Source organism: Euleptes europaea, chromosome 1 (genome assembly GCF_029931775.1).
Source record: "Euleptes europaea isolate rEulEur1 chromosome 1, rEulEur1.hap1, whole genome shotgun sequence".
In the NCBI taxonomy this organism is placed as follows: Eukaryota; Metazoa; Chordata; class Lepidosauria; order Squamata; family Sphaerodactylidae; genus Euleptes; species Euleptes europaea.
In genome coordinates this window covers 179,382,807-179,523,546 of record NC_079312.1, presented here as the reverse complement: position 1 = coordinate 179,523,546, position 140,740 = coordinate 179,382,807, and the positions used below count along the sequence as shown (strand labels likewise).

The 140,740-nt window shown below is 51.1% G+C and overlaps 5 protein-coding genes and 1 non-coding gene across 6 annotated transcripts; 2 read left to right on the top strand and 4 right to left on the bottom strand.

The window, feature by feature from the left end:
* Positions 1-6,780: 6,780 nt before the first annotated feature.
* TRNAA-GGC (transfer RNA alanine (anticodon GGC)) lies at positions 6,781-6,852 on the top strand. The gene has a single exon. It is a non-coding gene; the product is annotated as a tRNA-Ala (tRNA).
* A 23,829-nt stretch (positions 6,853-30,681) lies between these two features.
* SMC1A (structural maintenance of chromosomes 1A) lies at positions 30,682-66,494 on the bottom strand. Its single transcript, XM_056851859.1, has 25 exons — positions 66,356-66,494; positions 62,886-63,074; positions 61,246-61,358; positions 60,237-60,440; positions 58,759-58,997; positions 54,336-54,594; positions 53,564-53,704; positions 52,167-52,249; positions 51,587-51,794; positions 49,306-49,491; positions 48,635-48,814; positions 46,346-46,492; positions 45,861-45,998; positions 43,996-44,112; positions 42,720-42,826; positions 42,454-42,595; positions 41,586-41,731; positions 40,386-40,539; positions 40,177-40,287; positions 38,260-38,416; positions 38,000-38,154; positions 33,188-33,339; positions 32,747-32,816; positions 32,183-32,293; positions 30,682-30,807 (listed from the first exon to the last, which is right to left on the bottom strand). Exons 1-25 carry the CDS (start codon positions 66,462-66,464, stop codon positions 30,724-30,726), a joined length of 3,702 nt encoding a protein of 1,233 aa, XP_056707837.1. The 5' UTR covers positions 66,465-66,494; the 3' UTR covers positions 30,682-30,723.
* Positions 66,495-67,188: 694 nt separating this feature from the next.
* Positions 67,189-77,860, top strand: RIBC1 (RIB43A domain with coiled-coils 1). The gene is made up of 8 exons (XM_056851828.1): positions 67,189-67,217; positions 68,226-68,350; positions 70,120-70,201; positions 70,919-71,263; positions 73,448-73,566; positions 74,025-74,252; positions 75,786-75,952; positions 77,747-77,860. Exons 2-8 carry the CDS (start codon positions 68,234-68,236, stop codon positions 77,826-77,828), a joined length of 1,140 nt encoding a protein of 379 aa, XP_056707806.1. The 5' UTR covers positions 67,189-67,217; positions 68,226-68,233; the 3' UTR covers positions 77,829-77,860.
* A 2,496-nt stretch (positions 77,861-80,356) lies between these two features.
* Positions 80,357-89,857, bottom strand: HSD17B10 (hydroxysteroid 17-beta dehydrogenase 10). The gene is made up of 6 exons (XM_056851848.1): positions 89,797-89,857; positions 86,885-87,049; positions 86,622-86,786; positions 84,306-84,434; positions 82,427-82,535; positions 80,357-80,571 (listed from the first exon to the last, which is right to left on the bottom strand). Exons 1-6 carry the CDS (start codon positions 89,821-89,823, stop codon positions 80,381-80,383), a joined length of 786 nt encoding a protein of 261 aa, XP_056707826.1. The 5' UTR covers positions 89,824-89,857; the 3' UTR covers positions 80,357-80,380.
* A 4,179-nt stretch (positions 89,858-94,036) lies between these two features.
* LOC130478272 (testis-specific Y-encoded-like protein 4) lies at positions 94,037-99,713 on the bottom strand. The gene is made up of 8 exons (XM_056850425.1): positions 99,414-99,713; positions 98,829-99,380; positions 97,135-97,212; positions 96,483-96,594; positions 96,239-96,384; positions 96,074-96,153; positions 95,621-95,769; positions 94,037-94,149 (listed from the first exon to the last, which is right to left on the bottom strand). Exons 1-8 carry the CDS (start codon positions 99,711-99,713, stop codon positions 94,037-94,039), a joined length of 1,530 nt encoding a protein of 509 aa, XP_056706403.1.
* A 12,462-nt stretch (positions 99,714-112,175) lies between these two features.
* GPR173 (G protein-coupled receptor 173) lies at positions 112,176-113,394 on the bottom strand. The gene has a single exon (XM_056851839.1). It carries the CDS (start codon positions 113,305-113,307, stop codon positions 112,195-112,197), a length of 1,113 nt encoding a protein of 370 aa, XP_056707817.1. The 5' UTR covers positions 113,308-113,394; the 3' UTR covers positions 112,176-112,194.
* Positions 113,395-140,740: the final 27,346 nt, after the last annotated feature.

Genomic DNA, 140,740 nt, shown 5'->3' with positions numbered 1-140,740 from the left:
GGGTGGGATATTCCACCATGCAATTCTCCCATCGGCATTCCCGAGCGGTACAGTCCAGGAACACTTTCCACACCTGATTCATGTTTGCCTAGAAAACCTCTCCCGGGTGTCAGGTGGAAAGATGCGTTGACGTGGCGCTGCAGGACGCCTACAGAAGAGCAGCGTTCAATTTAAAAAGCCACCCTACTGAGACATGAAAGGACACTGTCAATCCAGGGGGAGGGTTTAATCCCTCAAATCAAACAGCTAGATGCAAATCCACAAGCACTTTAGAGACAGACAAGGTTTCTGGGGTATGAGCTTTCGAGAGACAAAAACTCCCTTCGTAATATCCACTTCCTAGAGACAGGAAAAGCCTAACTGTTGTGGCGAGAACGCAGTTCAGAACCCAAGGAATGTCCTTCCATACAAAAATACGCCTCCTTTGAGACAGATCCCCTCCTCTTAATTGGAGTTTGTCCTTTGCTAAATGGCGAACCCAACCACTCCTCCGCCCAAAATCAATGGCGCATCAAACTCAAAGCCTCTTCTGATATACATTGTGTGTGTGTGTTAAGTGCCGCGTCAAGTCGCTTCCGACTCATGGCGACCCTATGAATGAAAGTTCTCCAAAATGTCCTATCTTTGACAGCCTTGCTCAGGTCTTGCAAATGGAGGGCCGCAGCTTCCTTTATTGAGTCCATCCATCTCTTGTTGGGTCTTCCTCTTTTCCTGCTGCCCTCAACTTTTCCTAGCATGACTGTCTTTTCCAGTGACTCTTGTCGTCTCATGATGTGACCAAAATACGACAGCCTCAGTTTAGTCATTTTAGCTTCTAGGGTCAGTCCAGGCTTGATTTGATCTAGAACCCACTGATTTGTTTTTCTGGTGGTCCAGGGTATCCGTCACACTCTCCTCCAACACCACATTTCCAAGGAATCTACTTTCTTTCTATCAACTTTCTTCATTGTCCGGCATTCACACCCATACATAATAACAGGGAATACGAGGGCATGAATTAATCTAGCCTTGGTGGCCAGTGACACATCCTTACACTATACATTAAGTACAGTCATCTCAACCACTGGCCAAGAGGGACCTGGCGTCTAGAATTTCCCACTTATCGATGGTTATATTGTAGCATTGCCAACCTCCAGGTGGTGGCTGGAGATCTCCCGCCATTACATCTGATCTCCGGCTGTTCCCCATGGTCTCAGGCTGAGGTCTTTCGCATCACCTATTACCCAATCCTTTAAACTGGAGAAGCTGGGGATTGAACCTGGGACCTTCTGCATGCCAAGCAGTGCTACAGGAAAAGCTCCACTGTATTTATAACTAGCTAGTGTTGAATGAAACCCACTCGATGCACAGAAAGAAGACTGCCACCACTGGAAATCAGTTTGCAAATTCTGCAGGCATATACTTCAACATGTTTATTGTATGCCACAAATATTACAATTCCCAACAGTGCATTTAACACATGAACACCTGAAGATGCCTTATACTGAATCAGACCATCTGTCCATCAAGGTCAGTATTGTCTACTCAGACCGGCAGCGGCTCTCCAGGGTCTCAGGCAGGGGTCTTTCATATCACCTATCTGCCTGGTCCCTTTAAGTGGAGATGCCGAGGATTGAACCTGGGATCTTCTGCATGCCAAGCAGAGGCTCTACCACTGAGCCACGGCCCCTCCCCAATAGTATAATAGTAGTATTTAGCTACTATCAGGATTGTATACCTCAGAGCAGTTCTTCGCACCTGCTATAGAGCTAGGGTTATTGATCAGTTAAAGATTTTACAACTTCAATTAGCCTGGCTTTGTTTTGAGTTGATTAAAAACACATATGTACTGTAAAATCTGAATGACGGAGTCCCTCCGAGAACTGAGTAATGTCGTCTGGGGTAGGGAAGAGCCGACAATCTAACTAGCAGCCTTATTACCATTTGCCAAGGAGTTAGACCGATTCTCACGGAGATGGTAAATCTGTTCCTGGACCGCACCATTGAACACATGAAGCTGCCTTTTACTGAATCAGACCCTCGGTCCATCAAAGTCAGTATTGCCTACTCAGACCGGCAGCGGCTCTTTAGGGTCTCAGGCGGAGGTCTTTCCCATCACCTACTTGCCTAGTCCCTTCAACTGGGGATGCCGGGGATTGAATCTGGGACCTTCTGCATGCCAAGCAGAGACTGTCCCACTGAGCCACAGCCCCTCTCCATGGCTCTCCAGGGTCTCAGGCAGGGGTCTTTCCCATCACCTACATGCCTAGTCCCTTCAACTGGGGATGCCGGGGATTGAATCTGGGACCTTCTGCATGCCAAGCAGATGCTCTGCCACTGAGCCACAGCCCTTCCTTAACACAACCTCCCTTAAAATAACCTTCTTCGCGTTCCTAGTCTTTAAACACCTCCTCCCCTTCAAAGCCAGGATCCGGGTTTCAGCCGAGCGCGGAGGAGATAAAGGCCTACGCTCCAACCTTCCTTCCTCTCCTTTTCCTTAAAGCAATCAATCCTCTCCTAACCTGAATGAAGGTGTGGGGGGGGGCGCCCTCCAGCCTGCTTTTCTAAGCACCATTAAGCCCCAAAAGGACCCGGGGCGCTCACCCCTGGATGTAAATAAATCAAAGGGATTAAAAAAAAAAATCTGCTGAACCATCTTCTCCCCCTAACAGCTTGGGAGGCGGCTGCCTGGGAGAACATTTGCCGTGTAAGGAATTCGGCTTCCCTCCCCCCTAGCTTCTGTTCCGACTAGGGGCTCCTTCCTGACCAGTTGGCCGTCTTCGGAGCAGAAGGCGAGCGCGGCTTGGTGTCTGAAATCCCCAGTGTTTTGGTTTAAAAAAGAAAAAATCCAACACCCCTACGGTAACAATTATTTGATGATCGTGCCGTCTTTGGTGGTTTTATTTCTGGTTTTCGTTCCATTCAGCTCCTCGAGGCACCAAAACTGCAGAAAGGCAATCCAAAACAGAGGGTCGGGACCTTCAGGAGGGAAGTCCCGGAGGACCATATTCTGGGTTACAAGCCACTAATGATATATGGTTGCCAACCTCCAGGTGAGGCCTGGAGATCCACTGGAATTACAGCTGATCTCCAGACGGCAAAGATCAGTCCCTCTGGAGAAAATGAATAGAAGAACATAAGAAGAGCCCTGCTGGATCAGACCAGCGAGGGTCCATCTAGTCCAGCATCCCGTCTCACACAGTGGCCAACCAAGCAAATCCCACTTACAGGACTGTGTATCTAGATTTATATCCCTTTGCAATAAACCTTATGATAACTGATATTAAAGGCCTGCAGCCTCCCATTAATAGGGCAACGGAGAGTAAAAACACCTGAAATAGTGTCTCTTAAGTAGAAAGATCCGGTCTGCTTGAAGCAGGGTTGCCAACTTCCAGGTGGGATCTGGAGATTTACAACTGAATCCTGGATTTACAACTGGCTCCAGCGTGGTGTAGTGGTTAAGAGCGGTGGTTTGGAGCGGTGGAGTCTGATCCAGAGAATCGGGTTCGATCCCCCGCTCCTCCGCATGAGTGGCGGAGGCTAATCTGGTGAACTGGATTTGTTTCCCCACTCCTCCACACGAAGCCAGCTGGGTGACCTTGGGCCAGTTACACTCTCTCAGCCCCACCTACCTCACAGGGTGTCTGTTGTGGGGAGGGGAAGGGAAGGGGATTGTAAGCCGGTTTGAGTCTCCCTTAAGTGGCAGAGAACGTCGGCATATAAAAACCAACTCTTCTTTTTCTTCATCCTGGATTTACAACTGATTTGCAGACTACTGATATCAGTTCCCCTGGAGAAAATGGCTGCTTTGGAGGGTGGAGTCTATGGCATAAGAACATAAGAAAGGCCCTGCTGGATCAGACCAAGGCCCATCAAGTCCAGCAGTCTGTTCATACAATGGCCAACCAGGGGCCTCTAGGAAGCCCACAAACAAGATGGCTGCAGCATTATACCCCATTGAGGTACCTCCCTTCCCCAAATTCTGCCCTCCCCAGGTACCATCTCCAAATCTCCAGGAATTGCCCAAAGCTGGCAATCCTAGCTGGGAAGTTAATTGGGGAGTAAGCCCGTACTGAACCCCACTGGTTTTTGTCGCACCATTTTGCAAAAACCTGCCCATGCTGACATTCTTGGGCTGGCCCCGCTGAATCAGCAGGACTCGATTGAGTAAACAGAGATAAAGTGGGCCTGTGAAGGAGAGAGTCATCATCTGCAGACAGGAGAACGCCGTCCGGGGTTGGGGCAGGCAGTCTGAAAAGGTGGAATTTGCTTCCTCGAGCTGCAGAAAGCCGCTCCTGGTGTGCGAGACAGCTGGAGAGGCAGCTGCTGAGTCAGCTCCCTGGGGTGTCAGCTCCCCAGCCTGATCGCTTTCCTGCAGAGAGCCGCAACACAGGTTGCAATGACCCACGCGGCCCGGTGTGTTTGTGTGAGAAAGACGGACAACCTGTGCCATGGGAAAACCGTGCGTGAAAGTGTTATGCCAGAAAAGCGAGGGGCCGTGGCTCAGTGGGCAGAGCATCTGCTTGGCATGCAGAAGGTCCCGGGTTCAATCCCCGGCGTGGGCAGCTTAAAGGATCAGGTGGTAGGTGATGGGAAAGGCCTCTGCCTGAGATCCTGGAGAGCAGTTGCCAGCCTGAGTAGACAACGCTGACCTTGATGGACCAAGGGTCTGATTCAGTATAAGGCAGCTTCATGTGTTCCTATGTTCAACAACCCCATGGTGAAGGTAAGAATCCCAGCAATCCCATAATATTGCAGAATTCAGTACCCGGGGGGGGGGGGAATTGTACTTCTCTCTTAAAAGAGAGAGCACATATGAGATTTGAGCTTTTAGTAAAGTCTCAGAAACAAAGGGGAAGGGCTGTGGCTCAGCGGCAGAGCTTCTGCTTGGCATGCAGAAGGTCCCAGGTTCAATCCCCGGCATCTCCAGTTAAAGGGACTAGGCAAGGAGGTGATGGGAAAGACCTCAGCCTGAGACCCTGGAGAGCCGCTGCCGGTCGGAGTAGACAAGGCCGACCTTGATGGACCAAGGGTCTGATCCAGTATAGGGCCGCTTCATGTGTTCAACAGCCCCACGGTAAAGGTAAGAAACACCGCTCCCGGAGACCCGAGCGAGATCCTGCCAACTGGAAGGCTTCCTGTAAACAAGGGTATCGCCCAATTACTCAATATTGCCCCGCAGCAGAATGATGGGAGCTGGCACTCAGGATAAACACTGTGTCGGAGGTGACTGTAACATGACAGGGACGGTTCTCGCCGTGGGTTTGAGCGGCGATGCATGAGTCTCGCATACAAAATCGCTGCTCCGGGCAGCGGTTGCCAAGGAACAAACATTCGCAAAGGTGCCGTCCCGTACCTCCTTTTATTGCCTGTCTGCGTGCTGTCCCTGGATGACTTCAGCGGGTCATCCGGATCTATGTGGAAGATACCAGACTCTGGTCTCTTCCCCCTCCACACCTATCCTATCCAGCCTTCCCATTAGCTCTCTCCTAGGGTAGCCCACCGTCCTCTCTGTCTCCATATGTCCAAGGCTGAACTTCTCCCGTTTCCCCCTCTTCCCGGACCCTCTGTGTTTCTAGAAGCAATGCCACCCTCTGCCCTGCTGCAGCCGTAGAAACGTTGGGGGTTCACCCGGAGAAGATTGGCCGCTTTGGAAGGTGGACTCTATGAAGAAAAAGAGTTGGTTTTTATATGCCGACTTTCTCTACCACTTAAGGGAGAATCAAACCGGCTTACAATCCCCTTCCCTTCCCCTCCCCACAACAGACACCCTGTGAGGTAGGTGGGGCTGAGAGAGCTGTCACTAGGGTTGCCAATCTCCAGGTACTAGCTGGAGATCTCCTGCCATTACAGCTGATCTCCAGCCGATAGAGATCAGTTCCCCTGGAGAAAATGGCCGCTTTGGCAATGGGGCTCTATGGCATTGAAGTCCCTCCCAAAACCCTGCCCTCCTCAGGCTCCCCCCCAAAAACCTCCCGCCAGCGGCGAAGAGGGACCTGGCAACCCTAGCTGTGACTAGCTCAAGGTCACCCAGCTGGCCTTATGTGTAGGAGTGGGGAAACCAATCCGGTTCTCCAGATTAGAGTCCACCACTCCAAGACACCGCTCTTAACCGCTACACCACACTGGCATTACACCCCATTGAAGTCCCTCCCCTCCCCAAACCCCGCCCTCCTCAGGCTCTGCCCCCAAAATCTCCAGGTATTTCTCAACCCAGAGCTGGCAACCCTACAGAGCACCCTGCTGCCAAGCCTGAGAGTTGCCACTGGGAAGTCCTGTATAGGTAATCTGCACGTACGAATAGAGGACTTTCTCAGCTTGCTCGGGGTTGCAGAGTTTGCGGGAGGGCTTTCCACTCAGGAACCACACACAGCTCCAGGATCTTACGCCGCTCCCCGCCTCGGAAGGGGGTCGGGCCTTGCAAAACCTGTCTCTGATCTGAAAGCATTCTTCTAACTCCCTCCCCTTTCCCAACGCCGGGGACAGCGGTTCTGCCATTTGCTAGGATTGTGCAATAGGAATATGCTCTTCAGCATGCTCCAGAGCCAGCCGATCAAGCATGCGCACTGACTGGAGGGGTCTGGGGAGGGGGCTTATTCCTTCCTTCTCGGCCTCACACTTAGAATCCACAAACAGGGAAGACGCGCGAGGAACGGAAGATTTTGCAGCGACCGGCACCTATGCTAAGAAATTAGCAGTCTGCTCTCTGTCCCAAACAGCCGGTTCCCAGACACTGGTGTGCAACCACCTCTGAAATGGATATTGTGATGTTTTCAACTGATGGGACCAGTACATTGGGGAGGGGATGTGGCTCAGTGGTAGAGCATCTGCTTGGCATGCAGAAGGTCCCAGGTTCAATCCCTGGCGTTTCCACTTAAAGAGACCAGGCAAGTAGGTGATGTGAAAGACCCTGGAGAGCTGCTGCCGGTCTGAGTAGTCAATACTGACTTTGACGGGCCAAGGGTTTGATTCAGTAGGGAAGGGGCTGTGACTCAGTGGTAAAGCATCTGCTTGGCATGCAGAAAGTCCCAGGTTCAATCCCCAGCATCTCCAGTTAAAGGGACTAGGCAGGTAGGTGATGGGAAAGACCCCTGCCTGAGACCCTGGAGAGCTGCTGTCGGTCTGAGTAGGCAAAACTTACTTCGATGGACCCAAGGGTCTGATTCAGTTTAAGGCAACTCCACGTGTTCACGTGTATCCAAACTGATGGAAAACAAGCGTCAGAGAGTCTGACCATATTCAAAGGCTTTTCCCAGCATCCTGTCTCACATAGTCGCCAACGACTCCCAACAGCAGGGCCTAGAGGCCAAAGCCTTTCCTTGGTGTTGCCTCCTGGCACTGGGATTCAGAGGTTGACTGCCCCTGAACGTGGAGGTTCCATTTAGTCTCTGTGAATCTGTCTTGTCCCCTTTTAATGCCACCTGTGCCCGTGGCTGTCACTGCAGCCTCCGGCAGCGAATTCCACATTTTAATAACAACATAAGGAAAACCCTGCTGGATCAGACCGAGGCCCATCGAGTCCAGCAGTCTGTTCACACAGGGGCCAACCAGGTGCCTCTAGGAAGCCCACAAGCAAGACGACTGCCGCAGCACCATCCTGCCTGTGCTCCACAGCACCTTAATAGAATAAGCATGCTCCTCTGATCCTGGAGAGAATAGGTATGCATCATGACTAGTATCCATTTAGACTAGTAGCCATGAATAGCCCTCTCCTCCATGAATATGTCCACTCCCCTCTTTAAGCCTTCCAAGTTGGCAGCCACCACCACATCCTGGGGCAGGGAGTTCCTCAATTTAACTATGCGTTGCATGAAGAAATACTTCCTTTTGTGTGTACACAGTCAGAATAATGCTGCTGTAGTCGTCTTGCCTGTGGGCTTCCTGGAGGCACCTGGTTGGCCTCTGTGTGAACAGACTGCGGGACTTGATGGGCCTGGGTCTGATCCAGTAGGGCTTTTCTTATGCTCTTATGTCACCCAGAGAGCTTCAACGGTAGAAGCTGGGATTTGAACCCACGTCTCCCAGGGTCCTGGCCCACTACGCCACCTGGCCTCCTCCCCCACCCCCAGCAGTAGCTCTGCGGTTCTGGACACCGTGCTCAAGCCACAGGGAGGCTTTGCATCCTGCGATCCCAAATTCCTCCAGAGGAGCAGAGGTTAATGGATTGGGCAAACCGTATCCACGACTCCAAGTCTAAAAATAGGGACGAGAATAGGGCCTATTAGCTAGATTGGAAGTGGGGGGAGGTCCACCTCTAGCCACTCCTGGCTTTTCTGCCAGCAGGGACGGAGATGCTCTGCGTACACCCCCCCCCCCACGTTGCTACACCAAGCCCTCAAAGGCTGCCTCCCCAGCCTTGGCAGTGAGTGGGTGGCAAAGGCAAAGACACACACGTTCGAGCGGGTTTCAAGTCACTTTGCAGCATCAAAAGCACTTTGCTAATTTCTAGCCAGAAGAAGGAGGCGGCGGGCGAGGAGAGAGAGAAAGAACACACGGCTGGATCCATCTCTTCCCACCCCGCACGGCCTCCTGCTGCTATTCCCAGCCGACGCAGGGGCCGAGGCAAGAGAGGCACCGTGCGGCCCAAGGGCACGCGTCTCTGGATCCAGGAGAACACCTTTCTGGGGGGGGGGAGCCCCGAAGTCCCCACCCCCTCGAGGGGAAGCTGCCCGGTCTGGGATACGGAGCCCTCGAGACGCTCATCAGACAACCTCGGCTTGCTGTATTTTTTGGGTTGGGGGGAGCAGAACTGTTGCCAAAGGTGGGTTTGGGGGATTCGGCAGCTAAAAGAATGGGGTTCGGCCCTTTCCTGCAGGACGTTTGACGGCAAGCAGCTCTGCCCACGAAGCCAGGATAGGAACCATCCTGGCCCCAACCTGGTGAACTTTCCGGGGGGGGGGGTGCTACTGTTCCTTCAATCTCATCCTCCCCATCAGGGTTGCAACGAAAGGAAAATACAGATGACCTTCTTAGTAAACCGATGGAACCCTCGCCAAGAAGTATCTAGAACAGGGGTGTCGAACTCATTTGTTAGGAAGGCCAGATATGACATAAATGTCACTCGGTAGGGCTGGACCATGCCTCGCTGCCCCAGATCGGGACTGGGGGGCCTCGCCAGCCCAGATCGAGAATGGGGGCGGTGCCTGCCTCGGCCGGCCCGCAGGCCCTTGTGTTTGACACCCTTGATCTAGAAGATAACTTGGGGATGGCGGCAAAGGGGATAAAGAACAGGGGCCTGGTTCTTCTTCTCGTTGGGAAGAGAACCCAGGTGTTCTGCACCCCCCCTACACACACACTAGCTTCCCAGGGCCCCCAGCTCTGCAAAAGCAGCCAAGCAGATCTCTCCCCCTCCCCATATTTCTTCCCCAGTGCCTGAACTCAGTACTCGGTAGATAACACTCAACAGCCCATGCAAAATTGTTTCACACAGACACCCGCGCACCTCCTACAGTGCGCATCACTTCGGTTACTTTCTCCCTCCCCTCTCTGCCTAGCGCTGGCACTCTGGCTGAAACACCCCCCCCCCAAGCTACACCCTGCCAGGCTGGGGGTGGGGTGAGGGAAAGCAAGCCCCTGCCCCGGACCCTCTGGGCGCTACTCGCTGCCCCATTACAGGAAAAGATGCGGAAGGGTTAGTCCCTCTGGACGAGGAGAAGAAGCAGAAAGGCATGCACATGGGATTAAGCAATGCACACGTTCATCAGAAAGGGAAAAGGCTCTGTGTAATGTCACGAACGCCCTGAATCGAAAAGCCGGCAGACTACGCCAAAGGGAAAGGCAAGAAGGTTTTCTGCTGGAAAGAGAAATATGCCGGCCGGAGGATCCTAAGACATCTACAGGCCGCTGTTTCCATTTACACAGCTCGGAAATTCAGTTTAGGGTTCAGTGTACAAGAAGCATCGATTCGTCTAGTCCCCCAAAGGACGCTAGTCCCGGAAAGAGCTAGATCTGAATCCGGTAGCACCTCGGAGACCCACAAGATTTTCGGGGTGTGAGCTTACGAGAGTCAAAGCTCCCGTGGCCAGTATCTGACGAAGGGAGTTTTGACTCTCGAAAGCTCACACCCCAGAAATCTTGTGGGTCTCCAAGGTGCTACCGGACTCGAAGCTAGCTCTTCTACTGCGGAACGGCACGGCTGACCCTCGGAAACGAGTCCCCAAAATGACATTTGTACAGGGAGTGCATGGAGAAAGCGATTTAGAAGCACAAATCCAGAGTTTCTAAGATATCGACCTGGGCTCTACTGCAACGTGCAATCGGGAAGGGGAATATCTGGGCTACCGCAGGGAGGAAACTGGTGCGGGGTTGGCAGGAGGGAGAACGCTTCCAGGGCTCCATTGCAGTCGCCCTTTCTCTCTGCAGAGCAACCGGCAAGAGGGTGGCAAAAGAGAACAGCTGCAGGGGGGTGGGCAGGTGAGAGAAGCGTGCGTCCGCAGCATCGTTTCTCTCCCGAGGAAGGCTAGGAAAAGCCAAGGAAGGACTCTGAAAGTCGGGTCGAAGTTTGAAAAGGAGGTGGGGGGACCTTTGGTGGAGAGGAAGCAGGTTGGAAGAACATTTGAGATGCACTGAAGGAAAATGCATGGCGGGGGAGCAGGTCTGTGGCCTGGTCCAATACAACAGTGGGGAAAAGAAGAGGAGTTGGTTTTTATATGCCGATTTTCTCTACCTCTTAAGGAAGAATCAAACCGGCTTACAATTACCTTCCCTTCCCCTCCCCACAACAGACGCCCTGTGAGGTCAGTGGGGCTGAGCTGTGACCAGCCCAAGGTCACCCAGCTGGGTTCAAGTGTAGGAGCGGGAAACCCAATTCAGTTCACCAGATTAGCCTCCGCCACTCATGTGGAGGAGTGGGGAATCAAACCCGGTGCTCCAGATCAGAGTCCACCGCCCCAAACCACTGCCCTTCACCACTACACCACGCTGGCTGAAGTGACTGAAGGCTGTTGCCACCTTGCCAGGAGGGGCTGGCCCATTGGACCTCGTGGCCCCCAAACGGTCACAGGGCCCAATGCCCCATGGCGAGTCCCAGGATCCAGGGCCATCTTAACGCATGGGCATGCTGGGCAGTTGCCCGGGGGCCCAACAAGCATAGGGGCCCCATGCTTATCTATGTAAATTGTGACTTGCTGTCAATTAATAAATAAATACTATGCTAAACTATAAATATTTGTTATTGGAAAATGCCCATTCAACATGTGTTTTACTAAAGATAATGAACTATGTTAATGTTAATTTGGGTTTGGATTAAGAATAAATACCAAAGATAAGAAAGGGCTTGTTCATTATGGAAGCACCAATAAATATATCTTTAATTTTATCGACCATTTACATTTTTATTCCTGTGAGTGGTTGTGTGGGTCGGGCCCCCAGAGCACTGCTTTGCCCGGGGGGCTATAATGTTGTCAAGACGGCCCTGCCAGGATCCCTTGCAAAGGGCGCTGGGGCATACTTCCCAGACTGCGCACTGCTTTGGGGAGGCCCACAATACAAGCTCCCCCTGACCTAGATGGCCCAGGCTAGCCTGATCACTTCAGACCTCAGAAGCTTAAGTAGGGTCGGGGCTGGTGATCACTTGGATGGGAGACCACCGAGGAAGTCCAGGGTCACTATCCCTGCCCTGGATAGCCAACCCAACCTTGCTAGAGCTCAGAAGGTAAGTAGGACCAGCCCTGATCTGTACTCGGATGGGAGACTACCCAGACAGTCTAGGGTTGCTACACAGAGGCACGCAACGGCAAACCACCTCTGTCCGCCTCTTTCCTTGTCCTGGATGGCCTGATCTTGGAAGCTAAGCAAGGTCAGCCCTGGTTAGTGCTTGGATGGGAGACCACCAAGAAAGTTTGGGGTGGCTACGCAGAGGCAGGCAATGGCAAACCACGTTTTTGCTATGACCTATACGGCCTAGGCGAGCTTGATCTCATCAGATCTTGGAAGCTAAGCAGGGTCAGTTAGTACTGACTCGGTTAGTACTCGGATGGGAGACCACCGAGGCCGTCCAGGGTTGCTTCGCAGAGGCAGGCAATGGCAAACCAACTCTTTCCGTCTCTTGCCTTGACCTCGACGGCCCAGGCTACCCTGATCTAGTCAGATCTCAAAAGCTGAAGAGGGCCAGTCCTGGTTCGTACTTGGGAGGGTAGACCACCAAGGAAGCCCAGGGTTGCTGCGCAGAGGCAGACAATGGAAACCAACTGCATTGGTCTCTGCCCTGAACTGGATGGCCCAGGCAAACCCAATCAAACCAGATCTGAGAAGCTAAGCAAGGTCAGCCCTGGTTTGGATTCTGGTGGGAAACCAGGAGAAAACCCAGGGTTGCTGTGCAGAGGCAGGCAATGGCAAACCAGCGGCTTTCACCTCAGGCCTTGCCACCCCAGCGGGCTCGCCAGCTGCAACTTCACCACCCTTTCCACCTCCCAGTATACCCTGGTGTTCCCCCAAGGGGGGGTCCCTGGGGTTGCTCGTGCAGCCAGAAGGAGGGCGGGGGCAGGGTCCTGGGGGCGGGGACATCCGGGAGCTCTTACTTCCTCTGCAGGGTGGTGGCCGGGCTGGTGCTGGCACTGGTGCTGTGTCCCCCGCCGGCTCCCGGGCTGGAGCTGCGGGAGGCGCCGCGGCTCAGCGGGCCCCGCTCCCTCTCCCTCGGCGGCCGGGGGTAGTCGTGCTCCTTCTCCCGGGGCGGGTGGCCCTGCGGGGGCCGGTCCCGGTGCAGCTGGCAGGGCTCCCGGTAGTGGCTCTCCCGGTTGGGGTAGGTCCCTTCCCGGCCGGCGTAGTGCTGCAGCTCCCGCTCCTTCTCCCGGGGGCCCCCTTCCCGGTCGCCCCGGCCCGGGTACTGGCTCTCCCGGCCGGGGTAGGGGGCGTCGCGGCTTGCAAACTGACCATCGCGGCTTGCAAACTGACCGTCGCGGCTTGCAAACTGACCATCGCGGCTTGCAAACTGACCGTCGCGGCTTGCAAACTGACCGTCGCGGTTGGGAAACGGACCCTCGCGGTTGGGAAACGGACCCTCGCGGTTGGGAAACGGGCCCTCGCGCTCGGTCCGGGCGGGGTAGTGGCCGTCGCGCTCCTGGTGGGGGTGGTAGGGCCGCTCCCGCTCGCCCTCGCGGAGGTCGCGGTTCTCCCGGCTGAGCCGCTCCAGCTGCCCCTCCAGCTCCTCGATGCGGCGCCGCTGGGTCTCGAGCAGCTTCTGCTGGCTCTCGATGATGTTGTTGAGCTCCAGCAGGTACTCCACGGCCCGGTTGGGGCTCTCGGCGCCGGCGGGGCCCCCCGCGCCGCCGCCGCCGCCCGCCCCCCCGTCCATGGAGAGGGAGAGGGCCAGGGGCCCCCGCCGGCCGCGGCCGGCGATGGCGGCGGAGGACCCCCCGCGCCGGCTACGCGCCCGCCCCGCCGCCCGCCCGGGGCTGCCGGGCGGCGGCCGCCATCCTGCCTGCGGGAGCGCCGGGGGAGCGGCCGCCGGAGCCGGAGGAGCCGCCGCCGCCGCCGCCGCCGCGCCTCTGCCCGCCGTGGCCGTGGCCGCCGCCCGCTCCGCCCGCCGCCGCCGCCGCAGAGGCAGAGGCAGAGGCGGCGCGCACTGGCAGCCCGCGAGCGCGCCCCCCGGCCGGCCCCACGGCCCCGGCCCCGGGCGAGCGGGGGCTCCGGACGGCCCCACGGCGGGCCCCGGCTGGGGAAGGCGCGCGGCGGCTCCCCGGCTCGCGGCCCCGGGGCAGCAGCAGCAGGAGGAGGAGGAGGAGGCGGCGCCGGCCGGGAGGCTGCCGCGGCGGGTCTGCTCGGCGGGGGGTGGGGGGTGGGGGGAGGACGCGGCCCCTCCCTCTCTCCACTCCCCCGGGCGGTTTTTGGGGCCGGGGGATGGAGCCTGCCTGCGGGAGGGGCCTGGGGGGCAGTTGGGTGCGGGGGGGGGTGTGTGCAGCGCCCACAGGTGGGGGTTGGAGGCGGGGAGGGGGGAGTATGGAGCCCCTCCCTCTCTCCGTTCCCCCTGGGGAGGATGGAGCTTGAGAGGGAAAGGGGCGTGGGGGAGGGGCGTGGGGGGCAGTTGGGTGGGGGGTGTCTGCAGCGCCCACAGGTGGGGGTTGGAGGGGAGAGCACGGAGCCCCTCCCTCTCTCCACTCCCCCTGGCGGTTTGGGTCCGGGGGATGGAGCCTGGGAGGGAAAGGGGCCCGGGGGGGGGGCAGTTGGGTGGGGTGTGTCTGCAGCGCCCACAGGTGGGAGGGGGGGAGCACGGAGCCCCTCCCTCTCTCCCCTCCCCCGGGGGGGATGGAGCTTGGGAGGGAAAGGGGCCTGGGGGGCAGTTGGGTGGGGAGGTATCTGCAGCGCCCACAGGTGGGGGTTGGAGGCGGGGAGGGTGCTCAGCGGGGAGGGGGGAGGATGGAGCCCCTCCCAATACCCCTCCCCCTTCCATCACCACCCCGCGTGGTATGGCTAGGCGGGAGAGGGTGCTGGGGGGGAAAGGATGTAGCCCCTCCCCCTCCCCCTCCCCCTCCCCCAGCAACCTCAGACCAGGGGGTTCATGGTTGGAGGGCAAAGGTCTTGGGAGAGTGGTCGTGGGAGGGGGCATCTGCAGTGCCCACAGGTGGGGGTTGGATGCTCGGAGGGGAGGGGGGAGGACGGAGCCCCCCTCCCATTCCCCTGGTGGCTGGGGTCAGGGGCATCATGGTTGGGAGAGAAAGGGACATAGGAGAGGGCTTGGGGCCATTGGGGGGGTCTGCAGCACCCACAGGTGGGAATGAGATAGACTTCCAAAGGCAATCCTGGGCCATCGGACAGCCATCCCCTCCCCAGGATGCTGCTCCCATCGGTCACACACGTGTTGGGTGTTGGCAGACCTCCTTGCAAAATTGTTGCATTCACACTGCACCAGGTGGCCAACTCAAGGTGGGGGGGGGGCCGGGAGCTCAGCCAGATCTCCAAAGCAGCCCTTTTCTTGGGGGAGCTGATCTCTGCCACCTGGAGAGCAGTTGTGATTCCGGGAGATCTCCAGGCCCCACCTGGAGGTTGGCAAGCCTGAAGGGCAGTCTCTGCAAAGCCCCAGCCAGCGATCATCAGCTGGTCCCCCCAAAACCCAGACCCACAAACTGTCACTCAAAAAATGGGCAAGTTTTTGAGTTCTCCAGAACGCTTCATCTGGCTGGTAGATTGGTTGGGGGGAGGGTTTTTTAAAAAAAAAAGCTTAGCTGTACACTTAAAAATGGAAGCCTGCCAAAAACAGGGTGAGTTAAATTGGGCCTGCGGGAATATTATAGTTGTAGTTCCTGCATCGGCAGTGGGTTGGACTAGATGACCCCTGGAGGACCCTTCCAATCCTGAGAATAAACAAATGACTTTAGCTGCATTTGGGGCCATCATGTGGGAAGTTATTGGCATGTGTGTATGCTCTCGTGCATCATGGGGAACAGAGTTCAATATGAAAGCAAGACCCTTGTCTGTGAATGCAGTGCCACGTGTAGCTTCCCAGGTGAGCTGTTTCACATGAGATGTGGCGGCAAATCAGTGCGCACCAGGGAGGGAACCAGAGCCACCCACAGCTCCTAGGCCTGAAGGAGACGCATGAATCGTGTGGGATGCCCACCTGGTTCGCTGCCTGTCTCGAAAACGAAATGTGCGGAGTGGAGTCAGACGCCGCTCTCTGGCACTCTGTGGCACGAAGGAGAAAACAAGGGCGCACCAGTAGGCAGGAAGGACGAGAAGTACTAGTTGCCAGGTGGAGAGTTCATTTAGTCGTCCTCGATACCGACGCATTTCGCATACAGCTTCGTCAGGGGGTGTTGTGTAGAGATTTCTCAGCTGGCATCTCTGGTTAAAGGAATCTGGTTGTCGGTGATGTGAAAAACCTCCATGTCTCCAGACTTCATGCTGACCTTGATAGGCCAACGGTCTGCCAAGGCCACTTAGAATCATAGAGTTGGAAGGGACCACCAGGGTCATCTAGTCCAACTCCCTGCACAATGCAGGAAATTCACAACTACCTCCCCCCCACACCCCCAGTGACCCCTACTCCATGCCCAGAAGATGGCCAAGATGGCCTCCCTCTCATCATCTGCCTAAGGTCACAGAATCAGCATTGCTGACAGATGGCCATCTAACCTCTTCTTAAAAACCTCCAGGGAAGGAGAGCTCACCGCTTCCCGAGGTAGCCTGTTCCACTGAGGAACCGCTCTAACTGTTAGAAAATTCTTCCTGATGTCTACCCAGAAGCTCTTTTGATTTAATGTCAACCCGTTGGTTCTGGTCCGACCTTCTGCCAGGCTCCAGCGTGGTGTAGTGGCTAAGAGTGGTGGACTCTAATCTGGAGAACCGGGTTCGATTCCCCACTCTTCCTAAATGAGCGGCAGTTGCTAATCTGGTGAACCAGGTTGGTCTCCCCACTCCTGCACATGAAGCCAGCTGGGTGACCTTGGGCTGGTCACACTCTCTCGGCCTCACCTACCTCACAGGTTGTCTGTTGTGGGGAGGGGAAGCCGGTTTGATTCTTCCTTGAGTGATAGAGAAAGTCGGCGTATAAAGAACCAACTCTTCTTCTTCTAGCTACGGTAATCCATGCGTGAATCACCTCCAAATTAGATCACGGCAATGCGCTCGGTGTGCAGCTCAGAAGCTTTGTTGGGTTCTGGCTGCAGCTGGCCCTTACCGGCTCCAGTCAGTTGCTATCAGTACATCACCCTGATTTTCAAAGCACTTTGTCAGTCACTGTTTTTGTTTTTAGGCCCTCTACGGCATGGGGGGCCAAAGGACCGTCTCCTCCCCTATTGCTCTGCCCGGGCGAGGGACCAGAAGAGGGTTGCCTCAAGACAGGGACTTCTCTGCAGCGGCCCTTCATGCTAACGCTCCCACCAGAAGTCCACCGGGTCGCCCTCCTTTTTCTCCTTTCGGCAGGAGCTGAAGATGCCTCTGTGTCTGAACACATGAACACACGAAGCTGCCTTCTACTGAAGCAGACCCTCGGTCCATCCAAGTCAGTATTGTCTACTCAGATCAGCAGCGATTCTCCGGGGTCTCAGGCGGAGGTCTTTCACATCACCTACTTGCCAAGTCCCTTTAACTGGAGATGCCGGGGATTGAACCTGGGACCTCCTGCATGCCAGGCAAATGATCTACCGCTGAGCCAGGGCCCCTCTCCATGGCTCTCCAGGGTCTCAGGCAGGGGTCTTTCACATCACCTGCCTGCCTAGTCCCTTTAACTGGAGATGCCGGGGATTGAACGTGGGACCTTCTGCATGCCAGACAGATGCTCTACTACTGAGCCACAGCCCCTCCCTGTCTGCTAGCATTCAGCCCTGCCCCAGTTTCACTTTGGATTTGGGTCTCTTGCAGCAGCTGTTCGCTGCTGACTCATGCCCCTGGTTCTACGGACAGCGTTTTTCTGTTTGCTTTTACTGCAGGCTGCCCGAACACACATTGTGGAGAGGCAGCGTATCAAAATTTTATACCGTTTGCAGTCTGCTCTTAAAAAAAAACCAGCAGCAAGCATTTCATTTGAGTGTTCGTCAATACTGAATCCCACCGACATTGGTGGCAGTGAAATTTGAAGAAGAGTTGGTTTTTATCAGCCGACTCTCTCTACCACTTAAGGCCGAATCGAACCGGCTTACAATCACCTTCCCTTCCCCTCCCAACAACAGACACCCTGTGAGGTAGGTGGGGCTGAGAGAGCCGGGGTGGGAGAGAGGAGTGGGGAATCAAACCCGGTTCTCCAGATCAGACTCCACCGCTCCAAACCACCGCTCTTAACCACCACACCACGCTGGCTCTCCGTTTCTAAGAAGTCAGCTGCGCTGACCTGGAAGGCCCAGGCGAGCCGGATCTCATCAGACTCGTGGGGAAGCAAAGCAGGGTCGGCCCTGGTTAGTACTTGGATGGGAGACCAAGGAAGTCCAGGGTTGCTACGCAGAGGCAGGCAATGGCAAACCCACCTCTGTCCCTCTCTTGCCTTTACCTGGATTGCCTAGGCTAGGGCAATCTCATTGGAAGGTGGACTCTATGGCATTATACCCCACTGAAGTCCCTCCCCAAACCCCACCCGCCGCAGGCTCCACCCCCAAAACCTCCAGCAATTTCCCACCCCAGAGCTGGCAACCCAGAGCTGATCTAAGGTTTATGGGAGGGCGTGCAACAGAGGGTCGGGAGGAAGATTGAAATACAGACTTCCCACTCCTCCCTATGAAGCCAGCTGGGTGACCTTGGGCTAGTCACAGCTCTCTTAGAGTCTCTCAGCCCCACCTACCTCACAGGGTGTCTGTTGTGGGGAGGGGAAGGTGATTGTAAGCCGGATTGATTCTTCCTTAAGTGGTAAAGTCGGCAGATAAAAACCAAATCTTCTTCTCTCAAGGGGCCGGATCTGGCCTGCGGGACTTATGTTTGACACCCCTGGTTTATAGGGTCCCCCCCCCCCGTAAATGTACAGATTTTTGCATTGATCGAGTTCCACTCTTCCTCCCACTTACCATCTCAATGGCTTGATGGTCGAATAATGTAATTATCAAATGGATTCTGCAGGGATGCCAGCCAACATAGAATTAAGTTGTTTGTGTACGGTGGTGGTGGTAGGGAAATCGGGGGGGGGGATCAAATAGCCATGCCGGTTTTCAAAGAGGAAGCCCCCCGACAGGCTTGTCCGATGAATCCCGCACAGCCCCAAGGAACCAGGAAAGGGATGGCAAGTCTTTATTAGAGACTTAACAGGGTTGGGCTGGAATCAAAGATTCCCCGCACCTTCGCTATCAAATGAGACAGGCAGGAGTAGGAGCCGTTTGAAGCCGGGCGTTTGATCCCCCCCGTTTTGTCAGTGTAGCCAGACAGATATTCCCTTCCATCCCTGCAGAGACCGTGGGATCAAAGCCCGTTCAGTGTTACCTGCTTCTGTACAACGCCGGCGAAGCGTCGGAAATACTCGTCTCAGCGCAGACCTGGATTTAGCACAGGATGACAGGTTTGGAAAGGTGACCCAAAGGGACCTCCGCGCGGAGAGAACCGGGGCAGATCGTTTGGCCTGTATGGTGTAGTGGTTAAGAGCGGTGGTTTGGAGCGGTGGAGTCTGATCTGGAGAACCGGGTTCGATTCCCCACTCCTCCGCATGAGCGGCGGAGGCTAATCTGGCAAAAGTGAATTTGTTTCCCCACTCCTCCACACGAAGCCAGCTGGGTGACCTTGGGCTAGTCACAGCTCTCTCAGCCCCACCTACCTCACAGGGTGTCTGTAGTGGGGAGTGGAAGGGAAGGCAATTGTAAGCCGGCTTGAGTCTCCCTTAAGTGGTAGAGAAAGTCGGCATATAAAAACTAACTCTCCTCCTCCGAACACTGGATGCAGAAATTGCTTTTCAGGAAGTTGATGGCGGTGCGATTAGGGTTGCCAAGTCTGGTTTGGAAATTCCTGGAGATTTGGAGATGGAGCTAGGATTTCCAGGTCCCTCTTTGCCACCGGCAGGAGGTTTTGGGGGGCGGAGCCTGGGGAGGGCAGGGTTTGGGGAGGGGCTTCAATGCCATAGAGTCCAATGGCCAAAGCTGCCATTTTCTCCAGGTGAACTGATCTCTATCGGCTGGAGATCAGTTGTAATAGCGGGAGATCTCCAGCTAGTACCTAGAGGTTAACAAATACACAGCAGCGCAGGCCAAAAATATACACAATAGATGACAGTAAAGATATGTTAGACTGTATTGTGTGACCCAGCAAAGATACACACACAATAATGTGTATATCAACAAAATACAACAAATATATATCAAGGAGCTAAGTCATAGCCAAGCGCTTTCCTACTCCCAATAACAAAAGACCACCGTAGTGGTAGAAACAGCGAGGCAATAAGTGACGAGATTCCGGTAAAGCTGTCCTGTTTCGCGATGTCTTCATCAGATGCGCAAACGCTCCTCATATGACTCAAATTGCTTAATGTGCTCTGTGGACTGCAATATTGCAAATTTCCAATGTCGATCTAGGACTCATTTGTTCAACCTGGAGGTTAGCAACCCTGGGTGGAGCCTAGGGAAGGCAGGGTATAATGCCACGGAGCCCACCTTCCAAAGAAGCCATCTCTTCCCAGGGGAACTGATCTCTATAATCAGGAGATCAGTTGTAATTCCAGAAGATCCTGGCAATCCCAGGTGCGGCAGAGACACAAGTACGGGGGGGGGGGGGGCGGAATGCAGGCAACAGTATTTTTGTTTCTCTGCAACCTGGTCAAACAGGTTCGGCAAGTTTTCGGAGCCCTGAAAGAACCTGCAGAACCTGTTCGAGGTAGCATTGGCTGTGTCCCACAGCACCACCTCCAGTGTTCGTTCTCTGTCTCCGGCCTGCGAGCAAACTACCGCTACACTTTTTGCACCACGGGCTTTTTAAAGCATGCCGTACAGTCAAGGCGATCATAGCAACCAGGTCGCATCTAACCCCTTCCAGAAAAGCGTTTGCGAAGTGGGCAGGAGCAGACGACAACGGCAGGTTGCAATTTGCACATAAAAAAGCATGCCCTCCTCCTGGTTGCATTGACAATCCTCACACTGCGTGTGGCTAACTGCGCAATCCTAAACAGAGTTTACACCTTGCTAAATCCATGAGTTTAGAAAGGTGTGGCTGTTCAGGAGAGCAGTTAGCTCCCTCCTAGCACATGTCTAGAACTCAGAAGCAAACTTAGGAATTTTGCATGATAGGCCCCCATGTCTCCCTAAGTCCCCAATCTTTTTGAGCCTGTGGGCACCTTTGGAATCCTGACATAAGGTGGTGGGCGTATACGCACAAACACACACACACACACATAGACTGGGGAAGAAGAAGAAGAGTTGGTTTTTATATGCCGACTTTCTCTTCCCACGTAAGGAAGAATCAAACCAGCTTGCAATCACCTCCCCCTCCCCACAGGAGACACCTGAGAAAGCTCTAAGAGAGGTGTGACTAGCCCAAGGTCACCCAGCTGGCTTCGTGTGGAGGAGTGGAGAATCAAACCCGGTTCTCCAGAATAGAGTCCACTGCTCATGTGGAGTCTAATCTGGAGAACTGGGTCCGATTCCCCACCCCTCCACATGAGCGGCGGACTCTGATCTGGAGAGCCGGGTTTGTCTCCCTTCTCCTCCACACGAAGCCTGCTGGGTGACCTTGGGCTAGTCACAGCTCTCTTCGAGCTCTCTTCACAGCCTCACCTACCTCACCCGGGTGTCTGTTGTGGGGAGGGGAAGGGGATTGTAAGCCAGTTTGATTCTCCCTTAAGTGGGAGAGAAAGTCGACACATAAAATCTAACTCTGCTTTTTCTTCTTAAGAACATAAGAACGGCCCTGGTGGATCAGACCAAGGCCCATCAGGTCCAGCAGTCTGTTCACAAAGTGGCCAACCAGGTGCCTCCAGGAAGCCCACAAACAAGACAACTGCAGCAGCACCGTCCTGCCTGCGTTCAACAGCATCTAATATGACAGGCCTGCTCCTCTGATCCTAGAGAGAATAGGTATGCACAATGACTAGTATCCATTCTAACTAATAGCCATGAATAGCCCTCTCCTCCATGAACATGTCCACTCCCCTCTTAAAGCCTTCCAAGCTGGCAGCCATCACCACATCCTGGGGCAGGGAGTTCCACCATTTAACTATGCACAGTGTGAAGAAACACTTCTCTGTTTTGAATCTCTCGCTCTCCAGCTTCAGCAGATGACCCCGTGTTCTAGTATTATGGGAGAGGGAGAAAAACTTCTCCCTGTCCACTCTCTAAACCATGCATAACTTTATAGACCTCTATCATGTCTCCCCTTCTTCTTAATGGAGGGGAAAACGGAACCGAAAAAGGAGGGATTCCTTACGGTCCCGCTGTTATCAACCAGCCCTTGACTAATTCTCTCTTCTCTGCTATTTTGTGCATTTTTATAACTCCCACATGACTGCCGCAGAAAGGGAGGGGGGCCCTCCCACACAGAGCAGGGGGGGTGTTAACCTGTAGTTACTTCTGTGCTGCTAATGCTTCGTCATTGGGGAGGGGGAGAAGGAAATGAAGATTCCCTCCAATCTCCTATCTGGCCGTCGCCCTTTCCTGGAAGCCTGTGGGGTCCCTTCTTTCGTGCCCCCTACTCTGCTTAAGGCAGTAACAGCAACTCCGAGCCCCCTGGTACCCCCCCCTCCAATGCACATATAACTCCTACAAAATTCCAAATAGGGTTAGCGTCACCTTTAGGCATGCAGAAAGAGAAAGGGAGGGTAATCATGCCTTGGTGGTGGTGGAAAGCCCTATCGAGTTGCAGCTAACTTATGGCAACCCCATAGGGTTTCAAGGCAAGAGAGTAACAGAGGTGGTTTGCCACTGTCTGCCTCTGCATAGCAACCCTGAACTTCCTTCTTGGGCGCCCACCCAAATACTATCCAAGGCCGACCCTGCTTAGCTTCCAAGATCTGATGAGATCAGGCTAGCCTGGGCCATCCAGGTAAAGGCAAGAGAGGAACCGGGGTGGTTTTGTATTGCTTGCCTCTGCGTAGCGACCCTGAACTTCCTTGGGGGTCTCCCATCCAAGTACTAACCTGGGCTGAGCCCGCTTAGCTTCCGAAATCTGACGAGATTGGGCAACCTTGAACTTGTGGGCCCCCCGCTAGGGACCCAAAGCAGCGTACAGTGTCGGACTAGGCTCTGGGAGGCCCAGGTGCGAATCCCCTCTCTGCCGTGGAAGCTTGCTGGGTGGCTTTGGGCCAGGCCATACGCTCTCAGCCTGGCCGACCTCACAGGGTTGTTGTGAGGCTAAAAGGGAGGAGAGGGCAAGGGTGCAATGGCACCGTACCCCTCTGAGGTCCCTCACTTTCCCAAACCCTGCCCTTTCCAGGGTCCGCCCCCAAATCTTCCTGGGATTTCCCTTCTCTCCGGTCACAAAAATGTTTTAAAAAATGCGTTGCAACATGGCTTGCTTTTTCAGCAAGGGTGCGCCACCTCTCACTAAACAAACCTGTGGACCAGAGAGCTGGGAAATTCTCCTGCACAATCCTCGCTGGGATGAACGAAGGAGCTAAGATCCATGTGCATCCACACGGGCTGGGAAATTCCTGGAAATTTGGCGGGGGGGGGGGGCGGTGTCACCTGGGGAAGGCATGGTTTGGGGAGGGGGAGGGACCTCAGCTGGATATAATGCCATAGCGCCCGCCCTCCAAAGCAGCCATTTCCTCCAGGGGAACAGGTCTCCATAGCTGGAGATCAGTTGCAATTCCAGGAAGGGCTGTGGCTCAGTGGTAGAGCGTCTGCTTGACATGCAGAAGGTCCCAGGTTCAATCCCCAGCATCTCCCATCTAAAGGAACCAGGCAAGTAGGTGATGGGAAAGACCTTTCTCTGCCTGAGACCCTGGAGAGCTGCTGCCCATCTGAGCAGACAATACTGACTTTGATGGACCGAGGGTCTGATTCAGGCAGCTTCATGTGTGTTCATGTGAGACCTTTAGCCACCACCTGGAGGCTGGCAACCCTAGTAATGTCCAAGATCCGGCCGTGGAGACAGCTGCCTCCTGGGGAACCTGCGGCCGGGCCAACTTGGATGCGGACGCGCTATCACACCCCTCTGCCGCCACCTCCACACACACACAAACACGCACAGCTCAGCTGGCAAGATGGAAGGCGCAGCTGGGAGGGGGTCCAACGAACAGAGGGCGGCAGGCTGGGAGGGTGGGTGGAGAGAGCCCGGGGCTTCGGGATGACTCAGGGACTCGCCAGCTAACCCATAATCAGCGTCAGGAGCTTGATACCAAGATTGGAGGCCCTCGAGCGAGGGATGAGTAACAGGAGGAGGGTGGGAGGCAGGGATCCTGGCTGCTCCTGGACCCCGTTTCCCCGGGCCAAACCCCCGGGAAGCGGGAAACCAATTTGCCCATCGGTCCTAGGGGTGGCAACCTCCAGGGGGTGGCTGGAGATCTCCCACTGTTTAAGCGGATCTCCAGGCGACAGAGATCAGCTCCTCCTGGAGAAAATGGCCACCTTGGCAATTGGACTCTATGGCATTGAAGCCCCTCCCCAAACTCCACCCTCCTCAGGCTCCGCCCCCAATAGCGCCAGGTATTTTCCAACCCAGATCTGCCAACTCTAGTCAGTCTGCAGCTAGGCGGTAGGGTTGCCAGGTCCCTCTTCGCCACCAGTGGGAGGTTTTTTGGGCGGAGCCTGAGGAGGGGAGGGACTTCACCGCCATAGAGTCCAATTGCCAAAGCGGACATTTTCTTCCGGGGAACTGATCTCTATCGGCTGCAGATCAGTTGTAATAGTGGGAGATCTCCAGCCACCACCTGGAGGTTGGCAACCCTACCTGGAACGACAACATATCCAGATTATGGAGATTGGTTCCTCTGGAGTGGCTGCTTTTTAGGGTGAACGATGATATTACACCCCCCCTGAAATCCCCCCCCCCAAATCCTGCCCTCCACAGGCTGCACCCCCAAATCTCCAGTAATTTCCCATCCCAAAGTTGGTAGCCCCAATGGCCGTCTTTGCTACGGTTGTGTCAAAAGGCCAAGGATTTTCCCCCTACACTCACTAGGGAAAGACCCGCAGGACAGTAAAGCTATCACATCCATGTCGACTCCCAGCCTTCTTCCAAGAAGTTCATGGTCTACTGTACATGCTTCTCCTTTCCCTAATTTATTGTTCCCTCACAACAACCCTGCGAGGTAGGATGGCTATGAGTGCAACCGGTTCACGGTCACCCAGCAAGCTGCATGGCAGAGTGGGAATTTGAACCCGGGTCTCCCCCATCCTCACTCGGCATTCTTGCGCTATATTGACTCATGAGCAGCTCTGTTGCTATGGTGACAAGGTACAGAGAGGGTTTTAAAAAAAATCTTCTGTGCCAAAATACAATAAGGGTGGGAAATCACGAGGTAGACATGGTGGGGGGGGGGGAGAATGAGAGAGACCTATATATAATGTTATATTTTATGTCAGAAGAAAAGAGCAAGAATCCAGTAGCACCTTAAAGACTAACAAAATTTCCGGCAGGGTATGAGCTTTCGTGAGCCACAGCTCACTTCTTCAGATACGGCTAGAATGTGAGTCCATCTATCCTTAAGGAGAGACGAGTGAATTAAGACACACAATGGCCATGTAAATGCCAAAAGTAAGTAAATGACCTTAGCAGGCGTGATCAGATTAGGTGTGATTTGCAGAGGGGCAGTAGGCATGGTGACATTAGCCTTGTAATGAGACAGGAATCCCAGATCTCTATTCAATCCAGGAGAATGCACAGTCTTGAGTTTCATTACTAATTGTAATTCAGCAGTCTTTTATGGCAGGAAGCTTGATGTGAGGAACTGCAAGATGCAGCCATGCCTTGTGAAACACAGCATCCCCTTTTCCAAAAGGGCAAAGTTTAGGATTCCTGCTTCTTCAGGCATTTGTTGGTGCATTATGCTATGTACTCTTACAGGATGCATCAGTGTGAAACAGGTATCCTGAAGCAGCACCACCTCCCAGGTGGTCAAAGATCCAGCGTGTAGAATCATCCAGTTGGAAGATACCAGTGGGGTCATCTAGTCCAACCCCCTGCACAATACAGGAAATTCACACCTACCTCCCACCCCACACCCCAGTGACCCCTACTCCATGCCCAGAAGATGGCCAAAAAACCCTCTCCAGGATCCGTGGCCAATCTGGTCTGGAGGAAAATCCCTTCCTGACCCCAAAGTGGCAATCGGCACTACCCCGGGCATGTAAGAGGGCCGTGAGAGCCAAACACTGGCGCAACCCTTCCTGCCCTCCCTCTCCTAATCTGCCTGAGTTCACAGAATCAGCATTGCTGACAGATGGCCATCAAGCCTCTGCTTCAAAACCTAATCTGTAGTGTTTACAGTATCAGACTAGGATCTGGGAGACTCCAGGTTCGAATCCCCACTCCTGCCTTAGAAGCTTGCTGGATGAGCTTGGGCTGGTCACATGCGCTACCTAACAATATAAGAAAGGCCCTGCTGGATCAGACCCAGGTCCATCAAGTCCCGCAGTCTGTTCACACAGTGGCTAACCAGGTGCCTCTAGGATACCCACAAACAAGATGACTGCAGCAGCACCATCCTGCTGCATTCCACAGCACCTAAAATGATAGGCATGCTCCTCTGATACTGGAGAAAACAGCTATGCATCATGACTAGTATCTATTTTTACCAGTAGCCATGAATAGCCCTCTCCTCCATGAACATGTTCACTCCCCTCTTAAAGCCTTCCAAGTTGGCAGCCATCGCCACATCCTGGGGCAGGGAGTTCCACCATTTAACTATGCAATGTGTGAAGAAATGCTTCCTTTTACCTGTTTGGTTGTGAGGGTAAAATGAAGGAGAGGAGAATGGCGTTAAGCCACCATGGGCCCCCAGGGGTGGGGAGACAGGTGGAATATCAATGAACTGACTAAAATAAATTTCGGTACCCAAGCAGGAAAAACAAACAAACGATGGCATCCCAACCCCACCTCGTCCCTGCTCAAGAACACAGGGCACAATCCGTTGCAAAGCTTCTGTTTCCAGCAATGATTTCCGCCACTGTTCTGCCAGTTAACTGCTGCTAAATATTGACTACCTTCTGACCCTCTGGTCTGTAAGAAGAGTTGGTTTTTATATGCTGACTTCCTCTACCACTTAAGGGAGAATCAAACCGGCTTATGATCACCTTCCCTGCCCCTCCCCACAACAGGCACCCTGTGAGGTAGGTGGGGCTGAGAGAGTTCAGAAAGAACTGTGACTAGCCCAAGGTCACCCACCTGGCTTCATGTGTAGGAGCGGGGAAGCCAACCCGGTTCACCAGATTAGCACCCGCAGCTCATGTGGAGGAGTGGGGAATCAAACCCGGTTCTCCAGATCAGAGTCCACCACTGCAAACCACCGCTCTTAACCACGCTGTCTCCCGGACTTGCCAGTCGTACAGGCGAAGGCAGAAGCAGACGCATGTATTCTCTTCCTGCTCCTGTGAGGCAGCGCATTCTCATGCTTCGCTCCCCCGTTCTCTTCTCAAAACCCACCTTTTGGGGGGAACCGCTGGCTGAATTCGTACTCTTACCTGTGGTGGTGGGAAGTGCCTTCAGGTCCCAACTCGCTTACGGTGACCCCGCAGGGTTTTCAAGGCGAGAGACGGGAGTTTCTTGCTTCTGTGTAGGAACACTGGACTTCCTTGGTGGCCTCCCTTCCAACAGTTCTGACAAGATGGGGTTGCCTGGGCCATCCAGGTCAAAGCGAGAGACGTTCAGAGGTGGTTGGCCATTGCCTACCTCTGCGTAGCAACCCTGGACTTCCCTAGTGGTCATCCATCGAAGTCTTAACCAGGGCTGACCCTGCATAGCTTCCAAGATCTGAAAAAATCAGGCTAGCCAGGGCCATCCAGGTCAAAGCAAGGGACAAGCAGAGGTGGTTTGCCATTGCTTGCCTCTGTGTCCCCCTGGAGAAAGCGGCCGCTTGGGCCATGGGAGTCTATGGCATTGAAGTCCTTCCCCTCTCCAAACCTCGCCCTCTTCAGGCTCCACCCCCAAAATCTCCAGATATTTCCCAACTCAGAGCTGGTAACCCTACAGCGACCCCATATGTTCCTCAGAGCCAGCAGGCACCTGTTGTTTCTACGAAGGAGAAATATACTCAGCGGAACGGGCTGGCAGCAAACCAGTGAACCAGGCTTGGTAACATCATTCAAACTTAGCACCTTCTCTGCCTCTCCCCGCACCATTGAGCCTGTTCTTTATTACGGTGGAGGCACACCATACTCCTTAGGGTCCACGGCACCCGAAGGAGAAGAGTTTGTTTTTATATGCCTGTTTTATTCTATCTTTTAAGATCAACCCGGCTTACAATCCCCTTCCCCACAAGACACCCTGTGAGGTAGGTGGGGATGAGAGTGACTAGCTCAAGGTCACCCAGCTGGCTTCGTGTGCAGGAGTGGGGAAACAAATCCAGTTCACCAGATTAGTGTCCGCCGCTCATGTGGAGGAGAGGGGAATCAAACCCGGTTCTCCAGGTTGCAGCCCACCGCTCTTAACCACTACGCTAATTTTCTAAGATACCACCAAGGGCCAAACAGAAGCAAAACTCAGATACCAGTATTCCACAAGGAAGCATTTAGAAGCCTTCTGGATAGGGGCGGTGTGGAAAGAAGGGGGGCAGTGTCTTTCCTTGCTGGGAACCTCCCTTAGACCAAGCGAGCACCCTGATAATCAGCTGCCACCATGCAGGGACCTCTTGAGAACATCTACACTGACCTGCTGAGAAGGTATCCTTATAGCGCAGTGCTAGAGCAATAATAAAGTAACAGAGTGGAAACCCCAGAAAATGCCTCATAACCAACTATGTAGCCCCTTGGTGCGATATAGCACATGGGGAAGAGATTAAGAGAAATGTACCACAGGGACGGTAGCAGAGTTTCTTTTAGCTGCCCTGAGAATTCGAGGAACTAAGCATAACTTACCTGATGGCTACCATGAATGAAATTTTATTTATTTGTTGTATATTTTATTAATGGATATCCTTTTATACCATAGCTATTGTAACCGATATGCCAATAAAGGTATTGACTGATTAAGAGAAATATCCCAGAGGTATAAATTGCACTATGCAAAACCAAAAAAAGGTCTTTATAAAAAGGTTTATTATACAAGAGAGAGAGAGAGAAAAATAAGTAAAGGGTGGTTCGATTCAAAAAGTGGTAAGGGGCAAAACAAAATCCAGGGAAGAGGTACACAACACAAATTTTTTCCAAATAAAAAAGCAATAAAACTGGACTAGCTCAGCTTAAGTACACATTACCGAGGCTGTAGCAGGCTCCTCAGAGCATGTGCAGAGTTCCTTGAGGTAGCAAGATGTTGGAGGAGCCCTTGACCCCCTACCCAACCTCCTGTAGACCCCAGTTCCCACTGAAGACCGAAGGGCTGCCAAGTCACTTATGAGCCAAGGCACGGCCAAGCTGTCGCTCTCTCAAACCACACGGATGGCTGTTTTAAAATGTTGTTCTAGATCAGATGACTAAAAAGCCATAAACACAGAACGACCCTCAAGGAAGGAACGGGGCAGCTGCAGGAGTGCATTATCAGAGATGGGGAAGAGCTGCCCCATAATGAATTTTGTCCCATGTACGCTCTTTGCGCTTTTCCTGCGATCTGGGAAAAGATGGCAGTTTCATAATCAGGGTGAGGCCCGGGGCCGTCTTTTCTGAGAGCACGGGAAAAGCGCAAAGAGCGTACCGGGGATAAAATTCAGCTTACAACTTCAAGTTTCATTTCAAAGCAAGCAAATTTTCTAGACCTCATGCTGGGTCCAACTTGAAAATGTGCTCCTTTAAAAAAACACCAGGGGGTGGGTCAATAAGCTTTGCTGTAGCAGCCAATATGGCAATTCCCACCCACCCCCAACGATTAGTAAAACCAAAATAAATTATTCCAAGGAGCTATAAAAAGTGATGAATTATGTCAAAGAGAAACATTATAGAACAAGAGTTGGTTTTGATATGCCGACTTTCTCTACCACTTAAGGAAGAATCAAACTGGCTTACAATCACCTTCCCTTCCCCTCCCCACAACAGACACCCTGGGAGGTCGGTGGGGCTGAGAGAGCTGTGACTAGCCCAAGGTCACCCAGCTGGCTTCATGTGGAGGAGTGGGGAATCAAGCCCGGTTCTGCAGATCAGAGTCTACCGCTCCTAACCACCAATCTTAGCCTGAAGTAGACACCGCCCCTGATTGTCATCCTTTTTGATCCGCAGATCGATCGAGGTCAAATCACACCAGGGGTCCCCAACCTTGTTGAGCCTGCGAGCTCGTTTGGAATTCTGAAACAGCAGGGTGGAAGCGACGTCGAAACGGCTGCCGCAAAATGGCTTCTGCGGGAGGCGGGGCCAGCCCCAAAATGATGGCCCCGGCTTAACTTCGGTAACACGCTGCAGATCTCTGTGCCGTGGCGGCAGCTGCTGCCAAAGCAACTTAAAAAAAAAATCCGCACAGCCAATCAAATATCCCGTCGTCGATCAGAAGCCTGGCTCTATTTGGCCCCACCCACTTCCTAAATACACGTGGCAGGCGCCAGAAAACGTGTCAGCGGCACCGCGGTCCCCATGGGCATGAAATCGGGAACCCTGGAATCAGATGATCCGGCATACCCAAGAAGAAGCCAGGGGTTGCTTGCTAAAACCGCAAAGACGGTTTAGCTTCTGGCAGGAAATGAACTTATGCCAAATGCACCTTTGCCTTGAAAACAAACACACGCCCCTTTTCAGTAAATTGCTTTTAACCCCACGAGACTTTGTCAGCATTTATGGAACGTTTGCTACTTGTGGGGGGGGGGCAGTTGTGGGGAGGGGAGAGGGACGTTCAGGAGACCCCGCGACGCTGACCCAGCCTTGGTACTTCTCGGAAAAAGGCACCCATTCTTTCCAACGCCACTGAGCCCCCGCCCGCCCCGACGTGCCATTCCCAACCGATCTTCCGTAGGGGAGGGGGGGAAACAGCGGATGGAAGGTAACAGATTTTAATTGTAAAATCACGCACAAAATACACATTCATATGATATCAGGGTTAGAAAAACAAGCAAGCAATTACTGCAGCCGCGTCGTTGAGGAACCCCTCTGTGCAAGAGGGATCCTTGTGAATTCACCATGGTTTTTGGTCCTGTACAATTAACCCTGCGTGTGCCTAGGCCATTTTCCGGGGACTCATCTCTCTGACCCGACGCGCGCACATAAAAAACCACAAACACTAGAAATATCGTAGGATAAATAAAGGGCGGAAAAAGGCATAAGGCCCATGGAGGGCAGAAAGGCAGAGGGGAGAGAAGAAGGGGTGGGAATTAGCTGGGCAGTAGTCTTGCCTCTTCATTCTCTACTGGTCACCGGGATTGGGGTTGGCGTCGGGGTACTTGGTGAGGTCAAAGGTCAGGACTTTGCTGATGACACAGTCTCCTTGCTGTAGGGGAGGATAAAGCCAAGGGGTGTACGCGTGAAGTCATCCGCCACTCCAAGTCACACAACACAGAGATTTTCAAATGAAAAGCAATACATTTGGACTAACTCGGCTTCAGTACACGTTACCCCCCCCCCCTTCATTCGGAGGTCTCTCTCCTACGGCAGGGGTGCTCACAAGCCCAGACAGCAGGCTGCCAAATATTTATCCACCCGAAAGAAGGGAGGCTTAGGTGGGAAAGGATTCTCACTTGAACACACATGAAGCCGCCTTATACTGAACCAGACCATCAGTCCATCAAAGTCAGTATCGTCTACTCAGACTGGCAATCAGAACTCCAGGGTCTCAGGTGGAGGTCTTTCACATCACCTCAAACCAGATCCTTTAATTGGAGATGCTGGGGATTGAACCTGGGACCTTCTGCATGCCAAGCAGAGGCTCTACTCCTGAGCCACAGCCATTCCTCAGTGTTTACACATGAAGCTGACTTACACTGAATCAGACCATCGGTCCATCAAGGTCAGTACTGTCTACGAAGACTGGCAGTGGCTCTCCAGGGTCTCAGGGTGAGGGCTTTCACCTGCTGGGGATTGAACCTGCTGGGGATTGAACCCGGGACCTTCTGCGTGCCAAGCAGATACTCTGCCATTGAGCCATGGCCCCCTCCCCAAACATGAAGCTACTGAATCAGACCTTGGTCCATCAAGGTCAGTTCTGTCTACTCAGACTGGCAGCAGATCTCCAAGGTCTCAGGTAGAGGCAGGTCTTCTACATCACCTACATCCTGGTACTTTTAACTAGAGATGTCGGGGGTTGAACCTGGGAGCATCTGCATGCCAAGCAGAGGCTCCACCACTGAATGGCTACCACTCCCCAAAGGATATTGTATGAACACATAAAGCTACTTGATCCCTTGGCCTGTCAAGCTCAGTATTGTCTACTCAGGCTGGCAGCGGCTCTCCAGGGTCTCAGGTGGAGGTCTTTCCCATCAAATACTGCCTGGTCCTTTTAACTGGATATGCTGGGGATTGAAATTGGGACATTCTGCACACAAAGCAGAGGCTCTTCCACTGAGCCACACTGTTTCCCCACTGTTTACTCATGAAGCTGCCTTACATTGAATGAGACCATTGGGCCATCAAAGCCGTACTGCCTAAGACTGGCAGCTGCTCCCCAGTGCCTCAGGCAGAGGTCTTTCACATCACCTCCTGCCTAATTCTTTTGACAGGAGATGCTGGGGATTGAACCTGGGACCTCCTGTATGCCAAGCAGATGCTCTCCTGCTGAGCCGCAGCTCCTCCACTTGACAGTGGGTTTACATCTATGTATCAGACCCTCGGTTCCCCCACCATGATGCTCTCAACTGCCCCTTTCATACCTCGGGGTAGACGCCGATGAGACTCTCTGCCTTGGTGTAGAACTCCTCCTTCAAAGAAATGACGATGGCTTGGAAGTTGCAGGTGGACTGCTCCTTGATGTAGTTGGCCACCTGGGGGTGGGGGGAAGAAGAGTTTGTTTTCATATGCCGACTTTCTCTACCACTTAAGGAAGAATCAAACCGGCTTACAATCACCTTCCCTTCTCCTCCCCACAACAGACACCCTGTGAGGTAGGTGGGGCGGAGAGAGCTCTAAGAACTGTGACTAGCCCAAGGCCACCCAGCAGGCTTCATGTGGAGTAGTGGGGAATCAAACCCAGTTCTCCAGATTAGAGTCCGCCGCTCATGTGGAGGAGTGGGGAATCAAACCCAGTTCTCCAGAGTAGAGTCCGCCACTCATGTGGAGGAGTGGGGAATCAAACCAGGTTCTCTAGATTAGAATCCGCCGCTCCAAACCAACGCTCTTAACCACCACAAGAAGAGAATAATGGCCAGGTGAGCATCCCAGCACCCACCCCCATACGACACAGCCCGCCCCCCATCTGAGCCTCCAGTCCGACCCACCTTGCCAATGTTGGTGTTGTCCAAAGCAGCATCGATCTCATCCAAGACGAAGAACGGAGCGGGTTTGTAGCTAGGGACAGAAGAAAAGACGTGGCTGTTAAGGCAGGGGTAGGAACGTGAGATGCTGTTGGGTCCTCGCAGCTCACAGCTTCCATAAGAACATAAGAAAGGCCCTGCTGGATCAGACCAAGGCCCATCAAGTCCAGCAGTCTGTTCACACAGGGGCCAACTAGGTGCCTCTAGGAAGCCCACAAACAAGATGACTGCAGCGGCATTATCCCGCCTCCTATAATAGGCATGCTCCTTAGAGACTGGAGAGAATATGCATGCAATGTGACTAGTATCCACTCCTGACTGCTTAGCAGCTCCCCGAGATCATGGGCGGAGAGCCTCACGCCAGCGGCTGCCCAACGCTTCCCCACGGCACGGCCGATCCCTCACCTGTGGATGGCGAAGAGCAAAGCCAAGGCAGCTACCGTCTTCTCCCCCCCGGACAAGTTGTCCATGGGCCGAAAACGCTTGCCAGGCGCTACACAGTTGTAATTGATGCCGTCCAGGTAGGGCTCCTCAGGGTTTTCGGGACCCAGGAAGGCCTGCGGAAGAAGAATGGAGAAAGAAGGCCTCAGGAATCTGCATGCTGGGGGCTGGACTGGCCCAACCATTGTAATCCAGGGCAACAGAACCTTGCAACTAAAATACGCTCTTGTGAGGGAAAACGAAGGGAATGGGAAGAAGAGGAAGAAGATGAGTTGGTTTTTATATGCCGACTTTCTCTACCACTTAAGGGAGACTCAAAGTGGTTTAAAATCAGCTTTCCCTCCCCTTCCCCACAACAGACACCCTGTGAGGTAGGTGGGGCTGAGAGAGCTCAGAGAGCTGTGACTAGCCCAAGGTCACCCAGCTGGCTTCACATGGAGGAGTGGGGAAACAAATCCAGTTCACCAGATTAGCCTCCGCCGCTCATGTGGAAGAGTGGGGAATCAAGCCCGGTTCTCCGGATCGGAGTCTACCACTCCAAACCACCGCTCTTAACCACTACACCACGCTGGCTTGAGAGTCTGAGAAAGCACCTGCGGGGGAAGGGGGGTGGGGGGGAGACGAGGGGGGGAGAATGAATATCCTTCCTGGCTACATTGGTCTGAGACACATGAAGCTGCCTTCTACTGAGACTTGATGTAGCAAGATAAAGTCTTGTCTACTCTGACTGGCAGCAGCTCTCTAGGGTCACAGAAAGATGTTGTTCACAATATCTGCCACCTGGTCCCTTCATCTGGAGATGCCAGGGATTGAACCTAAGACCTAGTGTTTTTAACACGTGTACACTTCATAATAAAGTCTAATAACAATTTGTATAATATTAGCTCCACTTTTAATTCTTTGTGTAGTCTGAGTTTTCCCCCTTTTCGTTTTTTCCTTATGTTCGACGCCCCTGTCCTAACGTCTCTGACAAAGCGAACGTTGACTCTCGAAAGCTCACATGAACACATGCAGCGTCCTTCTACTGAATCAGACCCTCGGTCAATCAAAGTCAGTATTGTCTACTCAGACCGGCAGCGGCTCTCCAGGGTCTCAGGCAGAGGTCTTTCACATCATCTCCTTGCCTAGCCCCTTTAACTGGAGATGCCGGGGATTGAACCTGGGACCTTCCGCATGCCAAGCAGATGCTCTACGACTGAGCCATGGCCCCTTTCCAAGGCTCTCAGGCAGAGGTCTTTCACATCACCTACCTGCCTAGTCCCTTTAACTGGAGATGCCGGGGGTTGAACCTGGGACCTTCCGCATGCCAAGCAGATGCTCTACAAACTGAGCCACGGCCCCTCTTTGAGGCTCTCCAGGGTTTCAGGCTGAGGTCTTTCACATCACCTACTTGCCTAGTACCTTTAACTGGAGATACCGGAAATTGAACCTGGGACAGTCCGCATGCCAAGCAGATGCTCGACCACTGAGCCACAGCTTGTACCCTGAAAAGCTCGCTGGTCTCTAAGACACTACAGAACTTGAATCAGCGGTTTTACTAATTACTGTTAACTCTCAAGATTTTTACTCCATTTTTCATTTTTATTGTTTTATGCCTAAGGTGCGTCGTCTCAAGCGGAAACTGATAGTTAAAAAAAATCAGCAAATCATTAAAACGTGCTCCTGAGGGCACTACGACGCTCGCTTTACAATGGAAAATACAGATTTCTAGCCTTCGTGGCTAATGAAAAGCGTGGCGCTGGAGCTGGGAACCACACCGCGTGTCTGGTGTAGGTGGGGTGGGTGGGAGGATGAAGGTTGGATCTGATTTCCAGCTCCTCCCAAACAAGCAACTGTTACTACCGCAGAACATCAGACTCCACATGGCTGCGTGTACTGCCAGAGATGCGCGTGCCGCCACGCACGTTTGGCTCCGGCTGGGCCAGGGTGGTTGTCAGAGCTGGCAGAACTTTGTCTGAAGACAATGAGCGGCAGCATTTCCAATGCCCGGCACGCGGGTAAATAGCACATTTTGCATAAGAACAAAAAAAGAGTACCAACTGTGCCGTAACGTGAAATCAGTCTTGTTAGGCATTGATTGACGTTTTAGAAGAAGGTTTTGTTTGTAACTGGAAGGCAAATTTGCATGAATGCAATTTCCAGAATTGACTTCTACTGAACTCTCAAACTCTGACTCCCACGGGAGTAGAGTTTTTAGTTTCCAGTTGGCGGCACGCCAGCTCAGGATTATGAAAAGCCTAACTAAGGGACACCTTGACCGGGACCGCCCAGGTTAGCCCAATCTTGCCAGAGCTTGGAAGCTAAGCAAGGTCGGCCCTGGTTAGTACTTGGATGGGAGACCACCAAGGAAGTCCATGCAAAAGCAGGCAGTGGCAAGCCATTTCTCTTTGTCTGTGCCTTGACCTGGATGGCCCAGGCTAGCCTGATGTTATCAGATCTCAGACGCTAAACAGAGAAGGATCTCCAAAGCTAAGCAGGGTCGGCCCTGGTTAGTACTTCGACGGGAGACCACCGAGAAAAGGCAGACAATAGCAAACCACCTCTGAATGTCTCTTGCTTTGAAAACCCTACCGGGTTGCCATAAGTCATAGAATCATAGAGTTGGAAGGGACCACCAGGGTCATCTTGTCCAACCCCCTGCACAATGCAGGAAATTCACAACTACCTCCCCCCTCCACACCCCCTAGTGACCAGAAGATGGCCAACATGCCCTCTCTCATCATCTGCCTAAGTCGGCTGCAACTTGACAGCCCTGTCCACCACCAAACAAGGGACAAATACAAACACTCGCTTTTGCTTTTTGTGGAATCAGCTCCCTAGGGAGGTGGCGAGCTCCCCCTCACAGGCAGTCTTTAAGCAGACGCTGGACATGCACTTGTCAGGGATGCTCTAGGTCAGTGGTTCCCAAAGTGGGCAGTACCACCCCCTGGGGGGCGGTGGGATTACCTAGGGGGGCACTAAGAGGCAAGGGGGCAGCAGGGGGTGCTAGAGGTGGGCCCCTTCAACTGTGTTGTTGGACAGTGTGGGGGGTGCTGGGATTGAGTTTGTGGAACCAAGGGAGGGGGTGGCCTGAAAAGTTTGGGAACCCCTGCTCTAGGCACTGAGCAGGGGGTTGGACTAGATGGCCTGTACGGCCCCTTCCAACTCCAGGATTCTATAATTCTATGCCCTGCGTGGGTTTTATTCCATTTTTAAAAGGCATGGCAACTATCTCCAGAAACACTCAATCACCACTGCCTGAAGGCATCCAATTGTGAGCCCGCTATGATTCTGTGAAAGCACATAAGAAACGCAGAACACCGTTCCGGGTGCAGAGCTCTGCTTCCTGAAAAACCTCAGCCCTCTTTAAAACTTGGGAGGAAAAAATAAAGTTGCTAACCCTCCTGGCTGCGAAGATACACTTAAAAACTTGTGGGCTGAAGCATCTCAGAAGCCAGAGAGGTGGCAGAGGAAGAAGCATGGAGGGCAGTGGTTCAGTGCCCTGCGTGGCATCCAGAGCCAGCCCGTGACTACTAGAAGCAGAATAAAGGTTGCATTTGCATTAGTACTTGCATGAAGCAAACTATACAAGACAGCTCAATTCACATAATCTAGGTAGGTCGCAGAAGGACGGTCTATATGTTCCTGCCAAGGGAGTTACGATCTCAGGGAGAGGCCCTCCTGACTGTTCCACCAATCAAAGAAGCTCGTCTGGTGAGCACTCGAGACAGGGCCTTTTCAGAGGTAGCCCCACAATTTTGGAACAACTGCCCCAGAGAGATGTGCCTGGCCCCCTCACTTTCAATATTTAGGAGGCATCTGAGGACAGTTTTATTTAGGACCACCTTTGCTTAGGGAAGCGGTTCCCAAACTTTTTGGGTCACGGAACACTTTTCAAGAGAGAAATTCGAATCAAAACACTAATTTTCACCTAGCACCTATATACTAAACCGAATGACAGCAGTATTTTGCTTTCCAATCTCTTCGCAGAGCACTAGGAGATGTTTTGCAGAGCATCAAGTGCTCCCTGGAGCACAATTTGGGAACCGCTAGCTTAGAAGTTTACTAGCAGTCCTGAGTTGTGATTTTAAATTTTGGTTTTGATGTTTTTTAACATGTTTTATTTTATGTGTCTTGTCTATGTTGTAGGCTGACTTGAGCTTTGAAGAAGAGGAGTTGTTTTTTATATGCCGACTTTCTCTGCCACTTAAGGAAGTATCAAATCGGCTTACAATCACCTTCCCTTCCCCTCCCCACAAATCACCCTGTGAAGTAGGTGAGGCTGAGAGAGCTCTAAGAGAACTGTGACTAGCCCAAGGTCATCCAGATGGCTTTGTGCATAGGAGTGGGGAAACCAACCAAGTTCTCCAGATTAGAGTCCACTGCTCTTAGCCCCTACACCATGCTGGAGCCTGGCAGAAGTTCTGACCAGAACCAACAGGTTGAAATTAAATCAAAAGAGTTTCCGTCTAGACATTAGGAAGAATTTTCTGACAGTTACAGCGGTTCCTCAGTGGAACAGGCTTCCTTGGGAGGTGGTCAGCTCTCCTTCCCTAGAGGTTTTTAAGTAGAGGCTAGATGGCCATCTGTCAGCAAAGCTGACTCTGTGACCCTAGGCAGATCATGAGAGAGAGGGCATCTTGGCCATCTTCTGGGCATGGAGTAGGGGTCACTGGGGTGTGTGGGTGGGAGGTAGTTGTGAATTGCCTGCCTTGTGCAGGGGGTTGGACTAGATGACCCTGGTGGTCCCTTCCAACTCTATGATTCTAAGTGCCCTGCAGCCGGGCGCATTCTCACCTGGGCGCTGCTGTTGCGCGACAGGGCCTTGTAGATCTCGTCGATGTTGGTGGCCACCGACTCGAAGCAGGAGTTGAAGCGATCGAAGCGCTCCTTCTTGATCTGCTCAAAGGCCTGCTTGGCTTTCTTGGCACGTTTTCGGGCGGCTTCGAACTCTGCGGAGGAGGAGGGAGAGGATCGGCCATTAGGCGGCCTTCCCGACGGAAGCTGCAACACACACACACCAAGCCTCTAACCGCCCGCCGGGAGGGAGCTGGTACCATCGGAGGTCTCCTGGAACTTGTCGCGCACGCTCTCCAGCTTCTCCATGGCCTTCATGTTTGGCGCAGCGATACGCTGCAGGATGCTCTGCTGTTCGTTCAACTTCTGCTGCAGCTGGTTCATCTCCTGCTTGATCTCGTCTTCCGCCTGGGCGTCCTGCGAGGGGGAAGTGCCGTGAGGCGAAGGGACTCCGCCAGTCCCCAGCCCCACGACACCGGGCACAGCAGGACAAGGGTCAGAGAGGAAAGCAAGGTCTTTCTGGATCTATACAGGCGCAGCTGATGCCGGGAAACGGCCAGTTAAGGGGCCCCTACAAAAGATCTGGCACATGAGACAATTCTCTATTCATCCTTCCCACGTTTATCCTCACCATAATTCTGCAAAGGGGACTTCTTGGAGGCAGAACATCCAAGAAGGACACACAGGAGTTGGATTTTACATGCCAACTTTCCCTACCACTTAAGGGAGAATCAAGTCGGCTTGCAATCTCCTTCCCTTCCCCTCCCCACAACAGTCACCCTGTGAGGTAGGTGAGGCTGAGAGAGCTGTGACTAGCCCAGGGGTCTGCAAACTGCGGCTCCCGAGCCGCATGCGGCTCTTTGGCCTGTTGAGTGCGGCTCTCCGAACTTGGTTCAGAGCCCCTGCTCTTGCGCCCGCTCGCGCCGGCAGCCGGGCTGAGGAGCCGCGTGCCTGAGAGAGAGAGCGAGCGCAAGAGAGCAGGCGAGCGGGCGCGCTGTCTCTCCCCCCCTCCACCCCGCCGTGGAGAATGGCCAGGTCCCCCTTTCCCTTGCCCTCAATGGTTGGGAGGCTAAAGCCTCCCCTCCCCTCTAGCCGCGCGATTGCTGGGCGGGTCGGCGGTTCCTGCCCCCCCCCGCCCGCCTATCAGCTGTTGGACGGGGCAGGCTTCCTTTGGTAGACCTGGCCTCCGGCTGAGTCCCATTGGGAGGCCATGTCTACCCATGGGCTTTCTTGGCGGTAGACCTGGACTCCAAAGAAGGGAAAAAGTTCCCCTTCAGAGGCCAGGTCTACCAATTGGCTTCTATGGGCCTCCGGAGGCCAGGTCTACTGCCAAGAAAGCCAATGGGTAGACCTGGCCTCCCAATGGGACTCAGCCGGAGGCCAGGTCTACCAATAGGCTTTTATGGCGGTAGACCAGGCCTCCAGACGAGGACTCCAGATGGGGAGGGGGAAATGGCAGGGACTTACAATTTAATTTTTATCAATAAATAAGATCACTATTAAGTATGATATCAAGCTTTATTCAGTGTACCTATAGTTTAATTAAGACTTAAAACTTTAATTAAAGTTTATTAAGTTAATAAACAGTGTACCTACCTATATAGTTTAAGTTTAAGAAATTTGGCTCTCAAAAGAAATCTCAATTATTGTACTGTTGATATTTGGCTCTTTTGACTAATGAGTTTGCCGACCCCTGGACTAGCCCAAGGTCACCCAGCTGGCTTCGTGTGAAGGAGAGGGGAAACAAATCCAGTTCACCAGATTAGCCTCCGCAGCTCATGTGGAGCTCCACCGCTCCAAACCACCGTTCTCAACCACTACACCATGCTGGCTCTCCACCATGCTGGAAGAAGAGTTGGTTTTTATATGCCGACTTTCAATACCACTTAAGGAAGAATCAAACCGGCTTCCAATCGCCTTCCCATCCCCTCCCCACAACAGACACCCTGTGACAGATTAGAGTCCACTGCTCATGTGGAGGAGTGGGGAATTGAACACGGTTCTCCAGATTAGAGTCTGCCGCTCATGCGGAGGAGTGGGAAATTGAAACCGGTTCTCCAGGTTAGAGTCCGCCACTCTTAACCACCACGCCAGCTCTCAGAAGCACAGGGCAGACGGTAAGATTCTGCCCGCCATTCTCTCCACGCAACAAGCAACCCTGCGAGGTGGCCTTTTACCTTCATGTCCTCGGAGAGGTCGCTGTAGTCGATCTCAATGAGAGCTTCCCGCGCATACATGTTGGAGGTCCTCTGCGAACTGCTGGTGGGCTCCTCCCCCTGCGAGCCGCCCTGTGCCCAAGGCAAAATAGAAAAGAGGCATCCGACTGCACCCCCTGTCCCGCTCTCATGCCCGCCGCCCGCTGGCGACCCAGGACCCCCTCCCTCACCTCCTCCTGGCTGATGTCGTCCATGGTGCCCTTGGAGAGGGGCAGCTTGATGTCCTGCATCTTGCAAGCCTGCAGGAGGTTGTGGCGGTCGCTGCGCTTCTGCTCCAGCTTGGTCTCGATGGCCGTCACCTCCTTCTGCAAGTGCGTCATCTCCCTGCGGCCGGAAGGAGAGAGGGGGAGAGAGCCGGGCGTGAGAGGTTGGCACCCCTCATGAACACTAGCCCATCTTGAGGCCCGCGGGCTGCGAAGACCCCTAAGCTAACGGTCGCTCGCTGGGATCGAGGGCCGGCTCGACAGAGGGCGGCGCGACAGCTGGTGGGATCGGGGTTGGCTCTCTATCCAAGCCACCCCAGTGACTGAAGAAGTCGGTGAGAAGAGCCAGCGTGGTGTAGTAGTTAAGAGCGGTGGTTTGGAGAGGTGGAGTCTGATCTGGAGAATCGGGTTTGATTCCCCGCTCCTCCACATGAAGCCAGCAGGGTGACCTTGGGCAAGTTACAGCTCTGTTAGAGCTCTCTCAGCCCCACCTCACAGGGTGTCTGTTGTGGGGAGGGGAAGGGAAGGCTCTTCTTCTTCTTCTTTTTATATGCCGACTTTCTCTACCACTTAAGGAAGAATCAAACCGGCTTACAATCGCCTTCCCTTCCCCACAACAGACACCCTGTGAGGTAGGTGGGGCTGAAAGAGTCTGGAGAGAGCTGTGAGTAGCCCAAGGTCACCCAGCTGGCTTCATGTGGAGGAGTGGAGAATCAATCCCGGTTCTCCAGATTAGAGTCCACTGTTCCAAATCACCGCTCTTAACCACTACACCACGCTGGCTGTCTTGGGGGGGGGGGCACAACGAGGAGCATGCTGATCCATCACAACGGCTCAGCTCTGTCTCAGCCATCAGCAGAATGGGGTGGGGACCAAACCCTATTCTTGGGTTGGTGGTGGTGTTTGTGTGCCTTGCATGAGGCAAAAAATATACCTCGAACTTGTCCCGAATGAAACCTCCATGTACAGAGGAACTTCGCCTCTGAATACCAGAAGGCAGGGATGCCCCAAAGCATCTGCCAGAGAAAGGTGGCTTGGATGCACCCTCAGCTCCAGTGCAGCACAGAAGTTCTACTCTTTATTGCTCCTTCCTTGTTGCCCTCTGCAATCGAGAAGGCCATTAATCCAGAAACCAATTCCCCAAGATCCTCCCCCGGCCCCGCTCACTTGTTGGCGCCCCCCAGCTTCTTGCGGATCTCCTCCATCTCGTGGTTCTTGTCATTCACCTCCGACTTCTTGGCCAGGTGCTGGTTCTTCAGGTCCTGCAGCTGCGCCATCGTCTCGTCGATGATTTTCATGTGGCGCTGCTCCTCCTGGGCGGGGGGAGGCAGGAAGGTCAGCGAAAGGAGGAGGGAGGAACAACTCGATAATCATAGTATCGGAGGGTTGGGAGGGACCTCTGGGGTCATCTAGTCCAGCCCCCAGCACAATGCAGGAAAGTCACAACTGCCTCCCCCCCTCCCTGCACACCCCCAGTGACCCCTCCTCCATGCCCAGAAGATGGCCCAAAAAAAATTCTTCAGGATCCCTGGCCAATCTGGCATGGAGGAAAATTACTTTCTGAACCCAAATTAGCGATCAGCATTACTCTGGGCATGTAAGAAGGGCCACGAGAGCCAAACACAGTTTGACCATTTTGAACTTACTTTCAGGACAGATGTACATTTCACTGTCCTTCCTACTATAGCAGAACCTCATCGTCTCACACGAACACATGAAGCTGCCTTCTACTGAACCAGACCCTCGATCCATCAAAGTCAGTATTGTCTACTCAGACCGGCAGCGGCTCTCCAGGGTCTCAGGAAGGGGTCTTTCACATCACCTACCTGCCTGATCCCTTTAACTGGAGATGCTGGGGATTGAACCTGGGACCTTCTGCATGCCAAGCAGAGGCTCTGCCACTGAGCCACGGCCCCTCTCCTTTGGAGGCATACTAAACACATAAGGTGTTTCTGGGCCATAACTAGCCCTTTCCCCATCCTGACACCCCCAAACCTTCCTATCCAGAACTGCCCCTCCCTCTCACGGTCCGTACCTTCTTGAGTTTCTCGATCTCGGCCTCGTCCTTCTTGACTGTCTGTTCCCACATGTGGACTTTGTCCTGATCTTCCTTCAGCTGGTTCTTCTCATAGTCCAGCTGGATGCCCAGGCGCGTCTTCTGGTTCTCAAACTCCAACCTGCAGAAGAAGAAGAGAAAGGTGAGCCGGAACTTGTATCCCAACCTCCTCCAGGGCATTCAGCCTCGCTATCGAAGGGAAACTCAAGATGGCGGTGGGGAGAAATGAGAACCGGAGCCGGTACCTTTTCTTGGCGATCTCATTCTGGCGTTTCACCTTCTCCTCCTCGAACTCCCGGATATTCCTCACCCCAATCTCTCGGCAGAACTCCTCAAATACTTCATCTTCCACCTACGGGGATGGGAACAAAGGAACTGAGAATCAGACATCCGGCAGGGGACGGTGCAAGGAGCCGTTCCCAAGACGTTCAGTTTCTCATTGGTCTATCTGCCGTGGCGCACCTGTGCGGTGGAGGAGGTTCTAGGGCAGGGGTGTCGAACTCAATTGTTACGAGGGCCAAGTATGACATAAATGTCACTTGGTCGAGCCGGGCTACACCTCGCCAGCCCAGATCGAGAGTGAGGGGTGTGTGTGTGGCTGCCTCGAGGCCGGATAAGAGCTCTCAAGGGGTTGGATCTGGCCCGTGGGCCATATGTTTGACACCCCTGTTCTAGAGAGTGTTCTAGGGCACACGGTTGCTTCACTCACAACACAGGCTGAGCTAGCTGCAGTATTGTCGACTGCATGCCTGACCCTGCTATGCATTTCAGGAGAAGATGGATCTAGAAGGAAGCTCACCTACCACCCCTGATCTATTCCAGTTCCTTTTCCAGTGCAAAAAGAGCATCTGTATGCAAATAAGCGTAACTTGATTATAACTTCGGCATATCTTCAAATCGGCTGATAAGTAACGAACTACAGGTAGAGTAACAGCCTTATCATTACCAGACAGCAGATAGATTAAGTGGTTGTCATGAGAACATACAGGAAAGTGAGAAATCAACAAAGATCTTACAGAAAAATATAAAACATAACTGAATAAAACAATGGGTGTTTCTGTCTTTGCCTTTCCACACGGGCAGACTCTGTGTTTGATTGGGGTTTTCAAAAATCTGCCAATTAATTCATTGAGGGGTAAGGCATTATGTCTGGCTAAGAAGAAAAGTCTTCGAAAAGTTGGGGCGATTAAGAATTCAAGATAATCTGGGAGCACGGGAAAAGCCAGGGTCCTCTGTCCCCAGAAGAAGGGGGTGTATTTCCTTCTGGAATCACCACATAACTTGATCTATTCACACTGAAGAACTCCAGTCTATCTTGGAACACAGTTCGAGAACCACCACGGCAGACGAACCTAAAGGGAGCGACACGCTTTCCACCACCTTCCTCCCACCTCCAGGGTCTGCCAACGCTGCAGCCTTTCCCTTCCAACCAGCTTCCCGTGCAACCTTCGGTCTTGCCCCGCCCACCCTGCTTGATCCCACCCCCTTCCAGCCACGCCCCTTGGCTCCGATCCGCCACACCTGGTTCATCTTCTCCTTCAGCTCTTTCATCTCCCGCTCTCTTCCCTGGATGATGCGTTTGATGTCGTTGATCCGGGGCCCAAAGTTGGCCAGTTCGCTTTCCAGCTTTGACTTTTCCTGCCGGAGGAAAGCATGGGATGAGTGGGCATTCGGGGATTGGGGAGGGGGCTGAGGCTAGAGCCCCCCTCCCTAAACAGAACAGTGATTCCGGTCCCTTTGGGGAAACGGGAGGACTAGGGCTTTGACATTTGATCTTGGCGGGCAGGGGGTATATCACGTGCAGGCTACCCCCAACTTCTGCCTAAGAAAAACCACACACTATCAAAAATATTGAGACTGGGAAGGGCAGCCGTGAAGAATCTAGAAAAGATTCTTAAGCGTAAGGGTGTGTCGCTGGCAACCAAGATCAGGTTAATTCATGCCATCGTACTCCCTATTACTATGTATGGGTGTGAAAGCTGGAAAAATGAAGAAAGCTGATGGGAAGAAAGCAAATTCCTCTGAAATGTGGTGTTGGAGGAGTGTTATGGATACCGTGGACTGCCAAAAAAACAGTTCAGTGGGCTATAGATCAAATTAAGCCTGTAGCATTAAAAAATTGGAATTCATATACAGTATGATGGGTACCATATTTTGTTGCTAATCTTTGCTATTTCTGGTACCCATTGTCAAGGAAATGGGCTCCCACAATTCCTTGCTTTTACAATTTCTTTGGTTCAGGCTTCTTGGCCTGCTATAGTCTAATACTAAACTCTGAAAGGTTGGAGTGCAAACAGGCCAGCCTGCAATTTTCAACCGTGGGAACAGTTTCACTTCTGAAGGATTCACTCCTGTGTGTGTGTGTGGGGGGGGAGATAACACACAGCTGCAAATAGTTTACAGCCTTTTTTTTCCTCCCTAAATTGAAGGTTGTTTGTTACTAAAGTAACAAAGCTGTCGAACAAGGCCCTATCTCTTGTTGAGGATGTCCAGGTGAATTGAGTTCTGTAGGCTTAAGGTACCTTTGACATACCCTGATGCAATAGAGGGGCGATGTTTGACACGTCATTTTATTACTGGTTTATGGATTTCTTCGCAATCTCATTGGCTTATGTGAGCTCACGCTATTGGAATTTCAACGATAAAAGTAGGCCAGTTTTTAGCCAAAATTCATGAACGCTTGGGGATGGCTGGTTCCATGCCCCGCTTCATCAAAACCCATTTTGATTTGCCCTTTCAGGGGGAAACTTTGTCCGACTGACTTTTGGAGCAAATTCGCATGCTGAACCAAGATGCTATGAACTTTGTGGAACTGGTAAACTTATTTGAAACAAACTTACTTGAAACGTACCTAAAGCTTTTGCCAAACTTTTGAACCTAAGAACCTTAATGTGCAGTTAGCTGTGTTAAGCCTTTTGTTGTTTTTTGCTTAACTGCTTCATGAACCTTTTGTTTCTGTAACGAGCACAAATCCTTGGAATAAATATTAACCTATATTTTGGTTGTGTCTTTTGGCTTCATGGGTTTCAAGCTCTAAATCCGAGTGCCTTATTGTTTGTTTGACCACCTATCAAAACCTAAACCTTTCGCTAGTGTAATTCTCTCCTGTCAGGCCTCCTACTCTGCAGGAAGAGCGTTGCGCATTGATTTGGTATCAGCAGGCACAGGCTGCCCTCATCCTCTGCCTGGGGCTAAACGATTGCATAAGGACTGGTGGCAGCTTACCCACTGAGAGCAGGAAGGCTCCTTGGCTCAGTGTTTTGTTTAGAAGTAACTTTGGACCACCCTGAACAGAGGACCGCCCAGCGGAGGCTGGATGGCATTCCTCCACACCCACACTCCCCATTCTTTACACTGGAGGTCCAAAGGCCTGGCCAGCGGCCCACCTGGAGATTGAGAGCGAGGTGTCGGGTCTTGGTCTGCTCCAAGTCGCTCTGGGAGTATTTCAGGCGCATCTGCAAGCCGTGGGCCTGGGATTGGACCTGCCGCAGCTCTGCCTCCTTCCTCTTGGCTTTCATTTGCTCCTGCAGAAGGGACACCAAGAGCCAAAGAAAGACCGGAATGAGAAAAAAAGTGACTTTATTTCTTACCGGTTGTTGCACAGCCAGTTCTGAAGTGAAGCAGCTGCAGGGCGGAAATAAAGCCTAGAAGGGTAAAAGAGGAAACCCCCCATCTCTGCCCTAGGAGGCCAAAGGACACCACAACCAATGAGATTATGAGGCCTTGTTTTTCTTTTTTAATTTTTCTTGTAGGACACTGCTCCCTCCCCAACAATGCTCCTGCTAGTTGCCAGGCACTGCCTGGCAACCTTAACATTAGAGGAAACGGGGAAGCAGGGAAGATATCCCACAATGCATAGAGCGGTCCCAACCTTCAGCTCCTCGGTCAGCTTCTCCTTTTTCTCCTTCAGCTTGTCCACGGCCTTTTCATCCCACCGCCTGGCCTTGGCCTTCAGATCGCTGGCTCCTCCTGAGATCACCCCCGACTTCTGGAAAAGGGTTCCGTCCAGGGCGACGGTCTGCGGGTTGGGGGGGAAGGAGGAAAGGGCACTCAGCAGATAGCCCCCGCCCTCTGCGGTACGACATACCAAGAAGGCAGAATTCCAAAAGAGGGCCAGAAAGGCAGCCACAGCTAGACACAGCTACAGACAAGGATGGGCTTGTCTTTGGGGAGGGGCTGTGGCTCAGTGGTAGAGCATCTGCTTGGCATGCAGAAGGTCCCAGGTTCAATCCCCAGCATCTCCAGTTAAAGGGACCAGTCAAGTAGGTGATGTGAAGACCTCAGCCTGAGACCCTGGAGAGCTGCTGCTGGTCTGAGTAGACCAGGGGTGGGGAACCTTTTTTCTGCCAGGGGCCATTTGGATATTTATAACATCATTCGCGGGCCATACAAAATTATCAACTTAAAAATTAGCCTGCTATATTTGGTCAAACATTCAGCCAAGAGGCACGACCGGAGACGGCTCCGAGTGTCTGCCACATAGAACGACTCGCTTTTGAGCACTGCTGTCCCCAGCTGGGCCCAAGAGATTCAGGCAGGGCAGCATCCTTCTGAGCTAGAGATCTGCTAGGACCCATGAAGGGCCAGACCAAATGATTACGCGGGCCTTATACGGCCCCTGGGCCTGATGTTCCCCACCCCTGGAGTAGACAATACTGACTTTGATGGACCAAGGGTCTGATTCAGTAGAAGGCAGCTTCATGTGTTCATGGTCTGACATGCCCTGCCCGAGGAAGACGTGGCATTCTCCGCATTGGAACCAAAGGCAGGTTATTGCGCAATCCCATCGTATTGCAGAAGTCAGTATCCAGGTTTTTTTTTTACTTTTCTCTTAAAAGAGAAAAAAATCTTGCACATGCAAGATTTCAGCCTTTAGCAAAGTCTCTGAAACAAAACTGGGGGCAGAGAAAGATTTCCAAATGGGGGCAACAGTGGCCTTGAACACCTCTTTGCTACTTATTTAGCAGAAATCTAATTATTATTTAAAACATTTTAACGCCGCTGTTCCACCTGATCAGGGTCCACAAGCCAGCGAGCATAAAAAAACATTAAAACATCTGATCCATTAAAATACAATTACAAAATTATGCAATTAAAAATACGTCAACAAACAGCAATAGAAGGAAGGCTAGCAACCATTACTGGGGTATGCTAAATGGAACAAAAAACTCTTCACCTGCTGGTGAAAGACACCAATAGAGGGAGACAAGATGAAGTTCCCTGGGGAGGGAGTTCCAAAGTTTTGGTGCCATGACCGAGAAGGTGCTTCCTTGGGTGGCCACCCACCTAGCTTCAGAAGGAAGGGCTACCGAAGCTGACAGGAGTGAATGGGTAGGCTCACAGACCAAGTCCTATGAGGAAAGGCTGAAGGAGCTGGGTATGTTTACCCTGAAGAGGAGACGACTGAGAGGGGATACGGTAGCCATCTTGAAGGGCTCGAAGGGCTGTCAGATAGAGGAGGGTGTGGAGTTGTCTTCTGTTGCCCGAGAAGGTCAGACCAGAACCAACGGTTGAAATTAAATCAAAAGGGTTTCCGGCTAAACATTAGGAAGAACATCCTGGCAGTTAGAGCAGTTCCTCAGTGGAACAGGCTTCCTCAGGAGGTGGTGGGCTCTCCTTCCTTGGAGGTTTTCAAGCAGAGGCTAGATGGCCATCTGTCAGCAATGCTGATTCTGTGAACTTAGGCAGATCATGAGAGGGAGGGCAGGAAGGGTTGTGTCAGTGCTTGGCTCTCGTGGTCCTTTCTTACACACCTTGGGTAATGCTGATCGCAAGTTTGGGATCAGAAAGCAATTTTCCTCCAGGCCACATTGGCCAGGGATCCTGGAGGCTCCCCCCACATCTTCTGAGAATGAAGTAGGGGGCACTGGGGGTATGCGGAGGGGGGAGGCAGTTTTGAATTTCTTGCACTGTGCAGGGGCTTGGACTAGATAATCCTGGTGGTCCCAACTCTCTGATTCTAAAGTAAATTTAGGATTTCAATAATTTCTGTAGCCTACAGTTTAGCTTCTCTTGCACAGAATCTATACATTCTTTAAAACCTGCAAAAACGTATACACGGTTTCATACAAAGGCATAAAAGCAGAAGGAGAAGAGTAGGGACTTCAGGAGTGGTGTGAGACTCGTATGCACGTGGGGAGAGGGCAATGATTCCTCCCACCTTGTGACGCTGGTGCCCACCAAAGGCGATGCGGCGGGCATCCTCTACGTTGTCACAGACCAGTGCGTTGCCGCACGCATACTGCAGAGCCTTCTTGATGTGAGGGGGCTCATAGCGGATGACGTCGATCACCAGCTTCGCCCCTTTCAACTCCCGCAGCTTCTCATCTGTGGGCTTCACCTGGGAGAAGAGCAACAGAAGAGGTTAGCCAGGCCGGCTCGAGGACGGAGGGAAAGGAATAGATCGGCGCCACTTTGCCCATCGACGGGCATTTGCCAGACAGCTGAAAGGGAAGGAGAATGGGAAAGGTTAACCGGGACGACTCAAGGCTCGGGCACAGAGTGAAAGGAATAGATTGACGCAACTTCGCCCATCGACCGGCATTTACCAGACGGCTGAAACGGAAGGGGGAAATTTTTCATTCTTTCCCCTCCCCTTTTCAAGAATACAGCGAGGCCTTCATTTCAAAGCAGCCTCAAAAAAGCCCCCCCCCCCCATTTGCATCCTACCTTTTCCCACAAGCGGCTGAGGCCCTGAAAACGGAGCCAGCTCGTTTCCCTCTCTACGACAACCTCATTCGGCTGAGAAAGCAATGATCCTACCCTGGGGCCGCGATCCTACCCTGGCACTCCCCAGTCCAAGCCGACGGCCCCCGCGCCCGACGACCTCACCTCCAGGTAGTCAAGCGGCAGGAAGGTCTCGGGCTCCCCTCGCTGCTCCTTAATGTACTGGATGCAGTCCCGGCCCGTCTTCTCCGAGTCGACGATGATGGCGTCCATGTTCTTGCCCAGCACCTTGGTGACGGCGATCTGGTATTTCTTCTGAGTGGGCTGGCAGAGGTCGATGAGGCGCCCGTACTGCGCAAAGCAAAGGGAGGGAATGAGGCAAGGAGCCCCCCCAACTCCCCCCCCGCCTCGTGACCAGCTGAAGGGATTATAGAATCATAGAGTTGGAAGGAACCAACAGGGTCATCTAGTCCAACCCCCTGCACAATGCAGGAAATTAACAACTACCTCCCCCCCACATGCCCAGTGACCCCACCCCCCCACCCCCCGCCATGCAGGATCCCACAATCAAAGCACTCCCGACAGATGGCCATCCAGCCTCTGCTTAAAGACCTCCAAAGACTCCACCACCCTCCGAGGCAGCACATTCCACTGTCGAACAGCCCTCACCATCAGGAAGTTCTTCCTAATGTTTAGGTGGAATCACTTTTCTATTGGTTTAAATCCATTACTCCGTGTCTCAGTCTCTGGAGCAATAGAGAACAATCTAGTTCCCTCATCAACATGACATCCCTTCAAATATTTAAACATGGCTATCATGTCTCCCCTCAACCTTCTCTTCTCCAAACTAAACAAACCCAGCTCCCTAAGTCTCTCCTCATAGGGCATGGATTCCAGACCTTTGACCATTCTGGTCGCCCTCCTCTGGACACGCTCCAGCTTGTCAACATCCTTCTTAAATTGTGGAGCCCAAAACTGGACACAGTAATCCAAGTGAGGTCTGATCAATGCAGAATACAGTGGTAGTATTACTTCCCTTGATCTAGACACAATACTCCTATTGATGCAGCCCAGAATTGCATTGGCCTTCTTAGCCACTAGTTAAATTGTGGGGGAAGGGTCAGCACAGACGATGAAACAAGTAGCTAAATTCTGTGCTGTAATATACAAGATCCGCCTGGCAAAGCGGGGGCCTGGCAATCTAACCTAAAATGGAGAGTGTTATTTTAATCTGAGGTTTTTAGCTAATTCATTTATCTATTTAAGAATTATTTATCCCATAGTTTTAGATACTGTATCTTTTAATTCTATTTGTAATTGATATGAATATTTTAATGGCTTGGCCGTATTGATAAATCTGACTAGCAGCCACATATAAAGTCCACTGCTTAAAGTTGGGTCATGGCAATTAGATTATTTTTTTAATTTATTTTAATATTTAATGAATTTTAGTTTATTAAATATTAGTCAAGAATTTTAACCAGGTATTGTCTTTCTCATGTATAGATGATACAAATATTTTACTGGTATATGCCATACCAATAAATCTGATTCTGATTCTAGTTAAATTGTGGAACTCCTTGCCCCAGGATGTGGCAATGGCTGCCAACCTAGAAGGCTTTAAGCGGAGAGTGGACATGTTCATGGAGGACAGGGGCCTCGGTCTGATCCAGCAGGGCTTTCCTTATGTTCTTATGGAGGGTGGGGCTATCCATGGCTGCTAGTCAAAATGGATGCTAGTCATGATGCATCCCTATTCTCTCCAGGATCTGAGGAGCCCTGTGGGATCAGACCAAGGTCCATCAAGTCCAGCAGTCTGTTCACGCAGTGGCCAACCAGATGCCTCCAGGAAGCCCACAAGCAAGACGACTGCCGCAGCATTGGCCTGCCTGCGTTCCACAACAACTAAGATAATAGTCATGCTCCTCTGAGACTGAAGAATAGGTATGCATCATGACTAGTATCCATTTTTACTAGTAGCCATGAATAGCCCTCCATGAACATGCCCACTCCCCTCTTAAAGCCTTAGAATATAAGAACATAAGAAAAGCCCTGCTGGATTCGACCCAGGCCCATCAAGTCCAGCAGTCTGTTCACATAGGGGCCAACCAGGTGCCTCTAGGAAGCCCACAATATAACAGGCATGCTTCTCTGATCCTGGAGAGAATAGGGATGCATCATGACTAGTATCCATTTTTACTAGTAGCCATGGATAGCCCCTCTCCTCCATGAATCTGTCCACTCCCCTCTTCAAGCCTTCCAATATGGACCAACGGCCTGATTCTGTCGGACCAACAGCCTGATTCAGTATAAGACAGCTTCACTTGTCCATCGGAAAAGAGCTGTGATTACCTCCCGTGGCACCGTTTCCCACGGGGCTCCACTTACTGGAAGGCGCCCGGCTCGCGACAGGAGGCCCTGCCGCGTCAGTTCCAGCTGCACGTACCACAGAGCCAGGGTAGAGGCGCTTGATGCTCTCCATGATCTCCGCCTTGCGCTGCTGCCGGCTGTTCTCCTGCCGGTCGATGCGGGCGTCGCCCAGCTGCTCCATCACCTGGTTCAGCTCCTTGTTGATCTCGTCGATCCGGCGCTTGGCCATCTCCACCTCCTCCGTCAGCTCCCCCTCCAGCTTCTTCTGCTCTTCCAAGGACTGCCTGCAGAGAAGAGAAAAGACTCTGGGACTCCATGCCCGAGCAACATGGTTTCATGCACCAGCGGGACTCTGGGAGGTGGTGAGCTCCCCCTCCCTGGCAGTCTTGAAGCAGAGGCTGGACAAGCACTTGTCAGGGATGCTCTAGGCTGATCCTGCATTGAGCAGGGGGTTGGACTAGATGGCCTGTACGGCCCTTTCCAACTCTATGATTCTATGCTCTTAACCACTACACCACACTGGCTTTCAGGGTCCCTACTAAGACACCCCAAACCTGGACCCAACTTTCACAGCTCTTCCCCACACTGCTCAGGGAAACAACCTACCCAACCCCGACTGCAGCATCCTGTGCGCGCCCCCCCCCCCAGACCCTTACTTGCTCGTGGCAATGTACTCCTCCAGCTTCTCGATCCGCTTCTGGTTTTCCTCGATCTCTCGCAGCTTCTGCTTGATCTTGGCCTATGGAACAGAACAAATAGCCGACTCGATCAACAGCAAGCCTGAAGGTTCGGGTCCCCTTCAAGAGAGCTGCCCCCATGTTGGGCAGATGGGACAGGGGCCACCGAAAGACACTCATTTGCTTCGCCTTCAGTTTTATGTATTTATTTCAAACACATTTACGCCGCCTTTCCACCCGATCAGGGTACACAAGGCAGCAAGAAACATTAAAACCTTTCAACCATGGGTGTCAAACTCATTTGTTACGAGGGCCAAATATGACATAAATGCCACTTGGTTGGGCCAGGCCATGCCTTGCCAGCCCAGATCAGGACCGGGGTGGGGTGGGGTGGCTGCCATGTGGCAGAATCAGCATTGCTGACAGATGGCCATCCTTGCCTCCTAAAAATGTTCAAAATGAGTATATCTGCAAATGTGCGGCCTCTACTATGGTTCTCCGAGACAAGCGCTTAGAAGTGGATAAATAAGATTCCCAGGAGTTGGGAGCATTAATTCAGCACCCTGGACAGCTCCTCGTAAAATAAAACACATCGCGCAAGCTTATTGCACATTTTTATCCCACCCTTTCTCCCAGAAGCGAAGAGTAACGTAGAAGAGTTTCCTTTCCCTGTTTTACCCTCACAACATCCCTGCGAGGTAGGGGATGATGACAGCGGCTGACAGGCTGAAGGTCGCCCAGTGAGCTTCGGGACAGAATGAGAATTAGAACCCAGATCTGTCCAGTTGCAGTCTGATTATTCTAACCGCTACATGACACTGTCTCCCTTTTTCAAACCTCGCAACTGTGTGGGGGACAGAATTCAGCTTGTCCTGGTGCAAAATTTGGACTTCTTGGAGGCAGAACATCCAAGAAGGACACACACAGGAGGAGGAGGAGGAAGAAGGAAGAAGAAAAAGGAAGAGGAGGAAGAAGGAGAAGAGTTCGTTTTTATATGCCGACTTTTTCTACCACTTAAGGAAGAATCAAACCGGCTTACAATCACCTTCCCTTCCCCTCAACAGACACCCTGTGAGGTCGGTGGGGCTGAGAGAGTGTGACTAGCCCAAGGTCACCCAGCTGGCTTCATGTGGAGGAGTGGGGAAACTAATCCAGTTCATCAGATTAGCCTCCGCAGCTCATATGGAGGAGCGGGGAATCAGACTCCACTGCTCCAAACCACCGCTCTTAACCACTACACCACGCTGCGGCTCTGTGAAGATACACAGTCTTCTATAGGAGAAATGCAGGCTAAGCATATATGGGGGGAATTACATGTGGAGGGCCTGCTGGGAACAGGAGTGGAAGTCAACAAAGGCAGCCAAGGAAACACTCACCTCCGTCTCTACTTTCTTTCTCTCCTCCAGATCCAGCCGGTCCTGATCCGCCTTCTGGTCACGATTGAACTTCTCCAGCTCCTGGGCCAGGGTGGCCGCCCTCTTGCTGGCCTCCTCCTTCAGCCGGTGGTATTTTTTCACCTGTTTGGGGAGAATGAACCTGTGGTACTCACCTCACCACAGGGTGAGGTCAGGGGCAAATGACGTTGGCAACGCATCACATCTGTGGGGGAGGGAGCACCTTCTCTTCCCCTTGCCACAACAGACACCCTGTGAGGTAGGTGAGGCTGAGAGAGTGTGACTAGCCCAAGGTCACCCAGCTGGCTTCATGTAGAGGAGCAGGGAAACCAACCCGGTTCTCCAGATTAGAGTCCACCACTCCAAACCACTGCTCTTAACCACTACACCACACTGTCTTATTATTATTATTATCATTCCTCACCAATAGGGGCAATGTTGGGGGTTCCAGACCCAAGTGCAGAAAAGTACCTATCTTGGAGACAGGAGATACCCCCCCTTCAGAGGAACAGCCGCACCAAAATTGAAAGAAGTCTAATTCAAGCTACGTTTTTCAGAGCACAAGTTGCTGAGCATGTTCTTCATTTAGCTGCTTTAGCATCATCATGGACAGCACACAGAGTGACCTCGTGAGGCCGCACCAATGACATGCGCCCATCGCCTCTCCTGGCTGGCCTCACCCACCACACTGGGCCACTGCTGGGGGGAAGAGGGGGGCCACTAGAAGCAGCTCTCCGGTTACTGTGGGCGGTACCTGGTTCTCCTCCAGCGTGAGGTCCCGCCCCTGGCTCTGGCTCTCCTCTTCCATGCGCTCCTCAAACTCTTGCCGCGCCTTCTCCACGGACAGCATCTCCTTCTCCAGCTCGTCCATGTCCCCCTTGCGCTTCTTGTACTGCTTCTGGGCATTCTGCATAGACTTCTTGGCGGCTTCCAGTTTCTTGATCTTGTGAGATGTGTTCTCCTTGGCCTTGATGTACTGGGGGCGCTTCTGATTCAGTTCCGAATCCTTTTCCCTGACGAAACACAGCGGGTTTTCAATTCATTCTGTGTTTGACCTCTGCAAAGAACCTTCAACTCTGGAGGACTTCGAATCATAGAATCATAGAGTTGGAAGGTACCACCAGGGTCATCCAGTCCAGTGGTCGGCAAACTCATTAGTCAAGAGAGCCAAATATCAACAGTACAACCATTGAGATTTCTTTTGAGAGCCAAATTTATTAAACTTAAACTATATAGGTAGGTACACTGTTTATTAACTTAATAAACTTTAATTAAAGTTTTAAGTCTTAATTAAACTATAGGTACACTGAATAAACCTTGATATCATACTTAATAATGATCTTATTTATTGATAAACATTAAATTGTAAGTAAGGTATCCATAAAATTAAATCATGACAATGACTGACAAACACTTAATGTGATCAATGGCCTTGCATCTCCTTGGAAAGTTTGGGTAAATCAGGTTTGTATGTTGTTGTTTTTAATTTTAGGCATGATTCCAGGTTCTCATCAATAAGACGACTTCTCAATTTACTCTTGATAAGGTTCATGCTTGAAAAAGATTGTTTGCATGAATATGTAGATCCGAAAAGGGAAAGAACAGCAAACGCTAGTAGAGGAAGGGAGGGGGGAGGAATGGAGAAAGGAAGGAAGGAACTGGGCAAGGAAAGAAGGAAGAAAGAAAGGGGGGAGGGATGGAGAAAGAAAGAGGAAGGAAGGAAGGAAGGAAGGAAGGAAGGAAGGAAGGAAGGAAGGAAGGAAGGAAGGAAGGAAGGAAGGAAGGAAGGAAGGAAGGAACTGGGAAAGGAAAGAGAAGGAAGGAACTGGGGAAGAAAGGATGAAAGGGAGGAAGGATGGAAGGAAGGAAGAGTGGGGGAGGGACGAAGAAAGAAAGGAACTGGGAAAGGAAAGAGAAGGAAGGAACTGGGGAAGAAAGGATGAAAAGAAGGATGGAAGGAAGGAAGGAAGGAAGGAAGAGTGGGGGAAGGGACAGAGAGAAAGAAAGAGGAAGGAAGGGGGAAAGGAAAGAGAACGAAGGAACTGGGGAAGAAAGGATGAAAGGGAGGAAGGATTGAAGGAAGGAAGAGTGGGGGAGGGACAGAAAGAAAGGAAGAAACTGGGAAAGGAAAGAGAAGAAAGGAACTGGGGAAGAAAGACAGCCTGGAGCTGGACTTTTGGGAGACGGGTGAGGGGGACGAGGAGGAAGGCGGCGAGGAGGAGAGTTTACCCCTTCCAAGTGGGCCGGTGATTAAGGTGCGAAATCCGCCCCCCGCCCTGGAAGTTCCCCCGCAAGATCCCGGCCGGGCAAGACGTGGCCTGCGCGGGGGGCGGGAAGGCGATGCGCCGGACTGGCTCCAAACTTTCAGTCTGAGGCACGGGGAGGGCGAAGCAAGCTCGGTCCTGGCCCAGGAAGCATCATCGCCTTCCCCGCCCGGGGCCAGGCGGAGCCAACAGGAGGAGGGGGAGGTGGGAGGTCGCCCAGCTCAGGTCGCCCATAGAGACAGAGGAGGGAAGGCAGCGGCGGCCGAAACGAGGACCGGACAGCCACGCCTCACTCCTCATGGTGGAGAGAAGGAAGGGCGGAGGGAGGGAGGAAGGAGCCCCCTCTCTGCCAAACCAAGGCGCGCAGCCAGGCGGCAAGAAAAGATGGGGGGTGGCAGCTGAGGGGCTCTTGTCGTTCTCCGGCTGCCGCCGCAATGGTGGGAGGCGGGGACGGCGCTGGGACGAGAAGGAGGAAGGGCCACTCCTTCCTCTCTCGGAGACCCTCCCGCTGCTTCAGCTGGCCTAGGGCGCTGCTTCCGCACGTGGGAAGAGTCGCACTCAGGGGCCCAAAGAGCCACTTGCGGCTTGGGAGCTGCGCTTTTGCGACCCCTGATTTAGTCCAACCCCCTGCACAATGCCGAAAATTTACAACTACCTCCCCTCCCCACACCCCCAGTGACACCCACTACATGCCCAGATGACCAAGATGTGTTCCCTTAAGGTTATAGAATCAGCATTGCTGACAGATGGTCATCTAGCCTCTGCTTAAAAACCTCCAGGGAAGAGGAGCCCACCACCTCCCAAGGAAGCCTGTTCCACTGAGGAACAGCTCTAACTGTGAGAAAATTCTTCCTAATGTCTAGACAGAAACTCTTTTGATTTAATTTCAACCCGTTGGTTCTAGTCTGACTTGCCTCATTACACCCTATTTTGCCCACTGTATGCAGGCCCCAAGGCTAATTTTTTGGCAGGAATATTATCCGGTATCAAAACACACTCGGATGCAGAGAAAATTATATTTCTGTTATCAGATATTGATGCATATGCATCATGTAGAGTCTCTTTGTTGCTCTCGCAGCAAAGAAAATAAGGTCTAATGTGGTATCGGAATAAGCAGCTACTTTTCTTTGAAACGGAAATGTTTTAGTATATCCCATTATCTATTTAATATTTTACTTGCGAATCTATTGTGTTTGTATTTCACTTATTTGTTTTAGCAAATTGTGAGGGCCAATGGCTATGTACGATAAAAAATTTCATTCATTCATTCAAAGAACCCAGGCGGACCTTTCCTTTTCTGGACCGTCACTGGTGAAAACGAGGACTACAGACCCCTGCCCCTAGCCACTAAATCTGTGCCAAGAGACTGGCCTGCTTCATTGTAATGCATGGTCATTCTAGACAATTGGTTTTTCAATGTGACTTTCAAACACTCTTCTAGGTATATGAGGGTGGGGTATAAATCGAAATATAAATTTGTTTTATTTATTATTTACATTTATATCCCGCCCTCGTTCCTGGCAAGCCGGGAATAAACATCACAGGGAATAAATAAATATCACAGCCACTCCCTACACAGGAACCTATCTGCCATGGAACCTTTGTGCATTCAGAGGATTTTGAAATAATAATTTTGCAATTATTATTGCAAAATCCTGGAAGCTAGTAAATAGACCTCTAATCAAGGACTGGAGAGAAAAGTTATGGTTATATATGCGGATGGCTAAATTAACAGATTCCCTTCATGGGAAGGATGTGGAAGAATTTAAAATGATGTGGTCAAAAGCCTTTGAATATTGGGATAAGCTGGAAAAAATGAATTTTACTAATATAGTGAACGAGTTGTAGAAACAATTTTTGGTAGTCTTGATTATCGTTAAAATATTGTATTAATAAACTGCTTAGACACTTCTCCAGAAGTCTAACACAGTGGTGGGAGGGATTAAGGGTACACTGGTGGAGGGTGGTGGGAATGAAAAGGGTAGAACAAATGTAATGAGACTGTAAAGAATGTATTTTGGGTTTCTTTAATTTTTTACATATATGTCATTCTTATTATGTAGTTTTCTATATTGTTATACTTTTCCCCCCCTTTTTTGTTTGTATTTTTCTTTACGTTGGAAAATATAATAAAAATTAAAAAAAATTAAAAAAATTAAAAAAAAGAGGGTTCTGGGGGGGGGCGAGTGTTCTAGATCATACCATCACAGTTCATACGGGGATGGGTTCAGACGTCCCGGAGGGACTCATTTTCACTTCATGCACCCCAATTGCAGAGGATGACTGGTGGTAGTGGGAAAACCCGCTTGTTATTTTTCATTTTGGGGACGCTTGTGACCACCGATCTTTTTGTCAAGGATTCCCAACCCAATGCTTCCGAAAACCAGTAAACTAGATCACTGTGGAACCAATGAGGCCCTTCACCAGGTCTGCTCTATAGCACCGTTTCTCTAATCCTAGATGTATCCCGCTCAAGCAAATTCTGATCATTTTTGAACTTCTGAAGTTCTTATCAGGGGAAGGCCTCGGCCTTTATGCCCTGTTGTTGGCCCTCCAGAAGGACTGGTTGGCCACTGCGTGAGACAGGATGCTGGACTAGATGGGACTACTGCTCTGATCCAGTGGGGCGCTTGTGATGTTCACTTCCCTGGCTGCACATCAGTTACCGGGCTCAATTTTGTACTGACACCAATAAGTGTTTTCAAAACTATAGTGTGGAGGAGTGGGGAAACCAGCCCGGTTCGCCAGACTAGCCTCCGCTGCTCATGTGGAGGAGTGGGGAATCGAAACTGGTTCTCCAGATCAGAGTCCGACGCTCCAAACCACAGTTCTCAACCACTACATCACACTGGCTCCCCATCGGGTGATGCCAATGGCAGAGCCCCGCCCGTGCAAACGCGGCCCCCCGCTTACTTGATCTCCTTCTCGATCTGCTGCTGCTCCCGCATCACTCTGCCCAGCTCCTTCTTCCGGTCCTTCAGCTCGTCCTCCACCTTGTCCATCCGCTTCTTGTCCTTGTCGATCTCTTTGTTCTTGGAGCCCAGCTCCTTGTTCAGCTTCTCGATCTCTGCCTCATTGTGGTACAGCTTGAAGAGCTGCAGCTGGACCTGGGCCCGCACCACTTCGTCCTTCAGCCGTTGGTACCGGTCCGCCTGCCCCGCAAATGAGGAGAGCGTCGAGCTTCAGCCGTGGCAGTTACGCGGCCCCAAACCCTGGAAGAACCTCAACGCACAGGCTGGCCCAGAACCTTGAGCAAATCAGCTTCCGACAACAGAGTTTACTTCAGTTAAAAAAGGTAAAGGTCCCCTGTGCAAGCACCGGGTCATTACTGGCCCATGGGGTGACATCCCATCCTGACGTTTACTAGGCAGACTGTGTTGACGGGGTGGTTTGCCATTGCCTTCCCCAGTAATCTTCTCTTTACCCCCAGCAAGCTGGGTTCTCATTTTACCGACCTCGGAAGGATGGAAGGCTGAGTCGACCTTGAGCCAGCTACCTGAAACTGACTTCCGTCGGGATTGAACTCAGGTCGTGAACAGAGCTTGGACTGCAGTACTGCAGCTTACCACTCTGTGCCACTGGGCTCTATTTCTTATGTTATGTTATGTTCTATCAAGGAAGTCAGATGTTGCACCCACTTCAAGATATTGCTATGGGCATCCTTAACGGCCCTCACCTTGATGGCCCAGGCTAGCCCAATCTCGTCAGTTCTTGGGAGCTAAGCTGAGTCAGCCCTGGTTTGTACTAGGATGGGAGGTCACTAAGGAAGTCCCGGGTTACTTCAGTTAAAAAATGTAAAGTGCCCTGTGCAAGCACCGGGTCATTACTAACCCATGGGGTGACATCACATACTGACATTTACTAGGCAGACTCTGTTTACGGGGTGGTTTGCAAGCCTTCCCCGGTTGTCTACTTGACCCCCGGCAAGCTGGGTCCTCATTCTACTGACCATGAAAGGAGGGATGGCTGAGTCAACCTCGAACCAGCTACCTGAAACCAACTTCTGTCGGGATCGAACTCAGATCATGAGCAGAGCCTGGTCTGCAGTACTGCAGCCTACCACTCTGTGCCACTTAGGTTAGATGTGTTGATTTATAATCTTTTGATTGATTAAAAAAGATGTCCCTGATGAATCAGACCATTTTTTAAAAAACACAAACTACAGGTGACCGTCATTCAGCCTTCCTTCCCCTCTTTCCACAGACAGGAAGGAACCCTTCTAAGATACTTTCAGAGGGTCCGCAAGGGAGGAGCCAGATTCGAGCCCAGTAGCACCTCAGAAACGAACAAGATTTTGGGGGTATACGTTTTTTTAAGAGTCAAAACTCTTGGGTGCCTGACAAAGGGAGGTTTCGGTACATGCCGAAAATCCTCCCAAACTCTCCGCTCACCTCTTCTTTCTCCTGCTTGGCCTCCTTGCGTTCCGCCGCGATGTTCTTCTTGCGATGGTAATTGAACTGGGTGTCCTCCTCTGCCTTGACCATCTCCTTTTTCCGCTTGTCGTACTCCTGGGCCAGCTCTCCTGAGCGGCTGATCTCCTCGAAGAGCGCCGTGCGCTCCTTGGGGTTCTTCATCGCAATCGACTCCACTGCACCCTGGGAGCGAAAGCGATTTTTATCTGCCGACTTTCTCTACCACTTAAGGAAGAATCAAACTGGCTTACAATCACCTTCCCTTCCCCTCCCCACAACAAACACCCTGTGAGGTAGGTGGGGCTGAGAGAGCTGTGACTAGCCCAAGGTCACCCAGCTAGCTTCACGTGGAGGAGAGGGGAAACAAATTCACTTCACCAGATTAGCCTCTGCCAGTCCTATAGAGGAGTGGGGAATCAAACCCTGTTCTCCAGATCAGAGTTCACTGCTCCAAAATTTTTGTTTTTAAATTTAAATTCTGTAATGCTGGTAACATAAGAACAGCCCTGCTGGATCAGGCCCATCAAGTCCAGCAGTCTGTTCACACAGTGACCAACCAGGTGCCTCTAGGAAGCCCACAAGCAAGACGAGTGCAGAAGCATTATCCTGCCTGTGTTCCATGGCACCTAACACAATAGGCCTGCTCCTCTGATCCTGGAGAGAACAGGGATGCATCATGACTAGCATCCATTTTTACTAGTAGCCATGGATAGCCTCATCATCTTCCATGAACATGTCCACTCCCCTCTTAAAGCCTTCCAAGTTGGCAGCCATCACCACATCCTGGGGCAGGGAGTTCAGCGAAACTACCCAGGACTGCTTCAAGGTATTCCATCCTCCCTCCCCTGAAGATTTGTGGTTGGCCCTGCCTCCTTGTGTTGACCCGGCACCCCTTCATTTTGTAGTTGCGCCCACCATCCAGCGTCAAGTTTCAAAGGTGCCCACGGGCTCACGAAGGTCGGGGATCCCAGACAAAAGGCAAGCTTACCTGGAAGACCAGGAAATTCCGAGCTTTGATCAGAATGCCCAGCTTCTCCAGCTCCTCGCTATATTCGCTCAGCTGTACCACTTTGTTGTTTATTTTGTACTCCGAAGAGCTCCCTGGAAGACACACAAAGTCCATCTCACTCACCCAGCAGCAAGACTCAAACCCAGCACGATCCAGAAGGATCGTGAGCCTTGCCCCAAATCTCATGCAGAAGAGCCCCTGGCTACAATGATTTGCAAAATAAAACACCCCTGCTCCAGAAAACACAGCCAAACATGTTTCATGGGGTGGGGCGTAGGTCTATCAGCGGCTACTAGCCTTGGAGACTAAAGGGAGCCTCCACGTTCAGTCAGCCTCTGAATACCAGTGCCAAGATGCAACATCTGTGTGAGACAGGATGCTGGACTAGATGGACCATTACCCTGATTCAGCGGGGCTCTTCTGATGTTCACTTCCCTGGCTGCGCACCAGTTACCAGACTCAATTTAAGGTAGTAGCTATCACATACAAAACCCTTCATGCCCTTGGACCCTCATATCTGCGAGACCGCTTCTCCCCGTCCTCCGCCAGAACAGCTTTGCTCATCGCAGCAGGATCTTCTGAGGGTGCCAACCGGCCAATGGGTAAAGTCAACAACTGCCCGTACATGTGCCTTCTCTGCTGTAGCCCCCACCTTGTGGAATGGACTGCCTGAGGAGGACAGGAAGGTTTCCCGCTCTCCTGGCTTTCTGCAACCTATGCAAAACTGAATTATTCAGGAGGGCTTTTCCACACGGGCAATCAACTTGCACCATATTAAATGATTCACAAAATTACTTGGACAGAAGGTTGAACCAGAACCAACGGGTTGAAATTAAATCAAAAGAGTTTCCATCTAGACATTAGGAAGAATTTTCTAACAGTCAGAGCGGTTCCTCAGTGGAACAGGCTTCCTCGGGAGGCGGTGAGCTCTCCTTCCCTGGAGGTTTTTAAGAAGAGGCTAGATGGCCATCTGTCAGCAATGCTGACTCCATGACCTTAGGCAGATCGTGAGAGGGAGGGCATCTTGGCCATCTTCTGGGCATGGAGTAGGGGTCACTGGGGGTTTGTGGGGGGGAGGTAGTTATGAATTTCCTGCATTGTGCAGGGGGTTGGACGAGATGACCCTGGTGGTCCCTTCCAATTCTATGATTCTATGAAATTATTAGGGACTGTGATCTATATAGTCGTGTATAGTTGTGCCATTAAGTTGGATCCTACTATGCAATTTTGCATCATTTTATGTGTCACATTAACACCTATGATACAATTCTGCTTTTTAGAATCCTGGTTGGTTCTACGATCCAAATCCTATTTAATTGTTTATTGACTTGTCCCACCCCGTTGACTGTATTAATTCACTCTGTGTAATCCCCCCCAAGTTCCTATGAGAAAGGCAGACTTTAAATAACATAAATAAAATAAATAAATGTTATGACCTTATGTCTCTGGCTGACGTCCAGACGGGACTTCGTGCCCCCCAAAGAAACTGTTTTCCTGAGACAAAGAATCCTCTACCTCCTGAGCTCTAAGCAGCCGGGGCCCCTTTGCGATCCTGATGCCCACCGAACCGTACTCCTTCAATACCCCTGCCCTGCTATCACCCAGCTCCCAAGACGCACCCACAATGACTCGTGCAAAAGTGCGGTCTTCAGCACCATCTTCGGAGTAGACCATGCTGACGAAGGCCCGGTTGGCAGCCGGCTTCCCTACTGGAGCGCCGTGGATCAGGTCCCGCAGAGTCTTCACTCTCAGGTTGCTGGTCTTCTCGCCAAGCACGAAGCTGATGGCGTCCATAAGGTTTGACTTGCCTGTGCAGAGAGCAGCGGGGAAACCACAATTTATTTCCTTTCCCACATTCCTCCTCCAGCCTCTACTAGGCATATAGAAGCATGCTGCCTCAGTGAATACTACACCCCTTAGTTAACCTGGTCGCAGAGGAACACAAACACACCAGCTTTTATTCCTGCATTCCTCACATGCAGGTGGGCTTCCTGATCAGAAGAGTCTGAAGCCAGAGCAGCAACTCACACAGAAATGTAGTAGACATCTCTTTCTGGCCATGGGGGTAACTCTGCAGCATGCTTCTGCATCCAGGAATGAACTGATTTATTACTTCATGCATACAAGTCTTTTATTCAGTCAGAGAACAATACATAGAATTCCAGGATTGGTCCGCTGGAGAATATCCCAGCCACAGTTGAAGAGACACACACAGAACTAACTCAGGCCAGGTCTACACTTGCATCAGAATGAGGCAATAATGTGGTGCAGGAATACAAACACAGATGATCCCCATGCGCCAGCTCAGGTCATCAGGTGCCCCACATGTAACAGGCCCCTCTGTTCAGGAGGTCTGTTCAGCTACAGCCCGTGTGCGCTCAGTTTCAGCGGCTGCACCCTCATGTTGGAATAGCCTGCCAAATGTGGTAGGGAAAGCTCCAACACTCTCCTCCTTCTGCAAAAGGTGCAAAGCAGAATGATCTCAAGGCACCTTTAACAAAAGCAACTATCAAAAGCAAACTCTCCAGTCTATCGAGGTCATTCTGAACTCTGACCATACCCTGGAGGATAGGGTCAGAGTTCAGAATGACCTCGATAGACTGGAGAGCTGGGCCATAAGTAATAAAATGGATTTCAATAGGGAGAAGTGTAAAGTACTTCACCTAGGCAGAAACAACATAAGGCACAAGTACAGGATGGGAGATAGTTGGCTTGACAACAGTACATGTGAAAGAGATCTGGGAGTCTTAGTGGACCACAAACTGAACATGAGTCAACAATGTGATATGGCGGCTAAGAAGGCCAGTGCAATTCTGGGCTGAATCAATAGGAGTATTGTGTCTAGATCAAGGGAAGTAATACTACCACTGTATTCTGAATTGGTCAGACCTCACTTGGAATACTGTGTCCAGTTTTGGGCTCCACAATTTAAGAAGGATGTTGACAAGCTGGAGTGTGTCCAGAGGAGGGCGACCAGAATGGTCAAAGGTCTGGAATCCATGCCCTATGAGGAGAGACTTAGGGAGCTGGGTTTGTTTAGTTTGGAGAAGAGAAGGTTGAGGGGAGACATGATAGCCATGTTTAAATATTTGAAGGGATGTCATGTTGATGAAGGAAATAGCTTGTTCTCTGTTGCTCCAGAGACTAGGACACGGAGTAATGGATTTAAACTAATAGAAAAGCGATTCCACCTAAACATTAGGAAGAACTTTCTGATGGTGAGGGCTGTTCGATGGTGGAATGCACTGCCTAGGAGGGTGGTGAAGTCCCAGTCTTTGGAGGTCTTTAAGCGGAGGCTGGATGGCCATCTGTCGGGAGTGCTTTGATTGTGGGATCCTGCACGGCGGGGGAAGGGATGGGGTCACTGGGCATGTGGGGGGGAGGTAGTTGTTAATTTCCTGCATTGTGCAGGGGGTTGGACTAGATGACCCTGGTGGTCCCTTCCAACTCTATGATTCTATATGTCTAGGGCAGCTGAAAATGACCAAGTTTTCACCATCATATAACTTATCCTATGCTTTTGAGCGATTGGGGTTACCACACTTTGTATTCCCAGCGATGTACTAAGAGTTTGAAAATGTTATTAAAAACATCACTTTAAAAGGTTTTTTGGATACCACGGCTTATAAATGGTTGGAAGACGTCTTCACAGCTAAAGGGGCAAAACAAAGTGCGAACAATATTTTTTATAACATTTTCAAACTCTTAATACATAGGTGGGAATACAAGTGTGGTAACCCCCAATGTTTTGTAATTGTTTACGTTCAGTAAGCTGCCCTGGGCATTGTAGAAAAACAGGAGATAATTTTTTTAAAATAAATAAGAATGAAACTGTCTTATACTGGATCAGACCCTTGGTCTACCCAAGTATAAAGCGATAGAAATCTTCACATCCAAATTGGAAAAGGTCGCTCCATAATTGTTGGTAGCAAGAGCGAAAACCGGATAGAAGAGAGGAAACGCTATTCCGGATACTTGTAGCTTCGTCAGCCTCAAAATCAAGAGCATATTTGGGAGGTTTATGATCTCTTTAAAGTCACCCATAGCAATGAGCAATATATAAATTGAATCTGTAAGACAATTCTTCCAATTTTTTGGTTTTTCAGTTTTTTAATTTTTAGCTCCACTAAGAATGGGCTGGTGATATTCTCAAGTCGTCTCTTAGCTGTGAAAAAACAATTACGGAGCGACCTTTCCCAATTTGGATGTGAAGATTTCTATCACTTTATACTTGGACAGTCGCGTTGTTTTTTGGAGATAGCTATTATGCTTTTAATATAAGTGTTGTTGCTTATTGAAATATTGGTCTAGTTTTGTGTATATATAAAGATACAGTGGCAAGGTCTGGCTTTCGTTTCAGATCTGACTGTAATGACACACTCCTGGGTTTACTACATAGCTGCTAGCTATTTCCTTATTCTCTAATGCTGCATGATGTGAAGTACCTTTTGGACGTCTTATAGTAACCTGATTTATACTTACCCTATGTGGGATATGAAAATGATTGTGTATGACTATACACTCTTTAGAAGCAATTCTCTGTAAGTACATTTTATTTATTTAACTTTGTATCTTGAATAGCTGTAATCTAGAATATGTGACTATGTACTGCAATTTTAAAATACAGGAAGGACTGAAGAAGGATTCTACACTATTGTAAACGGCAGTATCCTATTGAAGATTGTGGCTTATTCATCTGAAAATTGAACTTGAACTTATACACACTTGGTACTCTGCTGAGACCTTTGAAAGATGTTTTGCTCCTTTATTGTATATTTTGTACACGCTATGTGTTGGTTATAGTGTGGTTACTTGTATTTGTACATTGTATGTTTATAGGAATCTCAGTAGCTTATATAAAAATTGCCCCTTGTTTGTAAATATTGAAATATTAGTCTAGTTTTTTGTATATATTTTGTATGCAATCACTTTGTTGTTGTCGGTGCATTTAGTTTGATAGTGGTAAATTGAATACATTGTTTGAATATATTGAGTTGTACTGTTTCTTTTTCCAGTACCACCTGGAGGTTGGCAACCCTACCCCCCAAAACACACACACACACCCGCACCCCGGTCCCGAGCGCCCTACCGGATCCATTGGGCCCGATGATGGCCGTGAAGCGCCGGAAGGGCCCGATGATTTGCCGCCCCTTGTATGATTTGAAATTCTCGATCTCGATCAGCTTGAGGAAGCCCATGGCGCGGCCGGCGGGTTCAGGGGCCGGAAGGGGAAGTGACGGGGTCCGGTGAGGGACACGGGACCGCCGGGGGCCCCCTCGTTCGCAGCCTCCGCGCCCCCGTAGCCGACCGCCCCAGCCCGCCTTCGACGACAACTGGCAAAGCCTCGCGAGAACTGGCGGCCAGAACCTCGCGCGGATCGAAGCGAGACGAGCCCGAGGAGGGTCGAGCTGGGCCCGCCCCCGGGTCAACAGCGGCCGCTGATAGGGCGGGGCTGCCGGACGAGATTTGCATACGAAACCCCGCTTCTCTTCCTTGGAGTGAAAGCGGGCGGCTGGCGTGAATCCCGCGGCCGCTGATAGGACGGGGCTGACGGGCGCGCTTTGCATAGGAAACCCCGCCCCTTTTGTGGAGCGAAAGTGTGTGAATCCCGCCCATCCCTTCCTCCCCTGCCGTTGATAGGTCCTCGGGCGGGCTCTGTTTTGCATACCGAGCCCGCTTCTCGGCGGGGTGGTCTCCTTGCTGCGGCCACGCCCCGCTAGCGCGGCTTGTTCCGTTGATAGGCCCCTTTTGCTTCTCAAATCTGCATAGACGTGGGAGGAGCTAAAGCTCTCGTTCCCGGAAGGGAGGCGAGGCGGAAACGGACCGCCCCGTTGTCATGGAGACGGGAGGTAAACAGAGCCAGCCTTGAAGCCACGGAGGAAAGGAAAGAGTGAGGAAGTGAGGGGGGGGAGAGGTACCCCGCATGCAAGATTTAGAGGACTGAGATAAAGGTACGGTTGGTGTGGGGGTGGAAGAAGGGGGGAAAAGCTTGAAAAAGCTTCTCCTTATGGGTTGCCAACCTCCAGGTATGACCGGGAGATCTCCCGGAATTCCAGCTGGTCTCCAGGAGACCGAGATCAGCTCCCCTGGAGAAAATGGCTGCTTTGGAGGCTGGAGAAATGTCATTATATGTCATTACACACCACCCTCCACTCTCCCCAGACTCCACCCTCCTCCCCAGGCTCCACCCTCTATGGCACTCTACCCCACTGAGGCCCCTTCCTTCTCCAAAACCTGCCCTCAAATCTCCAGGGATTTCCCAATCTTGGGGTTGCCCTGGGGTGGAAATGTCTGCTTTGCAAGCTGGAGAAGTGCCCTTCTATGTCATTACACACCACCCTCTGCAGGCTCCACACTCAAAAATTCCCCAACCTGGAGTTGGCAACCCCTACACCTGATGTGCTGACCCAGGATGTAGCTGCAGGATAAATGCACGGGTATATCCACAACTGTAGGTGCCGTGGAGCGCAGGCAGGATAATCGTCTTGTTTCTGGGCTTCCTAGAGGCACCTGGTTGGCCTCTGTGTGAACAGACTGCTGGTCTTGATGGGGCTGGGTGTGATCCAGCAGGGCTTTTTTGAATGTTCTTATGATAGGGCTATCCATGGCTACTAGTCCAAATGGATACTGGTCACGATGCATACCTGTTCTCTCCAGGATCAGAGGAGCATGCCTGTTATATTAGGTGCTGTGGAACACAGGCAGTCGTCTTTGTTTGTGAACTTCCTAGAGGCACCTGGTTGGCCCCTGTGTGAACAGACTGCTTTCCAAATCCACAGTCATAGGCTTTGGCTGGGGACAGAGGGTGGGGGTAGCAATCAAATAAATAAATAAAATCACCAAGAATGGATTGAGGACTGCTGGTTACGGTTTACAATGGCATAGAAACTGGAGCAGATTTTAGAAATGTTTCTCTCTCTTTCTCACACGTATCACACATACGCATTCCTCATTTACAGGTGCCAAAATGTACAAGGTGGACATCCAGGTGGATACCAAGGAGGCAACTGCTGTCGCGGCCCGCAGGAACCGAGAGAAGCAGAGACAGAGTCGCATCTTCAATGCGCGCTACCGCACGATGGGCGTAAGGGCTTGCAAGGATGTGGGATGCAGCAGTGTTTGCGGAGACGGGCTGGCTGGAAATCTCTGCCAGGGTGCCTTCATAGGGTTGTGAACTGCCTGGAGGGGAGGAAATCTTTTTCTCCAGGCAGATTGACAACTCTGCCCACTTAGTGCACTTCATAGAATCATAGAGTTGGAAGGGACCACCAGGGTCATCTAGTCCAAGCCGTTGGTTCTGGTCTGACCTTCTGGGGCATCAGAAAACAACTCGGCACCATCCTTTATATGACAGCCCTTCAAGTACTTGAAGGTGATTATCGTATCCCCTCTCAGTCTTCTCCTCTCCAGGCTAAACATACCCAGCTCCTTCAACCTTTCCTCATAGGACTTGGTCTCCAGACCCCTCACCATCTTTGTTGCCCTCCTCTGGACACGTTCCAGCTTATCTACATCTTAGTTAGATGTAGCACCTCAGAGATGAGGAAGTAGTTTGTGGGCAACAATGCCACCTACTCTTGTTCTGATAGATCCCGATGGGTAGCCGTGTTAGTCTGTCACTAGCAGTAGAAAAGAGTAGGAATCCAGTAGCACCTGAAAGACTAACAAAATTTCTGGCAGGGTATGGAGCTTTCGTTAGCCACAGCTCACTTCTTCAGATACAGCTAGAATGTGAGTCCATCTATCCTTAAGTAGAGAAGAATGAATTAGATGTGTTCATAGGCTCCTTAAGTGGTAGAGAAAGTCGGCAAATAAAAACAAACTCTGCTTCTTCTGCTTCAAATAAATAATACATTTCTCAGCATCTCTGGGGGGGGGGTCCCTGAATGGGCAACCCAGGTGCAGGGGGGTGTCAGAGAGGATTGCTCCGTTTTTGAGGGGGTGGGTTGGCCGTTGGCAGTACACCTAACAAGCAAACCTATATGCCTTTGAGTGACCTAGCAAGCACAGCATGTGAATTGCTTTCATGACAGCGCATTTAGATCCTGTCAGGTACAGCCTGTGAATGGCTCTGCTCATCAATGGGAGAGGCAGAGCCCAGTCCTGCAGTCCCTGTTCCTTTCTAGCCCCCCTTTCCCCCCCTGCAAGCCCACAAAAATGGGGAAAGGATACATGAAAAGGATTGGCAAGGCTCTGTTTGGCCTCCCTGGGCCTGTGAAAAGAAACGCAGGAGCGAGTGGGCTGAAATGCTTCCACCCCGGGGAAGGATTCTGGAAGGGTAGCCGTATTAGTCCATCTGTTGTTGCAAAATCAACAAAAGAGTCCCATGGCACTTGAAGGCTAAGGAACGGGAAAGACTCAATGCGCTGGTCTTTAAGGTACCACGGGGATTCTTTGTCATTTGCAACTGGGAGGGCAAGACGCCCGCTTTCCGTTCCCAGAGCAACGTCCCTCTGTAACATCTTGGCCCTGGGCTACAGTTCAACGCATAGTTAAATGGTGGAACTCCCTGCCCCAGGATGTGGTGATGGGCTGCCAACTTGGAAGGCTTTAATTGGGGAATGGACCTGTTCATGGAGGAGAGGGCTATCCATGGTTACTAGTCCAAATGGATACTAGTCATGATGCATAACCTATTCTCTCCATGATCAGAGGAGCATGCCTATTATATCAGGTGCTGTGGAACACAGGCAGGATAATGCTGCTGCAGTTGTCTTGTTTGTGGGCTTCCTAGAGGCACCTGGCCAGTCCTGTGTGAACAAACTGCTGGACTTGACGGGCCTTGCTCTGATCCAGCAGGGCTTTCCTTATGTTCTTATGTTCTCACTTCTGTGGTCACTGCTCTCCTTGAAGGTGGATGTGGAAGCCTTGAAGAGCCAGGTGGAAGAGCGGAAACTGAGAGAGAATGCAGAGAAGCGACGGGATGAAGCTTTTGGTAAGCTTCGTTCCTCCATTTGGGCTTTTGCCAGCCTCGTCCAGGGGTATTGGCCAGGGTGCTGGGAACTCATCAATGGGCCCACCTTCTGACTTGTGTGGCGGGTATTGCTTAGCAGGGCTCTCTAACCTTTTTCAGGCCACGGGTACCTTTGAGATTCTGACACAATGTGGTGGGCGCAGCCACAGAATGGCTGTCACAAAATGAGATTTTCGGGGGTGCAAGCTTTCAAGAGTCGAAGCTCCCTTTGTCAGAAAATCATGCTGGTCTCTAAGCCGCTACTGGGCTCAAATCTAGCCGGTAGCAGAACTGCTTATCCAAAAAAGGAAAAACTGCAGAACGACCGACGCATAAGTCAGGCATGACATATCCAAAATCTGCAGATTGCCATTTTTAGTTGCATAGTTTTGGTTACCCCCACAGTGTAAAATTTTGGTTTCTTCGCACCAAGTACCCGCAGCCCTGACCTGAATGTGCGCTCCTCCCTTTTCGACCAATGCAGAAGTCAAGCATGACATTTCCTAAATCTGCACATTGCCATTCTTAGTTGCATAGTTTTGGCTACCCTACAGTGCAAAATTTAGGTTTCTTCACACCAAATACCCGCAGCCCTAACCTGAATGTGCGCTCCTCCCTTTTCGAAGTGGGATGGGCATTTGTGACTGGTCAGAGCTCACAGCGCACCACCCGACAGCTTCCCGTTGTCGTTCCACGCAGATGCGGACCGTATCCAGTCCGACAAGATTGCCCAGATGCTGGAGGACGAGGAGCAGCAGCGGAAAAGGCGGCTCAACCAAGCCCTTGTGGAGTTCCACCAACAGAAGCAGCAGCCCTCCACTCGGCGGGAGTGGGACATCAACAACCCCACGGCGCTCCACAAAGAGCTCCCGGCCCGCGTGAGTGACGACGACCCCCGCTGCGGCCCGTCGAGCATGCAGCGCTTTGCTGGCGAGAGTTTCAGCGGGCCAGCCAGGCAGAAACTGCTGAAGGAGCAAAACAGGAGGGACCTGGAGGAGCAGCGGATGGAGCGGGAAAAGGCCCTGGCTGACCGCAGATATGCCGGTGAGTTTGGGCTCACTCTCGCGATCCTGGCGGTCTTGCTTGAGAGGAGGTCGGGCAATTGGCTGTTGTTGCTGAAGGAATGTGAACAAATGAAAGGGCCCTGATCCCAGGCTGATGGTTTTGGGGCCAGGCATGGAAAATAGCAATGGCGCACACCCTTCCCGCGGCCTGAACCTGATCCACGGGGTAGCTCATCTACACAAAACTCGTTGAAATAAACAAGAACGCACACCCCCAGCATGCATTTCATCGAGGCGTCTGCAGATGAACAACGCAGAGGATTGTGTCCTCCCTACCCACCTCACAAGCCAGATCTGTCCACTTCTGCTAAGCTACCTTTAACTGAATCCAAAAAAACAACAACCCTATGCAGTAATGAGAGTACTCAGAAGAAATAACAGCACGTAGCCCAAATAACAAACTCTATTACGTATCTATTTCAAATGAACATACAGTATGGTACAATGAATGAATGGTTTTATTTGCATTTAGCCATAGGCCATTACAAACATATCAAGGATACCACAAATACATAATAATAAATATATATAATAAAACTTTGCTAAATTGATACATACAAAACAACAAAATAATAACTAAAAATTGTGGTGGTGTCCCAATCGGCCAATGGGACCTAGCGACCATTAAAATCAACTTGGAGGATCTACTCCCTTAGCAGCCATTTTGGCCCTTATTTTCTTTGCTGCCAGAGCATACAGGGCAGTCCTATAAGAGACAAACCCATTTGTATCTTTTAACAAAAATACTTGTTTCTCGGCTCTAGGACAGGTGTTACAGTGTGGTACAAGTTGATACACAAAGAAACAACCTCACTCTAACTATCTATATATCTAAGTACACGATACAAATAGGACAAAACAAACACCAACACGTAGTAAGATTTCAATTCCACCCCTTTTACAGTCCAAAACAAATTTCTAAGCCAATGCTTAGACACTGAAGCTTCAAATTGACCCAGAGAACCCTCAGTGGTCATACGGAAGATTTTAGGTTGAAGAAGCCTCACAGTGAAACGTGACTAAGTACCTAGGATACACGTTCCTTCATCAATTCTCTTTGCCATCAACTTTCTGTGGCTATCGTTTGATTACCCCAGCAAGATATGTCCAGACTGTTTGAAGGGCACAGCCTCGTTAGAAATACCTCGGATTGTACAACGTTTAGGAGCCAGAGGCTCTCTTCGCCAGCTGAATCCTTTCATGCATCATGGTGACAATGGAGACGTTTTCTTATTCTGTCACCAGGATCTGGGTGCCTTTACAATGGCCAGCATTGGCTTAGAAATTTGTTTTGGACTGTAAAAGGGGTGGAATTGAAATCTTACTACGTTTTGGTGTTTGTTTTGTCCTATTTTGTATCGTGTGCTTAGATATATAGATAGTTAGAGTGAGGTTGTTTATTTGTGTATCGCCTTGTATCCCACTGTTTGTTCATTTGAAATAGAGTTTGTTATTTGGGCTACGTGCTGTTATTTCTTCTGAATGCTACCTTTAACGGCACCCCGAATTCCTCAGCCTGCCTGAACTGGCGGCAGCGGAAAATGTCAGAAAAGTCACAGCTAAATGAAGGCAACCCCGTAGGGTTTTCAAGGCAAGAGGCTTTCAGAGGCAGTTTGGCATTGCCTGTGTCTGCATGACAACCCTGGACTTCCATGGTGGCCTCCCATCCAAGTATTAACCAGGGCTGACCCTGCTTAGTTTCCGAGATCTGATGGGATTGTCTGGCCTGGGCCATTCAGGCCAAGGCAAGAGACATTCTGTTTGTCTCTGCCCTGACCTGGATGGCCCAGGCTAGCCAGATCTTGTCAGTTCTTGGAAGCTAAGCATGGTCGGCCCTGATTTAGTATTTGGATGGGAGATCAGCAAGGAAGTCCAGGGTTGTCATGCAGAGGCAAGCAATGGCAAACCGTCTCTGTTTGCCTCATGCCTTGAAAACCCCATGAGAGCTCGCCATAAGTTGGCTGCAACTTGATGGTAACCCCCCCCCCCGATGTCCCTCCCCACTACTTTGAACAGCACACCAGATTCATCACCTCCCTTTGCCTCATGAGATGGCCATCTCTAAGGGGAGAAACCACCCAGATGGTATCCTGCCTGACCTACACAGAGGCTGTGAGTCAGTATTCCTCCGCTCCTGTCTGTAGCCCCGCTGGTTTCTTTGCAGAGACCGTGGATGACAAGAAAAGGATTGAGCTCGACCTGCGAGCCCTGGAGCTGGCACGCCTGGAGGACGAATGCCGCAGGGCCAAAGCCATGGCGGTTGCGGACTTCAACCGGGCACAGGTATGCCGACCCTGTCTCTGCCGCCTTTATGTGGCGCAAGCTTCCACGTGGTTTAAAGCAGGGGTCCCCAGTGGGGTGTCTGTGTGTGCCATGGCTCCCGCCAGCACCTTTCCAACACCCTGGGGCCCACCAAGCGTTCCTGCTTCCTCAGAGCTCTTTCTGAGCAGGAGAAAAACTTTTTAAAACTGAGGCTTGGATTTCTCCCCCACCCTCCTTTCAGATTGCTCCTTTTTTCTTTTCTTTTTTTGCTGTGTCCTAAAATGCTTTTTTATGCAGCGATTGGGTTTGGGGGGGGGTAATTTTCTCTCACAATAAGCTCTACAAAGTAAGCCAATTACAAAGCAGCATTTCAATGGGCGGCTACTTGATTTGAGCTTGGAGACTGCTGGTGGAGACTCTCTCTCTCTCTCTCTCGGATTGCAAACCTCCCAACTGACCCCCTCACCCCTCCAAATCAGGCCGCGGAGCTTGCCGAGCAGCAGCGCCTCGCCCAGCAGCGCGAGCAGGACGATAACTACACCGAGATCCACAACCACCTGACCGGCGACATCCTCACAGAAAATCCAGACGTGGCCAAAAGCCTGGTGGGGCCGCACCGCATGGTTCCCTACCGCTGGAAGGGGATGACTCCCGAGCAATTGGCGGCCGTGCGCAAGACGCAGGAGGAGCAGTGCAAGGAGAACCAGGCAAGCGGGGCGGCGAGAGCCAGCCGCTCAGGGAAGAGGGCCCGAGCATTTCCAGGGACTTCTTAATGATGCCGAGCGCCGTTCACGAAATGTTTTCTGACATGCAGGTTGGGGGGAGAAGGAGGCACTTCCTGCGTGAGGTGCAAGTTGCGGGTTTGTGGTTGCCCGGAAGCCTACTGAGCCTGTGGTCCAGGGATCCCCAAGCTTTTTGAGACTGTGGACACCTTTCAAATTTTGATACAGGGTGGTGGGCTGGGTTTAGGGTTGCCAGGTCCCCCTTCGCCACCGGTGGGAGGTTTTTGGGGCGGAGCCTGAAGAGGGTGGGGTTTGGGGAGGGACTTCAATGCCACAGAGTCCAATGACCAGAGTGGTCATTTTTCTCCATGGGAACTGATCTCTATTGGCTGGAGATCAGTTGTAATAGCAGGGGACCTCCAGATAGTACCTGGAGGTTGGCCACCCTAGCTAGGGTTCCCAACTGCCCTGTGATGGCTGCCAACTCACCGGGTTGCCTGGTGGCCCTCAGCTGGCTGGTGGGTGGAAGTAGGCCAGCTGCTTGGGGGGCAGGGCAGCGATCTGCACATGCATTGTGCATGCAGCCACGAGACTCTAGCACCCTTGAAAAACTCTATGGTTTCCAGAGCTCCCGCCGGAGTCAAGGTAGGATAGGATTGCCAGGTCCTTCTTTGCCACCAGCAGGATGTTTTTGGGGCGGAGCCTGAGGAGGGCGGGGTTTGGGGAGGGGAGGGACTTCAGTGCCATGGAGTCTAATTGCCAAAGCGGCCATGTTCTCCAGGGGAACTGACCTCTATTGGCTGGAGATCAGTTGTAATAGCAGGAGGTCTCCAGCTACTGCCTGGAGGTTGGGAACCCTAGGAGATCTCCAGCTAGTACCGGGAGGTTGGGAACCCTAAGGTCGGACCTGGCAACCCTATGGTGGCCGCAGCCACAAAACGGCTTCCACCATTATAACAGCCTTGTAAAGCACACCAGTATTATTAACACTGTTGCAGTAAAACGGGTTCGCGGGGGAGAGGGAGACCCAAGATCGTTATCAAGTTTATTAGCAGCTGCTGACTCAGAGGCCCTAACGGGCAGAAATCTCTGAGTCCCGATTATACTGGGGAAGAGATATTTATCCAAATTCAAGTTATGACGATACATCAACAAGTTATGCATATCTGATTGTATTACAGACAGAAAGGCGACTCAGTTGCAGTTTCATCCAGTTTCTCCTATCATTGTTTATCGTTCACTCTGACACTCCATGACTCTTAGCCCAGTTACCCAGTGCACAGAGCAGGCTTGTAGCTAGGCAGAAATTCCTTCCCTGGCAGTCTGGAAGCCAATTATTACCGGGAGATCTCTGGGGTACTGTCACAACACCGTTGAGAAAGTGGGGGGAACACCACTCTAGACGAGTGGCTTGAGAGCCCCCCCATGGCCCAAACGAGGTTGGAAGCAGAGATCCCTCACCCACCTCTGGCTCGCACGCCAGCCCTGACGCTTCCCTCTCGGCCTCCCTGCCCACAGAGGCTGCGGGAAGAAGAGCGGCAGCGGGAGGCAGAGTGGGACCGGCAACGCCACTTGGCCGCCCGGGCCGCCATGGGAATGGAGGAGCAGGAGCAGAACTTCCGCCTTCAGCTGCGGAAGAGCCTGGACGGCTACAACCGGGAGCTGGCAGAAGCACAGAAGGCAAAGTGAGTAGGGAGTGGGGGGGGGCATTTGCACTGTCGGGCAGGTGGAAGGGGCGGCCTGAGGCGGGGGATTCGGGGCTACCCTAAAAGGGGCGAAGGAGCCATTTCAGTTCCCCTGCCAGAGGACCCCCCCCCCCTATTAATTAGCAGGGGATCCAGCCCTGACCTGGATAGCCCAGGCTAGCCCCGTCTCATCCGTTCTCTGAAGCCAAGCAGGGTCAGTTCTGGTTCTGGGATTGCCAGCGTGGTGTAGCGGTTAAGAGGGGTGGTTTGGAGCCATGGACTCTAATCTGGAGAACCGGGTTTGATTCCCCACTCGTCCACATGAGCAGCGGAGGCTAATCTGGAGAACTGGGTTTGACTGGGTTGAGGAGAAGACTGAGAGGGGATACAATAACCATCTTCAAGTCCTTGAAGGGCTGTCAGATAGAGGAGGGTGCCGAGTTGTTTTCTGTTGCCCCAGAAAGTCGAACCAGAACCAACGGGTTGGAATTAAATCGAAAAAGTTTCCGTCTAGACACTAGGAAGAATTTTCTACCAGTGAGAGCGGTTCCTCAGTGGAACAGGCTTCCTCGGGAGGTGGTGTGCTCTCCTTCCCTGGAGGTTTTCAAGCAGAGGCTAGATGGCCATCTGTCAGCAATGCTGATTCTATGACCTTAGGCAAATGATGAGAGGGAGGGCATCTTGGCCATCTTCTGGGCATGGAGTGGAGGTCGCTGTGTGTGTGTGTGAGGTAGTTGTGCATTGTGCAGGGTGTTGGATTAGATGACCCCAGTGGTCCTTATGATTCCCCACTCCTCCACGTGAGTGGTGGACTGTAATCTGGTGAACCGGGTTGGTTTCTCCACTCCTCCACATGAAGCCAGCTGGGTGACTGTGGGCTAGTCACAGCTCTCTCAGTCCCACCTACCTCACAGGGTGTCTGCTGTGGGGAGGGGAAGGGTAGGTGATTGTAAGTCGGTTTGAGTCTTCCTTAAGTGGTGGAGAAAGTCAGCATATAAAAACCCAACTCTTCTTCTTCTTAGTACTTGGATGGGAGACCAACAAGGAAGTCTAGGGTTGTTATGCAGAGACAGGCAATGGCAAACCACCTATGCTTATCTTCTTGCCTTGACCTGGATGGCCCAGGCTAGCCTGATCCCATCAGATCTTGGAAGCTAAGCAGGATCAGCTTAGTGAGTTCTTGGATGGGAGACCGCTGAGGAAGTCCAGGGTTGCTATGCAGAGGCAGGCAATGGCAAACAAACTCGGTTCATTTCTTGCCCCGGGTAGCTCAGGCTAGCCCCATCTTTTTGGATATTGGAAGCTAAGCAGGGTCAGTCCTGGTTACTCCTTGGATGGGAGACCACCAAGGAAGTCCAGGGTTGTTATGCAGAGGCAGGCAATGGCAAACCACCTCTGCTCATCTCTTGGCTGGATGGCCCAAGCTAGCCTGATCCCATCAGATCTTGGAAGCTAAGCAGGGTCTGCCCTGGTTACTCCTTGAATGGGAGACCAAGTAAGTAAATTAAATGCACAGCAGCCCTTCCCATGTGCATGGACTCTCCCTAGCATTGAGGGGGAAACACATTCTGTGTGGGCTGAAAGAGGCAGTTTTAGGGCGAAAACGCATGGTCGCTTTATCCTACTTTAATCCCTGTTTCAGGCAGGATTCAGCCAGGATCGAATGCATGCGTTTCACCTAATGTGTATTCGATCCTGGCTAAAACAGGGATTAAAGGAGGATAAAGCTACCATGCGTCCCCTCCGCCCGACCCCCCTTCACTGAACGTGCTGTCTGCGTTCTGTGTCTTGCAGCTTACAGCATCTGGAGAAGGAAGTGTACTCCAACACGCCCACCGCCCATTACCACCTGCAGTTCAACACCAGCAGCCGCTGAGGGAAGAAACCCCTAAGAAGCCTTTGCTGATGCCAGAGAGAGTCCTGTCTTTTTTGTTTTTTGTGCGGGCAAAGGGTGCCTCCTGGTGGCCGTCGTGGGGAGATTCAAGGACCAGGCCAGAGCGGCCCACCAAGAACAATATCACGGGGGGCGGGGGGCGCGGGGGGAGTTTCATATGACTCCCCATGGGGATTTTTAGCTTGGGGGGCAGTGGGCCTGCCCTGCCGTGGAGAAGTTAGCCCCTCTGGAAAGTTGCTTTGCACTACACGATCACCTACTGCAGTGAGCTTTTTACCTGGGGTCCAGCCATGTGTTTGAGGATGGTGGGTGGCGGTCTTTTTCCCGGCAGGCCCCCTCTGGGAAAAGCTCCTTCCCCTCCCAGCTGCCAGTCATCTGGGCCACAACCCCTGCCCCCAAATAATGGCGGCACCCACTACCCTCTCTCCGAGTTCTAAGGGCCCGTGCAGGCAGAACACAGTCGAGGACTCCTGACATAAGTGATCTGAAATGGCCTCCTTAACCCTGCCACTTGGCCAGTGAAGCAGAGAATTCAAGAAGTTGGGATCCCAGGGGCCAATCCACACGGCCTTTCCGCCAAAGATCAGGTGCGGGTTTCAGGATTCTTGCTCCCTGCGCTTTAGAGTGCTTTGCCAAGCTGGAAGATGCAGAAAAGAGCAACCAAACTGATCAGGGGGCTAGAACAACTGCCCTATGAGGAGCGGTTGAAACGCTTAAGGCTGTTTGGCGTGGAAAGAAGGCAATTAAGGGGAGACATGATAGAGGTCTATAAAATTATGCATGGTGTGGCAAGTGGACAGGGAGAAGCTTTTCTCCCTCTCTCATAATACCAGAGTGCGGGGTCATCTGCTAAAGCTGGAGGGTGAGAGATTCAAAACTGATAAAAGGAAGTATTTCTTCACACAACACATAATTAAACTGTGGAACTCCCTGCCCTAGGATGTGGTGATGGCTGCCAACTTGGAAGGCTTTAAGAGGGGAGTGGACCTGTTCATGGAGGAGAGGGCTACCCAAGGCTACTAGTCAAAATGGATACTAGTCATGATGCATGTCTATTCTCTACGGTATCAGAGGAGCATGCCTATTATAGTAGGCGCAGTGGAACGCAGGCAGGATAATGCTGCTGCAGTCGTTCTGTTTGTGGGCTTCCTAGAGGCACCTGGTTGGCCACTGTGTGAACAGACTGCTGGACTTGATGGGCCTTGGTCTGATCCAGCAGGGCTTTTCTTTATGTTTTTAATGAATAGTTTTGTCATACATGAACACACATGAAGCCACCTTATACCTAATCAGACCCTTGGTTCATCGAAGTCAGTATTGTCTACTCAGACCAGCAGCGGCGCTCCAGGGTCTCAGGCAGAGGTCTTTCACATCACCTACTTGCCTAGTCCCTTTAACTGGAGATGCTGGGGATTGAACCCGGGACCTTCTGCATGCCAAGCAGAAGCTCTACCACTGAGCCATGGCCCCTGCATACATCCCCTTGACTGATATGGACTACCACAAGACAAGGGACAGCTAGAAGGGGTGCAGGATTGATTTCCTCCGCTCTGCAGGGTGGGGTGGAGGTGGGGCAGCTGATTCTGCAGTCCAAAGTTAGAGCCCCGAAAGCTGTTCTGCAGGCACTCGCTAGGATTCGGAATCTTTACTGAAAGCACCGGCAGAGTTCGGCCTACCTAATTGCAAGAAAGAAGCGTGTGCCTGCAGAGGTTGTGGCCGGGGGGTTATATGCCAGAGGAAAGCCAGAAAAGGTTTGCACGATACTCGTGAACCGAAATTACCTATGTCCTGTTCTGCTCTGAAGGTCTAATCCAGGGGTGTCAAACATACGGCCTGCAGGCTGGATCTGGCCCCTTGAGAGCTCTTATCCAGCCCGCGAGCCGCCAGCCCCCATTCCTGATCTCGGCTGGTACGGCACAGCCCGACCAAGTGACATTTACGTCATATCTGGCCCTTGTAACAAATGAGTTTGACACCCCTGATCTAATTGTTCCCCACTGCTCCGGCCTCATCAAAACTACCCCCCCACATTGCAAAACCTTTTAAAAATCATAAGGAAGATTAAGGAAAAAGTAAACTAAGAAACTTATTTTGCATTTATTCCGACAAAGCAGGAGATCTGTCTGCACAGAATCTTGATTTCTGAAGGGGATGCAGCTGGTACCAAGTCTTCCCTACGAGGATGCAATGGAGGCTCTACTGCCAGATTGCAAGATCTTGGAAGTCTGGAGGAAGGCTAAACGGGGTGGTACCGAAGCGAGGAAGGCAGAGCATCCTCTACTCCCCCAAAATCCTCCTACAAGAGGAAGGGGTTCACTGCTACAATCATTAATTAGTTAAAAAGTTTCATCCGTTGATCATTTGCTTTTGCTGGCCCCCGTTCCAGCGAGAGGGATACGGCACAGACAGGCATAACCGCCAGAGGGTTCAAAGTCCCACAGACAAGGTTCCCTTGGGAGGAGGAGAAGTTCTCTTGGAGAACAAGAGGGGGAGGGCAGGGCCGTCTCCCGCTCCCCCCGCACAGGGCCGCGAGCTCAGGGCTGCATCCGGATTGCGCCGTCCAGCCGGATCACTTCACCGTTGAGCATGGGGTTTTCCACAATGCACTGCACCAGATGAGCGTACTCGCCTGGGGCGCCCAGCCGGCTCGGGAAGGGCACCTGGCGGGCCAGGAACGTCCGTACTTTTTCAGGAAGCGACGCCAGCAGGGGAGTTGCAAACAGGCCTGGAAGTGGGGAGGGGAAACCCAAAGAGACTTATTGCTGCCCCCACCATCCTGCACACTTTGCCAAGCCTCATGAGTAGGGTTGCCAACCTCCAGGTGATGAGCAAAAGTATGACACCTCCGTGTACAAACAAGTTACAAAAAAAATCTGACACAGATGGGCATGCAATGGCCACAACTCAATGATGTACTGCCTTATATATTCTCACACAAATCCTACATAAACACAAGCTACAAATCAGTTCACATCAAAGAATCACAGCAAAATCTTAAATAATACTCTCTAAATATAGGATAGACAACTTAATAGTTCCATACCGTCCATTGTTTCATTCCACAGGAGTTCACAAGTGTATTCAAAATAAGCAATTCAGTTTCTCATTCTGCACTCCCATGGAATGAAAAACTGAATTGCTTATTTTGAATACTCTTGTGAACTATGGAATGAAAGAATGGACGGTATGGGACTATTAAGTAGTCTATCCTATATTTAGAGAGTTATTATTTAGGTTTTTGTTGTCATTTTTGATGTGAACTGATTTGCAGCATGTGTTTTTGTAGGATTTGTATGAGAATATATAAGGCAATACATCATTGAGTTGTGGTCATTGCATGCCCATCTGTGTCAGATTTTTTTGTAACCTCCAGGTGATGGCTGGAGACCTCTCGCTGTTACAACTGATCTCCAGGCGACAGAGATCCTTTTCCCCTGGAGAAAATGGCCACTTTGGAAGGTGTACTCTATGGCATTATACCCCATTTAAGTCCCTCCCCTCAAACTCCGCCTTCCCCAGGCTCCACCCCCTAAATCACCAGGTATTTCCCAACCTGGAGCTGGCAACCCTAGGGGGAGAGTCGGCCTTCCTCCACGTCTTGCACCCAACACCTGTCTTTTAAGAGCACAAGGAGCCAAGTTCCTACTCCTCCCTGGGGTGCTCTGGCTCGGGTTGCCAACCTCCAGGTAGTGCCCGGAGATCTCCCGGAGTCACAGCTGCTCTCCTGATGACAGAGATCAGTTCCCCTGGAGGAAACAGCCACTTTGGAGGGTGGACTCTATGGCATTGTACACCGTTTTATACCCTTCCCTCCCCAAACCATGCCTTCCTCCGGCTCTACCCCCCAAATCTCCAGGTATTTCCCAACCCAGACTTGGCAACCCTGCTCATGGGCCGGGGTTGTGTGTATGCTACTGCTCCACAGGAGCACAAAAAGTGCAGAATTCAGCTTCTCTTCTTCATCATTATTTTTTTTTAAAGGCAAGTTTTTTGAAACTAAAGACCGGCTTGAAAGGGTGCGGGCAATTCCTGCTGAAATCTGAGATGCCCGAGCTGTGTCCAAGTGAGATTTCTGGGGGCACCTGGTGGGATTTAAGTCGCCCTTTTCACCCTCCACCCCATGACTACAGAACAGCAAAAACAATGCCAAATAAGGTGTATAAAATAAGCGCTTTTATATGCATTCCTCTAAATTTGCACAGATCAGAGAAGCTAGATTTCTTTAGATATTTGGTATAAAATTTTCACTTTTTTCAAAAAGCAAAGAATACACACAGCCCTCCAATCAGCCTCCAGTTATTCGAACCCTTCGTGCTCACCCAGAGTTTTACCTTATTTATTTTATTTGTTTCATTTATACCCCGCTTTTCCTCCCAGTACAGACCCAAAGCGGCTTACACTGTTCTCCTCTCCTCCATTTTATCATCACAACAACCCTGTGAGGCTGAGAGACGGTGCCTGCCTCAAGGTCACCCAGTGAGCTTCCATGGTAGATTGGGATATTTCAAACCTGGGTCTCCCAGATCCTAACCACTATACCACACTGCCTCTCACCTTCCTCTCCCAGTGACAAGACCCACCTGGCGCAATGGTGACGACTCGGATCCCCATGGGGGCTAAATCACGAGCGATGGGCAGGGTCATTCCCACAATGCCTCCCTTGGAAGCAGAGTAAGCAGCCTGGCCGACCTGCGGGACAAAGGAGAAGAAGAGTTGGTTTTTATATGCCAACTTTCTCTACCACTTAAGGAAAAATCAAACTGCCCCAAAATCACCTTCCCTTCCCCTCCCCACAACAGACACCCTGTGAGGTAGGTGGGGCTGAGAGAGCTGTGACTAGCCCAAGGTCACCCAGCCGGCTTCATGTGAAGGAGTGGGAAATCAAACCCGGTTCTCCAGATTAGCCTCCACCGCTCATGTGGAGGAGTGGGGAATCAAACCCGGTTCTCCAGATCAGAGTCCACCGCTCCAAACCACCGCTTTTCACCACTACGCCATGCTGGCTCTTAACCACTCCATAAAATCATCATATTGGAATGGATAACATAGGTGGGGATTCTACCCAGCAAGGTTTCTGACTGGCCATTGGAGACTGGCTTGGCTGTGCAGATTAAAACAACATTGTTTTGGCACTACCGTAGAATCGGTTTGATTCTCATTCATTTTCCGCAGCATAGTTTTTAAAAAATTACTCCTTTTGTCTCATGCACTGGGGCTTCCTCTATACTCGTGCGCGTGGCTGGGGAGGCCATTTTGTGTTTGGCTCCACCACCTGTGGCGGCCATGTTGTGGCTGCGCCCACCACCCTGCGCCAGAACGCCAGAGGCACCCACATGGGGACTGTGATGCAGAAGGGTTTCATGAGTTGGTGGTTAGTGAATCTCTGGAGACCCCTCGCCAATCGGCTGGTATTTCCCAACCCCAAGCTGGCAACCCTGCTTATGGGAGCCGAGACAGGACTCCGTGCTATTTCCAGGCCTGCAAATCTCTCTGCCTCCTGGCTGGGGATTGCCACAAACTCTTGTTTGCCTCTGTGTCGGGAGGCTGGCCACATAAAGATTAGTCTGATATGATCGGCCTGGGCGGCTCCTGACCCCCACCTCCCTGCGCCAAATCTCCTCTAAGCCTAGCGCCAGCCCTGCAACCAGAAATAACACTCCGTGGTCTTCCCTTTCCTGGGGTGAGGCGCTCACAACCCAAGCAGTAGATCTAAGTGACAGTCTTTTCAGGAGCGCCTACAAAACAACACCCGAGATACCAGGGGTCACCCCAGGGGCCTACGAAGACATCTGGAACAACTACTGACCACAGCAGCAGACTGCCAAATGGGCTGCTACTGTTTCGGCCATTTCTCTCTTAATCCATTCCCACAGACCTGACGTCGAGGCATAAAACCATAAAGAAAGCCCTGCTGGATCAGACCCAGGCCCATTAAGTCCAGCAGTCTGTTCACACGGGGGCCAACCCGGTGCGGGCCCTATCTCAAAATGGTCCCCACCAAGTGTTTTCAGAAAGTAGGTGGGGGCTTTTGCCCAGCCGGTCTTCTGATCGGCTGTGCAGATTGAAAGGCATTCCATTAAAGAGATCTTCCGCCTGAACCGTCGAAGAGTCAGAGTTATGCTCATTTTCCCTCCCTGCCATTTTGTGGTTGGTTCCGCCTCTGGCAGCGGCCATTTTGTAGCTGCGCCCACCAACCTGTGTCAGAATTCCAAAGGTGCCCACAGGCTCAAAAAGGCTACCCCCTTGACCAAAGGGGCAAGGCACAGTGGCAACTCAGCCCTTAACTGCTATATAGAGGCAGCAATCGGCATCATTCACCTTCCTTCCTGCCCTGCCTAGACCACAATAACCCCTGTTGTCCCACAAGGATACTGCCACGTCTAGAAACTCACACGTACACTCCCAATTTAAGACAATGTTCCACTGTGGTTCACCGGCAGGGAAAGTGTCAAGACTCACCTGTCCCTCAAAGGCCGCCACGCTGGCCGTATTGACGATCACCCCTCTGTGTCCATCTGCATCTGGCTCGTTCCGCCCCATCTCACCTGCCGCCAGGCGAATGACATTGAACGTTCCAGCAATGTTCACCTGAGGGACACGGAGAAGAAGAAGAAGAGTTGGTTTGTACATGCCGACTTTCTCTCCCACTTAAGGAAGAATCAAACCAGCTTACAATCACCTTCCCTTCCCCACCACCCTGTGAGGTGGGTGGGACTGAGACAACTCTAAGAGAACTGTGATTAGCCCAAGGTCACCCAGGTGGCTTCATGTGTAGGAGTGGGGAAACCAACCCGGTTCACCAGATTAGCCTCTGCCACTCACGTGGAAGAGTGAGGAATCAAACCCGGTTCTCCAGATCAGAGTCCACTGCTCTTAACCACAGCACCACGTTGGTGGTGTATGAAACCTACAGCCCCAACATTCCTGTCCCCAACCAACCTAGGCCCCTGAGGGATGCATGACACACCCTGAGGAAAAACGAAGGGGGGGGGGGATACAGGCCTGAAATGGATTAGGGAACCAAGTGGTTGAGAAAAACCAAACCAAAAATGAACAAAGTCCTAACAGTAATACTGAAAATAAAATTTATTTATTTAGTTACTTTATTTATATCCCACCCTCCTCCCCAACAGGAACCCAAAGAGGCTTACGTCGTACTCCTCTCCTCCATTTCATCCTCACAACAGCCCGTTGATATAGGATAGCCCTGTGACTGGCCCAAGGTCACCCAGCAAGCTTCTGTGGCAGACTGGGGATTCAGACCTGGGTTTTCCAGATCCTAGTTCAACACTTTAACCATCACACCACCCTGGCGGTCAAAATACATACATTTTAATGGAATACAGAGTGATCAAAGGATTAAAACAATACCTACATATACATGGCATCTGCGCCTATGCTATGTACATACAGTTATTGTTTTAATACTTTGATTTTATTGCTCTGTATTCCATTAAAATGTACATATTTATTTTAAAAATTTCAGCATGATTTAGATACTTCATTTATACCCCATTGTTGTCCCCAACAGGAACCCGTTCACTGTTCCTCCATTTTATCCTCCCAACAACCCTGTGAGGTAGCTTAGGCTGAGAGGGTGTGACTGGCCCAAGGTCACCCACGGAGGTTCCATTGGCACAAGTGGGGATTCGAACCTGGGACTTCCAGATAGTACTCTGACTCTCTAACCCAGGGGTGTCAAACATAAGCCCCGCAGGCCGGATGCAGCCCTTGAGAGTTCTAATCCAGCCCATGAGCCAGCCGAGGCAGCCCACCCACCCCAGTCCCAATTTGGGCTGGCGAGGCATGGCCCAGCCTGACCAAGTGACATTCATGTCATATCCGGCCCTTGTTAGCAATTGAGTTCGACGCCCCTGCTCTAACCACTACAGCACTCTGGCTCTCACAATCTTGGTTAATTTGCTCATTTTAGTTTGCCTCTTGGTTGCCTAAACCAGAACACACCCCTTCACCCTACAAGCTAGGGTTGCCAGCTCTGGGTTGGGAAATACCTGGAGATCGGGTGTGTGTGGAGCCAGGGGAGGGCGGGGTTTGGGGAGGGAGCTCAGCAGGGTATAACGCTACAGAGTCCACCTCCAAAGCAGCCATTTTCTCCAGGGGAACTGATCTTGGTCGCCTGGAGATAAATTGCAATAGCAGGAGATCTCCAGGCCCCACCTGGTGGTTGGCAACCCTACCGCAAGCCCATGTTCAAGCAGGCAACCATCTTTTCCTTCTGCCGGGGTTGCAAGGTCCCTCTTCGCCACCGGCAGGAGGTTTTTGGGGCGAAGCATGAGGAGGGTGGAGTTTGGGGAGGGGAGGGACTTCAATGACGTAGGGTCCAATTGCCAAAGTGGCCATTTTCTCACACGAACACATGAAGCTGCCTTATACAGAATCAGATCCTTGGTCCATCAAGTTCAGTACTGTCTACTCAAACCGGCAGCGGCTCTCCAGGGTCTCAGGCAGAGGTCTTTCACATCACCTACTCGCCTAGTCCCTTTAACTGGAGACGCCGGGGATTGAACCTGGGACCTTCTGCATGCCAAGCAGACGCTCTACCACCGAGCCACGGTCTCTCTCCAGGTGAACTGATCTTTATCGGCTGGAGATCAGTTGTAACAGAAGGAGATCTCCAGCAACCCTTCCCTCTGCACAATTAGGTAACACATCTTAAGCTTTTGCCGACTCCACTCAGGCGCGGAGGGACCCCAGGAGCAGACAGCAAACCAAGAGGCGGCCCAGATCGGGCGGCTCTTCCCAGATCCGACTCACGTTGATGACTCTCTGGAAGTCCTCCAAGCTATGGGGGAGATCCTTCTTCATGTTGTAGGTCTTGAACGCCACGGCGACACCGGCACAGTTCACCGCCACGTCCAGGCGGCCAAACTTCTCCCGCGTCAGCGCCAAAGCGGCCTTCACGTCTGCCTCAGAGGTCACCTGCGGAAGGAAGAGGAGAGTGGGCCGTTCAGCCCCTGCGTCTTGCTCCTGGGGACGGAGGACCCACAACGCTCCCTTCTGCCTAAAGAGCATCCTACATCTGCCGGAGCAAAGACGCATCGCTCCCCCAGGGATCGGGCCACGTTCTCGCCCTCGGACGTCGGCAGGTCCAGCAGCACGGCGCTGCCCCCCCGTTGCACCAGCCGCTCCGCCGTGGCCCGGCCCAGCCCGGAAGCACCACCAGTCACCAGGCCAACCATTCCCTGCGGGTAAAAGAGAGAACGAGAAGCTTTCTGTCAAAGAATAACCATGTTCAAGTATCTGAAGGGCTGTCATAGAGAGGATGGCGCCAAGTTGTTTTCTGTTGCTCCAGAAGGTCGGACCAGAACCGACGGGTTGAAATTAAATCAAAGGAGTTTCCGTCTAGACATCATGAAGAATTTTCTGACAGTTAGAGCAGTTCCTTGGTGGAACAGGCTTCCTAGGGAGGTGGTGAGCTTTCCTTCCCTGGAGGTTTTTAAGCAAAGGCTAGATGGCCATCTGTCAGCAATGCTGATTCTGTGACCTTAGGCAGATCATGAGAGGGAGGGCACCTTGGCCATCTTCTGGGCATGGAGTAGGGGTCACTGGGGGTGTGGGGGGGAGAGGTAGTTGTGAATTTTCTGCATTGTGCAGGGGGTTGGACTAGATGACCCTGGTGGTCCCTTCCAACTATGATTCTATGAATACAGCTCAGACACACCGTTGCTGTGTAGTTCCAGCCCGGTAGCCGTGTTGGTCTGTGGCAGAAGAGCCGGGTTTGACTCCAGTAGCCCCACAAAGAGTCAAAGCTCCCTTCATCATGTATCTAACAAAGGGAGATTTGACTCTTGAAAGCTTTTACCTGGGAAATCTCGTTGGTCTTTAAGGTGCTGCTGGACTCGGACCTTTCTCCACCGTTGCTAGGTGTGCTTATGGGAGAGTGGAGCCAGAGAGGAGCTAGTAAGGCTATGAGAACATCAGAAGAGCCCTGCTGGATCAGAGCAGTGGCCCATCCAGTCCACACAGGGGCCAACCAGTTCCTCTGGAGGTCCAACAACAGGGCAGAGAGGCCGAGGCCTTCCCCTGATAACACACATGAAGCTGCCTTCTACTGAATCAGACCATCAAGGTCCATCAAGGTCAATATTGTCTACTCAGGCCGGCGGCAGCCCTCCAGGGTCTCAGGCAGAGGTCTTTCACATCACCTACTGGCCTAGTCCCTTTAACTGGAGGTGCCGGGGATTGAACCTGGGACCTTCTGCACGCCAAGCAGATGCTCTGCCCCTGAGCCACGGGCCATCCCTAAACCTCAGAAGGGCCCTACTGGATCAGACCAACGAAGGTCCATCAAGTCCAGCATCCTGTCTCACACAGTGGCCAACCGGTCCCTCTGGAGGTCTAACATGGCACAGAGGCCGAGGTAGGGTTGCCAGTTGGGAAATACCTGGAGATTTTGGGGGAGGGGTTTGGGGAGAGGAGTTTGCTACACACTGTATCTCTTACCCTTCGTGGGAAGCAAAATGTAACCAGCATTCTGAGAACTTATGAATATGTGAAATTATTAGAAGGACTTCTATTGAAGGACTGATGAAGAACAGATATTTAAGAATTTGAAACGGTCGTATCCTCATTTTGAACTTGGCTTCCTTTATACAAGACTACATGAAAACTTCACCAGAGACTTTTTAAGAATCCCTTATGAATTTCTTCCAATTTTGTCACCTAGATGGCGTATTTTGTTGTTATATTGTAGGTATCACATGCTGTTGTTTATTATATGTTGTATATGTGTATTGTTACATAGTTGTGTTAAGTTAAGTAGAATGTATAAATCTATTTTTGCACTTGATGTACTTCTCGCTCCTGTACTGATTTCCTTTATATATATATATATACACACACACACACACACACATATATATATATATATATATATATATATATATATATATATATATATATATATATATAAATTTTTATTATTATTTTATAATAATTAAAAAAGAAGAAAAAATTATATGCTTAAATCAAAACATAAAAGAAAAAAAGAAAACATACAAAATATAAAAATACAAAAAAGACCACTTATAAAGCCATCATAATTACAATTATATAATATAAATTTGCAAAATATAGTGCTCCAGTACCCCCCACCCCCAAACAGTGTTCCCACCACCTCTGGACTTCCGGAGAAGTGCTTTGACAATGTTTAAAATTACTATTATTATCTCCATGTATTAAAAAAAGACATTAATCGATAATTCATTAACTATACTTGTAAAATTCATCTTTGCCAATTTATCCCAATATGCGGCGCCCTAAACCATGTTTTTTTTAAAAAAAACTGTACTGATTTCCTAATCTACTTGATACCAGTACAGCGGTGTCTCTTTTTCTCCCATCACCTGGAGGTTGGCAGCTCTAATGACAGGCAGAAACCCAAACAGGGAATCAAACGCCCAGCAGTGCAGCCACACCTGTTGAACGTCCACCCCCTCGTGCTGCTGTTTGAAGCAAGGCAGCCCTGGCAGAGGATTCTTTTGAGAAACATCCTCCCCACCCACCCAGGAAATACATTTTCCCCTGGAGGGGCTCCTGCACCACAGACTACTATGCAACAGGTAACAATTCAACAGGTACAGCTCTCCCAACTACTGCCTAACTGCTGGGGAGAAGCTTCACCTGTTGAACTCCTGCCTCCCATGCAGCTATTTGATGTCCCAGAGCCTCACTCAGCCCCCATAGAGGGCAGGAGGAGGGCGCCTACCCAGAAACCCCCTCGCTCATTCGGCTACTTTTTCCCGTACTTAAAATGGTCTCCCTCTCCTCCCCCTCCCCCCCACGCGGGCCATTGGACTCTCCCAGGGTCTCCCCCTCCCTTCTCCACGCGCCGGTGGTTTCTCCCAGGCCGACGGCTTCGCGGCGGCCCCCGCGTGTCCCCTCCGGGGTCCCGTAGCGACGCCCGCGGCTCGGCTGGCCGCCCGATTACCTTCACGCATCTCAATGCCGCCGACATGTCGCCTCTCCGAAAGGCCAGCCCTCCAAGCCCCGCCTCTTCCGGGGGAGTGAGGGCGGAAGTGAAGCGAGGGCGGATATTACTTCCCGGCCCGGCGGTTGCTTACCCCGTGTTTCCGAGAAAGCACGTCTGCTTGTGTTTTGGAGGCTGAACGCGGGTTTGGGCTTTCCTGGCGAAGCGGCCCTCGCCTTCCGCGGCTTGCTTTGTCCCCAATGGTTCTCCCCCCACTTTTTTTTTTAATCCTAGGGTTGCCAACCTCCTGGTGGTAGCCAATGTAATGACAAACAGCAGGAAGGCTCAGTATAACTAATCTATTGATCATCTAAACACTGCATAACAACATAATACAATTTTTTACAATATTTACAATTACAAAAGAGCGTTGGTTCTCTTGCATAGCTGCCTTTTGAATGGACTATTGCCAGTTTCATATAAGTTTTCAAAATGTTTTATGTTGCTGTAGGATTGGTATGCCCTGACCTGGATGGCCCAGGCTAGCCTGATCTCGTCAGATCTCAGAAGCTAAGCAGGGTCAGCCCTGGTTAGTATTTGGATGAGAGACCACCAAGGAATACCAGGGTTGCTGTGCAGAGGAAGGCACTGGCAAACCACCTCTGTTAGTCTCTTGCCATGAAAACCCCAAAAAGGGGTCACCATAAGTCGGCTGCAACTTGAAGGCACTTCACACACACAGGATTGGTATGTCTGTTGTTAAATATTGTAAAACAATTGTATCATTATGTTGTTATGCAATGTTTAGATGATCAATAGATTAGTTATACTGAGCCTTCGTGCTGTTTGACATTATATTGATTAGTGCTATTTACAGTATAGGTTTTGTTTGATTAACCTCCAGGTGGTGGCTGGAGATCTCCTATTACAACTGATCTCCAGGCGACAGAGATCAGTTCCCCTGGAGAAAATATCCACTTTGGCCATTGGACTCTATAGCATTGAAGTCCCTCCCCAAACCCTGCCCTCCTCAGGCTCTGCCCCCAAAATTCCCACGTATTTCACAACCTGGAGCTGGCAACCCTGTTTAATCCCCATGTGTCTGATGAAGTGCTGTAGTCTTATGAGAGTGTCTGCCATAATTCCGTGCTGTCTCCCTTTGGGGGTTTGGTGCCGCCCACCAACACCTGCAGACACAGCTGTCCCCTCTGGAGCTTGGCTCAAGAGCGCCTGCGATCTCCGCTTCGCCTGGAAAAAGAGCATCCCCTGATACCGAGTAGGAATGGCAGCCTCCAGGTGGGACCTGGAGATCCCCCACACTTACAGCTTATCTCCATACAGAAGCCAGTGTAGTGTAGTGGTTAAGAGCAGTGGTTTGGTACAGTTGACTCTGATCTGGAGAACTGGGTTTGATTCCCTGCTCCTCCACATGAGCAGCAGACTAATCTGATGAGCTGAGTATTGGGTTTTATATTTGGTTAATATAGCAGAGTTTGCCCAGTCATGGAAGCGAGATATTGAGTGCAATAAATTCAGTCTTCCCAAGAAGTAAATTGCAAAAAAGTAGAACTTACATTTATTCAGGTTTAGTTTGTTAACATTCTTGTTGCAGTTGATTAAAGATAGAAAGCCTCATCTAAAGACTACAAAGTGGCTAGCTAATCCAGCGTCATGTGAGTGAGAGTATGATTGTATGGTTTATGCAGGAGAGACCTGTAGAAACGTCTGCCTCCTTTGCAGACCATGTGGAAAGAGACAAAATGGCTACTGAGAAAGGAGGAGGAGTTAGAGGGCAGCCCCCAAGTTCAGCCAAACAGCAACATATCAATAAAGAAACAGCAACTACAAACTTATTAGCGCCCCCCCACCCCCCAATGTCAAGGCATGTTGAGTTGCTCTCACTCCAACACCGGGTTGGTTTCCCCACTCCTCCACATGAAGCCTGCTAGGTGACCTTGGGCTAGTTACAGCTCTCTCAGAGCTCTCAGCCCCACCTACCTCACAAGGTGTCTGTTGTGGGGAGGGGAAGGTAATCGTAAGCCGATGTGATTCTGCCTTAAGTGGTAGGGAAAGTCACCGTATAAAAACCAACTCCTCTTCTTCTACAAAGACCAGCTCCCCTGGAGAAAATGGGAGGGTGGACTCTATGGCCTGGTATCTCACTGAGCTCCCTGTCCTCCCCAGGCTCCATCCCCAAATCCCCAGGATTTTCCCAGCCTGGATCTGGCAACCCTGCCCCCCCCCATCCCCTGCTGGTGCCCCAGGGAAACCTGGCAACCCTAAGCCCTAGCTTAGTCACAAGTAATTGGGAATTACTTTCTTTACCAAGGCTTAAAGTGGCACATTCACACCCACTAAATAATGTGCTTTCAATCCACTTTGCAGCTGGATCCGACTGTGTGAAACAGGAAAATCCAACTGCAGACAATCACTAAAGAGGATTGGAAAGTGCATTTATTCAGCATGTGTCAGTGCCTTTTTTGTATGTTGGCCTGTAAGAATGCAGCCTTAAAAGGAGTTTGAAAAGGGGAAGGCTGCCTTCCAACAGAAACGGAAAGATTAGTAAAAGAGAGATGGAGGACTTTGGGCTCCTGCCTTGCTCGAGAATGTCAGAGAAGGAAAGTTTGCGATTAAGGTGACACTTACTGGCCGTACTCTGGTGGGCTATGGCTAATGGTGGGATCTGGGCCAGTATGAAAAATAGGAAACTTACTCAATGAGAAAAATACTCAATGATCTTCTGTCTCCTGTGTTAGGAACAGACTCTCCAGACTTTAAGAATGCAAATTGCTCATAATGTGAATTCCAGATAGGTAGCCATATCAGTTTGTAGCAGCAAAATAAAGGAGTCCTGTGATACCTTAGAGACTAATAGAATTTATTCTTGCATAAGTCTTTCTGAGTCAGAGCTCATTTTACGATGAATTCAGCTCTGACTAATTAAAGCTTAAATTAATGAAAGCATAAATAAATTCTGTTCGTCCCATAGGAGCCATGGGACTCCCTACTGCCTGTAGACAGTATAAAACGTTATGGTGTTTGAACCAGCCAATCTGCATAGGCTTGAGATTTATGCAATATATTATGGAGCACCGTACCTCTGAAAGGCATGCAAGGGCAATCGCGGTTTCTGACGGAAGAAAGGAGCCAGACGCCGAGTTGGAAAGCTCTCTGCATATTAAGTGCTCTTTTATGTAGAAAAAAAAAACATACAAAGTCCTGATACGAAATATACAAAACCCAGCAAAGGAAAACAGTCGCCTTTCTACAAATATCAGTAGCATTGCATAGAACAGCCTCTACGGGGTGCAGGAGACCGGGGACGGGTGGCTGGGGAATGAGCTGACACTTCGGAAACGTTGCTCGGAAAATGTATGCATTCGTGTATTAGAAGCCGGCAGAGCGAGAGCCGCATACGTTGCTAGTGCCATGCTGTTGCAGAAGTTATTCTCTTCCCCCACAAGACCGCAATTCATTACAGCATAGGGGAAAGCGCTGAGACCGAGACCAGAGCTTCCACGTAGCCATAACTCATTCCCTTGTTCACTGCAACCCATACCAGAACACCGTGCCACCAGGGAACTCTTATTGCTTCAACTGAGCCAGCTGGGATCGCCATCAGAATCAGCGGGGGATTGTTTTCGACCCAACACTGGCGACGAGGGGGATTGTTTTCAACCCAACACTGGCAACGAGGGAGTCCCCCAGCGGCAGGCCAGAATCGTGTGACGGGGAAAGAACAGGGCCAGGACGACGCTGTGACAGCGAGAGGCGCTCGTCGGCGACAGCACTCTGAAGCAGGAGGGTCCACTTGGCAAGCGGGAACCTCGCCGGCAAAAGCGCGGCAAAGGTGCGGAAGTCGACAGCTTAACAACGCCTGAACTGAACAAGGGGAACCCTGAGCTTTTTTGAAAAGGCCACTGGGCAGGCAATACCCTGAGCAGCCATGGGGGGGGGGGCACGGATGCAAATAGCCCCCACGCAGGCAAGTGAGAAGAGATGCTAAGCATCGGACAAGGAAGGAAGGGAAGGAGCTGCTGGTGCATGGTGACCTCTCCTCCCCTCCCCCCTCAGGGCAGAAAAACCAGTCGCTGCAATAAATAAAGGTACAAAATCATCAACGCGACTGTTCCCGAGCGGGAAGGTGCCTTGGAACTGCCTCCCTTCTCCTGCCACGGCCAAGTGCAATTGGTCAGGGTCAAAGTGCCACGGAAGTCACCGCGGGAAAGTCCAACCGGAGGCACAGTCAGCTCGGGCCTAGCTAGCCGTCTTTTTCAGCCTCCGAATCCTTCCCGTCTGGCTCTTCGCGGGCGGAGGACACAGGACCAGCCGCACTCTCCTCTTGGCTGCTCAGGATCTCTTCCACGGCGTCACCTGTGTGGGCAAAGCAGGATCATAGAACCATGGAGTTGGAAGGGACCACCAGGGTCATCTAGTCCAACCCCCTGCACAATGCAGGAAATTCACAACTACCTCGCCCCCTACACACACCCAGTGACCCCTACTCCATGCCCAGAAGATGGCCAAGGTGCCCTCCCTCTCATCATCTGCCTAAGGTCATAGAATCAGCATTGATGACAGATGGCCATCTAGCCTCTGCTTAAAAACCTCCAGGGAAGTAGCGCTCACCACCTCCCGAGGAAGCCTGTTCCACTGAGGAACCGCTCTGTTAGAAAGTTCTTCTTAATGTTTAGATGGAAACACTTTTGATTTAATTTCAACTTCTCACATCCTGACCACATAAACAAAACTGATCCTCTCCCTCCCAGCCAACCCCGTCTGCTGTTCCACTCGCCCTCAATCCTGGCCCAAGTTACAAACCTCAGCTGCCTGAGCCAGGTGTTTCCCCCTTAGGATCTGCAACTCCCTTCTGTCCAGACTAACCAGTCCCAGGGCCTATTTCCCTACTAGAGTTCCTCTTTTAGAGGAACGAGCAGCTGTTCGTTATTTTAAATGTTCCAAACATTTACGTCCTGCCTATTGGTACCATGTACTTCCTAGGCAGATTTCACTGTATCAGATGCTGATTCAATAAAACTAGCCACATGAATACATGATAAAGCTGCCTTATACCGAATCAGATCGTCTGTCTATCAAAGTCCTTATTGTCCACTCAGACTGGCAGCTGCTCTCCAGGGTCTCAGGCAGAAAAAGGTTGGTTACGTCCCCTCCTGCCTGGTCCTTTAAACTGGAGATGCCGGGGATTGAACCTGGCACCTTCTGCATGCCAAGCAGATGCTCTGCCACTGAGCCACAGCCCCTCCCCCAAATGCCTTAAACTGAAGAAGAGTTGGTTTTTATATGCCGACTTTCTCTACCACTTAAGGAAGAATAAAATTGGCTTACAATCACCTTCACTTCCCCTCCCCACAACAGACACCCTGTGAGGTAGATGGGGCTGAGAGAATGTGGCTAGCCCAAGGACACCCAGCTGGCTTCATGTGGAGGAGTGGGGAAACAGTTCACCAGACTAGCCTCCACCGCATATGTGGAGAAGTGAGGAATCAAACCCAGTTCTCCAAACTCCACCGCTCCAAATCACCGCTCTAAACCACTACACCACACTGGCTCTCCATCAAGGACATTATTGTCTACTCAGACTGGTAGCTGCCCTCCAGGGTCTCAGCCAGAGGTCTTTCACATCACCTGCTGCCTGGTCTTTTTTAACTGGAGACGGCGGGGACTGAGCCTGGGATCTTCGCCATACCAGGCAGATGCTCTGCCACAGTCCCTCCCCAACAATCCCTCCACAAAAATGAAAACAAACCACCGCAACATTAAAACGCATTAAGGCAGCCACAGCAGATCTTCTGTGGGGTGGGTAGCTCGCTTTGGCACATCTTACCATGTTCGGCCTCCTCCTCATCCATGATCTCATGCACATCTGCTGCCGTCGCTGTCCCCTCGTCGTCGTCCTCCTCTTCTTCCTCTCCCTCCTCATCTTCCCCGTCGTCATCCACGATGACCACAAAATCATCCCCGTTCTCTGTCTCGCTACAAGGGAAGGACGGAGGGTGTCACCGCATCATGTTCTGCTGGCCTCCCTAAAGCCTTTTCTTGGTGAGTCATGCCCCCTTGGGATCCGATGCCTTGACAGAATTCATGTCCCCACCCAAACACACGCAAGGACAGATTTCTTGCTCCAAACACCACCTGTGCTTGCGCCAACATGCCCCTCAGCCCCACCCCTGCGCCAGATTCTCCCTTGCCTCCTCAATCTCTCCCTGGGCAACAGCGAGCCACCTACTGATGGCTTTGATAAAAGAAACAAGAGGCCGGAGTCCTTCGGGCATCTCACCTGTCTTCTTCACCGTTTTCACCCCCCTCTCCCATTAGGTAGTACTGCAGTGGGTTGGGCCAGAGATCCTCTTTAATGATCTGCAGGAAGGCAGGAAAAGAGGGTTGGGGAAATCTGGACGCCGGAAACAATCCCGGAAAGGGTACGAAGGGCAACCCCTCCCACCTCGGCAATGTGGTCTCCGGCCGGGAAGCTGTGGTCGCAAAACCAGCTGAAGAAGCTGCGGTTCATCTCAAAGTTCTTCCGGCCGTGAGCCAGGGGGTCCAGGCCACGCCACCAGCGGATGGGCGTCGAGTGGGACACCAGCCTGCCTGCAAAGGGCAGAGAGACCCCCGGGAGAGATGAGAACGGGCACACGACACGCAGCCTAGGGTTGCTCTCCCCCGGAAACACGGCCCCTGCTCCGTACCAGAAGAGCCGCACTGGAACTCCTTCACGATGACCTCATTCTGGAAATAAGGGTTGCTGTTGAAGTAGAATTTGATCTTGCAGCCGGACTTTCGGTGGGTGAACTCCTCAACCTGGTAAGAGACAGACCTGAGGATGACAAATGCTGCCCCTCACAAAACCCGCTGTGCAGTCCCTCAAAAGGAAAGCTCCGAAATGTCCATGAACACATGAAGCCGCTTTATACTGACTCAGACTCTTGGTCCATCAGTCAGTATTGTCTACTCAGACAGGCAGCGGCTCTCCAGGGTCTCAGGCAGAGGTCTTTCACATCACCTACTTGCCTAGTCCTTTCAGTTGGAGAGGCCAGAGGCTGAACCTGGGACCTTCTTTATGCCAAGCAGAGGCTCTACTGCTGATCCAACCCCCCCAATGCTGATGAAGCTGCCTTCTACTGAATCAGACCGTTGGTCCACAAAGTCAGTATTGTCTACTCAGACCAGCAGCGGCTCTCGAGGCGGTGGTCTTTTACATCACCTACTTGCCTTGTCCCTTTAACTGCAGATGCCAGGGATTGAACCTGGGATCTGCTGCAAACCAAACAGATGCTCTACCACTGAGCCATGGCCCCTGCCATGTGAACCTCAATTCTCGAGTCAGCCCCCCCAAGTCACCTGCAGGTTGGTCATGTAGCTCAACGTATCCTCATCCCGGTCATTGATCATGGCTGACAGCTGAGGGTGATTGAGAAACTGGGAAGTCAGAGTAAAGGGAAAAAACAGACAAATGTGCGGCCCCCTGGTTTTTTGATGGGGTACAAATATGGTCAAACAGGAAAACGTGAAGATGCCAGGTGCCTTCTTCTCCTCCTGCCTTCCACCGACATGATGCCCAGCGCCAGGAATAATTTTTATATGCCGACTTTCTCTACCAAGGGAGAATCAAACCGGCTTACAATCACCTTCCCTTTCCCGCAACAGACACACTATGAAGTAGGTGGGGTTGAGAGAGTTCTAAGAGAGCTGTGACTAGCCCAAGGTCACCCAGCTGGCTTCATGTCCAAACTACTGCTCTTAACCACTACAACACGCTGGCTCTAATACAGCTCTGGGTCTTCCATTCCCAGGGATCTTGCAGCACCAAGGAAACTCACTCCTTTCAAGGCTTTGGAAGACCTTCCCTCTACCCAGGATCCGGAAGTGACGCAGTCAGGACTGGACTAGATGGACCAATATACTAACAAAATTTCTGGTAGGGGATGAGCTTTCTGAAGAAGTGAGCTGTGATTCAAAAAAGCTCATCCCTTACCAGAAATTTTGTTAGTCTTTAAGGTGCTACTGGGCTCTTGCTCTTTTCTATCTGATGAAGTGTTCACCAAAGCTTATAGCCAGAAGCATTTTCTTGGTCTTTAGGGTGCTGCTTGGTTCCTGTTTTCACCATGAACACATGAAGCTGCCTTATACTGACTCAGACCGTTGGTCCATCAAAGTCAATATTGTCTACTCAGACTGGTAGCGGCTCTCCAGGATCTCGGGCAGAGGTCTTTCTCATCACCTCCTTGCCTAGTCCCTTTAACTGGAGAGGCCAGGGACTGAACCTGGGACCTTCTGCATGCCAAGCAGATGCTCTGCCACTAAAGCAAATGTTCCCATGGGTTGTTAGGATTGCCAGGTCCAGGCTGGGAAATTCCAGGAGATTTTGGAGGTGTAGCCTCAAAGGAGGGGGAAGCTGGTATAACACCATAGAGCCCTCCCTCCAAAGTTGCTGTTATCCTTCAGGGGAGCCAATCTCTTTCGCCTGGAGGGTCTCCCAGGCGCACCTGCAGGCTGGTCAGACCCTTGGTCCGTCAAGGTCAGTATTGTCTACTCTGACCGGCAGCGGCTCTCCAGGTCTCAGGCAGAGGTCTTTCTCATCACCTACTTGCCTAGTTCCTTTAACTGGAGATGCCGGGGACTGAAGCTGGGACCTCTAACAGAGCGGTTCCTCAGTGAAACAGGCTTCCTTGGGAGGTGGTGAGCTCTCCTTCCCTGGAGGTTTTTAAGCAGAAGCTAGATGGCCATCTGTCAGCAATGCTGATTCGATGACCGCTGGCAGATGATGAGAGGGAGGGCACCTTGGCCATCTTCTGGGCATGGAGTAGGGGTCACTGGGGGTGTGTGGGGGGGAGGTAGTTGTGAATATCCTGCATTGTGCAGGGGGTTGGACTAGATGACCCTGGTGGTCCCTTCCAACTCTAGGATTCGATGCATGCCAAGCAGATGCTCTACCACTGAGCTACGGCCCTTCCCTAAACTGCAACCCGGGCATGCCTTCCCCAGTCCCTCATTTTAAACCCTTCCTGTCCCCTTCCACAGCAGCAGGAGGATACGGCGGTGACCCAGAAGCCGGGGATGTTCTGGATGATGCGGTTGCGGCGCTCCAGGTGGGGCCTCCGCATGTGGCCGAACTTGGCCTTGAGGTGGGTGAAGGCCCGGCTGGCCTGCTGGTTGACGGTCTCCAGCTCCAGCTGCACGGACTCCAGCGCCTCCAGGTACTGCTCCGTCTTGGGGGGCGGCGTGGTTGGCCGCCCGCTGCCCCCGTCCTCATCCTCCTCTTCTTCATCCTCCTCGCCCACCGAGATGATGGAGCACTCGTCCTCCGCGGCTGCAGCGAGCTCGGCCACCCTCCGCCTCTCCTTGGCCTCCTTCCTCTTCCTCCTGCCCTCCCGCCCATCCCCCGCCCCCCCATCCTCTTCCTCCTCCGCCGCCGATTTGGTGGTTTCAAGGCTCCCCTTGGCGCGGCGGGCGGCGGTTTCTAGCTCTCCTTTCACGGTTCCCGGGCTTTCTCCATCCCCGGTCCGCTCTTCTTCGCCGTCGGCGTCCGAGTCCCGCCGGGCGCGGCCATCGCGGGCAACCGGGTCCTTCCCTGCAGGGCTCCGCGGCTCTTCCGCGGCGGTTTCCAGGCTTCCCCTGGCGGTGGCGGTTTCGCCCGCCCCCTGCTGGGCGGCGGTTTCCAGGCTTCCCCCGGCGGTTGCTGCCGCGGCGGCTTCGCGCGCCCCCTGCCGGCCGGCGGTTTCCAGGCTCCCCGCGGCGGCGGTCTGGTGCGCCCCCTGCCGCTCGGCGGCGGCGGTTTCGCGGCGCCCGCCGCCCCAAGCCGTCATGTCGGCCAGCGCCTGGGCCGCCTCGGTCTCCTTCTGCGACTGGCAGGCCGAGTCGAGGCGCCGGTGCTTGGAGGCCGGGGAAGGCGGGTCCCAGGCCCCGCCGGCCCCGCTCATGGCTCCGGGCCGCGCCGACCGACCCCCCGGAAGAGAAGTCTCGCGGGAGGAAAGAGGCGGGAATATAAAGCGCGCGGCCGGGCGACGGTATCAAACCAACGGTTGGGGGGGGGGAAGGGCGCGAGAGGCGAGCGGGACTCCTCCAACCGCCAAAGCGCGAGACGGCCCTGCGCAGTCTCTTCCCATTGGCCGCCCGGCGAGGCGGCGGCGACCAGTGGCGGAAAGGCTCGGTCGCGTCGCGGCCGCCGATTGGCTGGGCCGTCGCGGAGAGCGGCGCGCGGAGACACCACGTGGGGGAGGCAGAGGCCGCTAGCTTTTCATTGGCCCTCCTAGGTTTTCATTGGCCAATCGGGCCGATCCGGTTTCCGCCGCGTCATCCAAGAAGGAGGAAAAGACGGAACGCTCGGGGAGACTAAGAGGCGCATGCGCGATGGCAACGTTGGGCGCGGTTTTTTTTCTCCCCTTTTCCCTGCTCTCCTTTGGCGCATGCGTCGTGGGAGGCGAGTGGCGCTATAGCGCGCGTTGCTCCTGGGAGGAAGGAGGGATTTGTGTGGCGCTGCGCAAAATAGTGTGTTATGCAAATAAATAAAATACAGACACATCTAGCCCCGCTCCCAGGCGAAATGCTGATAGCAACACCATGCATACATCCGAGGGACACAAAAGGAACTGGCATACGGTTATTTCCCCCCACAGTCATATAGTTGCCAGCCTCCAGGTGGGACCAGGAGATCTTAGGTTTGCCAACCTCCTGGTACTAGCTGAAGATCTGCTATTACAAGTGATCTCCAGCAGATAGAGATCAGTTCCCCTGGAGAAAATGTCCACTTTGGCAATTGGACTCTATGGCCTTGAAGCCCCTCCCCAAACCCCGCCCTTCTCAGGCTCCGCCCCAAAAACCTCCCACCAGTGGCAAAGAGGGACCTGGCAACCCTAGATCTCTTGGAATGACAACTGATCTTCATATAGATCACATGGGTAGTCATGTTTGTCCGAAGCAGTAGAAAAGAATCCTGCAGCACCTTAAAAGAACAACAAAATTTCTGGCAGGGCTTTCGAAAGAGATCAGTAGGAGCACCTGAAAGATTTCGAAAGCTCCTACCCTGCCAGAAATTTTGTTAATCTTTAAAGTGCTACTGGCCTCTTGCTCTTTCCTACTGATCTCCATATGACAAGAGATCTTTTCCCTGGCTGTTTTGAAGGAGGTCCCTCTCCTCTTCAAGCTCCATTCTCCCCAATACAGTTGTCCACTCTGAGTTAGGGAATACCTGCAGAGTTTGGGGGTGAAGCCTGAGAAGGGCAGGGGGTTCGAGGAGGGGGAGAGATCACAGCAGGGTGTAACGCCACGATACTTTCCAAAGCGTCCATTTTCTCCAGGAGAACTGAACTTTGTTGCCTGGAGATCAGTTCTAATTCCAGGGGGTCTCTAAGCACCACCTGGAGGTTGGCAACCCTACCCCCCAGGCTCCACCCCCAAAGCCCCCAGAATTTCCCAACTGGAAATTGCATCATTAACACGTGCAATTTGCTTTCACAAAAGGCATGGCAATGCCAACTCCAGCCCTGTAACCCCTGATTTACCCAGGTAAAAGAAGTAGGGTTACCATCTTCCAGGTGGTGGCTGGAGATCTCTGGGATTACCACCGATCTACAGGCGACGAGAAAATGGCTGCTTTGGAAGGTGGACTATGGCATTATACCCCTCAGAGGTCCCTCCCCTCCTCAAACCCCACCGTCCCCCAGGCTCCACCCCCAAAATCTCCAGGTATTTCCCAGCCTTAAGGGTTGGCAACCTCCTCATGGTAACTGATTTCCTGCAATTACAACTGACCCTCTCACCGTAGAGCATTTTTGTTGGCCAGATTTAATATATTCCCTTCAGCTGTTGTTAGTGGTAGATACAAGGGAATAGCACGCGAAGCAAGATGTTGTAGGTGTCAATGCAAAGAACCTGACACAATACAACATATTCTCTTGTACCGTCCACTTTTCACACAGCTTCGATGCAGCTTAATTAGCTCTCTTCCTCAATTTACTACTGCAATGACTACTGGAAACATATGCCATTTATTGGATGACAAAAGCTTCGAAGTAGCCGAGTTTTTGGCCAAGGTCCTAAAGGAGGGAGAAAGAAGGAGGGGAACCCTCATTTAATTGTTTATTATAAAATTTACTGATGAACTGTGTATTCATTCTTTTTTAGATCCATATCTAGCTGCTTTACCTGTTTGTTTTGCTACTGTAAATGCCAATAAAGGTTCTGTTTTCTGTTAAAAATGACAACTGATCTCCAGCCGATAGAGATCAGTTGCCCTGAAAATGGCCGCTTTGCTAATCGGACTCTATGGCATTGAAGTCCCTCCCCTCCCCAAACCCCGCCCACCTCAGGCCCCGCCCAAAAACCTCCCGCCGGTGGCGAAGAGGGACCTGGCAACCTTAAAGAGAAGGAGGGCGCTCAAGTGCAGGAGAATGGGCTGCTGGCAGAGGATCACATTTTGTGAAATCTTCGCTAGAAAAAAGGAAACAAAGAACAAGCAAGGGATTTCTCCCTGTCCAAGCTCTCTGCCTGCAGGGAGTTCTTCTTGTGATGAGCATTGGGGGGGGAAGGGGGACCACAGTCTTCCACCTGCAGTTTGTCAACTTTTTTTTTTTTTATCTTGCCCTTCTCCAAGGAGCGGTGAGCAGTTATACATGCCTCTCTTCCCAGTTTTATATAGTAGAAAAGGGCAAGAGTCCAGTAGCACCTTAAAGACTAACAAAAATATTTTCTGGCAGGGTATGAGCTTTCTTGAGCCACAGCTTACTTCTTCAGATACAGCTAGAATGTGAATCCATCCGTCTTTAAGTAGAGGAGAGTGAATTCAGACAAGCATTAGTATGTAAATGTTAACAGTATGTAAATGTGAATAGCAGGCGTGATGGGGTTAGGTGTGGTATGCAGAAGAATCTGTGATGTCCAGGGAAGAGATGGGTGTGGAGAAATCAGCATTGGTAATGGGCCATGAATGCAAGGTCTTTATTCAGCCCAGGTAAATGCATTGACTTTAGTTTGAAGATCAACTGTAATTCAGCAGTTTCTCTTTCCAATCTCCCTTTGAAATTCCTTTGTAAGAGAACTGCTACTCTTAATGTCCTGGAAGGTTGAAATGTTCTCCCACTGGTTTTTGAATATTGTAGTTTCTGATGTCAGACTTATGTCCATTTAATCTTTATATAGGGTTGCCAACTCCAGGTTGTGAAATAGCTGGAGATTTGCGGGTGGAGTCCTAGGGAGGGCAAGGTGTGAGGAGGTGAGGGGCCTCAGTGGGGCACACTGCTAAAGTTGCCAAGTCCCTCTTCACCAACTGCAGGGTTGTGTTTTTTTTTTGGGTGCAGAGCCTGAGGAGGGCGGGGTTCGGGGAGGGACTTCAGTGCCACAGAGAGAGTCCAGTTGCCAAAGCCGCCATGTTCTCCAGGTGAACTGATCTCTATTGGCTGGAGATCAGTTGTAATAGCAGATCTCCAGCTAGTACCTCCCTCTTTACCGAGGTCGGTAAAATGAGTACCCAGCTTGCTGGGGGTAAAGGGTAGACGACTGGGGAAGGCACTGGCAAACCACCCCGCAAATATGTCTGCATAGTAAACGTCGGGATGTGACGTCACCCCATGGATCAGGAATGACCTGGTGCTTGCACAGGGGACCTTTACCTTTACTTTATAAAATTATGTAAAATATCCTAAAACTACTTAGGCACCTCTAAGTGTAAAAAGTTACAACCAGGTGAGCAGATGGACTAAAATACAACAGCAGTGAGGGTCAGGGAGGCCAGCAATCATATACAGGAACCCTTAGCTTCTCTCCCATAAGCCTGGAGGAATAGATGTTTTATAGGCCCCGTGGAACCCTTTAAGGTCCTGCAGGGCCCTGGTCTCACTTGAGAGGCTATTTCACCAGGCGGGGGCCAGGGCTAGCCAGACATTCCTCGGGCTGGGGACCACCAAAAGATTGGTATTAGTTGAACAAAGAGTCCTCCAGGGAACATACTTATAAAGTGCCATTATCTGAATTGTTAAATGTAAGTCACCACAAGCATCTCTGGATATATATTCCTCAGCCACTTTGTACAGGAGACAAGCAAGGCTTGAGTCCAGTAGCAACTTAAAGACCAACCAGATTTCCAGTGTATACCCTTTCAAGAGTCAACATTCCCTCAGTCAGATACCACAAAGGGAGCTTTGCCTCACAAAAGCTTATATCCTGGAAATCTTCTTGGTCTCTAAGGTACTACTGGACCCGAATCTTACCCTTTTGCTGCAGACACACACAGTGGCCCACCAGAAACCTTGTTCAGGAGGATATTTTTTTTTGGGGGGGGGAGCAAAGCAGCAGTGTAATGGTTCAGCTCAGGAGGTGACATTTAGTAGAAATAAAATCTTTCTTACACTGAAGTTGTGTGTGTTGCTCTGGTATTTCCCCCTTGTTCTACAATCCCAGCCCAGCTACATTATTTTGTCTTACTAGGAATCCTTGCATCCTAACCTGGATGGCTCGGGCTACCCGGATCTTGGCAGATCTCAGAAGCTAAGTGGAGTCAGGTTAGTACTTGGATAAGAGACCCCCAAGGAAGTCCAGGGTCGCTACACAGAGGCAAGCAATAGCAAACCACCTCTGTTTATCTTTTGCCTTGACCTGAGTGGCCCAGACTACACCAATCTCGTTGGATCTCAGAAGCTAAGCAGGGTCAGCCCAGGTTAGTACTTGAATGGGAGACCACCAAGGAAGTCCAGAGTCGCTATGCAGAGGCAAGCAATAGCAAACCATCGCTGTTCGTCTCTTGCCTTAACCTGGATGGTCCAGGCAACCCTGATTTAATCAGATTTCGGAAGCTAAGTGGGCTCAACCCAGGTTAGTACTTGGATGGGAGACCACTAAGGAAGTCCAGGGTCGCTACGCAGAGGCAAGCAATAGCAAACCACCTGTTTATCTCTTGCCTTGACCTGGATGGCCCAGGCTATCCTGATCTCATCAGAGCTCAGAAGCTAAACAGGTTTGGCCCTGGTTAGTACTTGGATGGGATAGCACAAGGAAGTCCAGGGTTGCTGTGCAGAGGCAGGCAGAGGCAAACCACCTATGTTAGTCTCCTGCCTTGAAAACCATTGGGTTGCCATAAGTCAGCTGCGACCTCACGGCAGTTTACACACACACAGGAATCCTTGCTGTTAGTCAAACATTATCAAATCTTGTAATCTGTTGACTGATTGAAAGTTTTTCTCATACTTGTAATCTGCCTTGGGTGAGACAGGCCGATTAATAATGATGGTAATGCACTTCAGCTACTTGTTCCAGTGCACAACTCAAGACGCTTGGAAAAGGGCGGGCGCAGCCGAGATGCCGAAAGGAAGGTTTCAGCCAATTCCTCTTGCCGTTCACACTGGGGAGGAGGGATTTAAAGGGCCCTTTGTCTGTGTCATTGGTGAGTGGAGTCAGGGCGGCTGGTTCTCTCCTCCTACCTCGCTCAATTCAAAATGTGGCCTTTCTTAAACATAGGTATATTATTTCTGCCGGATGTTTAAGACCCTTTAATTTACAAAAGCTCTATTGTTGTGGCCTGTTGCTTTTTAGATGAGTTTAATTTTAAAAATATGTATATAATTGTATGTAAAACAAGTTGCTATATGTTGCTTTGAATTTTATGTAGGGTTTAAAATATTGTACATAGATACATGAAAAAATATAGGTCAGAGTAATATTGGTGAATTAAAGCAGAAGGGCCATGGCTCAGAGACGTTCTTAGTAGTAGTCCTGCCTCTAAAACCAGTGCATACAGACTGGGTGTACAGTACTGTGCACATGCTTAGAGGTACTCTTGCCTTACTGGCCTACACATAGCTATACAAAGATGCCATATGAACACCTGAAGCTGTCTTATACTGAATCAGACCCTTGGTCCATCAAAGTCAGTATTGTCTACTTAGACTGGCAGCGGCTCTCTGGGGTCTCAGGCAGAGGTCTTCACATCACCTTACTTGCCTAGTCCCTTTAACTGGAGATGCCGGGGATCAAACCTGGGACCTTCTGCATGCCAAGCAGATGCTCTACCACTGAGCCATGGCCCCTCCCAACATGTTACCTATGTTGAGATCCTAGCTGCCAAGCCTGAGTGCTTGTGAGACTTTCTTCAGATTCTTGTCTAAAACTGCAGAATCTTGTTCAACTTACTGCATGTTAGGACTGTCGACTTGCCATAATTTTACAGGCCCAGCCCGGATTGCTTTCCTCAGGTTGTTGCCAAACAGGATGATGTAAAATAACAGAAAATATTGTGTGGCCAGTGACTGCATTATTTCTGCACTTTGTACGGGATGCTCTTTTATTTGTAAAGAAGAAAAGACAACATGACGTCTTCTGTGCATGATCAAAGGTATTCTGTCCTTACATAAATCTTTTTTTTTTAATTTTTCCCATTATAGAGGATAGGCATTCAAGAGTTTTGCCGTGCAAGTAAAAAAAGAAAAGAAGAAAAAGCATGGTCCCATCTTGGAAAAGGCACTGTGTAGATACTCAGAGATACTGACTGGCGTTGTCAGACATTTTGAGAAAAGGGGTCAATCCTAGCCTCTGTATCCTTTACCCCCACTAAATCTGCAATGCACCTCTAAGCAGAGTTACACCCTTCTAAGCACATACAAGGGTGTATCTCTGCTTGGGATTGTACTACAAGTTTTTTACTAGCAAATCAAAGAATTTTTTAGAAAGAATTTTGTTTGCTTTTTCATACGTGTGAGGAGGGGGACGATTTTGGTTCAAAAAAACACCCAGGAATTTTGCATTTCATTCCATCTTTTTATATATTTATAAAAAAGAAAAGAAAAAGAAACAGGAAAATCCCCCAAAAAGGGGGGAAATGGAAACAAATTTGACACAAAAAGGGGGGTGGTGAGGCAGGATCCATCAGAATCCCTACCCCAAATCTCCATCTCCACCCCCTGATCCGACCCCACCCCCCCCACCCACCTCAAGCTGCCCCCACCGGAAACAAGTTCAAAAGCGTACATTTGCAGGGGACATGTCTCCATCCGTCTGCCTGGTGCCCCCACCCATCCCGCCCTCCCCTTGCTAAAGTCACAATTTCTTTATTCACTTCCCTTTACAAAAGAAAAACAAAAACAAAGAAAAGAAATCTTCATTTCTTTCGTGTCTCTTTCCAGAAAAAAAATAAATCTGGAAACGATCTGTGTTCATCTCCCATATTTTTCAAATATGGATTTCCACGGGGTGGCCGTCGTTTTGGCCGGCGATTAAGGCCATTCTCTGGTGGTGGAGCTGGAAGGCCAGGCAGTCTTCTCAGGCAAAAGTTAACTTCGGGGTCCTTCCAACGGGAAACAGGGCCAGACCCACACAGGACTCTTCTGGTTCCCCATTTCCCTCCCAACCCCACCTCAGATTCTTCCACCTCCTTGTCCAGGCTCTGCTCCCACATTTCTGACCCCTGGCCTGTCCCCTCGTAGCTCTTCTCCCCATGGCGCCCCTTCCAGGCCTTACCTGCCAGCCCCCTCTGGCATGCTCTTTCCCTCACCCTACGCCCATCTCAACTCCAGCAACAGTCAACTGATGAGAGGGTGCCCTATATATGCCCACCTCCCTCCCTCCTGAGCACCGATCGGAGGACACGGCTGGAAAATTGATCAGATTGGATCACGAAGTCCTGGCCGTGCGGCAACAGAGCGGACAGGCATCCCAGCAAAGAATAAACCCTGCTGCATCAGATCTCCCTTACCTTAGGAGATGGAGACAGAGCCAGGAGTCCTGACCCCCCCTCACACACTTTCCCCCTCCCCTACTGAAATTCTTTCAACTCGGCCCAGAGCCTTTTCCCCACTTTCTCTACTCTCCCTGGGGCAGGAGAAGCACCAACTCGTACGATCACCGCCCCGCCCCATTTCTAGGCAAAGCTCCCTGCTCAGAGTGGGCCTTTCAGACTCTCAAGCCGTGACTTAACCCCTGGGACCGTCTGCTCTCTCCCCTGTCAAAGCCCTGACAACCACGGAGGGCGATCCACCGAATCGTATTTGTCCGCTGGGGTAAATCCAGAGAGGCAACACAGCAACATTGGGAGGGATCAGTTTCCCCATCATGGGTCTGCAAGCGTCTCCCAAGGGGGAGTGCCAACAAGCGGTGGGGTAACGTGGTATGCCAAAGGATATCTAAATTCGAGTCCAGTAGCACCTTGAACACATGAAGCTGCCTTATACTGAATCAGACTCTGGGTCCATCAGTCAGTATTGTCTACTGAGACTGGCAACGGCTCTGCAGGGTCTCAGGCAGAGGTCTTTCCCATCACCTACATGCCTAGTCCCTTTAACTGGAGATGCTGGGGATTGAACCTGGGACCTTCTTCAAGCCAAGCAGATGCTCTACCACTGACCCACGGCCCCTCCCCTTAGAGACGTCAACAAGATTTTCAGGGTATAAGCTTTCGAGAGTCAACGCTGCCTTCATTGGATCTGACAGAGCTTTGCCTCTCGAAACTTCGACACTCAAAAGCTCAAAACCCGAAAATCTTGTTGGTCGCTAAGGTGCCCCAGGACTCGAATCTAGACCCTGGGGAGGGTTTCGGAGGACAGCTCTGTTGTTCTGCAGTGGAAGAGCTAGATTACTGTCCAGTCGCACCTTAGAGCTGCACCCAAGGTCCAGTTGCACCTTACTGAGGTTTTCAGGGTAGGAGCTTTCGAGAGTCAAAGCTCCCTTCGTCAGATACAAGCGCTGAGGGATCTCCATTCCTGCTTGTATCTGACGAAGGGAGCTTCGACTCTCGAAAGCTCCTACCCTGAAATTCTCGTTGTTCTCAAAGGCGCTACAGGACTCAAATCAAGTTGTTCTACTGCAGACCACCACGGTTATCCTCTGAAACTATGCCAAGGATGAAGCTGTGAGATTTGGATGTGTGTGAATAAGAGAGAGAAGGGGCTATGGGGGGGAGGTACTTTAGTCTTGCTATGGCATTTCTGCTTTCTGTTTTAGCGGGGGATACGCCGCCACCACTCCTGCTCCCTTATGAGCTTTCCTACCCCCACCCCTTTGGATGCTTTCCATTGTCTGCACTGTACACGGATGTCTCTTGCCTTCTGCCTCCCCTCTCCGGGGAACACGGGCTCTAGGATTTCTCGGTGGGTTTATCCTCCCCCACACCCCGCCCCGCATCTTCTTGCGTGCATTGTTCCAGGGTGACATGGTCTGCGGGGCCTCGGATTGGCTGCTGCTATGGCAACCGAGGAGGGGTTTCCCGGGCTCCCTGGTTACAGCTTCCTGATTGACAAGAGCCCGGTCACCGCTGGCTTGAGCACATTTCCTTCAAACAGCTGTGCCTGTTGCCTTCCTCTCTCCATCCTTCCTGCTTCTGTAATAGGGTTGCCAGCTCTGGGTTGGGACGTTCCTGGAGATTTGGGGGTGGAGCCGGGGAGGGCAGGGTTTGGGGAGGGGAGGAACCTCAGTGGGGCATAATGCCATAGAGTTCACCCTGCAAAGCAGCTGTTTTCTCCCGAGGGAAGGGATCTCTGTAAAGAGCCAGCATGGTTGAAGTGTCAGACTAGGACCTGGGAAACCCGGGTTCGAATCCCCACTCTGCCAGGGAAACTTGCTGGGTGACCTTGGGCCAGTCACACACTCTCAGCCCTGACCCTGGCTAGTATCTGGATGGGAGACCTCGAAGGAATACCTGGGGTGTGATGCAGAATCAGGCAATGGTTCTTGCCTTGAAAACCCTACGCGGTCGCCATAAGTCAGCTGTGACTTTACGGCAAAAAAAGGAAAGAAAGGATCTCTGTAGTCTGGAGATTCGCTGTAATTCCAGGAGGTCTCCAGGCCCCACCTGGAGGCTGGAGAGAGGCGGCATCGCGTGGCTCAGTGAATGCAGAATGAAAATTAAGAAGAAAAGCAATGCTATTGCTAGTAAATTATATTCATTTATATAACCAAACCTGGAAGACAAGTGTTCATTTCACACAATATGCCTCGCAGGGCTTAAGAACCAAAAGAAAAAAAGAGAGCAAAAATATGCTAAACATTCATTGCAGCCAATAGGGCTAATAGGACTAATAATATTATTATTATTGGTTCTTAAGCCCTGCGAAGCATATTGTGTGAAATGAACCTTTGTCTTCCAGGTTTGGTTATATAAATGAATATAATTTACTAGCAATAGCATTGCTTTTCTTCTTAATTTTCATTCTGCATTCACTGAGCCACGCGCTGCCGCCTCTCTCCAGTTTCTACTATTTCAGCGTAGGTTTACATATTTCCCCACCTGGAGGCTGGCAACCCTACTCTGTAGCCCTGGAACCTCTGAAGCTCTTAGGGACTGATTTTGTTCAGGGGCTGGCTGGTCGCCGCAGGATAGCAACCTTCTATTGAAGCAGATTTTAACATCAGAGCTCCATGTCATAAGAAAGGGCCTGCTGGATCAGACCCAGGCCCATCAAGGCCAGCAGTCTGTTCCCACAGTGGCCAACCAGGGGCCTCTAGAAAGCCCCCAAACAAGACGACTGCAGCAGCACCATCCTGCCTGTGTTCCACAGCACCTCATATAATAGGCCTGCTCCTCTGATACTAGAGAGAATAGGTATGCAGCATGACCGGTATCCATTTTAACTAATAGCCATGAATACCCCTTTCCTCCATGAACATGTCCACTCCCCTCTTAAAGCCTTCCAAGTTGGCAGCCATCACCACATCCTGGGGAAGGGAGTTCCACAATTTAGCTATGCGTTGTGTGAAGAATACTTCCTTTTATCTGTTTCGAATCTCTCACCCTCCAGCTTCACCAGATGACCTCGCGTTCTGGTATTATGAGAGAGGGAGAAAAGCTTCTCCCTGTCCATTCTTTCCATCATCGTCCTTTGGGTGTAAATAGGGTTGCCAACGCCAGGTTGGGAAACTGCTGGAGATTTGGGGATTTTAGCCTGGGGAGGCTGAGGGACCTCAGTGGGGTCTAATGCCCCACAGGCCACCCTCCAAAGCTGCCGTTTTCTCTGGGGGAACTGATCTCTGTTGTCTGGAGATCAGCTGCAGCCTGGCAGATCTCCAGGCCCCAGAGGCTGGCGGCCCTAGGTGTAAAGCTGGATCAACCCTGCCAGGACTGAAACTAGCGTTTCTTCTCCCCAGGGGAACCAAGGCTAAGAATCTGACTCTGGCCCTCTCAGCCTTTCCAAGCGTATCTTAACAATCAGAAATAACGGACAATTAGAAATAACAGATATTATGAAGGTATGGGATAGGGTTGCCAACTCTAGGTTGGAAACTTCCTGGAGATTTGGGGGCGGAGCCTGGGAAGGGCAGATTTTGGGGAGAGGGAGCTCAGCAGGGGTGTAATGCCATAAGAGTCCCCCCCCCCCAAGCTGCCGTTTTCTCCAGAGGAACTGATCTCTGTCATCTGGAGATTAAGGTCTTTTTATGCATGGCTGTTTTCCTCGTGGTCACCCCTCCAATGACTTTGGGACTTTGTTTGCATTATGCATGCCCTTTCCGGCCGTCAGAGGTCGCCTCGCTCTCCCCCTTCGTTTCCCCATGTTTTGCCCATGTTTTCAAAATTGAGATAAAACAGGTCCCTGAAAATGCGGGGGAAATGCGGGGAAACGCAGGGGGAGGGCGAGGCGACTTCTGGCGGTGAGAAATGGCATGCATAGTGAACACACGAACGAATGAAGCTGCCTTACACTGAATCAGACTCTCTGTCCATCAAAATCAGTATTGTCTACTCTGACCAGCAACGGCTCTCCAAGGTCTCAGGCAGGGGTCTATTCACATCACCTACTTGCCTGGTCCCTTTAACTGGAGATGCCAGGGATTGAACCTGGGGCCTTCTGATGCTAAGCAAATGCTGTACCACTGAGCCACAGCCCCTCCCCAAATCAAAACAAAGACCTGAAGTCGTCGGAGGGGTGATGGCGAGGGAAACAGAGATGTATGAAAGGCCTAACTGTACTTTCGGGAGATCTCCAGGCCCCACCTGGAGGATGGCAACCCTATAGTGGGATAGCAGGTCTGCGGACATTGGGAGTGTCTGATCTAAGCAATGTGATAGAGTTTGGAGGCTAGAAAACCAGGGAAAGGCCCCATAAAGCACAGGGTATCTTGTTCTCCGTCTAAGAAAAGGCCGGGATCTTAGCGAGGAGCAATTACTGTCACCGTACGGTTCTGGATTTACACCAGGGGAGCCAAGACCAGAATCCAGCTCTGATCTCAAGGCAGACAGGTGGACTGTGGATCTTTGCCCCGGGTTGTCTGAGAGATCAGCGTCCGTTTGCCAACGCCCACGACTCTGGGGAACCACAGCAGAGGCTGCGGAGGGTAAGGGGCAGGGGAGCAGAACGACCCGTCGATTGGCATCTCGTGTGATGTATAAAAAAGAAAGAGAGAAAGCAAGATTCGAAACAGAACCCAGATTCAGTTTGGCACAGGGCGGGGGGGGGGGTTGGGTTGCCTTCCAGCCGACCCCTGCGCTCCTCACATGACGCAGTAAGGCTCCCGGGGCAGTTCCGGCTCTGTCCTCCAGCAAGGGATGTGCGCCACCAAGCTCTTCTTGAGGTCCTTGTTGAGTAGAAAGCAAACTATGGGGTTGACAGCGGCCTGGGCGAAGCTCATCCAAACGGCTGTGGAGAGGTAGCGGTGGGGGATGCTGCAGGCTTTGACGAACACCCTCCAGTAGCAGGCCACAATGTAGGGCGACCACAGGACCAGGAAGAGCAACGTGATGACGTAGAACATCCTGCCCAGCCGTTTCTCGGCCTTGAACTCCTCCATGCCCAGCAGGCGCCGGTTGGCCGCGTGGGCGTTCTGCCGGATGCCCAGCAGGGTGGGGGGCATGGGGCCGCGGCCGAAGCCCGCAATCCAGTTGGCCGCAGCTTGCCCCGTGGCCCCAGGCCCGTGGAACGTCCAGTTCTGGCTAATGGCCGGGACCATCTGGATGGGCTTCATCTTGCGATGGCGGTACTCAAAGAGGAGGAGCTTGATGTATACCACGTGGGTGGCGAAGATCAGCACCGCCAGCATGAGCATGAAGCCCAAGGTGTCGTTGGCCTTGAAGTAGCGGTGCTCGAAGATGCACTGGTCCTCCTCCCGGATGAACTTGTAGGTCCCGACATCGAAGACCGGGGGGAACGCCATGGCCACCGACAAAGTCCACACCATGCAGATGACGGCCACGCACGTCCAGAAGGTCATGCGCTTGGCATAGAAGCGGTGGTGGGCCACGGCCATGTAGCGGGTGACGCTGATGCAGAAGAGGAGGAAGGCCGCGTGGAAGCAGAAGAGGACGGCCATGAAGGCCACGATCTTGCAGCTCAGCACGCTGTAGGTCCAGGCCGAGCCATGGCGGATGGACACCAGGACGAAGGGGAAGCAGACGGCCGAGCGGATCACATCGGCCAGGCACAGGTCCAGGAGGAAGTAGTAGGGGGCCTTGTGGAGGCCCCGCTCCTTCAAGACCAGCAGCGAGAGGGAGAGGTTCCCCGCCAAGCTCACACAGATGATCAGGCCCAGGAGCAGCAGCTTGGCGTAGGTGGAGGCTGCGTGGGGCGCCGAGCCGTGGGCCTCTTCAGTCTCATTGGCACTGGCCATCTTTAGGTGGGGGAGGAAAAGGGGGGAGCTGGGTCAGCGGCGGCGTGCACGGTGACGGCCCAGGACCCCGGTGCTAAAGGGGGACGTCATCTGTTGGGGGAAGAGGTTAGAGGGAAGGGAGGGGGGAGAAAAAAGGAAAGAATCAGTCTACAGTGTATATCAGCATTTGTTCCCCAGAACCCAGGGGTTCCATGAGAAATCAATAGGGGTTCTGCGAGAAATAGTGATGAAAAGGCTATCATTAGAGGTATCAAAATCATTTTGTACTGTCGATAAACTCGAGAAAAATGTAAGTTATTTTTTTGCTTAAACCAGCTATCAGAAAAATATATATCATGTTTTCCTTATGAACTTTAAGTTTATAAAAGAGAAAGATATTAATAATGATATATAATAATTTTTTATGAAGGGGTTCCCTGAGACATGAATATTATTTCAAGGGTTCCGCAAGGGTAAAAGATTGAGAAACGTTGGTGTGTATATTGCAATGGAATGGTCTGTTTCCCCTCTCTGAAATTTGTGCATGTTGGCTTAGTCTCATGGGGGCGGAGTCCCTGCTCAGTTAGTTCTGTTGGTTAGTTAGCATTGGAGACTGCCCCAGCACCCTTGTCCTGAAACCACCTGCTCCTGTCCGTCCCTTCTCGCGAATAAACAGACGCTGTTTTGAACACACACACACACCCGTCTCTGCTGTGTGAACCAGAGGCTCTTCCACTGAGCCCAAGTTCCAGTCGATGCCAGGAAGTCTACTTGCCGTCCCCAGTCTACGGTGTATATATTGTATACACTGCAATGGAATAGTCTGTTCCCCCCTCTGATATTTGTGCGTGTTGGTTTAGTCTCATGGGGCGGAGTCCCTGCTCAGTTAGTTCTGTTAGTTGGCATTGCAGATTGACCCAGGACCCTTGTCCTGAAACCAGCTGCTCCCATCCCTGTCCCTTCTCGCTAATAAATGGACGCTCCCATCTCTGCTGCGTGAACCTAAGAGCAGAAACCTGAGTGACTACCCCAGGGGGTCCCCAGCCTTTTTGAGCCTGCAGGCCCCTTTGGAATGCTGACCCACGGCGGTTGCCCAGGAGGTGGAGCCAACCATAAAATGGTTGCCGTGGGAGGCGGAGCCAACCACAAAAGGTCCGGGAGTGAGGTCATGCAGCATTCTAACAGCAACTCTTCAACATTTCAGGCAGATGCTGTGTTAAACAGGATACTTTTTTGGAATGAACATATTGTTTATAAAAACGCTTTTTCACATGCACCCCGCTTACCTTCAGTCGAAGTGACATTGGAAAAGATCTACCCAGCGAATCAGATCTCCAATGGCCAATCAGAAGTCCTGCTGGTCAAGAGACCTGCCTAGCCCTGCCCACTTTCTGAAAACGCTCGGTGGCCGCCATGGGGACCCCCGGACTACCCTGTTTCTGATTTGCAAGCAAAAGGGGACATCACACAACATGCCGAGAAACCGAACATTTATCAAGCACAAAGACTCCATGGACCACAGGCGTTTCGAAATCAGGGAGATGCTACCAGACTCCAGAGTTTTTGTTGAGAATCAAGACTTTTTTTGTCATCCCAATGGGGTAGAGGGGTATTGGCCTGAGGGTCTGGCCAAGAACCCCATGAGATGTGGCAGAGGGTTTGGGGGCTCACTCTCAGTGTCCATGGGGAACCAGCCACGAGAGAAGAAGCACAAGGACCCAGACACTTGCCTGCCATTTGCAGGAGCTGTCTTCCCAGGTTGTGCCCCTCTGAGCTGCTCCTCGGTTTGCAGATATGGTGTAGCTGCATAACACATTTATTCATCTATTAAAACATTTAAACCCCAACGTTCCCCATGCTTCCAGGTGAGTGACAAATCCAAATTTAAACACACAAAATGGAATAAAGCCCCAAACTATTCCTCTTCTCCCCCCCCCCGCCCTAAAAAAAAAAAAATCCTTTCGGCTTAAAAGCCGTAGCAAATAAAATGACTTTGCAGCGCGTCCTGAGAACTTCTAGAGATGGTGACCCTTCAGCTCCTATAGGAGCCCCACCCCATTCCTTAGGGTGGAAATTATGGAGGAGGAGGAGGAGGAGGAAGAGGAAAAGGAGGAAGAGGAGGAAGAGGAGGAAGAGGAAGAGGAGGAAGAAGAATTGTTTTTTATATGCTGACTATCTCTACCACTTAAGGAAGAATCAAACCGGCTTACTATCACCTTCTCTTCCCCTCCCCATAACAGACACCCTGTGAGATCGGTGGGGCTGAAAGAGTGTGACTAGCCCAAGGTCACCCAGCGGGCTGCATGTGGAGGAGTGGGGAAACCAACCAGTTTCTCCAGATCAGAAGAAGAAGAGTTGGTTTTTATATGCCCACTTTCTCTAAAACTTAAGGAAGAATCAAACCAGTTTACAATCTCCTTCCCTTCCTCTCCCCTCAACAGACACCCTGCGAGGTAGGTGGGGCTGAGAGAGCTGTTAAGAGAACTGTGACTAGCCCAAGGTCACCCAGCGGGCTTCATGTGGAGGAGTGGGGAAACAAATCCGGTTCACCAGATTAGCCTCCGCCGCTCATGTGGAGGAGTGGGGAATCAAACCCGGTTCTCCAGATCAGACTCCACCGCTCCAAACCACCACTCTTAACCACTACACCATGCTGGCTCTCCCATCTAGATCTGGGCACCCAAAGGTTGGGTAGAGAAAGACTAAATAATATTTAAAAATGTGTTCATTTTAAGGCGCTGTTAACTATATTAAAAACATAAAAGTCATATTAAAAGAAAGCACAATGGCAACTGATCAGGTTAATAAACCAGGATTCTTCGCAGTTAGCCATGACGGTTAAACAGAAGTGAATATTAATAGTGTTGCCAGCTCTGGGTTGGGAAATACCTGGAGATTTTGAGGTTGGGGCTTGAGGAGGGCAGGGTTTGGGGAGGGGAGGGACCTCAATGGGGTATAATGCCATAAGAGTCCACCTTCCACCTTCCAAAGTGGCCATTTTCTCCAAGTGAACTGGTCTCTCTCGCCCGGAGCTCAGTTGTAATCCCAGGAGATCTCCAGCCCCCAGCTGGAGGTTACAGACTTATAAACACAGCAGTATAAGACAACAAAACACATAAATCATACTATGCAAAGAGTGCTATATTCTATGTGCAGTAGTCAAATACAGTGAATAAATATATACAGTGATGTTAGCTAAACAAATAGAACTATATACAAAAGTTAAAAGTTCTTTTTTAGAACCAGTGTCTTTGGAGTCAAAGCTTTGAGTTCCCTCCATTACAAGAGAAGACATATTAACTGCCTTGAACATATTTTCTGATGAAGACCTCGGGTCGAAACTGGGCGTTAATCCGGACCCCTGTTATACACCTTGGACTGTGAAATTTGTATGACCCCAACTTCATATTGTCAGTGCAATCAACAGGATACAACTCCGTGATGCACTTCAACAAGAAGGCACCCAAATGTGGCAACCCTGAAAGGATTACTTATGGACAGTGACTCCAAAGACACTGGCTTTAAAAAAGAACGTTTAACTTTTGTATATAGTTCTGTTTGTTTAGCTCACATCACTGGATATATTTATTCACTGTATTTGACTACTGCACATAGAATATAGCACTCTTTGCATAGTATGATTTATGTGTTTTGTCGTCTTATGCTGCTGTGTTTATAAGTTTGTAACTAACATTACAGCAGGCTGATTACTTATTTGCCATAACCCAGCTGGCGGTTGGCAACCCTAAATATGAAACAGATACACGTATGAAAAGCAAACGTGGCCCCCAAATGTCTCTGTGGGTACAGCTTTAGAGCAGGGTTGCCAACCTCCAGGTACTGGCTGGCGATCTCCTGCTATTACAACTGATCTCCAGCCGATAGAGATCAGTTCCCCTGGAGAAAATGGCCGCTTTGGCCATTGGAGACTATGGCATTGAAGCTCCTCCCCCGCCCTCCTCAGGCTCCGCCCCAAAAACCTCCCACCGGTGGCGAAGAGGGACCTGGCAACCCTACTTTGGCGTCATCTGTTTAATTTGTGACTCCAGCAAGAAAGGACATTTTCCCCCACAAAATTGGCTGGTACATTTTGAGTCGCACACAGAGGTCACACAGTTCTAGACGGAAAGTGCTCTAAGAATGATCTTACGCTTCTTGCGCTTGCCTGGGAAACCAGTCATCTTTCTAAATTTATCACGCCGCTAGTTAATGTCGTTCATTATCAGCATCTGATGAGCTTACAGGTTTTGGGATAAAACGATTGCGGCTTGCAGCACCTAAAAGCAATTCCGTTGGTCGGTAATCACGCCGCTTTCCGTACGGCGGAGGGTTTTGCTTCCTTGTCACGCTACCAAATGAAAAGTCATGACTAACGCCAAAATTTCCATATTTTTGTCACCAACAGCCACGCCATGTGCGATTAGGAGAAAGGCTGTCTGGCTAGGGGCCCCAACTCCAAGGTGGGATATTCCTGGAGATCTGGGGATGGAGCCTGGGGAGGGAGGGGATTGGGGAGGGGGAGGACCTCAGAGGGGTACAACGCCGGAGAGTCCACCCTCCAGATCAGCCATGCTCTCCAGGGGAACTGATGTCTCTCGTCTGGAGATTAGATGTGATTCCGGGAGATCTCCTGGAGGTTGGCGACCCTAGGGATGGCCCAAGTAGAGTAGCGTGGAGCATAGCCAGAGGGCGCTGGGGAAAGGAGCTGGTCTCCAAACTGTGCAAGGGCATCGTATTTGCGTTGAGTTATTTATATCCTGCGTTTCTTCCCAAAGGAGACTCAAAGCAGCCTCGTCAATTGGACTCTGTGGCATTGAAGCCCCTCCCCAAACCCCCTCCCTCCTCAGGCTCTGCCCAAAATACCTCCCGCCGGTGGCAAAGAGGGACCTGGCAACCCTAAGAGTGCCAGGCGATTGGCACATTCATGACACTTCTTAGCAAGCTTATTTGGTTCCGTGCCCGAAATCAGGAGGGGGCGACGCGAACGGCGGGATCTACTGCATGCTCACCAGTCCACTGGAACCAGGAGGGCAGTTCTGAGTAAAAATAATTAAGAGCCAACTGCACATGTTTGCAACTTGTTTTCGGGGCGCGTTGCCTGAACTTTGGGGGCGATACAGGGGAACCAGTTGCAAAGGAAGACAGGTCTTCAGTTCCTGTCATGGTTGTGTCGGATGCAAGGTTTGGTGCGTTTACCTGAACAGGTGCACCGGCTAAAATTATATTTTATATTTCCCTGTCTTCCTTCAACCCTGGTCAGCCCAGTTCATCTCCAGACTGCAGAGATCCATCCCCTGGAGAAAACTGGATGCTTTGGAGGGTGGACTGGCGGAAGGTTTTTGGAGCGGAGCCTGAGGAAGACGGGGTTTGGGGAGGAATTCAATGCCATAGAGTCCAATTGCCAAAGCAGCCATTTTCTCCAGGGGAACTGATCTCTGTCAGCTGGAGATCAGTGGTAATGGCAGGAGATCTCCAGCTACTACCTGGAGGTTTGGAAATTAGCACAAGGACGAGTGTTGTAACAAAGTGCAAAAGGTGTATTAATATGCTACACAATTATACAAAAAAATATACAATAACAATCTAATACTACTACTATATCTATCCTAAGCTAAAGTACAAATAATATCACTTCAATGACCTAAAGGTCAATACAGTACAAAGTCAAAGGTCTCCATACAGGTAAGGTAGTGGTAAGTATTCACACTGGTAAAATACAATGCTGATATAACTATATCTTATTATTATTATTCATTCTCTAGGATCCTTCCAAAAGGTATCAGAGCAGGAAGGATCCTAGAGAATGAATAATAAGAAGATATAGTTATATCAGCATTGTACTTTACCTGTGTGAGTACTTACCACTACCTTACCTGTATGGAGACCTTTGACTTTGTACTATATTGACCTTTAGGTCATTGAAGTGATATTATTTGTACTTTACAAATAATTATTTGTACTTTAGCTTAGGATAGATATAGTAGTGCCCTGACCTGGCCCAGGCTAGCCTGATCTCGTCAGATCTCAGAAGCTAAGCAGGGTCAGCCCTGGTTAGTATTTGGATGGGAGACCACCCAGGAAGTCCAGGGTTGCTGTGCAGAGGAAGGCACTGGCAAACCACCTCTGTAGTCTCTTGCCATGAAAACCCCAAAAGGGGTCGCCATAAGTCGGCTGCGACTTGAAGGCACTTTACACACACACAGATATAGTAGTAGTATTAGATTGTTATAGTATATTTCATTGTATAATTGTGCAGCATATTAATCCACCTTTTGCCCTTTGCTATAACTTTCGTCCCTGTGCTAATTTCCAAATCCCTGTGATACTTGCATAGTGGTATCCACTTTTCCAGCAACTACTTGGAGGTTGGCAACCCTAGGCATTGTACCCCATTGAGGTCCCTGTCCTCTCCGGATCCATCCCCCTGGAGAAAATGGCAGCTTCGGAAGGCAGAGTCTATGGTACATAGGGAGGATTTTCACCTAGAATCTATGGTATACCATAGACTCTGCCTTCCGAATCTGAACACCCCCCTCTCACACGGTCACCCCCCCCCCAAAAAAAAATCTCTAGGAACTTCCCAGGATGGATTTGGCAATTTTACCCCTGACAGAAGGGGAAACTTATGCCAAAACCATCGGCATGAGAGACTTCCCCACAGACAACTGTTTCATGTGCTGCTCTAAGCGCAGCGAGTCTTCCGCCATAAGGCCCAGGCTCAAACGCACGTGCTTCCCCAACCCCAGGAGGAGGTGAAGGTCAGCGGCTCGTCGGACTCGTCCTCAAACAGACGGGGATGTGTCATGCCGTTCCCTCCGCCTGACTCATCCGTGTGGCTGTTGAATTAGTCAGGCGCATTCACACATGCGCCCCACCTCTTGCCCACATGCACCCTCCAGAGTAATGTTCAGTGAATACAGATGGCCTACCACAGAGCGTGTCCCGTTTGTTTCAGAGGGTGGCCGTGTTGGTCTGCAGGAGAAGAGCTCGATTCGAGCCCGGTAGCGCCTGAGAGACCCACAAGATTTTTGGGGTACGGGTTTTTGAGAGTCAAAGCTCCCTTGGACTCTCGAAAGCTAATGCCCCCCAAATATTGTGGGTCTCTAAGGTGCTACTGGACTCGAATCTAGTTGGTAAAGCTCGTCGTCCGACAATTTCCTGCAAAGCCATGAGGAGAATTTTACCCCTCAGCAGGAGAAGAGCTCGATTCGAGTCCAGTAGCGCCTTAGAGAGCCAAAAGACTTTTTGGGTATGAGCATTTGAGAGTCCAAGCTCCCTTGGACTCTCGAAAGCGAATGCCCCCCACCCCCAAATATTGTGGGTCTCTAGGGTGCTACTGGACTCGAATCTAGTTGGTAAAGCTCGTCGTCCGATAATTTCCTACAACGCCATGAGGAGAATTTTACCCCTCCTCAGCTTCTCCCGGTTTCTGCTCCAATGTGGCAAAATTACTCTCACCGTTTGGCAGGACAGAAATATAGACCACCAGGGTCATCTAGTCCAACCCCCTGCACAATGCAGGAAATTCACAACTACCTCCCCCCTCATACCCCCAGTGACCCCCTACTCCATGCCCAGAAGATGGCCAAGGTGCCCTCCCTCTCATCATCTTCCTAAGGTCACAGAATCAGCATTGCTGACAGAGGATGATGACAGAGGATGATACCGAACACTGGCTTATGAAGTGATTGTGGGCACAGCCTCAATGGCCGTCTGTATACATCCGCTGCTGAGGCAACGGCGGGATTTATGTAGGGCTCTTCCATGTGATCTCCGTAATCTTTTTTACGGCCCTCCAAGGGCCAAAGCAGATATGCACGGAGAGTTATGTGTTTGGAGGTCCGAGCAATTTTTAAAATTCAATTTCCAGGGGCATGGGGGCCCTATTTGGATGGGGATGCAGGGAGGGGGTTTTGTGCCCCCTCTCAGCGCATGTCCGGTTTGCTGCTCCCCATAATTTCTTTATGTCATGCTGATGCTAAAGGGATGGGGGGGGGTGAGACAAATATAACAGCCCTAGGGAGTTGGGAATAGGGCCTGGAGATCTCCTGGGCTTACAACTGGCCTCCGTACCACAAAGAACAATTCCCCTGGAACAAAATGGCAGCTTTGGAGGGTGGGTTTTATGGTGTTATATCCCGCCGAGGTCCCTCCCCTCCCCAAATCATGCCCTCCCCAGGCTCCACCCCTAAATCTCCAGGAATTTCCCAACCCGGAGTTGGGAACCCTAGTTGAGGAAGGGTGCTTTGCTTAGGACCTCTTGGAAAGTTCATGGCTTTGGATGAGATTTGATCCAGGGGATGGGGTTGCCAACCTCCAGCCACTAATCAAACAAACGGCTTGCAAGTGCTTACAGGAGTATGGAATTCAAAATATGGCACAAGACAAATATTTCCAATATAGGAAAATAACAATGCAATTCTTGCTATTAGAAGAATATATTGAGAACAAATTGGATACAAATACACTTCTAGAGCAACAAATATGTGGCAATGGGTCAAAAATGATCCCAAAATAAACACAAAATATAAGAATATACCGGCGCAAGGGCTCAGTTCATATCAAATTCATTGTAAATAGAGTTCATAGATATTGCATCACATGGCAACGGAAACAAGACGTGGTACAATGGAAATCCGGTATAATTCCATTTCGTGTGAACTTTCTCAAGCCTTCAGTCTTTCCGTGCAGAATTCATTCAACGCTTAAAGGAGTGTACCTTTCCTATGTCTTTGGACGGCAATTGGACTCTATGACATTGAAGTCCCTCCCCTCCTCAAACCCCGCCCTCCCCAGGCTCCACCCCAAAAACCTCCAGCCGCGGGCGAAGAGGGACCTAGCAACCCTACCAAGGGATTAGTGCACAGCTCATTCTTTCGCACACTCAAGACATGCCACCTATACACATGTGCACACAAATAAATACATCAACAACAGCTTCAGACGTTAACGCACGACCTTACAAGCGGATCAGCAAATGCTTGGTCCTTCTGCTTTATGTGCATCCATAGTAATGAGTGGAAAAGCCTGACCAGTGGGTATGGGGATGCACAAACTAGGGTGAGACAGCTTGTGCATTCCCATTCCACAAGAGTTCCTGTTTGGACGCAAAACCGAAGCATGAAGCATTTGCTCATTGGTGCATCTTGAAATGCCCAAAATTGCAGTCCAAGGAGACAGAAGGATCTCTTCATAGCATGCTGTTGGAGACTTATCAGCAGCTTGCCAACTGACCAGTTGCCAACTGACCAGAACAACAGTCGCCTGGCTAGCATGCTGTTGGAGACTTATCAGCAACTTGATGTTCAAAAATCAGCAAGAAACAGTAGCAACTGCTAACTAATGTAGATCCAGCCACAGTTACAGCCACAACTACAGGGACAAGTTGAAAAGTTGGCAACCCTAGTCTCTTTCTGTCTCTCTCACACACAATATTAGGATACATACAATAAGCACCTTTCTATCGAATTGTGAACATGGCACCAGAGCGTGGATCAAAAAACCAACTCAACGGGGCTATGTACAGATAGGGAAGGGTTTTTTCCCCCCTACAAACCTGGAAGAACTCCAGATTTGCAGAGAAATCTGAAAAGTAAAAACAATGGTGAGGAGTATTTTAAAAGTCCAAAAGTTAAAGAAAAGAGAAATGCTACATTGGACACACACCCCTGCCACTGTGGGGGTTGTTTAGCAACCCAATGCCACAGCAGGAGAAGGTAGAGGTGGGACCAGGAAAGGGGGAGAGAGATGGTGGCAGGCAAGAGAGAGGGAGTTGGTGGAGGTGGAAGAGAGAGGTGGTGAGAAGAGAGGAGAGCATGGTAGTGAAGGGGAGACAGAGAGGCGGTGGGAGTGGGGAGGCAGTGGAAAGGCTGAGAAAGAGCAAGAAATGAAGGTGAAAGAGGGGGTAGAAGCAGGAATCAGAGAGGGGATGGACTTTCTCCACCTCAGAGTTATTTATGGGTCCCCTGCTTAACACATATAACTGAGGACTATATAGACCAGAGGTTCCCAAACTGTGCTCCGTGGAGCATTTGGTACTCTGCAAAACATCTCCTAGTGCTTCAGGAAGAGATTGGAAAGAAAAACATTACTGTCATTCAGTTTAGTATCTAGGTGCTAGGTGAAAATTAGTGCTCCGTGACTAATTTCTCTCCTGAAAAGTGCTCCATGACTCAAAAAGTTTGGGAACCTCTGATATAGACCATAACCATGCTACAGAGAAACAAGTAGGTCTCCAAGGAACGGAGGGACCTACAATTCTGTGAGTGGAATTAAGGGTTTCTAACGGAGAATTAAGAGCCCCGTGGCTCAGAGTGGTAAGCTGCAGTACTGCAGTCCAAGCTCTGCTCACAAACTGAGTTCGATCCCGACAGAAGTTGGTTTCAGGTAGCCGGCACAAGGTCAACTCAGCCTTCTATCCTTCCAAGGTCGGTAAAATGAGTCCCCAGCTGGCTGGGGGTAAAGGGAAGATGACTGGGGAAGGCACTGGCAAACCACCCCGTAAACAAAGTCTACCTAGTAAACGTCGAGATGTGACCCCATGGGTCAGGAATGACCCAGTGCTTGCACAGGGGACCTTTACCTTTAACGGAGAATTATTTCTATTTATTAGGGATGGTCTTTATTTGGGGGTACTTGCCCCTAGAAAACTATTATCCCTGTCATTTTTCTTTCAGAAGCATTTGGGAGTATTTTCTTTTCAATTTTTGTTAACATTCTTTGGAAATTAATTGGCAGGGATAGAAGCTCGCCCGCGCATACCAATTGAGTATCCCTTATCTGGACATTCGATATCCAGACTGATCTGAAAAATGATTTAAAATATTGTTTAAAATTAAATGCAGGCTATGTTTATAAAGTATATATAAAACATAAATCAATTTCATGGTTAGACTTGGGTCCCATCCCCAAGATACCTCATTATGTATATGCAAAAATTCCAAAATATTCCAAAATATGGAAAGATCCAAAATACGAACCACGTCTGGTCCCAAGCAGTCCGGATAAGGGATACTCAACCTGTACATGTAAACAGACACAGGCTAGACCGTCCACTGCTCCACTTCCGGAACTGCTATTCTGATAGTAAATGAAGATGAGCCGCTGCTACTCTAAAATAAGGGCGAGAGGGTGCTTAAATTTAAACTCCTTGATCAAAATGTTTAAACTGCAGTCAATTTGCTAAAACACCCAAAGGTGAGAGACGCCGGGAGGGATCTTGCTTGGTGAGACACTAAACCGGTCCTTATTTTCATCTGTGAACCATTGCAGGGAATGCTTCTGTCCTACAACTGAGAACGGCCAAAGGTTGTAATCTATCCTGGCCTCCCTCCCCTCTCCCCCACCCCACTTTTATTTTACTTAGTGGGGGGAGCCGACCGCTTTGCTGGGTCTCTCAACAGCAACCACGATTTTAACGCGCCATCTGGAATATTTTAGCATTAATTTATATCGTTATGGTTTTAATAATTTTAAGTGTGGATATATTATAGAATCATAGAGTTGGAAGGGGCCATACAGGGCATCTCGTCCAACCCCCTGCTTAATGCAGGATCATCCTAGAGCAGAGGTTCCCAAACTGTGCTCTGCGAAACATCTCCTAGTGCTCCATGAAGAGATCGGAAAGAAAAATACTACTGTCATTTGGTTTAGTATACAGGTGCTAGGTGAAAATTAGTCCTCCGTGAAAAGTGCTCCATGACTCAAAATGTTTGGGAACCTCTGGCCTACAGCATCCCTGACAGGTGTTTGTCCAGCCTCTGCTTAAAGGCTGCCAGCGAGGGGAAGCTCACAACCCCCCTAGGTTGCCGATACCACTGTCGAACAACTCTTTCTGTAAATTTCCCCCCCCCCCAATATCCAGCCACTACCTTTCTGCCTGCAATTTAAACCCATTATTGCCAGTCCTCTCCTCTGCTGCCAACAGGAAGAGCTCCCTGCCCGCCTCGAAGTGACAGCCCTTCAAATATTTAAAGAGAGCAATCGTGTCCCCCCTCAACCTCCTTTTCTCCAGACTCAACATTCCCAGCTCCCTCAGCCTTTCCTTGCAGGGCTCGGTCTCCAGGCCCCCCCGAATCATCCTCGTCGCTCTCCTCTGCACCCGCTCGATTCTGTCCACATCCTTTCCGAAGCGAGGCCTCCAGAACTGCACACAATACTCTGGGCGTGGGCTGACCAATGTGGTATACAGCGGAACTATGACATCTTGCATATTATGATTTTATTTTTATCGTTTTTATCTTGTTGGTACCCGCCCTGAGCCCGGCTTGTCCGGGGATTGAGGGCGAGCTAGAAATCTAAAGGAATAAATAATAAATAATAATATCCTCCTCTTCCCAAGGAAAAGGAGAATAAGGTGGGGAACAAGCAACCCCTTGGTCTGGGAGGGTGCCCGCTTGGAGTTTCCTGAGACTTATGGCCCGGGCCGGATGAGGAAAAGAAGGAGCATATTATGGTGCCTTCTTGGGGACTGCAAGAGCCAGGGCTCCTGTGCCCTTCCTGCCTGGCATACAGAAATGCAGCTGGTGAAGTGTTTCTTGGCTCAGAGAGGGGAAACACGTCACCTCCAACATCCCTGCCCCCTGGGAGGGGCTGTGGCGCAGTGGTAGAGCATCTGCTTGGCACGCAGAAGGTCCCGTGTTCAATCCCCTGCATCTCCAGTTAAAGGGACCAGGCAAGTAGGTGATGTGAAAGACCTCAGCCTGAGACCCTGGAGAGCCGCTGCTGGTCTGAGTAGGCAATACTGACTTCGATGGACCAAGGGTCTGATTCAGCATCAGGCAGCTTCATGTGTTCAATTCCTGCAAAAAAGGTCAGCAGCTATAAATTATAAACAGGGGCAGTGACAGGACCAACTAAACAATGAAGCTCGAAGGACCAGCTATTCAAAAGGAGTCCAATGCTCTCATGCCTAAGCTTTCAATAAAAGAAAAAAGCATATTGCTAGTCCTCAAGGTGGTAGAATAAGATCTGGAAATGTCTGAGCTGAGGCTCAGGATCTCTCCTGCATGCCTACTATATTAAGTGCTGCAGTTGTCTTGCTTGTGGGCTTCCTGGAGGCACCCGGTCGGCCCCTGTGTGAACAGACTGCTGGACTCGATGGACCTTGGTCTGATCCAGCAGAGCTTTTCTTATGTTCTTATGTTCATGCCTATTCTCTCCAGTATCAGAGGAGCATGCCTATTATCTTAGGTGCCATGGAACACAAGCAGAACAATGCTGCTGCAGTCGTCTTGTTTGTGGGCTTCCTAGAGGCACCTGGTTGGCCCCTGTGTGAACAGACAGCTGGACTTGATGGGCCTGGGTCTGATCCAGCAGGGCTTTCCTTATGTTCTTATGCTGCTGAAGTATCTGAAGAGGACTTTAGCAGGCTTGAATTCTGACATGCCATTCTGGCTTCGATTCCCACGTGCAATTTTGGCTTTCTTTTCTCCACATGGCGGTCTCATTCATGTGTGTGGCAACCAATGCTCAGATTATACTAGCCAACCCTTGCAAAAAAGACCCAGCATGTGCAAGTGCAAAGCCACTCTGAGCTGCTTAGGGAGGGTGTGTGGCTCAGTGGTGGAGCCTCTGCTTGGCATGCGGAAGGTCCCAGGTTCAATCCCCGGCATCTCCAGTTAAAGGGACCGGGCAAGTAGGTGATGTGAAAGACCCCTGCCTGAGACCCTGGAGAGCTGCTGCCTGTCTGAGCAGACAATACTGATTCTGATGGACCAAAGATCTGATTCAGCATAAGGCACTTTCATGTATGTTCATGTGTGTGTCCAACTTCCAGCCTGCAAAGACTTTCCCAGCGGGGCCTTTTTATCCCCACCCCACCACTACACTGAAGCTGTCTTATACTGAATCAGACCATTGCTCCATCATGTTCAGTACTGTCTACTCAGACTGGCAGAGGCCAGAGGTCTTTCACATCACCTACTTTTAACTGGGGGTGCTGGGGATTGAACCTGGGACCTTCCGCATGCCAAGCAGAGACTCCACCACTGAACCACAGACCCTCCCTAAACGGCTCAGAGTGACTTTGACTTAGAGGGTCTTCCACTAAGTCATATAGAGGATGGCAGAGTTGAGCCCAGGTACAAATTACATTTTTGTGCGGAATGATCTAGTTCACCAGAGTCTGACTGCCAATTACATCATGGTGGTGGAAGCAGAAGAGGATGCAGTATGAAAACAGGATGCTACCTTTCTATTGGGTCCACCCAGGCCAGTGTTCTATGAATGGCAGATGCTCCTCAGGGTTTCAGGCACAGGTCTTTCACATCACCTACTGCCTGGTCCTATCAACTGGAGATGCCGAGGATTGAACCTGGGACCTTCTGCATGCCAAGCAGACGCTCTACTACTGAGCCACAGCCACAGCCCCTCCCCTGACTGGAACTCTTCCATGTAGCTGCCCTATACTGAATCAGACCTTTGGTCCATCAAGGTCAGTCTTGTCTACTCAGACTGGCATCGGCTCTCCGGGGTCCAGAGGTCTTTCTCATCACCTACTGCCTGGTCGTTTCAGCTGGAGATGCTGGGGATTGAACCTGGGACCTTCTGCATGCCAAGCAAAGGCTCTGCCACTGAGCTGTGGCCCCTCCCTAACACACGAAGCTGCCTTGTACTGAATCAAACCCTTGGTCCATCAAAGCCAGAATTGTGTATTCAGACTGGCAGCAGCTCTCCAGCACGCCCTGGCCAAAAAGGAAGTGTGGTCAACGGATACTCAGCTCTCCACACATACTATTGAAAATCCACGAGAAACATGTATGACCATACACGTTAACTAGAAAAGGGTTGCTCTCCTACTCTGAAGAACAACACACGAACACACATGAACACATGAAGCTACCTTATACTGAATCAGACCCTTGGTCTGATTGTATATTGTCTACTCTGACTGGCAGTGGCTCTCCAGGGTCTCAGGCTGAGGTCTTTCCCATCACCTCCTTGCCTAGTCTATTTAACTGGAGATGCCGGAGATTGAACCTGGGACCTTCTGCATGCCAAGCAGATGCTCTGCCACTGAGCCACAGCAGCTGCTTTCTAGAACCAGCCTGGGGCAGGGAGTTCCACAATTTAACTATGCGTTGTGTGAACAAATACTTCCTTTTATCTGTTTTGAATCTCTCACTCCACTTCCTGCACCCAGCTGTGGTTTGGTAACTAAGTCAAGAGGTATCTTGTGGCACTTAGATTTGGCCATGGGACCTCCACGGCTGAACCCGACAGCCCTTTCCAGTTCTATGGTTTTTATCTGCTCAACCTCCAGCAGAGAGTCCAAGAGAGCCCTTCCCTTAGATGCCCCTTTCCCTGTTGGATAAAAAAGCACCATCAGCCCCAGTAGAGATATGACAGAGATGTACCAAGGCGGGGTGGAGCCAGCATCGAGCGCTCCCAGACACAACCGACACCTGCTGCTGAAAATGGGCCCTGCAAAAGAAAGTTCCTTCCCAACCCCACTCTGATGCTGACACATTGGTAGTCAAGCACGCGCACTGATATAGCAACAGCCCCATGTTATATTTTCAAACGGGTTTGGGGTTCAGTACAGTCAGGGCCGCGCACGCTGACACATGAACTTTGGCATGTGACCTCACTGAGATACAAACTGTCACCCCAGACAAGCGCACTATTCCACATCACTGACACAATGCACGAGAGCTGTCTCTGTCTCTCTCTCTCTCTCTCTCTCTCTGTCACTTGGTTCTTGGGAAAACAAACTTATATTTCCCCAGATGCCCTAATGATCTCACTGGGTTCGTACTCTGATTGATTTATGCACACTGCTGACCAGTTTCTCTGGCAGGGAGCAGCGTGTTGAGAAAACACACCAAGTCACATTTATGTAGCACGAAATAACAGAGCGTCCTGGGGCACCTTAGAGGCTGGCAGAGTTATGGGGGTGACTGAATCGTGTGCCAGCCCGAAAGAGTCGTGTACAAACCGGGAACAAATTAATTGCAGCTATTCATGTGCAGGTACACACAGGAGCAGAGAGCGATGTGTACATCATCCACTGAAACACATTCATTCACAAACACACCAACATGTCCTGTGGCTATGCACGTCTGTTATGTACAGAAACACATGACACGGAGATCACACCACACATGCACACAAAGGATGGGGCACACTCCCCCCAAGACACACCTGTGCGCACACCTTAACACTTCTCACACATAATCTTCCACATGTTCACTGGCCACTTAGCTTCACACATGGCAGTCTAGGAAGCAATCAGTGTTAACTTAGGAGAAGTTACTATAGGCTTACAGGTGAATTACCAAAATTTTGCACAAGAATGAAAAAAAATACAAAATCCCACATTATTCTAACTGGCGATACATAATCTGTTTGTTGCTGATTTTGGCTAGTTGGAGTATAGAATCAGCCTCATCAATTTCAATGTAATACTATTTAGTTTGCAGGACAGTTGGCTCAGAGTAAATCAGCTCCACTGATTGGTTACTCGTGAATGTAAACCCATAGAAGTGACTAGTCGGGAAACAACAAAACATTAACCTGTCTTTGGCCTCTGGAAAGACTCCCAAAAGAACTAACTTTTTAAAAGCCTCCTTGGGTTGCCTATGAGTAATTTTTACTCCCCCTAGCAACCAGGGAAGTGGCTATTTAGAATCTTGGATTTGCTGATAATTTACCCAGGCACCATTGAGGTGATCATTGGCAACGTAAACCACTCACTGTATATTACTCCTGCTCTGCATTATATTGAGTTCAGGGCAAGGAAACCACCTCACATTACATTACCTCCAATTTTACACCTCCTTTTCTCCAGGATAAGAGGCAGTCCAGCTTCCTTCTCTCTAATAAATCCTATTTTCCACTAGTCAGTGTACCAGACACAATGGCTCCGACAAAAATGCTACATGTTATCGGTTTACAATTGGCTTACTACTCACTTACTCCCAAGCATCTCCTCTTGGGGAGGCAGGAGGAAGAGGAGGCGAACGGAGCCCCCCTCGACCGAACGGCTGTCCCTGAACTGTTTAACAATCTTGTCAAGGCCTTGACGTGGAACAAAGGGACTTCCACATTTCCCCGAGACGGGTCTACTCCATCTTTCTGTATCCCGCGGGATAGGCCTATTGTTGTGTTTTGGTTTGCAAATTTTGTAATCTGGTTGACGAAGAGGGATGTTAAGAAAAACAAGAGACTGGTCGGAGGGCTGACTTATTTAGGAAGTGGTCCCAGCTAGCCAGAAAGGGTCAACGGTACAGCAACGCTTTCTGAATGATAATTTTTTTCGGAGGGGTGGGTGGAGGGAAGATGGTGATTGGGAAGGAGCTTGGTTGAAGCCCATTCTCCAACTCTACCCATGTCTACATATACAAGGGGGTGGGAGCAACCACAGAACAGAGACGGGGGGGGAGAGTGGGGGAGATCCAGAGCAACAGGGAAGAACGAACAAAAGGACCCAGCAGGCAGGGAAGAGGTGGGGTGGAGGAAGCCGTGGCAAAATGGAAATCAGAACTCCCACACCCAGGCTAGGTCATGAGCACAAGAGGGTAGGGTGGGGTAGGGTAGGGTGGGGTAGGGTAGGGGGAGGCAGAAATCCCCCCCACCCACACAAAGAGGCAGCAGGGAAACAGGTGGTGATCCACGGAGACATCCAAAGAGCAAAACAGAGAAGCCAAGCATCGGCTGTGTGTGTCAGGGATGGGATGGGATGGGATGGGGGGGGAGGGGGACACAACCACCCAGGGTCTCCGGAACAGCAGGGCAGGAGGGCGAAGGAGGCAGGCAGGAGAGGGACGTCCGGGCGGCCTGAGAGAGATGGGCAGACGAAGAGGAACGGGGAGTCTGGGGGGGGGGAGAGAGAGAGATGGCATCACCCGTTTGCAACATGCAGTGGTACCCGCCAGCCGGGCCTGGCTCACCTCCTTTCCTCCGGTCTGGAAAACTGGCGACAGAGATGACTCCCCCAGAGCCACTGGATGGGGGGGTGGCGGCTAGGGAGGAGAGCCCGCGTCCCGATCCACCCTCTGGTCCTTCGGGGCCGACACCCTACCCAGGCAGGCTGGCAGGGATGCCCGGAGGGGTTGCCTTGGCGACAGGGCCGGTCCCCGCTTCCTTCTCCCAGGAAGGAACGGGGATGGGGAAGGCTGTCATCTCGGAGGGGTGGTCCCCCCCCCACTCCTCCTCCTCCTCCTCCTCCTCCTCCTCCGCCACACTCGCTCTTTTCCGGCAGGCCCCGATCCCGGCTCCCCTCTGGTCCTCCGGGATCAGGCCGGGGAGGGCGATCCCGGCCGGGGCGGCGTCTCCATCCTTAGGCGAAGGACCCGAGCATCCCCGGCCGGGGGAGAGGAGCGAGGGAGGGGACCCGCCGCCGCCTGCCAGCATCCCTCCTCCGGCGGGATCGATCCCCGCCGCGGGCCATGTCCGGAGCCAGGCTCGGGTCGGGGACCCCGGCTGGCCTCTCCGAAGGGACCCCCCGGGGATCAGTCCATGGCCCCTCGGAGAGACCCCCCCCCCCTAGCCAAGCGCCGTCCGAAGGGTGGGGGGAGGCGGTTCAGCCCGACCAGCCCGCTCCTCCCGGGCGGGCCAGCAGCTGCTGGGCCAGGCCGGCCCCCGGCTCGGCCATGCGGGCGGCCGTCTGCTCTCCCCGCGGGCCGCCCCGCCGGGCTCAATGCACGGCCCCGGGGGCCATGGGGGGGGGGGTCCCCTTCGCCGGCGGGCCTTGCAAAGAGGGGTGGGGGGGCGAGGAGGGCCTCGGCGGAGGGCGGCTGGCGCGGCTGGGCGAGACGGCGCCTGGCAGGAGAGCGGCGCCAGCTGGAAGGGCTGGCCGAGCGCGGCGGCGGCGGCGGCGGCGCGCGCGCGCGCGGAGGACAATGGGCAGCCCCCTCCCCGGGAGGGCGCGCGCGCCCCCGCCCCGGGGACGGTCGGGCGAGGGGAGGGGAGGGGGAGCCTCGGCGCTTTCCGGAGGGCTTCGGGCCCCGCGGCGGCGGCGGAGAGGCTGGAGCGTCCCCGGCCGGCTCGCAGCATCAGGACCGGGGGCCGGGCGGGGGCACCCTGGAGACTCCGGGGAGGGGGCGGAAGGTGGGGGGGAAATCGAGCCAGGGGGCTGGGGCCCTCTCCCCCAAAGTTGGGGTGGGGTGAGAAACTGGGGTGGGGGGCAAGACGGCCGAGCATTGGGGCCGGTTTCTCAGTGGGACAGCATCTGCTTGACAGGCAGGAGATCCCAGGTTCTCTCTTTCTCTCTTTCTTTCTCTCTTTCTCTCTCTTCCTTCTTTCTTTCCTTTTCCTTTCTTTCTTTCTTTCTTTCTTTCTTTCTTTCTTTCTTTCTTTCTTTCTTTCCTTCCTTCCTTTTCTTTCTTTTTCTTTCTTTTTCTTTCTTTCTTTCCTTTCTTCCTTCCTTTCTTTTTCTTTCTTTTTCTTTCTTTCTTTCTTTCCTTTCTTCCTTCCTTTCTTTTTCTTTCCTCTTTCTTTCTTTCTCTTTCTTTTTCTTTTTTTCTTTCTTTCTTTCCTTTCTTCCTTCCTTTCTTTTTCTTTCCTTTCTTTCTTTCTTTCTTTCTTTCTTTCTTTTCTTTCCTTTTCCTTCTTTCTTACTTTCTTTCTTTCTTTCCTTTTCTTTCCTTTTTCTTTCTTTCTTTCCTTTTCGTTCTCTTTCTTCCTTCCTTCCTTTCTTCCTTTCTATTTTTTTTATTTTCTTCATTTAACATGTCAACATAGAAACACTATCCAGTTCTAAAAATAATAGTAATAATAATAAAAAAACAAATAATACCACTAGTTTAACGATAAAATGACTCCCCCCTCTCCGTCTTCCATCTAGAAATAAATTGTATCACCTGTTGCTAACGGAACTAATCCCAATATTATTTTAATTAACCTGTTCTTATCCTATCCAGAAGGTCCCAGGTTCAATCCCCGGCATCTCGTTCAAGGGACCAGGCAAGCAGGTGATGGGAAGGATCCCTGCCTGCGACCCTGGAGAGCCGCTGCTGGCCTGAGTAGACAATACCGGCTTTGATGGATCAAGGGTCTGATTCACTATAAGGCAGCTTCATGTGTTCAAAATACATAGGATGCAAGCATTTTGGGGAGGGGCTGTGGCTCAGTGGTAGAACATCTGCTTGGCATGAAGAAGGTCCCATGTTCAATCCTCAGCATCTCCAGTTAAAGGGACTAGGCAAGTAGGTGATGTGAAAGACCCCCACCTGAGACCCTGGAGAGCTGCTGCCGGTCTAAGTAGACAGTATTGACTTTGATGGACTGAGGGGAAGGGCCGTAGCTCAGTGGTAGAGCATCTGCTTGGCATGCAGAGGGTCCAAGGTTCAACCCCTGGCATCTCCAGTTAAAAGGACCAGGCAGTAGGTGATGTGAAAGGCCTCCGCTTGAGACCCTGGAGAGCCGCTGCTGGTCTTAGACGATACTGACTTTGATGGACCAAGGGTCTGATTCAGTAGAAGGCAGCTTTGTATGTTCATTCCTGGGGAGTCTAGAGTCTTTAGAGATTCCAACGCAGCATGGTGGTGGTGGTGGTGGGAGGACAAAGTCCCACTAAATCAGAGCCCATCTATGCCAGCATCCCATTTCATAGACTGGCTGACCAGTTGGACTAGAGGGCCAGCAAACAGGGCATAGAGGCCGAGGCCTTCATAAGAACATCAGAAGAGCCCTGCTGGATCAGACCAGTGAGGGTCCATCTAGTCCAGCATCCCATCTCACACAGTGGCCAACCAGTCCCTCTGGAGGTCCTGCAACAGGGCACAGAGGCTGCGGCCTTCCCGAGGTTGCCTCCTGGCACAAGGATTCAGAACTTGATTGCCTCTGAATGTGGAGACTCCCTTTGGTCACCATGGCTAGTAGCCGCTGATGGACCTCTCTCCTCCACAAATCTGTCTAATCTTTTTTTAATGCCGTCTGTGCCTGCGACCATCACCACATCCTTTGGCAGCGAATTCTACATGTTAATCACTCACTGTATAAAGGATTTTCTTTTGCCCATTTAGATTTGAATCCAGTTGCATTTAGGAGACCAACAAGATTTCTGGGATATGAGCTTTCGAGAGACAAGGCTACCTTTGTCAGATCTGACAAAGCGAGCTTCGACTCTCGGAAGCTCACACCCTGAAAATCCTATTGCTCTCTAAGGTGCTGCTGGACTTGAATCTAGTGGTTCTACTCCAGGCTGACATGGCTTACCCTCTGAAACTATTATTTTGTCCATTCTCAATCTATTGCCCATCAGTTTTGTTGGATGGTGTAGTGGTAAGAGTAAGAGACTAGTAGGATGTGGGAGACCCAGCATCAAATTAAATTAGGGGAGAGGCTGTGGCTCAGTGGCAGAGCATCTGCTTGGCATGCAGAAGGTCCCAGGTTCAATCCCTGGCATCTCCAGTTAAAGGGACTAGGCAAGTAGGTAATGTGAAAGACCTCCACCTGAGACCCTGGAGAGCTGCTGCCGGTCTGAGTAGACAATACTGACTTTGATAGACCAAGGGTCTGATTCAGTAGAAGGCAACTTTATGTGTTCAAATCCTCGCTCTGCCATAGAAGCTTGGCGAGTGACCTTGGCCCTCTCAGTCTAACCTACCTGACAGGAGCAAGAGTCCAGTAGCACCTTAAAGACTAACATTTCTGGCAGGGTATGAGCTTTGTGTCACAGCACACTTCTTCAGATACCTTCAAGTATCTTCAGATACTTCTTCAGATACCTTGACCTGGATGGCTCAGGCTAGCTTGATCTCGTCAGACCTCAGAAGCTAAGCAGGGTTGACCCTGGTTATTATTTGGATGGGAGACCACCAAGGAAGCCCAGGGTTGCTATGTAGAGAGATGCAATGGCAAACCACCTCTGTTCGTCTCTTGCCTTGACCTGGACTGCCCAGGGTAGCCCAATCTCACCAGATCTCAGAAGCTAAGCAGGTTTGAGCCTGCTTAGTACTTGGATGGGAGACCACTGAGGAGGTCCAGGGTTGCTACACTGAGGCCAGAAATGGCAAACTACCTCTGTTCATCTCGTCTTGACCTGGATGGCCCAGGCTAGCCTCATCTCATTGGGTCTTGCAAGCTAAGCAGGGTCGGCCCTGGTTAGTACTTGGATGGGAGACCACCAAGGAAGTCCAGGGTTGCTACATAGAGGCTGGCAATGGTAAATCACCTCTGTTCCTCTTGTCTTTACCTGGATGGCCCAGGCTAGCCCCATCTCATCAGGTCTTGCAAGCTAAGTAGGGTCAATCGTATTTAGTACTTGGATGGGAGACCAGCAAGGAAGTCCATGGTTGCTACATAGAGGCTGGGAATGGCAAACCACCTCTGTTAAGTCTCTTGCCTTGAAAACCCTACTGGGTCACCATAAGGCATCTGCAACATGATGGTGCTTTACACACACATTATCATATGGGTATGTGTGTGTGGGGGTTCCTCTCTGAAGTGAGTGCCAGGGGAAGCAACTGCTAAAAATTGGCACATTTCTTCTCCACACGGTGAAGAACGCATCAATCTCCTCAAGTTGGCAGTTGCTGTTTGGCAGAATACACAGTACCCCGACCCAGCTACACCCCACCAATAAGGGCCACGGACACAAATGCTGTGACCAGGATGTTTTTATTAGTGCTTCCAATGCAGGCACAGCTCAGGTGATGTACACACATACACATACGCACGCACACAAGGCTCTGAAACCACGTGTTCCATCCTCGGCCCCCACGGCCCAGTCACTGACAAAGGGCATCAGATGCAAGAGAAGAAAGAAAAGATATTCCTCAAATCATTCCCTGCTGATTCTGTCTCGCTCAGATCTGCTCCCAAGGCAAAACAGGCTCCTAGCTGGAAAATATCCCTCTGAGGAAGGAAGGCTGGAAATCTCATTCCAAATCAGTCACGCCAAGGTTGAGGAGGAAAAAGGGGGGCTTTTTCGTCCAGATGATAATCAGGGCTGCTTTTTGTGAGTCTTTGATGTTATTCCCCAAGCACAAAGGACTGACCTCACTTGGCAGTGAGGACCACTTCTCTCTCTCTCTGGTGAAGAGGGCTTTGGCTCATGACAACTTCTACCGACAAATGTGTTAATTTTTAAGTGCTCTTTGTCGTTTTGGCAGCTCTAGGCGAACCCAGGTAGGGAACCCGCAGCCCTGCAGCCAAAGTCAATCCAGCAGCCATTTCCCTCCCACTCCACGGCCTGAATCCGTTTGTTGCAAACCAATGTTGCGGACCAAGCTTGAGCGAGCAAGCGAAAGAAAGAAAGAAAGAAAGAAAGAAAGAAAGAAAGAAAGAAAGAAAGAAAGAAAGAAAGAAAGAAAGAAAGAAAGAAAGAAAGAAAGAAAGAAAGAAAGAAAGAAAGAAACGAACGAAAGAAAGAAAGAAAAGAAAAAGAAAGCCTGCAGAGATGCCACCAGCAAAAGATCTAAGTGCTGCCTTTGGTGCGCACAACACTGTTCAGGCTCATGACAACAGATGGACCCCTTGGTACCAGTTTGCCACATCAGGGGAAGAAACCACCAGACGCATTTTTTAAAAATGCGCTGTGGAAGTGACGATGTCTATCGCGCTCTCATCATGACAGCTCGGGCTGTCGGTGAGAACAGGTACATCCCATGACCCTTTCCTCAAAAGTCGAATTAATACCATCCAGCTGGTGCTTTCTCAGAGCCAGCCTGACTGCGGAAAGGGGGATTCCGAAAACCAGCAGAGATCTAAGAATGATACCCGACAGTTTTTCGAATATCCAAAGCCTTTCTCGTATGCTATTCCAATAATTCTTAAAGCAGCCTTGCGAGGCTGGCCAGTGTTGATGGCTGAGATGGAACTCAAATTGCGGACTTCGCAACACACATTCTTAGCCCTCGTGCTATGATTAGGCCCTGATCCGATTCGTGAGCGACTCTAGTTCCATCGATTTGAATGGCATTTAAGGGCAATTGCTGCAGTTGGGTGGAGACTTTAGCGTCCACATACTACTTCCCGCGTGTGCTGAGACTGCTTCATAAATATTGGCTCTTGTCCTTCCACTCCGTTCAGCCAAGTCCGACATCTTCATGTGGTCTAAAGAGGAAGGCTTCTAACTTGGCTGAGTGGAATGGCGGGACAGACGCCGTTAGGTCATCGATCCTTCTGAGAAGCCTGTTAGATAGGCCAGAATCACTTCCTTGGTGGGGAAGAAAGGGATCGAAAGTGTCGTTCGTGACCGAGCAGATATCTGAACCAGGGACTTTGCGACTAACTCACACACTTTCCAGCCACGTCGTATCAGTTTTCACTCAGGTGCGGCAACTGGGAAGAAAAAAAACCTGGGGAAACGTTGCCTAGCACATATGTGGACGGCAACGCAAGCATGCGAAGTTCTTAGCTAAGATCAAGGGGGAAGAGATCTGCCGAGCAGAAATTTGGGGAAAGCTCCAGGCTTGTGAGCCGTCAAACATGTTGAGAAGACAGCCTTTCCTTTAGCAAACAGCCAGCGATGGCATAAGCAGCTGTGAAGAGGTCCAAATTGATCTCCACTCATTGGGTGGCCTTTTATCGACTGCTAAATGCCACCTGGAGCTTCATCCCACTTTATGGGCAAGGCTGCCCGACCCATAAGAATAGGCTAATATGGTACACATATCATATTGATGCTTTCTTTGATGCCCCCAAAAGACACGACATTCACAGCAAAGTTTATTATCCTGACAGCCCCTGCTTGGTCAATTACGATTATTGCTGTTTAAGGAAGAGGAAACTGAGGAATTCTGTACCGTTGTTAGGACAGACCTTGACAGCACATGGCACCCAAGTTGCGAGAAGGGAGCGAACCGTTCTATGCCAAGGCTGTGGCTGGACTGAACCCCATCAGACTGCACAGTGGGGTTCTCATTTTTTAAAAAAATTTAAAGGCAGCTGGTGGGGAGAAGAGTTCTAGCCCAGCTGCCCCCTGCTACGCCAGTTTATGCCCAGGGCATTGTTTTGTGCCCAGGGCATTGTTTTGTGCAGATGAGCGTTCAGTTTGAAAGCAGTTTGAAGTGGAATGGCCCGGAGACAGCCGAACCCTCAGTGAATTTGGTCCAAGAGCCCAAAACCAAACACCCTTGACGCTACTGTGCGATCTAGGTGTCGTCTGCAGCTGGCAACGGCCCCTGCAGCAAAAAACAAAACAAAACGACATGGAAAAATCCAAATGGCGCCTCTCTCCTCTTACTTGTTGACCTGATCCACCACAAGGTTTTCCCGCAGGAGGTACGTTGCAATGAACGAGAATTTGACAAGTGCTCGTACGCAGTTCCAGGTCACCACAATACAACCTGCACGGACAAAACCTCCTGGCAGATATTGTCGAAGGCTTTCACGGTCAGAGTTCATTGGTTCTTGTAGGTTATCCGGGCTGTGTAACCGTGGTCTTGGAATTTTCTTTCCTGACATTTCGCCAGCAGCTGTGGCAGGCATCTTCAGAGCAGTAACACTGAAGTGTTACTACTCTGAAGATGCCTGCCACAGCTGCTGGCGAAACGTCAGGAAAGAAAATTCCAAGACCACGGTTACACAGCCCGGATAACCTACAAGAACCAATGAACTCCTGGCAGATGGTGCACCATGGTCCGGATCTTTTCTGCCGCCTCCTCAGCAGCCCTCATCTGTGTCCAACCCGCACCACCAGGCAGCCAATGCACACTGCCTCACAGCAAGGCGGCTTGGTTTGGGCCAGTCCTTCTACAAATGTGTGGAATGGACGCCCAATGGCACATGGGACCAGGCACATAGGCCAGCCAAATCAGTGGTGAGGTGGAACAGTTGCTTTCAGACGTCTTTGCACTACTAGGTGAATGGTTGGCTATCAGACAAGTTAACTAAGACAGAAAACAGTGGTGGAAGGACAGAGACCTTATAACCATGGAACAAATCAACAATGCATGAACACACAAACACGCACGCAATTACACACTCTCACACACAGCTGTGACTGCTAGTTACATTCCAATCTCAGCTTCCATTGGGTGAACAGAGGATTCTCCACCACGAGATCCAGAGTGGACTCCGACGTCTCCATTCACAAAGCATGAACAACATTCCACTTTCACCTACATTCCGAGTTTGGATCGGCAGAGGGAAGCGGTGTCAGGATCCGCACAAGACACTTCTCTCTTCCTCCACAAGGCCTCACAAACTATATCACAGCGGCTGCCGACGGCACAAACATTCAAGAGGAAGTAACGAAGCATGTTAAGCAGCACGAAAGGTGTTGGGGGGGAGGTGCTGTCTTTTGGTGGCATGTCCTGCCTATTGCACATGCCTGTCCCGCCTATTGCACACGAAGACGTGATATTTCCAGTCGACAGTTCTGCTGTAGACACGTACACGTATATATACAATAATAAATTATTTTCACCTCCTGCAAACCCGAAAGTCTGGGTTCGCACCGCTAGTGGTTAATAAATAAAATCTATCTGGGGGTGAGTTCTATGGGTGGGAAAGAGTCAGGCCTTCCCACCAGGTACAAAAATAAATATGGGGCCATCTATTTTTTTGGGTGGGGGAGCTTTCCTGTAATCCTCTGTGCTAGACCCTGCTGGTGGCAGAAAAAACACGGGGTGCGTCTGTGAGCCCAATGGGGCCCCTTCAAGCAGAGGTGGAGTCGGCCATCTTAAGGGTCTCGCCGAGAAGCAGAGTTGTGCCTCGAACGTGGGGCACGAATGGAGCGCGTCTCCATCACCTCCGAGGCAGTCTGGAATGAGAGCAGCTGAGTTCTGCGGGAGGGAGGGAGGGTGGGGAGAAAAGATGATCTCCTCTTGGAGATGGAAAGCATCATCCCGTCTGTGAAATGCTATTAAAGCCGCACAAAATTTTGGGCACCGAGTACACGGTCCGACGGGACGTATCTCTGTACGCTTTCCACACAAATGAATTTGACTGTGAAAAAGCAGAGCACCGTTCAATAGATTTTGCTTAGCACAAGGACTTGGCTGCACTTGCGCTCTATGACCTTTAAAAAAACAATTCACAACTTCTGCAGCTCCTAGGAAGAAAAAAATACTTCAGACATTTGTGGAGCGTGTGTGAGAGTGTATGTAATTTCCCCCCGTTATTTTCACATTAAAGGAAATGATAAAACTGGTAGCTCATAGTGGCTGCCCACGTCAGATCTGTAGACTTTGTGGGAAAGGGCTACAAACTTCTCCTGTAGCCCAGGGCCGCATCCACACATCAAACTAGTTCACTGCCGTCTGCAACTGTATTATCTGGTCCACCCACGAAAAACCAAAGTTGCTCGCAAGTGCTTTCATGGAACGACAGCGCAAGATCCCACAGAGTGTGGACGCAGCCCCGGACGGAGCGAGCATGGGGTCACATTTAATTTGTTTCTCACTATGTGTGTTTTATTTCTATTTCACTGTTCTTACCTACGAATCCTTGAGAAAGGGCTGGAAAAGGGGCCACCCTGAGGTGGGCAAAAAGGCGGGGTATAAATTTTGTAAATAACGATAAGAAATTAAACGACCATAGCTTGCATTTCCCTGCTCTGTTC

Excerpts from the sequence above, each read along its gene's own strand:
- SMC1A (XM_056851859.1), bottom strand. The coding sequence starts at position 66,464 with ATGGGCTTCCTCAAGCTGATCGAGATCGAGAATTTCAAATCATACAAG. Across the intron at positions 40,288-40,385 it reads ACGACATCAGCCAGGAGGAG|GGCGGCTCGCAGGGGGAGGA; the intron begins GTGAGGGAGGGG and ends CCTTGGGCACAG. Across the intron at positions 30,808-32,182 it reads TCATCGGCGTCTACCCCGAG|CAAGGAGACTGTGTCATCAG; the intron begins GTATGAAAGGGG and ends CCTCCCCTACAG.
- RIBC1 (XM_056851828.1), top strand. The coding sequence starts at position 68,234 with ATGTACAAGGTGGACATCCAGGTGGATACCAAGGAGGCAACTGCTGTC. Across the intron at positions 71,264-73,447 it reads GGCTGACCGCAGATATGCCG|AGACCGTGGATGACAAGAAA; the intron begins GTGAGTTTGGGC and ends GTTTCTTTGCAG. Across the intron at positions 75,953-77,746 it reads GCAGAAGCACAGAAGGCAAA|CTTACAGCATCTGGAGAAGG; the intron begins GTGAGTAGGGAG and ends TGTGTCTTGCAG.
- HSD17B10 (XM_056851848.1), bottom strand. The coding sequence starts at position 89,823 with ATGTCGGCGGCATTGAGATGCGTGAAG. Across the intron at positions 87,050-89,796 it reads CGGCATTGAGATGCGTGAAG|GGAATGGTTGGCCTGGTGAC; the intron begins GTAATCGGGCGG and ends TTTTACCCGCAG. Across the intron at positions 86,787-86,884 it reads GCGTCTTTGCTCCGGCAGAT|GTGACCTCTGAGGCAGACGT; the intron begins GTAGGATGCTCT and ends TTCCTTCCGCAG.
- LOC130478272 (XM_056850425.1), bottom strand. The coding sequence starts at position 99,713 with ATGAGCGGGGCCGGCGGGGCCTGGGACCCGCCTTCCCCGGCCTCCAAG. Across the intron at positions 96,385-96,482 it reads GTTCCAGTGCGGCTCTTCTG|GCAGGCTGGTGTCCCACTCG; the intron begins GTACGGAGCAGG and ends TGCCCTTTGCAG. Across the intron at positions 95,770-96,073 it reads GAAAACGGTGAAGAAGACAG|CGAGACAGAGAACGGGGATG; the intron begins GTGAGATGCCCG and ends CTTCCCTTGTAG.
- GPR173 (XM_056851839.1), bottom strand. The coding sequence starts at position 113,307 with ATGGCCAGTGCCAATGAGACTGAAGAGGCCCACGGCTCGGCGCCCCAC.